Source organism: Lepidochelys olivacea (genome assembly GCF_965140295.1).
Source record: "Lepidochelys olivacea isolate rLepOli2 genome assembly, chromosome: 1".
NCBI lineage: Eukaryota > Metazoa > Chordata > Testudines > Cheloniidae > Lepidochelys > Lepidochelys olivacea.
In genome coordinates this window covers 40,191,282-40,335,460 of record NC_140411.1, presented here as the reverse complement: position 1 = coordinate 40,335,460, position 144,179 = coordinate 40,191,282, and the positions used below count along the sequence as shown (strand labels likewise).

Here is a 144,179-nt window from a genome sequence, read left to right as displayed (position 1 = left end):
TGAAATCAAACAGCTATGCTTACAAAAATCGGGTTACATGCTCTGGACTGGAGATGTGCTATTTATGTGCACCATTTCTTATTGATAACAACAACAAATGTGGGAAACATTAGGTACGTTTCTGAAAATTAGCTTATGTGGGATGTTTCTAAAAGAATTTATTGTTGTAACAAGCTGTGGGGCCAGATTTTACTGCCATTGAAATCAAAGGGAAAACTCTCAGGGCAAGATCCTCTGCTATGCCTGAATGGTGCAAAGAAGGAGGTTGCAGGGGGGCGGGAGGCAGAGAGGAAGGAAGATCTGGGCCCTGTTGTACTCAGTGATGTAGGATTGGGTCCCAAACCCCTCATATGTTCTCCTTTCCATTAATACAAAGAATAGGTAATAATAATTTCCTACGGATAGAAGTATTTCTTATATAATATTTATCCAAACCTTCCTTTTAAGTTGCTGGTGCTTATTATTTTGTCCCTTGGAAATAAGGATTTGATTTTGGCATTGTTTTTGAGGCAGCAGCTGTCTATGCACATGTGTGTAAACAACATAGTGCTACAAGATATCAATGCTCCATTGCATTCCAGAAGTGACCTTTGCTATATGTCATGCATCTTTTGCTCAGCATTCTCTGTACTTTGCTGCTTGATCTATTAATCCTCTGTGACTCCAACAGTTCATGTTGTACAACCCCATCTGGATCAAAATCTGTTGTATGCCTCTCCCTGTGCACTGCAGTAATCAGTCTTGATGGAGGGAGGAGCACTTGATTTTTCTGAGATGTAAGAGATCCCAATTTAAAAGTGGAAAGGAAATTCTTTCCCGTGCATTTACTCATTTAAATTCAGTAGGAAACTATAGCAGATATCACTGGAAAGCTGCAGTTTACTAGTTTCATTATAGGCTGAGGCCTGTTGATTATGAGAGGCTGATAGTAAGTGTGGTTACACAGGCAGTTGAGGTCACAAAATGGTCAAAGCGAGAGACGTGAAAGCAGGGTGTACTGCAGATGTGCACTGAAGAAATGAGGTTGATGGTAATGTTTTCACGCAACAGAATTTGTAAGGATATATATAGGAAGGAATGCTGACAAAAACATCTTTTATATAATGTTCATGTTAAATGAGTAACACACCCATAATCACAGGATGTGTGATCTGCAGTTTTTGAGAGGCACCAGATCATGGTCTAGTGCAGTGGTTCTCAACCAGGGGCCTGGGGCCCCCTGAGGGGCCGCAAAAAGGTTTCAGGGGGTCCAGCAAGCAGGGCCAGCATTTAGACTCGCCAGGGCCATGGGCAGAAAGCCGAAGCCCCACCACATGGGGGTGAAGCGCGGAACCGAGTCCCGCCTCCTGGGGTGAAAGCTGAAGCCTGAGCAATGTAGCTTTGTGAGGCCCCCTGTGACATGGGGCCCCAGGTAATTGCCCTGCTTGCTACCCCCTAATGCCGGCCCTGACTTTTTTATATGCAGAAAGCCAGTTGTTGTGCACAGGCAGGCTGTAGAGTTTTTATAGTATGTTGGAAAGGGGTGGGGGGGCTCAGCAAGAAAAAGGTTGCGAATCCCTGGTCTAGTGCACAGGGCTGGGAGTTAGAAGACTGGGGTTCTATTCCTAATTCTGCAATTGGCTCACTGTGGGGTCGATCCAAAGCCTGTTGAAGTCAATGGAAAGTTCCCATTTTTTTCAGTGGGCTCTGGATCAGGCCCTGTATGACCTGGACAAGTTATTTAACTTCTTAGTTTCTCCATCTGTTTACAGGGATAATACTTACCCATCTTTGTAAAGTTCTTTGAGATCATAGAATCATAGAATATCAGGGTTGGAAGGGACCTTAGGAGGTCATCTAGTCCAACCCCCTGCTCAAAGCAGGACCAATCCCTAACTAAATCATCCCAGCCAGGGCTTTGTCAAGCCTGACCTTAAAAACCTCAAAGGAAGGAGATTCTACCACCTCCCTAGGTAACGCATTCCAGTGTTTCACCACCCTCCTAGTGAAAAAGTTTTTCCTAATATCCAACCTAAACCTCCCCCACTGCAACTTGAGACCGTTACTCCTTGTTCTGTCATCTGCCACCACTGAGAACAGTCTAGATCCATCCTCTTTGGAACCCCCTTTCAGGTAGTTGAAAGCAGCTATCAAATCCCCCCTCATTCTTCTCTTCCGCAGACTAAACAATCCCAGTTCCCTCAGCCTCTCCTCATAACTCATGTGTTCCAGTCCCCTAATCATTTTTGTTGCCCTTCGCTGGACTCTTTCCAATCTTCAGTGTTCTGCTGAATTATTAATTTGAAGCACCTCCTTTAACACCAGCTTTGCTGCAACTGGGCTTGGCCCACTATAGCTATAGGATGGTCCTTGCCTGTGTTCTTTGCTACTTTTTTTTTAAGTATATTTGGCTCCCCCTCAATTATTTTCCAATGTTGTTAAGCACAACAGTAATCCTCAATCCTGTTTAGTTGGTAACTGTTTCTCTCCAACATTTCGGTTGGTTGCAAGGCTTCCTTTAAAAAAATTAAGAAGTTTATTTAAAATCTTTGCTAATGGCAGGATCTGGTTTGCTCTTGCTCTATTAAATTGTTTACCCCAATGTGGCATTTGCCTGCTATCAGTGCAGTTTTTTGGGTTTTTTTACACATTTTCCCTGGTACCAGAGGTGTTCAGGCTCATCAGTTGTTGCCAAAGGCGAGAATGGATGACTACAGGACCATTCTCTCACTCTGGTGAGCTAAACAGCTTCTGTATATCCTAATTAAGAAATATCACTGACTTGTGGTATAGTCTCTGCTAGGGGTATTTGTCATTGCTCTCTCTTTTTTTATGGGATATACACACATCTACCTGAAATTAAGCTACTCATTTTCCATATGGACAACCACATTGTTTGACAGTAGTTCTCTGTTAACTATATGTCCTTTGAACATGAGCTGGACTTGGTTTGCATTAATTGTATATTGTAATAATTGTGTTTACAAAGAAGGGAAAACCAGAACTAAGGAGCAAATATAAGAGAAGGTTGCATGTTTGGTTTTCAAATATATATATGTTATATTTTATTGCATTTGATATGAAAAGCTGCCCTGCCTGGTGATGGCTATCTATATTTGTGAGTCCCCTGCGCTTGAGGGACCGGCTTTAACCCTGAGGAAAATATCTTAAATTCTGATGTGGGAACGCTCTAGCACTTAACCAATCTCTCAGGGGGTTGTCAAGGTTAATTAATGTTTTTGAACAGCACTGTGGACAAGGGAAATGCTGGACTGCATACGTGTTAATTATTATCATTGTTCTTTAAAGAAGTGCCATTTAGCATAATATAAGTAACAGTCAGAAGCAACTAAATACCAGGAAACAGTAAGACAGGAGAATTTGACAAAATACTAGAGATACAACTGTCCATTTTTCAAAAGAGCATTGAAGGATCTTCTGGGTTTGGGAAGAATTTTGAGACCACAAGCATGTTGTATAGACCAGTCCAGTCATTAGAGGACGATTCAGAGTCTGAAAATATACAGTATGGACCATATTGTGTATGCAAGAGAAACAGAGTGAGATTCAAGACCTGGAAGTGTGCAAAATGGACTATATGAATTGGAGGACATGAGAGCCTGGTCGAGTTAAGAGGACAGTGATGTCTGATGCCCTGTGTGCACGATTCAGTAGTTAGACGTGTGCAGTGTGGACAGTATTTTGTGGGTGCACATACTTGTGTCTAATTCAGATTTTGGAAGTGTGCAGAATGGGACATTCCATGTAGATATTGGAGGGGGGAGTCAAGCTGAAGTTTGTAATATGGACTAATCCATTTGTTTGGAGAGTCCATTACTATTCCACATGACTCATACCAGATGGGGGAGCAAAGGTTGCCCAATACCCACACCTCTCATTGCTGCTGAGTTGGAAAGAAAAGGAAAAATTGAAAATAAAAATAAAAACAGAGAAAAGGCTGATATAGACAGTTTCCTTTCACCCCCTTCCCTCTTACCTTTCTTTTCCCCAGCACTGTTTCCAAATTAGACAGGACTTTTATTTACATGTTTAAAATTCATGCCACTGTGCTAAACTTGTGGTAAACCATGTCTCTGGAGTAAACCACAGCTTTGAAGATAGAAAATTCTTGAAAACATTATTTCATTGGCATCGCTAGTACATTTTATAAGCTTTAGATCTATGATTCAAGTTATTTTGCAAGCAATGTTAGTTTGCTAAACTAATAAACATTTGGGAAAAAGATGACCCTCCCACCAAGAATTAATGATAAAATAAACATAAGAGGCCACTCAAAATACCAATTTGCAAACAACCTAAACCACTTGAAAAAATATAGTTTTTGTATTTGTGTTTTCTATGTTTCAGGAAATGTACTACGTACATCAAAAATAGTCAGACATAGTATAAGATAAATGCAAAAAGCCTGAAAACATTAAGATTGAAAATATAATCACAGAATGTGTAGGGGGCAATGGAATTCTGTGCAAGAAGTGGCATTCGTTTCTATATAAAAGATTTTGCCAAACAATCTGTACTGTATTGTATGATGGAGTTATAATGTTACTGGACAAACAGAATGAAGTAAATGAAATATCTTTGGATTAGCAAATCAATTGATATAGTATTTTACTCAAAGAATAATTAAAAGTAGCTTGAAAGTGAACATCTCATGGATTGAAAACTGGCTGAAGAACTATAAACAAAGAGTTACGATGAATAGCAAAGCATCCAAATGGACCTGCCTACAGAGGTACTGCAGAGAACAACTTTACTAATGCTCTAGACGAGAATAAATGGCATGCTGATAAATTGTGTAGGTGTTACTAAACAGATGTTGTAAACAGTAATGGGAATAGAGAAAATCCAAATAGAAAATTTAGAAACATGAGCAGAAAATAAAATGAGATTCATCTTGGAAAAATAGTCTAATTCTAGGGAAAATATTCCTGAACATATGAGAGGAAGAGAGCTGGGAAGCAGATTTGCTGAAAGAGATCTAGGGTGATAGTGGAATCCTCAGATCAAAGCAAAATCATGCTCTCAGAAATTCCAGAATGCTAATATAGAGTCCCATTTGTCCTTCATGTACGGAAGTACATCATTCACAGCTATTTGACTTTACTACGTTTCTTTTTCTTTTTACATTTGCTATAATATCAATAACATTCACAGAATGTGCATTTTTACTCCAGTAACTATCTGTCTGTAACCACTTTAAAAATGAATGTCAATACTTTATTAGTCACCATAAACAAAAACATGTTTCCCACGTTAGTCATAATACAACAGTCCAGGATTGGTACAGTGCTAAATTTTGCCAATTTGAACCTCTCCTGAAAAGTGCTGAGTGCCCATTCCAGCCATTGAGAGCAGAGGATGTTCAGCAATTTACAAGATCAGATATGTAGCGTGCAACTCTCACTTAACTATCTGCAGCAATAACCATCAGACAAAATGATACCCGCTGTACATCAATCAATTTGTATAATAGAAAATAATTGTATTTATAATGAAAGTCTTTCAGAGATGTCATCTAGGTATTAATTTAGTAGAAGGATACTATTATTTCTTAACAAACTGGTTTTTCCATTGACATGTCTCACAGTACTTCCAAGTTATGAGCGGAAAAGGCTGCTTATAGTAATCGGCATGATCAGATTGTTACCTGTCTGTCTCTAGCTTTTTGACATAACTATCTGAGATGGAAAGCTGCTGTTGCTTTTTGAAGCACCTGCGTATTATTTATCGGCTAATGTTAGGCCCTTATATTCCAAACAACAATAAAACAACTGAAATTATGAATGTGCAAATCAAACATAAGCTTAGCCACCCTCAAACTCTTAGGCTAATAGTTTTAAGAAATGTTTGTTTGGTTATGCACTAGGATGGACCAGTATTCTGGAACATTTTCAGCCCCAATTTTGTTTATATTGTTTGTTTATAACAATTTGGGGCAACTGAGTAGAGCCAGCCAATTACAATTGCATCAGAAGATGTTTCTCTTCCCTGGCATTCACCAAAGATGCGAGCTAGCGGTTGGAATTATGAGCCCCCTTGGTTTCAAAGGGAAGGAGCTGACAGCAGGGTGCAGGGCCTGCTCTAGGTTTTTTGCCGCCATAAGCAAAAAATTTGCCACCCCAAGCTCCCCAAGCAAAAAAAAAAAAAAAAGGGGGTGGGGGGTGGCCGGAATGCCACCCCTGGAATTGTGCCATCCCAAGCACGTGCTTGCTTTGCTGGTGCCTAGAGCCAGTCCTGGCAGGGTGTTCTCAAAAACCTGAGTTCCTTGGTTTTGGATTTCACTGATGCCCTGACTTGTTTTTTTTTTTTTAAGGCATGCTACACGTCCCATCTATTTTACCAGGCTTTTGAGGAGGGATCAGAGACACAAAGTGGCTGTATTATCTTTAGGGGTGATAGGGTACTGAAATGAGCAGTGGGGTCAGCACCTCCACCACTGGACGGTGTGTTCTGTTTCTCTTAGTGTTAAGTTGATGTATCTGACCTGCAGTGTGGGGGTTAGCAGGAAGTTCTGTCCTGCCGGTCTGTGGTGGAGTTGGTATTTGTGGTGTTCCATAAATCTCTGTAAGTGAGTAGTGCAACTATTGGCTGTGACTTCAAGATGACAAGACCACTTTCTCCTGAGAAGAAAATTACTTGGTCACATAGGGGAGACTGGAATCTGAGTATCTGACATACTTTGAGCTGCTGTTCCTGTGAATGAGTGCTCTAGTGAGAGAGCAGCCCAATACCTAGCAGTGGGTTTTTTTGGATGGCGATGCCAAAAAATTTTACCAGGAGCTTCCCAGTGAGAATATGGATCTCATAGACTGTTAGGTGAAAATGACTGATATGAGAGGGGATTGGCCCTTTTGAAACACCAGAAGAAATGGCAAAACAGGATGCGGCAAGGAGAACCCCTGCATAGTCATTTGGGTGCATTGCAGAGCCCGTTTGATGGGGTTTTCTCTGCACCACCCAGGCCAGGAGATGGCTTGAGTGAAGCAGAACCTGCTGCACCAAAACTGTAACTGGCAATACAGCGGGCCTATGTCCGGTGGAAAGCCATGAGAGAATCCTGTGTGAGAAATCAGTTTATAAACTGTTTAACGGGAGACCTTCAATGACCTTCAGGTGAAGGAAGAGAACATAGTGGATAAACCTCTGGACCAGATTTATATGGAGAGTTCAAAATGTGGAAGAAGAAATTGGTGTTTCCTTAAAGGTATCAGATGTTAATTCCCAGCCCCAGGATGATTCCTTTGCAGTTTTTCAAGAAAAGATTGCTAGGGAAGTGGCTAAAAAATTGGAAGAGGTCCAGGTGCAAGCTATTTGTAATCGTCCCATGTGTCAGAGGAGAAACTGTTTTTCAAGTGGCTCCTAGGCCAGACAATATTTGCAGGAGATGTGGCGAAAAGGCCATTTGAGACAGAATTGCCCAGGCAGAGGGAAGCCACACCAGGGGAAACGAGAAGTTGCTGATGCAATGGGGCCACCATCAGCAACTATTAGAACAGCTCACGTGAAATGCTGCCCAGATACTTGTTAGTATGTGTCTGGAAAAATCGATGGTTGGAAAACCACAATGCTGTTGGACACAGGTCTGAAATAAGTTTGATCCCTGGAGAACACCCAGTGCTGAAGAAGAAGACTATTTATACTGCAGGAGTTAAATTGGTGACTGTTAATCTACTGCAGACAACAGGAGAAATCCAGCTTCCATTGAACTTGGGTTCTCTGCCTACTGAATGGACTTTTGTTGTGGTGACCGATATTTCTAGTGCTGTTGAATTGGGAGTGGATTTCATCCACGGGAATCACAATCTCTTGTGGTATTAACAGAACACAAGTCACTGAACAATATTCAGGTACCACTGCTGGAAGTAGGGGACAAGTCTTGGGGCCTGAGAGGTGCCTCTCTCATGCCTACAGGGTGACAGAGTAAGTGCTCCCTGTGGTGGCTCAGAATAAAGTTGTGGTGAAGCCAGGTCATCAGGCAAGAATACCCTTATGGATAAATAACTGTTGCTGTGAATCTGTAGGAGTGTTTGAAGCTACAAATACCCGGTCAGGATTGCGTTTAGCAGAACCCTCTTTCAAGCAGGACCAAAGGGTGAGTTCTGGATAAGAGCAATTAATGTGACTGACCAGGAAATGCAGTTAGTGGAAAAGATCAGATCATGTTCAAGGTAGGTGGTGTGTCAAAGCCTCTCACAGAAGCAGAAGTCAAGAGCTGTGAAGCAGCCTCATCAGTAAAAGACCTAAGCAGAAGCAGCTGTAGAAGGCAATGAAAAGAAGTGATTACAACAGCACCTCTTACGGTATGCTAGTGTGTCTCCAAGAATAGTGAAGAGCTTGGGAAATATACTGGGGTTACCATTGAATTGTGCTTAAGCCAGAAAGTGCTTCTGTGCATCAGCCCCAAATTGGATTCCCCTAGCGTATCAAGTAGCAGTGAAAGAGCAGCTAAATTGCATGCTAGGGGATGGCTTGACTGAGCAATCTGCATCACCTTGGGCATCCCCCATTGTAACTGTGAAAAAGCCCAATGGAGACTTGAAGATATGCATTGGCTACAAGAGAATTAATTCGCAGTTCAAGGTAGCTATAAGGTCCTCACATAGCAAACACCCTGGATAAAATGTCAGGAGCAAAATATTTTAATAGTTTTGATTTGGTATCTGGATACCATCAAATTAAAGCGGCACCTGGTGACTGAAAGATTACTGCCTTTGTGACACCCTATGGGTTGTTTCAATTCTGCAGAGTGCCTTTTGGACTCGTGAATGCACCAGGGACATTCAAAGGGTAGTAAATGATCTAACACAATTTTTGAGAATTTGAGACCTGTTCATGTACTTAGATTATTTCATTGGTTTCTACAAACCATGAGAGGAACATTTGGTAGAAGTGGAAAGGATTCTAATTTTTAAGGAGTCAGAGTTTAAACTTGCGGGAAACATGTCAGTTTGTGAGAAATCACATCACTTTTCTAGGGCATATAGTCAGTGAGAATAGGTTGGAATCCCAACCACAGAAACTGAATATTATCAGGGACTGGAGGGGTCCTACAACCCTGAACCAGGTACAATGGTTTGTAGGCCTCCGTGGATTCTATGGGAGATTTGTTTAAAAAAAAAATACACTGAGCAGGGAGCACCAGGCAAGTAAGAGCGACTTTGTACAGTGCAACAGGAAAAAGCATTTGAATCACTGAAAAGGACTTCTAAACTATCTTGTACTTAAATTCCCAGATCCATCCCGTCCATTCATGGACTGAAGGACGCCTGTGGAGTTTGATTCACAAATTGTCTGAATATACATTCACAGCTCACCATAAACCTGGAAAGCAAAATGTGGTTACGGATGCTCTCAGCCAGGTAAGGGCAGTGAGAATAGACTCAGCCTCACAAAACCAGGTTGTGTTCAGTGTGTTCAATCAACAGATCTACCAAAGGAGACCCATACTGGGGCGGTTCAATGCAATTCAGGAACGATTATCAATTGATCCAGGTGCCAACTTGCTGGTGTATGAAAGTAACAGAAATGTCTTTCCAGCAGTCTTGCAGCGAACACTATTGGAGAGTCTTCATGATAATAAAGCAGCAGGCCATCAGGGGTATGAAAAAACACCGAGGCAGGTATCCAACAGATATTTTTTTTTGTTTGGTTGGACATGTCTGCAGATGCTAAGGATATTTTCCTATCTTACCTGTCAAGAAAGGAAAGCACTGGCAAGGAGAGGCAGAACTCCTTTAGGGGAAATGCTCCAACCTACTGAGCCCTGAGAGTTCATACAGATTGACTTGAAAGGCCTACTACCAGAAACATCACCTGGATATTGGTATTTGTTGGTAGTATGTGGTGGTACAGCCACTGAAGCATAAAAGGGCTTCCACAGGTACAGCTGCTTTGATGAAACATGCAATGTTGCCGTTCGGCCCACTAAGCTGCGTCTGCAGTGATCAGGGAAAGAATTTGAATCAGTTATTACACAATGATTGCTGAGAATTCCAGATAACCAAAGTGAGGACCACTGTCACCCATTCTGTGAGCAATGGAAAGTGGAAAAAGTAAACTGCACCATTGGATCTATGCTTTCAGTCTGTGAAGTTCGACAAGACTGTGATATGAAGACACCTTTCGTTGTCTTTGCATATAACACCAGCCAGGTCTCAACTATCCATTACTTTCTTACCAGAGTCCAAAAATAAATAATCTCATAAACCCATGCCTCCCTGTGACTTGATGTTCAGGCAGCAAGAACAGGCAAGACACCCTGCATGTACACAGTTGAGAGATATGGTGAAGTCTTGTATCAGTGACCTAAGGAAATCATTCCATATGGTGGAGGAATGGATGAGCCACAAGCATGCTAACCACAAAAAACCAGGAAAAAGGAAGGAGAGAAGGTATGGCTACACACCTGGAAAAAGCAGCCTGGAAAAAATCCCAGACTTACTTCTTTTTGGCAGGGATCTTACACATTAAGTAACAAACTAAACAACTTATCCTTGCTGATACAAAGGGACGAGCTCTTTGGAGAACTGGTGCACAGATTCATTGACAGAAAAGGGAGAACTCAACTGCCATTCCAGAGGGATGCAGAAGAGGATTTGGAGGTACCCCACCAGGTTCCTGTGACTCATGGTTAGAGATCGCCATCCAGTTATAGAGGAGGAATTGCCAGGGTGTCCTCAGAACCTCCACGCACAGCAGTGTTCAGTAGACCGTCTGTCCACAACAAAGAGGTCTGACCTGGCAAACCCTGTCCTCGCTGATAATCTAGATACAACTACAAGTGATGTCTCACTGACTGAATATAGGACTTGAGCGAGTAGGCAGACCAACAGGAAACCTGCATGGATGGTAGACTGCCTGGATTCCTAGGAATTGTTGTTTTAAGCTCTTATTTTAATTAGAGGGGAAAAAGTTGTAACAATCAGCGTAGGTCGCACCTCCGCCAATAGACGGTGTTGTACCTTTATATTAATGTTAAGTTGTTATCATGTGTGTTATGTTTTTACCTGATCTGGGGTTTTAGCTGAAAGTTCAGTCCTGCCTGTGTGCGCTGGAGTTGGTAGATACTTCAAAAATCCCTGTGATTCCATAAAGTGAGTATAATATATTCTTCTATGCTCTGTGGTTCAGTGGGTTGATCAATTTTGTTATGTAGGCAGGCTTGATTTGATAGATTGCACATTTTACATTATGTGCAAGTGCCTGGAGTTTTAAAGAGGTTTTTTTTTAACAAATCAAAGCACATACCTTAACTCTTTAAACCATTACTTGCTGTGCAGGGAAGGTGTTTCAATGTGAATTTTACAGTGTCACTAATAAAAATATATTACAGGATGCTATAGTGAAGTTCCAGACACCATGGGCCTACTTCTCATTTTCATTAAGGCCTCCTTACACCTCCTGGCAGTGTAAATGGGACTTAAAGGAACCCCTACTTAACAGTCTCTTTACACTGCTAATGGGATCTAAAGGGGTCTTAGTGTAAATGAGAAGCAGGGTCTTATACCTGACAATAGCAACTACTATGTAATACTCAGTACTGTGGAATTTGCAGTGTAAACTAGTCACACTATGGAATAGGGCAATTTTATTAATATGCCAATGGAAACCCTCAAACTAAAACAAAGGGCCATTTCCTCAGCTGGTGTAACTCAGTGTGGCTCCTCACTATCACTGAAGTCAATGGAGGTATCCTAACACACATCAGCTCAGGATCTGGCCCACTGCTCCTTTTCAAATGTGGCTGTTAGGCTAGAATCTTCTGACTTACATCTATTCCGCCATTAAGGAAATGTGATTTATGAACATCCTGCAAGTTAAAAGTGAAGCAGAGGTTTCTTGAAACATTTTTTTTTTTATGCATTTGTGCTCCGGTCTGGAAGAGATACTGGTGACAAACGAAAGACAAAATTGAAAAGGTTTGGGTCTGACTGACAGCTTGATATGGGAAATAACATCATGTTGGCAGCTTTCTACTTTTCCTCAGTGATGCAATGAGGTGACATTGAATTATGGAATCCTTCAGCAAATAACGTTACAAAGCATTATATAAAGTACTGCGCTAAAAAGCGGATTATGTGACATCACTGTCAGTTCTGTTGAACATAGCTGTTGAACATAGCAGAAGTCTTTTGATGATATGAAAAATGAGGGATTATGTCATACTGCAAACCATTAACAAGCCTGCAAAGTATAGGATATACATTTACATGCATTTTCATTACAGTTCATTTGAAAGGAATTTTTCTGCAGACTTTTGGTTCCTTAAAATTGGCCTCTTAAGCACATGACTTTGCCAGAATCCATAATTTACTCATTTTTCCAACAGGCTTTTGGAGATCAGCATTTTCCACTGATCTATAATTCTTCTAGCCAAAGGCAAACCTCTGCTTTACAGAAACAAGCAGTGAACCCGTAGTGGCGGCAGAATCAAGGTGCTAGTCCTTTGATTACCATTTCCAGTTGTAAATAGAGGAAACTGGCCAGCAAGTTAAAGTATGGATTGATTAATGGACTATAAGGTGGATAGAAAGCTGGCTAGATAGTCAGGTTCAACGGGGTAATGATCAATGGCTCCATGTCTAGTTGGCAGTTGGTATCAAGCGGAGTGCCCCAGGGGTCAGTCCTGGGGCTGGTTTTGTTCAACATCTTCATTAATGACCTGGATGATGGGATGGATTGCACCCTCAGCAAGTTCGCGGATGACACTAAGCTAGGGGGAGAGAGAGAGAGGCTCCAGAGTGACCTAGATGAATTGGAGGATTGGGCCAAAAGAAATCTGAGGTTGAACAAGGACAAGTGCAGAGTCCTGCACTTAGGACAGAAGAATCCCATGCACTGCTACAGGCTGGGGACCGACTGGCTAAGTGGAAGTTCTGCAGAAAAGGACCTTGGGACAACAGTGGACAAGAAGCTGGATATGAGTCAACAGTGTGCCCTTGTTGCCAAGAAGGCTAACAAAATATTGGGCTGCATTAGTAGGAGTGTTGCCAGCAGATTAAGGGAAGTGATTATTCCCCTCTATTCAGCACTGGTGAGGCCACATCTGGAGAATTGCATCCAGTTTTGGGTCCTCCGCTACAGAAAGGATGTGGACAAATTGGAGAGAGTCCAGCAGAGGGCAATGAAAATGATCAGGGGCCTGAGGCACATGACTTGCAAGGAGGGTCTGAGGGAACTGGGTTTATTTAGTCTTCAGAAGAAAAGAGTGAGGGGGGATTTGATAGCAGCCTTCAACTACTTGAAGGTGTGGGGGGGGGCAGTGTTCCAAAGAGGATGAAGCTAGGCTGTTCTCAGTGGTGGCAGATGACAGAACAAGGAGCAATGGTCTCTAGTTGCAGTGGTGGAGGTCTAGGTTGGATATTAGGAAACACTATTTCACTAGGAGGGTAATGAAGCACTGGAAGGGTTACCTAGGGAGGTGGTGGAATCTCCATCCTTAGGCTTTTTAAGGCCTGGCTTGACAAAGCCCTGGCTGGGATGATTTAGTTGGGCTTGGTCCTGCTTTGAGCAGGGGGTTGGACTAGATGACCTTCTGAGGTCTCTTCCGACCCTAATCTTCTATGATTCTATGAAAGGACTTTCTATTTAATAAATGCACAGCAAGCTTTGTGATCCTCATTTAAGCCCTTCTGTCAAGTCCTTGTGGACTGGTAACTAATCTTACAGCCAATTGTTATTTGACAACTGCTAAAGTATACATGAGAGGTGTGAAGGCTATGCACTTACATATTGGACATAGAAGATAGGTGCTGTAGGGCATTTCACAGTGATTAACTATATAGCAAGTTTTATCTTTCCATGGGTTTGCCTGTATTATGTGTACATTCTCCTATTTTTTCTATGCTAATGCATCTTGATCCTGTTACACTGATGACCGCCTGTGATACCTCACATTAAATGAATTTTAAAGAGGTGTTGCATTCTATTGTTACAGTAAATGACACTACATGTGCCAATATCCACATCGACAGTGGTATTCTGCATGCATCCCTTTACTTTATATTGACTAATTATAAATTCCCAACCCTGTAAGCCCTCCACAGGGAGAACTCTCATTGAGAATTGGCCCCCAATGTTCCAATATAAATGCATCAGAAAAAGTCAAGTTTCTTGAAGAAACACGCCTGGCTTTCAATGAAGTCCACTTACTATTAAGTACAGTTTTTAGTACATCCAATTATTCCTTTGCCAAGAATTGTTGTTTCTGTCAGTTGTGCCTACTGTTCCTCCCACACTCCATGCCAGTCCCATACCTCTCACCTCCTCCTCCCTTTCCCTGGCTTCCTAACGTCTGTCACACTGTTTCCATGCTTGGAAGTTTCCCTTCCCACCTTTGCTGAGTGCCCCATTTTGTAATCATTTTCCTGTTTTTAAAACGTTTTCCCTCTCCCCTGTTGCTGTGTGAAAGATGCATGTAAACAGAAGAAACTGTACTGGGAAACAGTGGAAGTGACTAGACCGCAAGGGTATGTGTACATTGTAGCTAGGAGATGTAATTTTCAGCTCCGGTAGACATACATGCGCTAGCTCTGGTCCAGCTAACACACTAAAAATAGCAATGTGGCCACAGTGGCTCAGGCTAGTCATCTGAGTACAGTCCAGTCTTAGGTCCTAGTTATGTATTTGGATGGCTAGCCTATGCTGCCACAGGCACACAACTATTTTTAGTGCACTAGAGCTAGCAGGTATACATCTACCCAACCTGGGAATTACACTTCCAAGCTGCGGTGTAGACATGAAGTAAACAAACTGGGGAAAAAGAGAGGAAAAATATTTCTTCCCTCTATTCCCTTCCTGTTACAGTCCACCTTGGTGTTACTCCTAAGGGTGAGGGACTAGGAAAGTCATGATTCAGCTTATGCCATTCCCAAGCAGGAACTAGTTGACCAATGCAAATAGTAACTTGTAACAGCTGCACAGGTCACTGACCACCAGTGGTTGAAATCATGGCAAAATCCCAGTGCAGCCATGGCTTCTGAGGCAGACACCGTGCCTTAACTCTTCATTCTGTGAACAAGAGGAAAATCAGAAGTGGATTGTTTCTCATTGTTCATACTGTTCTGTGCCTCTCTGCAGCCTGGTACAATTAGTTCAGTACAGCTGTGTTTCAAATTTAAAAATAGACAAAATAAGATAATTTTCATTATAAAGCATGAAACTCATCTTTCTCAACTACTGAAGTGGAAAGAACTAGCAATTACACCTTATACAGCTACTTGGCGTTCATTTCTGAATAAATGGAAAGCCCTCTGGTACCAAAATTGTTCCTTGAAATTTTGTTTAACCTTTAAGTCCCCTAATATAAAACTTTCCAGTTCACAAAATGATTTAGATTTTGTGGGTACAGTATCATGAGAGGGAGCTAGTCCTGTAGCAACTGTCCTGATGCAGCCCAATGACAGTTGCCTGCATTCCAGCTAATCAGGGCCCTGTATACACTACATGCAATGCTGGAACTTGCCACCGAATATGGCATTTTGCCACAACAGCACAGAACCCATGACTTTGGCCGTGGAATTCTCTTTTTTGGCCCAGCCCATAGTTCCTGTCCCTCTTGCCCTGGGAGCTGGGGAGAGGAGCTAGTCCAAAGCTCTCAGTCCCTCACACACCTAGGGTTTGTCTAGACCAAGGTTGGACAAACTTTTTGGCCTGAGGGCCACATCTGGGAATAGAAATTGTATGGCGGGCCATGAATGCTCACAAAATTGAGTTTGGAGCGCTGGAGGGGGTGAGGGCTCTGGTTGGGGCTGTAGGCACCAGGGTGGGGCCAGAAATGAAGAGTTCAGGGTGCAGAAGAGGGCTCTGGGCTCGGGTTGGGAGATGATGGGTGGGGTGGGGGCTCTGGAGTGGGGCTGGGGATGAAGAGTTTGGGGTGTAGGAGAATGCTCCGGGCTTGGACAGAAGGGTTCGGGGGGCGGGAGGGTTAGGGCACAAAAGCTCATTATCAAAGCTTTGTTCCCCATGCAGGTATTTAAGGGCCGTAATCAAGTCACCTTCTCTTTGATGAACTAAATAGATGGAGCTCTTTGAGTCTATCACTACATTATCCTAGCAGATCAGCATTTAGTTTCAACTTCTGATCTGTCAATCTAGCTAGTTCAGTACTATGTGATCTGATGGATCTCTGAAGAAAAAAGGGAGCTTGCTACTGGCTTGGACAGCCCTTCTCCCTGGGTCTCCAGACTTCTGCTGACCTCATGTTACCATGGCCTAGCTCTATGTGCATGGGGTAAGTAAGGCGCTTCATTTTCAGATTTTATTGATTTTGATTGAAAATTTCCTAGGTTTTACAAAATGTTTGTTTTTTACTGATTTTTCCCCCCCTCCCACTGCCCCAGTTTTGGACCGCTCAAGTACATGAAAATACTGATTATGTTAAGAAAATCCAATCCTTTACATTAGGTAGATGTGTTGATGTTAGTAATAAAGTCATCTAAGTGCAAATGTGAGGATGTCTGTAAAAGTAAGGCAATTTAGTGGAAAATACACACACACACACACGTTTGCATACATTTATGTACTGTTAATGTACAATTCATGAAATAAACTGCTTTTACATACTGTTATTTTTCTCTATTTGTTGCTTTATTCTGTCCTCCCATCTGCCAATATTAACCCTGATATGTACCCAGAAAACTGAATTTTAGTTTTTCCTCTTATTTTCACTCATTTTTAATTTTTGAAATAAAATACTGATAAATTACAAGGAAATTTTTAAACAAAATAAAAAATGAAAATGAAAGGCCTTGGGGGGGAATGGAAAAGCTTTAAGTGAGAGTCAGTTGCTTCTCTCTCTCTCTCTCTCTCTCTCTCTGTTCCTATTACTATTTAGATGTGGTTCAAAGACTTACATCTGCCCTGGCAGTAGGTAGTAACTGGGTAGAGACGCCAACAGCAGCATACCACGTGGGGCCCTGTATACTGTATAATCATTGTCGAGAGCAATGAAACAATTCAGCATGACAAAATGTGCAGAATAGAAATCTTTGAGCATGTGATGGAGTGTATAAACCACACATTGGCAACAAAGGGTTAACAGGATCCTGAGGTCCCAATTAGCCCACCTCGTGGCACTTGGAGGGAAGGCCAGACCCAGTGTAGTATTAGGCCTAGCAGAGGATCAACTAGGGTTATCACCTGCCTGGTATTTGATCCGCTGCCCAGTTTTTTTTATGGATTTGCCAGTTGCCAGAAAAATAATATAATTTGCCAGGTTTTTTTTACGTGGAATGATTTTCCGATGGAAAATTCACTTTCCACAAAATCAAAATTTTCCACAGGAAAATTTCAGTTTTGCCAAAAAAAATTGATTTTTTTGGTGGAAAATTGTTCATAGCTTCACGGCTTCCCTGCTCCTTGACCACCCATTTGGTGGGCTGCTGGAAAGCCTGAGCTGCTAGGCTCCCCATCTGCCAAGCTACTAAGCTTCCTGAGCTTCCCAGATCCCTGTCTGTGGCAGGGCTCCAAGCAACTTACAGAGTCTTGGAAACAATTTGAAAATGTTAAGAATAAAATGTTGTTTTTCTTTTTTCAAAATGACATTTTGGAATTCTTGGTGTCTGTGTGTGGGTGGGGGCGTGTTGCGTGTTTCGGATCTGTGTGTTTCTTTTGGTTTTTTAATTTTGGAATTTCCCCTGGAATAGGATTTCCAGTTTCCAGCTAGCTCTAATCAGGACCTTTTTTATTTTTTATACCCTGGACGGGATTGTCCCTAGAGGCTGAGTTAGAAACTGCTGAGTTCCTCTCTTTTTAGTTGTAACTACTGAAGAAATGGTGCATAGGCATTTTATTGCTGGCTGCCTTAGTAACATGGATAATCAGATGAACATGATCTCCCAATGTGATACTGTGTAATATATTATGTAACAGGAGGAAAGCTGGCATATATGGTCCCATCAAGAATTACACATTAATAACAGGAATGTTATTGTAACTAAAATGGGAAGGTATCTGTGTTGCATTAAGAATAGAGCATCTTTGTTTTGTGGTTGATGGGCCTTAAATTTATGAGAAACAGAAAGCAGTGATTTTTCAGCATGTTGACATCAGCTGTCAAGAAAAAGTAAAGAAATCCCTTGTGAACAAGGGACCTTTTTCATCTGAAAATACTATATCCTGATAAAAAGCAATCACATTATCTACCTTGCTCAAGATTCATTTCAGGTGGTGGATTCAGCCTCTCTAATTCACAATCTGGATAGCTTTTACTGGAAGTGTGTTTAAGGACCCAGAGGGCCATATTTTTTTTTGTCAGTTTGTATTTTTAACATTCTGATGGGTTGTATTTTCACTTATCAGTCCCTAGATTTACCCTTTCCCATTCATTGTAGAGGAATCTTTTATTATAACATCTTGCAGGGCTGTCAAGCTGTGACAGCCTGAAAGAGAGAGAGAGAGGGGAAAAAAAGTTATGGGTGAGATTTTTAAAGGTCCTGTTGAAACACAATACAAAATCCTTCGCCACAAGAGTGAGATACTTTTAAAACTGACTCAAATAAAAAATGAGATAGACATCCTCCTGCTGACCATGGCTCCATGACGAAACAGTGACATTTTTCATGAAGTTGAAAAATGTAGTTGAGGGCCTGATCCTCAGCAGGTGTAAATCAACCATGGTGCAAGCTATCTTGAAGTCTGTTAGTTCCACTGAAGTCAATGGTACTTTGTTGATTTACCTCAGTTGAGTATGGGGTTTCTTGAATCATATTGTTTATGGGCTAAATAGGACTCTCCATGATTTATTTCTACTAGGGGACAGGAAGTTTCACGTGTTCTGAAACATGGAATTTCCAGTTGATTGTGGGGGAGCTGGTGGGGTTTGCTGTGCTGAGAGGAAGAGGGTTTGACTTCTGACACCCATAGATCTCTGGAGATACCCCAGAGGCCAGGCCCATCTCTTTGGAGACTGTGTCTCCAACTAGTTCCTACCTCATTTCTCTCTTGGCAGCTCCCACAGTGTTCCCCACCAGCTGTTGGTTCCCAAAGCCCACTTATGATATTGCCTCATTGTAAGGGAATCCAGGTTGACTGATTTGGCATTAACCACCTTGATAATGCCCCACCTCCATTATCTGATTGAATGGTGACAGTGCCATAAAGTACAGCAGTCCTCTGCCTCAGCCCTCCCTGTAGTCACCTACAAGGCCACTGTACAGGCAAGCGTTGAGTTTGAAGCCAGCATTCTCCCCTCTTCTCATTCCCACTCCCAGATCTGCTGCTTTTCCCCCTCCCCTCTACAAGACGAGGAAAACATTTAGTGCAGTATATGTGACCTAAAGAAGCCTGTACACTCAATTTTTCACTTGTCTAACTGAAATCTTTGTTTTTCGCTAACAAAGAGATCAAGATCCTAAATGTTCTCAATTAATTTACATGATTATTTCTTTATTAGTTTTGCATACTGGCAGGCTAAATAGTATAATGTTATGATAGTACAAATATGGTACATGTGCCATCACCTGGCTTCTTTGAATCACAATTGGATTCCTTTCTAAAAGATGCTGTAACTCACCTGCAACTTATAGGACTCGATGCAAGAGTCACTGGGTGAAATCCTCTGGCCTGTGTTATACAGGAGGTCAGACTACATGATCTTAATGGTCCCTTTCAGCCTTAAAGTCTATGAACTGTGAATTAAAATATTTAAAATATATGAATAAAAATCATTTAAAATATAAATAAATATATTAAAAAGCAAGTGTGCACCCGTATGTCCAGGCTTTACATACTACATAGGCATGTGTGAGCTTATATAGTATTTTTCAAATATTGTTATAACTTGCCTTTCTGCTACTAGCATAACATTGCAACTATGTGTGACAGATAAGCCAGAAAGAACTATGTTTGGGTATGTGCAGTGATCGGCCTTTGCCAATTTTTTTCTTTACATGTTCAATATAACTAATTTGATATTTTTGTGATGTGAATTCCATTAACATTAGAAGGAGACACAGAGTGAAATTTCCCCACCTGTTTATAGATGTAGGGGGTTTGCCTTTGCCTTCAATACTAAAGACAACACATCAGTTATGATCAGTGTCAGTTTTGATTTTCTCTACAGTTATGTAAACTTTTTTTGTTTTGGTTTAATTCACATAGACTTGTGCTCCTATCTTCAATTGTCACTTTGTGCAACTGTAATATAATGGCAAAGTGTGGGTTGTGTCCCTCTCTAATGGCTGGTCAGCTGAGGGATAACAGCCTATAATAGTGACCCGATGGTGGAACTGTTCCTTTAGCTCAAGTTGGTGAGGCCTGTGCTTTCAGCTCTAAAGGTCCCAGTTTCAATCCTTGTTGCTCACTCGGGCAAGGGCTTGTTTTACAATTCAGTAGAAACCATCATAGCAAAAACATGCATTATTGCTAATTTGCAAAATCATAAGTTGACCCAGAATTGAAACTGGACACTAAAGGGTTTCAAACATTTTTATGACCCTAATTTTCCACCTTAAACTTACTTTGGCCTATGCAGAACTATTATATAATTAAAGTAAAAAGGAATTAGCCTTCGAAAATCTACCTTTATACTGTTTTTCAGTGGAATTATAGCTATGTATGTATGTATACCACATGAAACAGTGATGCCTTTTATTCACATTACACTGAACATGTTCATTTCTAAATATTCTCCCTGTGTGTAGCGTTCAGCAGCCATTTTGTTCTGAGAATTGCTGTAGCCTGTAACAGGAGAGAGGCACATACTGCACTCTCTCAGGCAGACTTTACTTTTGTTCTTTCTTCATGTTGTTTTCCTTAAAATAAATACAAGTAATTTTAGAGAACCTGTGTTTCACGTTATGTATGGAAATGTAACAAGATTGATAGGTTCAAAATTTAACCTGCCTTTCCCCCACATTTGTTTGTAAAGACTATGTAATCTGTGCATATGTTTTTCCCCAAAAATACTACTTGTGGTTTTTTTTATTAACTTAAGGGGGGAAACAAAACAAACAAACAAAAACCCAATCCTGGCACCCTATCATTTACCATGTACAATAACACTCATTATACTCCAGGATGGAGGAAAAACATTTAGCAAGGAAACCAATTTCAGTTTCAAGTTTCCAAACCATCATTATAAACAATGAGGCCAGAAAATACATTTAAAAACGTTAAAACACTTTGACAGCGTAATTTTAGGTGAGATTCAAGAGAATATGTGGATAATGCTTGTTTCTTTACACTAACGCTGTCATCCTGCTTCTCTTGAAGTCAGTGGGACTTTAACTATCGATATCAAATAAAGTAGTGTCTGGAGCTCCATGATAATTAGTTTTCTGATTAAATCAAATGAGCAAAGGTCATTGCTGTTTAAGTAAATACTTTCTGGCAGAAATCTAAACTTGAATTACTCCAAGATTTGAGCTTGATAAAAAGGTTTACTACTGAATCAATGTAAATATTAAACCCTCTTTAAAAAAAAAAGGCAGCAAATTATCAGACCTCATGGTTTACTTTATTAAAAATTACAGTTATATAGCACAAAATGACCAACAAAAAATTAAATTAAATGCATCACCACTTGGAAAAGACTCACTGTGTGGTTTAAATACATTTTATAAAATTCTTTTCTTTCTGTTACATTACTTTTGTTGGCACTACACTTGAATTTTGTGTGCCAGAATAATCTTCCTGCTATAGTCCAATTCACATACATTATTTTATTAGTCAGTGTTACGTTGCTCTGTTATAAAGAAATAACAATTTACTGAACATATGGAGTTTATTTTTCCCATCCAAGAAGCAAAACACTTATCCCTTGATTTAAAAAAACAGTGAAGGTAGCAAAAGCCTTGGGTGTCCAAACACTTAAGGACATGCATAACTTAATGCATTGGAGTAGTCCCACTGAACCCAAAGGGAATAAAGCTATGCAAGTGCTTAGCATTAGCAGGGTTAGGCCTAAATGACAACTGGGTAGTTTCCTCTTACATTCTTTACAAAACCTAAGCATTTAAAAATAGGAAAAATGAAAAGTTTAGGGCATGTTAAAACTTACATTGCCCACATTATATATAAAATATATTAGGGCTGTCAATTAATCACAGGTAACTCACGACATTAATTCAAAAAAATTAATCACGATTAATCGCAGTTTTAATTGCACTGTTAAACAATAGAATACCGATTGAAATTTATTAAATATTTTTGGATTTTTTCTACATTTTTAAATATATTGATTTCAATTACAACACGGTATACAAAGTAGACACCATTTACTTTCTATTGTTATTTTTGATTACAGATATTTGTACTGTAAAAATGGCAAACAAAAGAAATAGTATTTTTCAATTCACCTCATAGATTGTCATAAATATAAAGGGAAGGGTAAACACCTTTAAATCCCTCCTGGCCAAAGGAAAAACCCTTTCACCTCTAAAGGGTTAAAAAGCTAAGATAACCTTGCTGGCACCTGACCAAAATGACCAATGAGGAGACAAGATACTTTCAAAGCTGGAGTTGGGGGGGAACAAAGGGTTCTCTCTGTCTGTGTGATGCTTTTGCGGGGACCAGAGCAGGAATGCAGGTCAGAACTCCTGTAAAGAGTTAGTAAGCAATCTAGTTAGGTATGCGTTAGATTCTGTTTTGTTTAAATGGCTGATAAAATAAGTTGTGCTGAATGGAATGTCTATTCCTGTTTGTGTCTTTTTGTAACTTAAGGTTTTGCCTGGAGGGATTCTCTATGTTTTGAATCTGATTACCCTGTAAGGTATTTACCATCCTGATTTTACAGAGGTGATTCTTTTACTTTTTCTTTAATTAAAGTTCTCTTTTAAGAACCTGATTACTTTTTTCATTGTTCTTAAGATCCAAGGATTTGGGTCTGTGTTCACCTATGCAAATTGGTGAGGATTTTTATCAAGCCTTCCCCAGGAAAGGGGGTGTAGTGCTTGGGGGGATATTTTTTGGGGGAGACGTTTCCAAGTGGGCACTTCCCCTGTTCTTTGTGTAACACTTTGGTGGTGGCAGCTTTTAACCTAAGCTGGTAAGAATAAGCTTAGGGGTCTTTCATGCAGGTCCCCACATCTGTACCCTAGAGTTCAGAGTGGGGAAGGAACCTGGTCATGGTGGCAGAGCGGTGGGATTAACTTGAAATCATTTTGAGATCAATTTGAGATTTTTTTTGAACCAGAAGCACATATTTTAAAAGGACATTTTTTTTCCTTTGGGCTGCTTGAAAGCAGGTTTTAAGATGAAAGCAGTTAGAGTTTTTTGTCTTTGCTTGGGGGCCAGAGCAAAGACAAAAGGGATTTGTCTTTTGTGAGCTGGAGTTTTCTCTACCTAAAGGCAGGATAGTTAACCTCCTGCAGGGAAATTCACAAGTTCTTCACAGACCTGAAGAGGGGGCTTTTTTTTTAGTTAAGAGCAAGTAGAGGGTTTTTCTGTCTATTTGCCTGGAGACAAAGGTGTCAGTTTTTTTTTTTTAAAGGATTTTTCTGTAGGCTGACGATCACTATCAGAGAACATCAGTATCCGGTTACAGTGCAACCTTTTTTTTTTTTTTTGACAAGCCAGGTTTTTGTTTGTTTGTTTGTTTTATTTCTAAGTCTCGGATGTAAAGTTAGTTAAAAACAGAGAGGCAAACATGACAGAGCCCAAGGCAGAAACAGCCAAAAAGGCTGCCCACGGGAGAGAACTGGAGGCAGCGAAAGAGGCAGAAGAAAACCAAGAGGCTGCCCACAGGAGAGCTATGGAGGCAAAGGAAAAAGAAATGGAGGCAAGGGAAAGAGAAATGGAGAGGAAGGAAAAAGAGAGGAAGCATGAACTGGAGTTGGAGAAGGTAAGGGCTGAGCGGAATCTACTGGATAACCCTAACAATCCTTCTCCAACAATCTACAAATGGGAGCGACTATGTCCACAGTATGATGAATCCAGTGATATTGCTGAATATTTTCTCACCTTTGAGAGACTGTACACTCTCCATAAAATTCCTGAAGCTCACAAGATGACCACGTTGGTCTCAAAATTGACTGGAAGAGCTCTGGACATATTCAATAAAATGCCCATTGATGAGGCTTCTGACTATAAGTAGTTCAACGATTTGGTTTTAAAGCAATTTCAAATTACATCTGAAATGTACAGAGTAAAATTTCGAACCCTTAAGAGAGGGCCTGGATGAAGTAATGTGGCTTATCTAAACCAGATGAAGGATCTGTTAGATAAATGGGTCCAAGGAAGGGGTGTCACTAACTTTGATGGAATGTGTGATTTGATAGCTCAGGAGCAATTCCTGAATATGTCCAAGGAGGAAATAAAACAGTGTTTATGGGATAAGGAAATGGACTCAGCAGAAAGTCTTGCTTCTTATGCTGATCAATATGAGCAGTCCCAGACTGCCAGAAAGGCGGGGCAAGCTGGAACAAAACAGCTGGAGGGAGGAGACGGGAACAACCCTGGTTGCAGTTGGAGCGGATATCAGAAGGGACAACCTCAGACCACACCCTACTACCAGGGGCAGCCCAAGACCCCAACTACACACCAAAGAATACTCCAGACACCTTATTGTCCCGCCACATCATTCTCCAGCAACCCACCTCGCCCCAGTGACCCGTCAGCTGGATGATGTTTTAAATGTAATGAACCGGGGCATGTAAAGGCCAACTGCCCCAAGAACCCCAACAGATTACAGTTCATTGCACCGGAATCACACCAGAGGTCCTCAGGCCCAGATACCTCCCAGATACCCTCGGAGCAGAGGGAAACTGTGAGTGTGGGCGGGAAGAAGGTCACCGCGTGGAGGGAAACAGAGCACAAGTGTCGGCTATCCATGCTTCCTTAGTGGACCCCAGTTTAATCAACCCAGAGATCCAAGTGACAATTCAACCTTTCAAGTCCAACTCTTTCAATTTGCATACAGCCAAGTTGCCGGTCCAGTACAAGGGCTGGTCAGGAACATGGATGTTTGCAGTCTATGATGATTATTCCATCCCCATGCTGTTGGGGGAAGACTTGGCCAATCATGTGAAGCTAGCCAAGAGGGTGGGAATGGTCACCCGCAGCCAGGCTAAGCAAGCCGTCACGCCTAGCTCTGTTCTGGAAACTTCTACCAGGACCCGGCCATAAGTGATGGGAACCGGATCCCATGCCAATGTCTGCAACAGCAGTAGTGGATCCAGTCCCAGAGACCCAGACAGAGCCAGTCCCAGAACCAGCGGAACAACCAGCACCAGACCCATTGTCAGCACTGAATCCAGTACTTGCAACCCCAACACCAGAGGGTCCCACCGAACCTGAACCGGCAGCAGTCGATAACCCTACACAAGAGGCTCAGCCGGAGCCTGAACCCCAACATAGTGAACCAGTGGAGAGCGGTTCACAGTCAATGGAAACAGTCCCATCCCCTACATCACTTCCAGAGGGACCAAGCGTAGGTCCACAATCCAGTGAGGAACTGATGTCTTCAGCATCAAGGGAACAGTTCCAGACTGAACAGGAAGCAGATGAAAGCCTCCAGAGGGCTTGGACGGCGGCACGGAGCAACCCACCGCCTCTCAGCTCTTCTAATCGATCCAGGTTTGTTGTAGAAAGAGGACTTTTATACAAGGAAACTCTTTCTGGTGGACACCAAGAAGACTGGCATCCTCAGAGAAAGTTAGTAGTTCCAGCTAAGTACTGGGTCAAGCTCTTGAGCTTAGCCCATGATCACCCTAGTGGCCATGCTGGGGTGAACAGGACCAAAGACCGTTTGGGGGGGTCATTCCACTGGGAGGGAATGGGCAAGGATGTTTCTACCTATGTCCGGTCTTGTGAGGTATGCCAAAGAGTGGGAAAACCCCAAGACCAGGTCAAAGCCCCTCTCCAGCCACTCCCCATCACTGAGGTTCCATTTCAGCGAGTAGCTGTGGATATTCTGGGTCCTTTTCTGAAAAAGACACCCAGAGGAAAGCAGTACCTACTGACTTTCATGGATTTTGCCACCCAATGGCCGGAAGCAGTAGCTCAAAGCAACACCAGGGCTAAAAGTGTGTGCCAGGCACTAACAGACATTTTTGCCATGGTAGGTTGGCCCTCCGACATCCTCACAGATGCAGGAACTAATTTCCTGGCAGGAACTATGGAAAGCCTTTTGGGAAGCTCATGGGGTGAATGTACGTTGTACGTTGTGAGATACGTTTCTGTGTGGACTACCGTAAGCTAAATGCTGTAACTTGCCCAGACAACTATCAAATGCCACGCACAGATGAACTATTAGAGAAACTGGGACGGGCCCAGTTTATCTCTACCTTGGACTTAACCAAGGGGTACTGGCAGGTACCGCTAGATGAATCCACCAAGGAAAGGTCAGCCTTCACCACACATGTCGGGCTGTATGAATTTAATGTACTCCCTTTCGGGCTGCGGAATGCACCCGCCACCTTCCAAAGACTTGTAGATGGTCTCCTAGTGGGATTAGGAGAATATGGAGTTGCCTACCTTGACGATGTGGCCATATTTTCGGATTCCTGGGCAGAACACCTGGAACATCTACAAAAAGTCTTCGAGCGCATAAGGGAGGCAGGACTAACTGTTAAGGCTAAGAAGTGTCAAATAGGCCTAAACAGAGTGACTTACCTTGGACACCAGGTGGGTCAAGGAACTATCAACCCCCTACAGGCCAAAGTGGATGCTATCCAAAAGTGGCCTGTTCCAAAGTCAAAGAAACAGGTCCAATCCTTCTCAGGCTCGGCCGGATATTACAGACGATTTGTACCACACTACTGCCAAATCGCCGCCCCACTGACAGACCTAACCAGAAAGAAACAGCCAAATGCCGTTCAGTGGACCGAAGAGTATCAGAAGGCCTTTAACCAGCTTAAAGCAACACTCATGTCTGACCCTGTGCTTAAGGGCCCCAGACTTTGACAAACGGTTCCTAGTAACCACAGATGCGTCCAAGCATGGTATGGGAGCAGTTTTAATGCAGGAAGGACCGGATCAAGAATTCCACCCTGTAGTGTTTCTCAGCAAGAAGCTGTCTGAGAGGGAAAGCAACTGGTCAGTCAGTGAAAAAGAATGTTACGCCATTGTCTACGCTGTGGAAAAGCTATACCCATATGTTTGGGGACAGCGTTTCCACCTGCAAACCAACCAGGCTGCGCTACAGTGGCTTCATACCGCCACAGGAAATAACAAATTTATATGGTGGAGTTTAGCTCTCCAAGATTTTGATTTCGACATACAACACTCTCAGGAGCTTCTAACAAAGTGGCTGATGCACTCTCCCGTGAAAGTTTACCAGAATCAACTAGTTAAAATCGTCCTTGAGATGTGAAAAATATTGTTAGTCTTTATATACTTGGTAGTATATTTAGAGGTGCATGTGTCTTATTAATTCTGTTTTTTTTCCTAGAGCTCCAGGAAGAAATCCCAGCCAGCGTTCCCCCCTATCTGTGATTTGGGGTGTGTGTCATAAATATAAAGGGAAGGGTAAACACCTTTAAATCCCTCCTGGCCAGAGGAAAAATCTTTTCACCTCTAAAGGGTTAAGAAGCTAAGAGAACCTCGCTGGCACCTGACTAAAATGACCAATAAGGAGACAAGATACTTTCAAAGCTGGAGGGGGGGGGGGGAACAAAGGGTTCTCTCTGTCTGTGTGATGCTTTTGTGGGGACCAGAGCAGGAATGCAGGTCAGAACTCCTATAAAGAGTTAGTAAGCAATCTAGTTAGATAGGCGTTAGTCTGTTTTGTTTAAATGGCTGATAAAATAAGTTGTGCTGAATGGAATGTATATTCCTGTTTGTGTCTTTTTGTAACTTAAGGTTTTGCCTGGAGGGATTCTCTATGTTTTGAATCTGATGGTATTTACCATCCTGATTTTACAGAGGTGATTCTTTTACTTTTTCTTTAATTAAAATTCTCTTTTAAGAACCTGATTGCTTTTTCATTGTTCTTAATATCCAAGGGTTTGGGTCTGTGGTCACCTAGGCAAATTGGTGAGGATTTTTATCAAGCCTTCCCTAGGAAAGGGGTGTAGTGCTTGGGGGGATATTTTTTTGGGAGGGAGACGTTTCCAAGTGGGCACTTCCCCTGTTCTTTGTGTAACACTTTGGTGGTGGCAGCTTTTAACCTAAGCTGGTAAGAATAAACTTAGGGGGGGGTCTTTCATGCAGGTCCCCACATCTGTACCCTAGAGTTCAGAGTAGGGAAGGAACCTTGACACAGGTACTGTAGTGCAATGTCTTTATCTTGAAAGTGCAACTTACAAATATAGATTTATTTATTTTTTGGTTACATAACTGCACTCAAAACCAAAACAGTGTAAAACTTTAGAGCCTACAAGTCCACTCAGTCCTACTTCTTCTTCAGCTAATCACTCAGACAAACAAGCTTAACATTTGCAGGAAATAATGCTGCCCGCTTCTTATTTACAATTTCACCTTAAAGTGAGAACAGGTGTTCGCATGGCGCTTTTGTAGCTAGCATGTCAAGGTATTTATGTGCCAGATATGCTTAACATTTGTATGCCCCTTCATGCTTCGGCCACCAGTCTAGAGAACATGCTGATGATGCTCGTTAAAAAAATAATGCATTAATTAAATTTGTGAATGAACTCCTTGGGGGAGAATTGAATGTCTCCTACTCTGTTTTACCTACATTCTGCCATATATTTCATATTACAGCCGTATCGGATGATGACGACCAAGCACAGCACATGTTCGTTTTAAGAACACTTTTACTGCAGATTTGACAAAATGCAAAGAAAGTACCAATATGAGATTTCTAATGATAGCTACAGCACTCAACCCAAGGTTTAGGAATCTGAAGTGCCTTCCAAAATCTGAGAGGGATGAGGTGTGGAGCATGCTTTCAGAAGTCTTAAAAGAGCAACACTCCAATGCAGAAACTAGAGAACCCGAACCACCAAGAAAGAAAATCAACCTTCTGCTGGTGGCATCTGACTGTAATGATGAGAATGAACATGCATCTGCCCGCACTGCTTTGGATGGTTATCGAATTGAACCTACTATCAGCATGGAAGCATGTCCTCTGGCATGGTGGTTGAAGCATGAAAGGACATATGAATCTTTAGTACATCTGGCACATAAATATCTTGCAATGCCAGCTACAACAGTGCCATGTGAATGCCTGTTCTCACTTTCAGGTGATATTGTAAACAAGAAGCTGGCAGCATTATCTCCTGCAAAAGTTAACAAACTTGTTTGTCTTAGTGATTGGCTGAACAAGAAATAGGACTGAATGGACTTGTAGGCTCAGAAGTTTTACATTGTTTTATTTTTGAATGCTACTATTTTTTTGTACATAATTCTTCATTTTTAAGTTCAACTTTCATGATAAAGACATTGCACTACAGTACTTGTATGAGGGGAATTGAAAAATACTATTTCTTTTGTTACAGTGCAAATATTTGTAATCAAAAATAAAGTGAGCACTGTATACTTTGTATTCTGTGTTGTAAGTGAAATCAATATATTTGAAAATGTAGAAAATATCCCAAACTATTTAAAAAAATGATACTCTATCATTGCTTAACAGTGCGATTTATCGCCCGATGAATCGCAATTAATTTTTTGAATGGCTTGACAGCCCTAAAATATATAATATAAACATATGAGGTTGGATTCATTGCTATTGTGCACTCCAGCTGCTTTGCACTGCTCTGGCAACGTGAAAGAGCTGTAAACGTGGCTTAACGGGCCACCCAGGGTACGTCTACACTGCAATTAGACATGTACGATGGGCCCAGGCCAGCCTTTGTAGGGCTTGGGCTAAGGGGCTGTTTAATTGCAGTGTAGACATTTGGACTTGGGCTGGAGCCTGAGCTCTGGGATCCTTCCACCTTGCAGGACCCGAGAGTTCAGGCCCCAGCCCGAGCCTGAAAGTCTACACTGCAACTGAACAGCCCCTTAGCCCAAGCCCAAGTCAGCTGTCATGGGCCAGCCGTGGGTTTTTAGTTGCAGTGAAATCATACTCTCGATGTAATAATAGGGGCTGGGTTTACAGCTGCTTTGTCATGCTAGAGTAGTGTAATGTAGCCAGTGCACCAGAGAATGTGGTCCAGTATTATCCAGGACAAAAAAAGCATCGTTCTTCTCAACACAACAACCTGAACTGTGACCCAAAATAAATATTATTTTTCACAAGCAATTCCCAAATGTAAACACAGCACAAAATCCCTTCTGGAAACAAAAAGCAAAATAAAGTACACATTACTGATGCACGTTGATCAGCCTCTAATGCAAGATATGGTCACCCACTGTTGCATCTTAAATCAACAGTTCTGCCCTTTTCCTGTTAATTAATCTATACAACATTCTTGTCAACAGCAGCAAGCATAAGTACTTTACCAGAACTTCTGCTGTTACTTGAGGTATATATTAAACAGACATGATCAGCTCAAATGTGCTGGGTTATGTGGAATCCCTGTCCCACGAGCTGACGGTTTAAGTTTCTATTTTCTTTGACTTTGCTCAGAAATGTGGAGTTCTGGCAGGTAAATCCTAGGTTGGTGTTTTGAAGGCCCTTGGAAACATAGGCTTTGTAGTGAGTCATGACCCTCAGCAACATTTGTTCCTCAGGCCCTGGGCTGCTGTCACATGCAGGGCAATGCCAAGAGACAAAAAAAGAAGCTCTCAGGGAGCTGGGCCAGTTCTTCACAGTGCATATTTCTTCAACAAATCTAACCCATTTTCTAGTCACAAATTATTCAAAAATACTAGACAGCTGGTGTTATATAAATGTATTTCAGCTGATGAGTTGCTCATAAACTTCTCAATGTGTCAGTTGCTTCAGGTATTCACTGTTTGTAATGGGTCTGATCCAGCAAGGTGCTAAACACTTCAGGGGGAGGGGGGCAATGATGAGCACCCTCTATTTGCCTCAGGCCAGCCCCAGTTTGTAACATGTGGTTCATCACTCAAGACACACAGCACTGTTTCTGCTCCCTGAGTGGAGGATTCTCAAGCCTACAGGCAAACTTATTTCTGGCATTTCCTCACTTTTGAGTGCTCAACTTTGCAACTTTAATAATGTTGTTCTAATGTAAGTTTTGTGTGCAACTTTCTAGGTTTTTAAAAAAAGCAAACTGAAAAAACATCCCAGTTCCATTCTCCTCACAACCCTGGGTTTAGTAGGCCAACATTCAAACCACTGAGCTATCTCTCCCCCGTCAATCTTGAATACGGCTGAACCATTTGATCTGAAAAGTTCCAGAAAAATTCAGCCTGATGCAGATAACCATCATGGGAGATTTCAGAACAAACAGTTAAAATCTGGGACGTAATAAGCAACTGAAAATAGGACCTAATAATGGAAAGTTCTGAACAACCTTAATAATAGTCTGCGCTACCAGTCTCCTCTATAATGTACTGTAGACGAGTGCAGCACCAGCTGGCATGTCCCCTTGTGGCTGGGTGCAATGTTTCAGGACTGGCTTATCAGCTGTGCCAACTTTCACAATTTTTTTCACTTGTGACATGATTTTGGCTGGTGCCGGAGCCAGTCTCGCAATGACAGGAGAAGTTCCAACTCGCTAGTGAATTTGAGCTCTCTGGGTGGCTGCCTACCCTATTTGCCCACCCCCTAGGGCTGAGCAACCAATCAGAGCTTCTACAAGAACAGTGTGGTCTCCTGGTCCTCCTCCCCTGGGCAAGCTGAAGCTGCTCTCACAGGAGGACGGGGGAAGGAGGGAGCTAAAAAGCCCAGCAACTCAGTGCAGCTCTGCACCCTCTCCTCTTGTGAGCAGTGGGAACAGGCTGGTGGCAGTGCTCCTCCTCCGCATAGCCCCTGGCCTGGGTAGGGCAGAGGGGAGCAAAGAGCCCTGGAAGGGGCAGAGGGGACCCTGCTGCAGCTCCCCACCAGGCCTGGGAGAGTGAAAAACCCAGTTGGAGCAGAGGTGAGACAGGGTGGGGGTGAACTGATGTGGGGGTTGAACTAATGAGGGGCTGGGTGATGAAGAGATGGGGGCTGCACTGACAGGTTGAGGCTCAAGGGGGGTGCTGAACAGATGGGGAGGGGGCTGAGTGGGTGCAGGATTAATTGCTGGGCAGAGGATGGGCAGATGTGAGAGTGAGAGCTCTTTCAGCAGGGGCCAAAATCACCTTACCCAGTCAATCTGGGAGCGAGGGAAGCATGATCTGTCACGCACACACTGGGGAAGGGTAGGGGGTGTTAAGTAATCAAGAGACAGACCAAAAACACAATAGTCTTAAAAAACATCATGATTTGGGGGGGTCTAACTCCTGGTTTTTGATCTCTTGAGGTTGGCAGTACTGTGTGGCAAGCAGCCAAGGTCCATCCACTCAGTTCCCTTGCTTCCTCCCTGAACCACTTCCTGCCTGGGCCTGTCTCCAAGGCCTTTCCCCACTGTCCCTTCCTGGGATCAGTATATGTTCTGTTTTTAACTGCAGACATGTAACCAGAAAACTAAACCTGATTTATGCCTTGTAATTGAAAGGCTCTATTCTGAAGCAATTGAGTGACTCTTATGAGGTCCTCCGAGAGTCCTGTCCTCTCACTGACTTCCGCAGCAAGGGTTGGGTCCTAATTCCTCAGAAGTTTCTTGAAGAGGATCCTAAATGCCCCTGAAATGAGCTCAAATTAGAGTCACTGAGTTAGATGACTGATCGGTGGCTGTCTGCTGTTGGATGACAATTCAGCCTAATCAAGTACAAGTTTAAACTTAAAATGTGCATATTCTGGAAATACTTGAATACTTGGTGGTATGTTTCCTAAAAAATGGCCTCCCATTTTCCAGGGGCACCTGCATTTTGTGCCCATAATTGAATTGTAGACACTGTTCTAAGTTCTTGGATTGCTAGCCACTTGATTGTGAGCATAAATCGGGTAGATGAAGAAACAAGTACTCAGATTTACTCTAGACATTATACCCATAAATTGGGAAAACTAGACCTAAGCTTATCTGAAACGTTACCCTTTAAAGTCTAATACTTGGCTCATATGCCAGGTCCCTCATAGATGAATTGCCAGTTCTTAACTTTAAAACTTTAATTTTTAATTTGTAGCTGAAAGCTGAAAATGTAGTTTTAATCTGTAAAGTGACTGTACAAAAATGGCACCTTGTCCCTAAACAGATTTTCTCCATGTGTGTATGAAAAGTCCTAGCTGCTTACTTTAGTGACACAAATGATGTTTTACTACTTTTAATGCTGCCAGACCAGTAGAATCAGTACATTTCTGGGAGAGGGAGCTGTACGCTGCCCTTGTGCATCAGCAGCAGAATTGGGTCACACTTTATATTAACAGTACATTTATAAAGAGTCAATAAATGATTAACAGCTGCTATAAGTTAAGATGAATATGAGCACTGCACTAGAAAATGTTATAGATGGTTTTAAGCCTCGTTTATTGGACTTTATAACAACAGATTAACTGTTTGTTAAGACATCCATTAATTATTTATTAATCCTTTTTATAAACTACTTACAAATCTGTCCTTACTAGAGTGGGTCGGGGGAAAAATATTTCACTGCAAATTTTGATTTTTGTCAAAAAGAACAATATTTATTTGACAAAAAAAACTTTTTTCTTTCACTCAAAAATGTCCACAGAAAGCAGACATTTTCCAAGAAAAATTTCATTTTGTCAAAAGTCCAATTTTCTATCAAGCAGTTTTGATTAAATGTTTTCAACTAGCCTAGCCCATACTATATAAAGTGTGACTGACAAGGGTTTAGTGAATTCCATATTAGTTACATTGTGCAAACCCATTAAAGCATGGTGTGAAGATAGGGTTGCCAATTTTCTAATTCCACATCCGAACACCCTAGCCCTGCCATGCCCCTTTCCTACCCCTTCCCCAAGGCCCTGCCCTCTGTTCATTACATTCCCCCTCCCTCAGTGGCTCACTCTTCCGCACCCTCACTCACTTTCAGTGGGCTGGGGCAGGGGATTGGGGTGTGGGAGGGGATGAGGTCTCCATCTGGGAGCACAGACTCTGGGATGGGGCCAGGGATGAGGGGTTTGGGGTGGGCTCAGGGCTGGGGCAGAGGGTTGGGGCTCGGGGTTGGAGTGCGGGCTTTCCTCTAGTGGCTCCTGGTCAGTGGTGCAGCAAGAGGGCTAAGGAAGGCTTCCTGCCTTTCCTGGCACCGTGGACCAAGCTACGCCCCTGAAGTGGCCAGCAGGTCTGGCTCCTAGGCGGAGGCATGGCAGGCAGCTCTGCGCATTGCTCTTACCCGCAAGCAGTGCCCCCACAGCTCCCATTGGCCATGGTTCCCAGCCAATGGGAGTGCGGAGCTGCTGCTTGGGACGGGGGCAGTGTGCGGAGCCCCGTGGCCCTCCTGCCTAGGAGCCAGTCCTCCTTGCCGCTTCCAGGTGCCTCGTGGAGCCAGGACAGGTAGGGACTAGCCTGCCTTAGCTCCACAGCCCCGCCGACCAGACTTTTAATGGCCTGGTCAGCACCTGCCAGGGTCCTTTTTTGGCTGGGTTTAAACCTTTTTCTGGTTTAAAACTGGATACCTGGTCACCCTATGTGAAGAGGTATAATTGAAGACATAATTTGGTTAGGGGAGGCTTATTGCTGGTCATGATGCATGAGAAGGAAAGAACACAGCTTGATTTTTGGACCCCAACTTGAGTTTACAGGGTTGCCATTTAGAAAAAAAAATCTGAGACAATTTGATCTGGAAATCATTGAAATACAAACAGGGAAACCCACAACGACATTTGTATACAGTCACTTTTCATAGTGGAACTGCACTTTAAAGGCCCCAGTGGTTGTGATGCCTCCACTGTTCAGAGTGGTGCGTGTTCCGTCTCTTGGGGCTGAATTCTGACCTTAGATACATGCATACAACTCCCACTGACTTCATGCGTATAGTAGAGTAGAGTTTGGCCAAGATAATGAAATATGGTAAGTCTGAATAGGCTGCTGTGTTGTTTTGTGTGCAAATGACTTTGTGAATCTATTTAAATTGCTTTATTCTTGGGATATCAATAATTGACTTAAGCTGCTCCCAGTAGCCTGCATTACTCTGTGTGTTAATTCACGCACTGTTATCATGTAAATTGTTCAAGGCCACATTAAAAAGGCTCTCCACATTGATTTCTGTGATGCAGTGGATGTGATTCAGTGTTAGGAAATCTATACATGCAATGGAAATCTATACTTTTTATGCAATTGTTTTTACTTGGAGTTTAGATGTACTTAGTTATAATCAATGCAGGCTGCTTTTAGCATACAGTACAAACCAAAGAACAACACGAGATTGTGTGTGATCTCTACATTTGAACTAACTAAAAATAAGAGTAAAAACAAGAAGCTTTTGGGAATCCATCTCTTCTTTAGGCCCTGGGAAAGCAAAGCCATGGGTAGAAGTGTATATTTCCCATGGATTGATGAGAAAAGAGTGTGCTTCTTGAAAGCATTTTTTTATGTTTATTTTCCAGTTAGCTAAATAGAAGGGATCACCTATGTAATGATGTATGTCTGACGAAGACAATGATCATGTCTCAGTACAAACCACAGAAACCTCCTGAAATCATCAAACCACAGCAGGCCAACAATAATCATTCTTAAGCCTTTTATTATGAGCAAAAGTAATTATGTATAAGAATTAGTAGCAAAGTGTAAATTTTCATATAGTCTGCGTATGCGTTGATAGTGGGTCAAATCCTGAGGACATTACTCAGGCCTGGTCTATACACAACAATTGTTTTAACTACATTGATTTGGAAACCAATTTTAGTTGACATGGTGCAACTTTTGTGTGTCAACAATGTCCTTATGCAGGCAAACTTCACTTTGTATATATTTCACTTAATTTCACACAGCATCACAAATCTATGTGTTCATTACAGGAGTCATTCTCATTGAGGGCCAGATTGTGCCAGCCTATGTGTGGGTGTGCAAAATCTGAATCAGAAACCCTAGCCTAAATTTAATTGGGGTCCAAGCACTCTCCACAGCGCATGGCTCAAATGGAAAAAACATAACTGTAAAATGGAGTTAAGTGCCTGACACTTCCCAGTGCTCTCACTTTCCCATTTGATACTATGAAGTTATTAATCAGATAGCACAAAATGATAAGATTGCCTTGGTTCGAAATGTTGTTTGGAAGAACCCCACATTCATCTCAGCTGAACAAAATTAACTGCTCCACATTTAAACACGTTCGAATATTTTTGGGATTTTTAATCAAAGAGGTTTGCAGATTGTGATGGGGTGGACAAGGCCCTGAGGCCCCCTGCTGGAGGCCTTGTGGCTCTGTCACACCCTGCTCCAGAAAAGGGCCGTAGAGAGGTCCTCCAAGCTGCCTGGAGTGGCTGTGTGGGAAGCTGTCAATCAGCGCCCAGCAGGCTAGTATAAGAAGAGCTGCTAGAGCCAGAGAAGAGTGGATGATGCTTTGGACTAGCTGCTAGACTCCATCAGGACAAGGCCCTGAGGTAATGTTGAAGAATGTGCTGAAGCCATGGGGATATGGCCTTGGGAATTTTTGCAGCAACACAGTGTATTTAAAGGGACATGGTGGATGGCTGCTATCTATGGGGTCCCTGGGCTGGGACCCAGAGTAGAGGTGGGGCCTGGGTCCTCCCCACTGGTCACTGGGAAAGTGGCTGGACTTTGATGCACCCTAGGGTTGCCAGGCATCCATCACTGCCCCCACCGTGAGCACCGGCTCTGCAGCTCCCATTGGCCGTGAACCGTGGCCAATTGGAGCTGCGGAGGCGGCACCCGCAGGCAGGGGCAGCGTGAGGAGCCCCTAACCATCCTCGGCCTAGGAACCAGAGGGACATGCTGCCACTTCCTGGGAGCCACCTGAAGTCTGTGCCCCCTGGAGCCCACACCCTGACCCCCCTTCTGCACCCGTACCCCAGCGCTGTGTCTCCTCCTGCTCTCTGAACCCCTTGGCCCCAGCCTGGAGCCCCCTTCTGCACCCCAAATCTCTCATCCCCAGCCCCACCTAGAGCCTGCACCCCCAACCGGAACCCTCACCCCCTCCCACACCCCAACCCCCTGCCCCAGCCAGGTGAAAGTGAGCAAGGGTAGGGGAGAGCGAGCAACGGAGAGAGGGGGGATGGAATGAGCGAGGGGCGGGGCCTTGGAGAAAGGGTGGAGCAGGGCAGGGCAAGGGGCGGGCAAGGGTGGTTGGTTTTCTGCAATTACAAAGTTGTCAACCCTAAACACCACAGGAGGGGAACTGAACTCTTTTAGTGGCCCAGCTGAAGAGCGGGGGTCAGAAAGGCCAAGAGGGCCAAAGAGCCTTCAGGGAGGGAGCCCTGAGGGATGTGGCCCCACACCAGGGCTGGGGACTGCTGTAAGAACAGGGATAATTTGAGGGAAACCAGAAGGGGTTGAGAAACAGTTTAGGCCAGGGTACTGTGATAGGCCCTGCTAGACTGATTGAAGAGTGAGCTCTAGGATAAGGCTGCAGATCAAAAGACCTAACAAAGGGTGCTGAAATGGGCCCACTGTTGGACTTATACCTTGGAAGGGATTTGCTTTGCTTTTATCACACAGACAGACTGTGTGTGACTCGGCTAGAGGGCTGAGTCACTGAAGACCCACCACAAACAGAGAGTGTGTAGGCTAATGCACTGAGACGGGGTGCTCGCGAGAGGTGAGTGAGTGCACTCCATTACACAGATAGTTTGTACAGTAGCTAAGCATTAATTAAACTTTCCAAGAGGGGTGCTCTTCTGTGTACTTAGGGTCCACTCTATGAGGCAGAACAAATTAAATTTACAAAGAATTGGTCCCTTTAGAAAAAGAATCCAGGAGTGCAGCCATCAAAAGATATCTAGGGAGAGGGTTGCATGGCGCAAGGCGGGACTAGGATTCCAAATAAAGGCCCTGATCCTGCAAACTCTTAAACATGTGCTTAACTTTACACAGTTACTCCTGGGGGGGCGTGGATCACTGTTCATGTAGTGCTCCCCGTCAGTACTCGGCCCAGGCCAGGGAAGCTAATGATCAAACCAGCTGACCAAATTCATGAATCCTGGTCATGTGCTACCTGATCTGAGATTCGTTAGATTTGTTACTTACATCGCAATATCATCTAAGAAGTTCTGGACAGGGTACAAAGATATAGGAAACACAGTCCTTACCCCCAAAGAATATACAATGTAAATAGATGAAAAAAAGAAGATTGGATACAATACACAAGCAAATATATCATGGTGATTACTTACATGCATGTTTTTAAAACTCCCGTGCGTTTTAAACCTGAGGTACGTTGCGCATACACTAAGCAGTTACTAATGTGATTAAAGTGTTTGTGAGCTCAGGGACAAAGTTATACTAAGATTCATTAGAGAGGGGAGTGTTTCAGAGGAAGCAGTCAGAGAAGGCTAATAATAGAAGCTGGTGGAGGATGCCAGCAGGTTCTTGAGGTGGGCATAGCCTATAGGTAGGCTTAGAAGCATTTGATTTTTGTCAGTAAATGGCAGTAAATGGCAGTTTCACCACACACAAACCAATGAAAAATATTTCCATCAATAATCATTGGAATATACGGATAGATAAAGTAAGAAACTGCTGCTTGAGAACGTATTAGAGTTTGATTTTTAAGGCTTTTTTACTTTCTGTATTTTGACATGATATTGACAATTTGTATTTTACCTGTTATAAGGCTGTTATAACTTTTTGTGTCTTAACATCTACTGTCATTGAATAATTATTGCCTGACCTCCCCATAAGTTCCTGCAACTGTGAAAATTTAAATAGATTAAAAAAAATGCTTAACCCATAATTTCAGGCAAACAGTGAAAATTAAAATTGATAAAAATGAAAAAGCTTAAAAATAAACAGCAATGATATCTGTTGAAATTTAAAAAAAAAAAATTCTGCCAAGCCTACCTCTAGGGAAAAGGAGTAGGAGGTATCAGAAAGAGAGCTAAGGGTGGGTGAAATGGACACCTGGGCCAATAGAAAAGGAGCTGGGAGAGGTATGTTTGGGGGTGTAGGGGAGCTTTAGAGCAAGAAGAGAGAGGGGTGTAAGGGGAAATGAGGGGCGGGAAACCTGGATCTGGAGGTCAGAAAGCTGTAATGGCTGTGGTAACACAGAATCCTGGAGCAGGGTGCATTCTTGAGGTCTAATGGAGCAGTCTGACAAACCTTCCAGGCTCACCAGCAACTGTGTGCTGGGAAGGACATTTCATAATCTGTTGTGTGTGGCAGCTAGGGAACTGTAGGTGTGCCATGGCTACCCTGAGTTAAAGATTATGAAGTGCTCAGTGCCCCATGTCAGTTTGAGTAATTGCAATGGGACTGGGGCTGTTTCCTGGCTCCTACTGCCTGTGTGTTGTTGGGAGAATGAGTTTGACCTTCCTGCAGACCTGCTAAAGGTAGAGGAAAGTAGTGATTCTTTCTGGTGGCCTCTGAAAAGCATTACGGGGGGAGTGGGTCACAGATCATGGCAAACGCCCTTTCCTGGGAAACCAACAGGACTGCTGTGAGTGGAATCCAAGACCATGTACTCTGGATCCCCAGAGGGTTTCAAGCCCCTGGAGCCTGAACAAAGTCCAGCCACTACTCTGCTCTTGGGGTCCAGAGGAGCATTTCAGGACACAGACCTTCTGTCTGGTACTGCCCTCTGAGTGTTGAAACCCACTGTCCAGACGCCTAGCCCTTCTGGGCACAGCACTGACCCTTCAGACTCCCCAGTACTTGAACATATCCCTCTCCCAGAGCTCTACCCCAAGGTGTGAAGCTGCTGGTTTACACTTTAACTCGCTAAAGAACATGCAGCAGTTGTGAAGCGGTCAACACAGACATTGCCCAATCTAATATCTTTATACAATCATAGAACCATTGGGTTAGAAGGGACCGCAAGAGTCATCTAGTCTAACCCCCTGCCAAGATGCAGGATTTGTTGTGTCTAAACCATGCAAGACCGATGGCAATCCAGACTCCTTTTGAAAACCTCCAGTGAAGGAGCTTCCCCAACATTGCTAGGCAGTCTGTTCCATTGCCCTACTGTTCTTACAGTTAAGGAAGATTTTCCTGAGATTTAATCTAAATCTGCTATGATTTAGTTTGAACCCACTGCCTCATGTCCTACCCTCTGTGGTAAGAGACAGCAATTTTTCTCCATCTTTTTTATGGAAGCCTTTCAAGTATTTGAAGACCGTTATCATGTCCCCCCACCTTAATCTCCTCTTTCCCAAAAAAAACATACCCAGTTCCTTCAGCCTTTGTTCTCAGGTTCTCCAGCTACTCTTCAATTCCCAAGATATGAAAGGGTTTTGTTCCTTCAATAGGAAAACCAGGGATCTGTTTGTCAGAGTTTTAATTTTGGCTGCCTCTGAAGAATTATGATGGTAATTATGAAGGAAAATAACAGGAAATGGACTGATAGAGGCTGAAGAATAAATAAAAGAGCATAAAGTTTACTTATCATGTAAAGCACAGAAGAGTACTGATTATACAAACCAATCAAACATCCTACATGTCCCTCACTACCTCACCCTTCCTTTGGGAGTTCTTGGGATGTCATCAGTGTTCACACAGGCAAGCAGGGTCCTCTGCCCCCTTCCTTATCCTGCCCCTGCAGCAGCCTCATTCCTCTTACTCTGGTGCAAAATGGTTCTCTTCCCCAGAAGCACCAACTTAGTGATTTGCCAGGGGATGCTCAACCCCTTCTCCCCCCAAGTCCTCACCCCTGCCCTGCCTCTTCCAGCCCCTGCTCCACTTGCCTTTTCCTGCACTGTTCTGCCCCCTCCCGCGAGCACGCCCTACCCCCGTTCCTGCCCCCCAGTGCCTCCTGCACACCGCTGAACAGCTGATCACTGTTGGGCAGGAGGCGCTGGGGGGGAAAGGGATGTGCTGATCAGCGGGGCTGCGGGTGCTGAGCACTCACTTTTTTTTTTCTGTGGGTGGTCCAGCCCCAGAGCACCCACAGAGTCGCGCCTATGCTCTCTCTAGTTCCACCCTGTGAATCCCTTAATAGACTCCTGCTAACATCACTTGCTTTTTTTGTTCTCCTCCTGGTAACTTTCCATTACTTCCAAGCCCCACTCCTTTCAGACAAGAGGAAGAAGTGTGATCTTCTAGCTAGAGCATACCCATTATCCCATGGTGTTTTACTTTGGATAGAGTGCTGCTCACTCACCCGTTGTCTCTGGCCTGGCAGAGGCATGGTACAACCCTGTGGCTTATTCACAGTGGAGCCACATACATGTAGGCTTTCCAGAACGCAGTAATTTCATGGTACAATTTCAGCATTGCCAACCCTAAATGTTCAAAAATCGTGAGTCAGGCTCACCAAAAATCAAGAGATTATGTAAAAAAATAATAGATTTGGTGTTCTTTTTATTTGTCTTCTGTTTTTTGAGCCTTTAGCGTGCCCTGGGGTCACTAGTTGAAGCTTTCTCCACAACCAGGAAGGCTAGAAACTTACTTTTTCTTTGGGAATGAAGGCTGAAATCATTGCATAGCCATTTGACCCGAGGAGCTGGGGCTTTTAGGAAAACAATAATGATCATAACTCATGACAAAATCATGAGAGTTGGCAACACTGCAATTTCATAAAATCTACAATTCAGAAGTGGTACAGACAAGGGGGTGAGTAATGCTCAGCACCCCTGGAAGATGTAGGGGGCTGATACAGCACGTGCATCCAGCACACATACAAGCTATAAGTCAACCCTTTGCTTTTGACAAAAGAGAAATGGCCTGGGGTAGAGGGAGTGTTGTTTATCATAAATGCTCATGTTCGCTATGAACCTGAGCCTCCATGCAAACAAGCCAGTGCAACCCCTGTAGACTGAACCAGTAGACTTCATGGATCCCCACCAGCAATGGTTTACATAGCAAACCATTTATAACTGCCAACTACCATCAAAACTAAAGAATAAGAACTGGGCCTAGCAACAAGGTGTCTCCCACACATATCACAGTCCAGACTCAGCTCTATGATACTCACTTCGTTCTGGCCTGCTGGCACAAAGCAGCAGTAAACTCTGTGGAACTGAACAGTGGCAGATTCCCTTTGTGCTTCTGGTGGTGAACAGCTGCTGTTGTAGCTCCCATCTCACTCCCTCTCAGATCCCAGCAAAAAGGGAAATGTCTAGGAGACAGGGACATGTCTAAGTCAGCCCTTGCCCTAGTGATCACCCCAGCAACCAGAAATGCTCATTAGAGAAGCCTCAGGGGTTGCCGCTCAATTTATGTGGGGGACCAGGCTAGCAGCCAGACAGGTCCAGGATCAGGGGAGGGCATAAAGATGTCATAAAGCCACTGTTGCCAGCAACCCCTGCAAACTTCAGCTGTGCCGGGTGTGGTTCAGTTCTGCTTGGGATCTGGTCCTAAATTTAGCCACTTAGAATGTATGAACGGTAGTAGATTGTTAGGAAGTGAAGGCTGATGCACCAGATCTACTTGTAAATACGATTGCCTCTAGGTTTTCAAGTTCTTATATTTGACCCACAGTATGACTTCATTGACATGAAGCTTTTGTGATCTTTGTTAAGTTAGTATGCAGGAAAATGTATTTTGGTGTAGATTTAGAAGAATCATGTATGTTGAGTTTATTCTTGTAAATAAATACAACTTCCAAACTGTAATTTATTTATATTGGATGCACTCTTTTCCTTGGAAAGGAACCTCCACTAGTGCTAAAATGGATGGAAAGCTTGTTTAAAAAAATAAAATTTGTATTTAGTTCACCATGGGTTTCACTGACATGGCAGATTTACAGGGGTCATATTTCCATGTAGATGGATTTGCTCATGAGCTAATTCTCCTGTGTTTTATTCACAAACATGATTTTTTCCCTTCAATATCCATGCTTTTCTGGTCCCCAAACAACAAAGTCATTGTCGCCAAAGCAACAAAAATTCTCCTCTCTGTTAATATTTCTGTTGTCTTGTTAGCCTGTTACATTTTTGTAGGGCAGGGCTGGAGTATGTTCTTAGTATATATTTGTGATATTTTGCATAGTTGAATAGTTGAAGGAAAGTTTGGAACAATGATACACGCAAAACAGGAATCCCCAAGCTGATATTTGAAATCGACATGCAAAAACACCATTTGTCAAATACAACCCAGACCCTGATTATGTAATTTGGATGGTTTTAGTGCTGAGCCCCTGGCTTCCTTCCAGGTTCCTTAAAGAATCCAAATTGAAAAAAAACATGCACAGCCTTAAAAAAATTGACTGTAAAGCCCTGAAGTCTCCATTGGGAAAATCTATTTTTCCTGTTTTCCATTTTTAGCCATTCTTGGTTGGTTGGTTGGTTTATATGCTTTGAGATTAAGAGCTCTAAGGTGTGGAACCTTCTAGCTGCCAATTCTAATGCAGAAGGTCTTTTTAGAGGCACTGCGCCTCAGGACGGCTGTACATTGTGGCTGTGTACTGTATGTTCACTATGTGTCCATTCCATCATTTGGCTACAGTACTATTTGTGCTGTAGTTTAAGAGAAGCATGGTTTAAAAACTGTTGATTCCTCTGAGTCACTTACAGCTATATATCTTCAGCACAAAACATTCTGTTTGCTTTTCTGGCAGCGCAGGAAAATAATCCAAGGTTAACAAAAGGTGTATGAAAGTCCGCATAAGGGAAGTCGCAGAACTGAAACAGAATTTTTTACATTCACAGCATCCACAGAGGAGCACTTCTCTGATTTTCAGACATATCATGCAGCAGGTTTTTTTAATCTATTTATTTTAGTTACTATGTGAAAAGGTCAATAAACATTCAGTAAATATTGCAGGAAATGTGGCTACAGTACTACAGAAAGGAACACAACTAAGCATGTGTGGGCATTTAGGAAAGCTTGGTAACATTTCCTTTGCAAAATAAATAAGCCTAATTTCCAAAACATCACCAAGAATATCATCATTTGCAAACGTTTCTTGGGAATAGCCTGCCAAAATTACTAAAAATATTCTAGATTTTGAGCAGACATTTTATACAGCTCCCTAATCCAATATTTTTGTTCCCTCCTTTTTAGTATTTATATTACAATTGTGCCTGGAGACCCCACTCAAGGATCAGAATTTCATTGTATTAGGGTTACCATATTTGAACATTCAAAAAAGAGGACACTCCACGGGGTGGGAGGAGAATATTTGCTCGCGTCCCCATTCCACCCCTTCCCCAAAGTCTCCGCCCCCTCCCTGCCCCATTGGATCCCTTCCCCAAATCCCCACCCCGGCCCCGCCTCCTCCCCTGAGCGCGCCGCGTTCCCCCTCCTCCTCCTCCCTCCAAGCCGTGCGAAACAACTGTTTCGCAGCACAGGCGCTGAGAGCTAGGGGGAAAATGTGGGCACTCTCTCGAGTGATCAACATTCACTTTCTTTCTCGAATTATCAACATTCACTCTCTTTCTTGAATGATCAACTCTTCTTTGGGGAAAAATAATAATGGCAAAATCCCAGACATTTTTAGATATTTAAAAATTCCTCCCGGATGGCGATTGAAGAACTAAAAAGCTGGACATGTCCAGGAAAATACGGACGTATGGTAACCTTAATTGTACTGGGTACTGTAGCTCTTAAGGAGATGGTTCTTGCTCCAAAGAGCTTACAGTCTTGGGCCCAAAGCCTTAAAAGACTTACAGATGTGCTTACTTTTAACCCATGTGCTTAAAGATAAACATGTCTGGAAGCAGAGGCAGATTAAGCTTTTGTGGGGCCCTGGGCCACAGCAAGTGAGGGGGCCCCTCCCTACCCCTTCTGCCTACAGTCCTCCCTCCTCTCCCCATGCTCCTGCTGGGGAAATGGGGTTGGGGTGTGGAGGCTTGCTCTGCTCTGCCTGCCCAGCGCTCCTGCCAGGGAGCTGTGTTGGGGCACAAGAGATCCAGGCAGGCGGAGCAGGGCAAGCCCCCGCGCCCAGACCCCGCTCCCTGGCAGGAGCACCAGGCGGAGAGGTCAGAGTATGGGGGTGCCCATTTTTCAGGCCGTGGCCCTTGGCACGGACCCCATTGGCCCAGTGGCTAATCCACCACTGTCTGGAAGTTTTTGCAGGACTGGGGTCTTGGGTATGACAAGATGCAACAGGCAGATGAAATAAACAGATGTGAGCAGAGAGGGAGCAGGGGGTGGGTGAGGAAACAGTGAAATAAGCAACTTTTGCATTGCAAGCAGCAGTCACAGCTTGCCACCTGTTTTGGTACATAGTTGGTTCATACTCAGCTTATTTTTGGTGACGCAGGATTTTATTTTTATCAAACTTAAAAAAGTTAAATTGTGTACTGGCTTGAGTTTTTGAATATGGCCATCTGTTTGCAAATTAGTGCTGATACCAAGAATGCATCACTTCAGCTCCTCTATAAGAATTCAATGAATAGGAAACATCTTAACTCATGAGATTTTAATGTATACAAAACTCTGCAGTAAATGTATGTACAATTCTTTCTCCAGGGCTGGTGGAGGAAGTGATGGATCTTGCAGGGACTGGGAAGGTATACATCACATCATGCAAAAGCAACCCCTCCAGTCACCTCATGAGTATTGTTTAGATGGCATCAAAGTTAGCCCTGTCCAGTTGTCCATGACCTGAAAGACTTGTTGATGACTTAGGGCAGGAAGAAAGGGTTAATAGCAGAAAATATGCAAATACAGCATCTCTGTGAGAATGAGGAAGAAGCATTTATACCATATCCTGCCCATTAATAAATTAATCACTCTTACACCAGTTTTATACTTGTGTGATTCCACTGACTTGCAGAAATGAGGAGTCAGGTGGGAGAAGTCCTGAGCACACACAGGCAACACATAAATTATGCTACTCCAGGAAGTAGTGTAGTTGTTTAGATTTTCAGAGCAGTTTAGGAACCTTAGCTACTCATCCTCCATTTGAAATTAATGGGAAACTGACTTTCTGAATAGTAGTAATGGACACATTGAGTTCTGGAGTAAAATTCTTGTGATGTTGCAAGAGTTTTCAGCTACAAATGTGTACAAAAGGCAGAGGCTACTCTTTATGTGCATTTTTGTGCCAGCATTCAGCTAGGGCTCAAGATTAATCTCTGAAAAGTACCTGTACGCTTACCCTTCCACTTCAATTCCTCAGGTCCCTGCTTCATGACCTTTTCAATGTCAGCACTGGGTGTCCTAGAAATACCATAGATAGATAGCAGGGGTCCCATTGGATGAGAGACATTATTCCACAGCAAATGATTCCAAACAAGGTGTCAATTGTCACATGTCAAAACTAGGCCAAAATGATTTATTACTATTCTTTGAGATGAGTGCGGTAGTGCCTAAAGACGTTAACCAGGTTGAGGCTTCTTTGTGCACACGGTGGTACAAACATAGTAAATGACAGCCCCTAGCTCAAATAATTTTACATATAACTCTTCTCCTAGGTTCAAAGTTAATGTACAGCTAGTATCCAGTGAGGGGGTAAGTTATAAAAAAAGCAGTATGGGGTTTGAGCACTTTGAATCATGTAGCATATAGTGAAATAGATGCAGTAGCTGACATGTCAGAAGTAGTTAAAAACATGGTGGAAGCAACTGATTCCAAAGTAGTGTTACCCATTTACACTAATTTTTACACATTCACACAAACAAAACACCACTAAATAGCCACTTCTGGTTGCCAAAGAACTTAGGCTTCTCTTCACTGTAGTATGTGAAGGAGTGCAAAAACAAGATAATTGCATCTAAATAGGGCTGGAATGTGGGAATACAGACCATGGAAAAGTGGCTATGGGGTATGCCCACTTCCCCCCACTACCTAGCCATCAAGAGCCCTTCTGTGTCAACAGCATATTGCATAAGCTCCACAAGGGACAGGTTCCTGTCCTCCCCCTGGAAGGAAGCGTTGGGGAACAAACATGCTCTGTCCGATGTTCCCTTCTCTAATTGTAATTTATGCTGCTTCCCTTTTTACGAAATGTGATCGCCCAGGTTGGACGGGGACACAGGAGCGCCGCTGGGAGCTACAGATGGGAGTGAGCCAGTATTGCAGGCAGCAGAACCAACTGGCGTGTGGCTAGACAGAGGCAGCCTGCACCTGACACCCGAGCCAGGGATTCTGGCCCTGATTTTCCTAACCGGCCCCCAAGTCTGCAGATCGTTCGGGTTATGTCCTCTCGGTGGGGGGAGGGGGGGCTAGACGGAAAGGGGAGATTGTGGCCTCTGCAATGGATTTAAAAGCAGCAGCCTTTGCTTTATAAACCAGCCTGTGTGCCATCCGGGCAAGCGGTGCAGTCCAGTGGCTCCAGCACATCCCTGGGCTATTTATAAACAGACCGCAACATCTCGGTATTCGACCCGGTGGGGGGAGGAGGGGGAGAATCCTTCGCGAATACGTGACAGCTCAGCGGGGCCTGCGTAAAATCTGACCCCTTTTGCAGCGGCTGCTCGACCGAGTGTGGCACGGCCCCGGACTGCAGATGCCGTGTGTGCCCGCGGGGAGGCTGCGAATTAACAGGCACTAACGGCCTCGCTCCGATTCGTGACAGCGTCAGATTCGGCCTCCCCTGGGCACGGAGTGGCGCCCGCTCACGCAGGCAGGGGCCGCATCCCCTGCCCAGGCTCGGGCCCCCGGGAACGCGCGGGGCACGGCGCGCCCGGGCAGCGCGAGCCCCGCGGCGGGGACACCTGCCGCTGCAGCGCCACCGCCCCCCGGCGGCCGGCGACTGCGCTGGCGGCGCGCAGAGCATGCGCAGTAGCCACAGCCACGCCGCGGCCCTCCGCGTGGGAGGACAGGGAAAGCGCTCCCGAGCGGTGTGCGGGCGGAGCCATCTGGCCGAGTGGGCGGGGCCGCTGTGCTGGTCTGCCGGGGGCGGGGCCAGCGGAGCGAGTGGCCGACGCGCTCTGCTCCCGCGCGCTCGCTTGCAGCCTCACTGTCCACGGTGCAGCCGCCGCCGGAGGGATGAGCCAGTGACCCCAGCGGGAGTTCGGGGAAAGGAGCTTGATGGAAGCGATGTCCCCGCAACAGGATCACGTCGGGCAGGGGCGCTCGTCCTCTGTGAGCGGGGAGTCCAGAGCCTCCGCAGCCTCCGAGAGCAAGAAGGTGAGAGAGTGAGAGCGAGAGAGAGAGTGAGCCCCTCACACACACCCCCTCCAGTGCACCCGGGCAGCGGAGAGCCCCGAGAGCCCCGAGCCCCTCATCGCCTCCGATGCACCCGGGTAGTGGAGAGCCCCTCCCCTCCCATGCACCTAGGTGGTGAAGAGCCTCGAGCCCCTTATTCCCCCCCACCCATGCACCCGGGCAGCGAAGAGCCCCTCCCCTCCCCATGCACCTAGGTGGTGAAGAGCTTCGAGCCCCTTATTCCCCCCCACCCATGCACCCGGGCAGCGAAGAGCCCCTCCCCCCCCATGCACCTAGGTGGTGAAGAGCTTCGAGCCCCTTATTCCCCCCCACCCATGCACCCGGGCAGGGGAGAGCCCCTCCCCTCCCATGCACCTAGGTAGTGAAGAGCCTCGAGCCCCTTACTCCCCCCCGCCCCCCCGATGCACCCGGGCAGCGAAGAGCCCCTCCCCCCCCCATGCACCTAGGTGGTGAAGAGCTTCGAGCCCCTTATTCCCCCCCACCCATGCACCCGGGCAGGGGAGAGCCCCTCCCCCCCATGCACCTAGGTAGTGAAGAGCCTCGAGCCCCTTACTGCCCCCCCGATGCACCCGGGCAGCGGAAAGCCGCGAGGACACCCCCATACTCCCTCCTCCCGGGCGGGCAGGGAGCGATCGAGCCCTCATTCCCTCCCCCCCAGTTCCCAGGTATCAGTGCGGAGGAGGAAGCCCTACTTCCCCATCCCTTAGCCTGTGCCCCTGTTCCGAGATGATACGCCCCGGGCCCCATAGCGTTAACGCCCCTCCCTCTCCCATGGCACCCCCGTCCCCGGCCCTGTGTTTGCAGGATGTCCCCGGACTCCCCCTCGGGTTGGCGCTGGCCGCGGCGTGCAGCTGGGTGTAAGGTTATGCTTTGCCGGATCCGCTCTGGCCCCGGCTGAACGAGCCATTCATTTAAAGTCATCGCCAAGAAGACCCGCGAAGTCCAGCCGGCCGCCCGCTGCGTCCCCCCCGAGGGTGCGACTTAGGGCAAGAAGAGGACGCTGCTTGTTTGAATCCAGGGGTGTTTGTCACCCTCGGCACGGCTCGGTTTCCTGTGCTGAGTCTGCCTGCGACAGCGATGATTGCCATTAGCTGTTTTCTCTAGTAATTTGCCATAATGATCCACGCTGTGTCTAAGGGAAAAGCCACGGGGTTTGTTTCAAAGGAGCTGTTGACATGAACGTGAAGGATAGTGGCACAAACCAGAGACGTCCGTGTATGTTCGGTGATGATTGAGAGAGACGCGGTTGAAGGTGATTGTTACTGATTAGATCGACTCCGGATTGACTCAGAATAGCCCCTTGTTCTGTAATTACTTTGCTCCTGGTCTGCGTTGTCCGGCCGGGGCCAGCGGGGGAGGACTCTGGACGTTGCCCCACCCGCTTTTAAATTGAAAGAAACAAGAAAGGGGTTTCCGAGGAAGAAAATGAGCGCTAATAGTGTTCCATCAGTTATAGGAAAATGGGACACAGCTTGATATCCAAAGCCATCTTCAAAATCTCTTTCAAAATCAGTTAGGGTTTGTTTGTTTCCTTGCCTGATTATGTTGGATGCTAAATTTCCATTGTAATATACAGCCAGTTAAATTGTCTCTGCCATATTCTTTCCACAGTGTAAAATAGGATCTCCTTTTTCATTTTAGCTCGGCATATTGTGCATTATTTTTCCATTTGAAGCTCACTGAGAGAACCCAGGTTTCAGAGTGGTAGCCGTGTTAGTCTGTATCAGCAAAAACAAGGAGGAGTCCTTGTGGTACCTTAGAGACTAACAAATATATTTGGGCATAAGCTTTTGTGGGCTAAAACCCACTTCATCAGATGCATGGAGTTTGGATAGGGATCTCTTCTTGCTTACAGAGTTTGCATTAAAATGTCGTTAAATTCATGCAAACAAATACCTTTTCCTTAGAGAATTACACCGAATACTGCCAGATTGGTTCTTGGGATTATAATGCCTGGCTCGGTTGGGAATGTCCTTCATAAATCTTTCCAGCCCTAATTGTATCAGGTTAGGAGGGGAGTGAAACCTCTTTGGTAAAGGACACGCTTGTATTCAATCTTGTGCTTAGGCATGGAACTTTATTGGCCACAAGAGCAGTGCGGCGCTGTAGGGCAGCTACAAATCTTAGTCTCTCCATAATGCTGCTCCACGTGAAGAAACAATCCTTATGGCCAGAAAGCTTTTATGTTACATCTCAATTGCAGGGACAATAAAAAGAGTTGTATTTTCCATCTGACCGTGAATGCAACCAGACTGAAAGTGCATGCTGCAGTACTGTAACCAGCCACTGCTCTGACCCAGTTCAGTGGCAGCAAGTAAAAATTTATAGATAAAACAAGTATCGGGGTAGCTGTAGATAGATAAAACAAGTATCGGAGGGTGCATCTCTATCCACAAAGCCAACAAGGAGTCCGGTGGCACCTTAAAGACTAACAGATTTATTTGGGCATAAGCTTTCATGGGTAAAAAACCACTTCTTCAGATGCATAGAGTGAAAATTACAGATGCAGGCATTATTATACTGACACATGAAGAGAAGGGAGTTACCTCACAAGTGGAGAACCAGTGTTGACGCCCTGCTCTCCACTTGTGAGGTAACTCCCTTCTCTTCATGTGTCAGTATAATAATGCCTGCATCTGTAATTTTCACTCTATGCATCTGAAGAAGTGGTTTTTTACCCATGAAAGCTTATGCCCAGATAAATCTGTTAATCTTTAAGGTGCCACCGGACTCCTTGTTGGTTTTTATAGATAAAACCATCACCTAGAATATGTTTGGCTCAGATCAAATGTAGTACCAGTGAAATATTTGCTACATACCATTATGGGATATCCGCTGCACCCTCTTAAACTGGAACTATATCCTGCCCTGGCTGTTGATCTAACAGACACTTTCCATTTCTAAATACTATGATCTAAAATGTGGCCCCGAAGGTAGGGTTTTTTCTGTTGTTCCTTCCCCATTTTCTGAATGGTTTCAGAGTAGCAACCGTGTTAGTCTGTATTTGCAAAAAGAAAAGGAGTACTTGTGGCACCTTAGAGACTAACCAGTTTATTTGAGCGTGAGCTGTAGCTTACGAAAGCTTATGCTCAAATAAATTGGTTAGTCTCTAAGGTGCCGCAAGTACTCCTTTTCATTTTCTGAATGTAATCTCTGTGCATATTGTATCTTGCCACCTGTGAAAGCCGAAATGCCCTCTGAAATGAAGGGGGAACAAGAACAATAGAATGATAGGAAGCTTCAAATGCTGTGAGATTCAAAGTATTTTACTACAGCCTCCTTTGTGTAATTCAGCATTTTGGATGTAAATAATATAAAGTAATAGAGTGCATTGTTGTTAATGGTGATACTGTCCAAACACTCAAGGACAGCCCTTGCTCCAAGGAGGTTACAGGCTAAGGAACTTTACCGCTCAAATTCTGCTCAGCCTCCAGCCAATGCTGAGAGGGAGCAAGGATGCTGGTTAGCATGACCACTTCCCACAGATCCTGACAGCCATGTCAGGATTCCATCTAGTGGAGGCACACAAAGTGGGATATGTATGTTTGAAAAGAAGCAGCTTGTGCCTCTGGCTTGTAAATGCTGCAGATGGCATGTAGCATTCTAGGTGAGGGTAAGGTTGGTCACGCTCTCGACTTTGCATATATTGGCCTTTGAGTTGATGATGGGGTGGCTTTTATAGATCCACATCCTTAGTGCTCTTTAAGTACTGCACTGGAAACCTGTCCTGCTGCTGCATGAGTGAGGAAGAGGCTTCCTATGATCTTGCTATACTAGTTCAACAGAGGTCAAGGCCTGGCCCTAGTTTTGCATGGAATGGAATCTCAAATGAGGTATCGTTACTGCTTAGATACTACAGTGATGGATACTCTGTAAATACCTATATATCATGGTATTTATCTTACAGTGTGTGTATAACGGAAGAATGGATGGAATCCTTGTTACAGTGGGAGATAAACTCCCTTGTGTGCTGGTTCCATATGAAATTATATGGGAGAGCAAGTTGGTAATAGATCAGTATAGAGACTGGTGACAGTTTTAAAGATCAAAATAGTGCTAATGGAGATATGATATTTAAGATTAAAGATGTTAAAATAGCTTTAACCTTCTGACATGAACCCTCTCAAAATAAAAGAGAGACTATCAGTAGCCACTAAATAACTCCTTCTTCTTATCATGACTATATTTTACTCAGAGTCTGAATTAAGCTTACTTAGCAGAAATAGTTATGCTCTTCTGTGTTCCTCAGAACTCTGTTTTATCTTAAGTTATTAGTTTGCATGTAGATGTCAAAGCAAATAGGAGTGTGTGATCTCTGTTGAACCACAGGGCTGAAAGGTGGAAGCTGCCTACGTTTTGCTCCCAACTCTACCATCTACTTGTGTGTGACTTTGTGCAAATAGCAGAACTTCTGCATGCCTCATCTTCTCTAGATGCAAAAATGGATATAAGTAGTTACCTACCTCAGAGACTTTGTGAGGCATCGTCAATCGATGTTTGAGACGTTTGAAATACTTTGCACTTCTACATTTGACATAGAAGTGCAAAGTATTGTTGTACTTGTGAAAAATCCAAAGCCAGTTTCTAAGCTGGTGTAAATTGGTGCCATTGACGTCAGAGGAGCTGTGCCAATTTACACCAGCTGAGGACCTGACTTTTGAGGGCTAGTCTATACATGGTTTTTGTGCTGATTTGAGGATATTTGTTTGTTTCTAAACCAATATAGTTAAATTGATGCAATTGCTGTGATCACGGGTATGGTTGTTGCTTACTATGCTAAGGAAGGAAGAATTTAGGTGATGTGGAAACTTGTACTTGGTGGATATAGTTAAAAAACTAGGGAGCAATATTAGAATAAGCAGGGGCAAGTATAACCTCCCCCTTTCACTGCCTCTTCATCCCCCTGTAAAAATAGGCAAATACATTTTGTTGTTTTCTCTCTCTACCTGCCAGCACCCCGATTACATTGCTTGTATGTTGTATCCCTTTCCTATGCCCTTATATTTTTTTATTTTGGAGTGTAAGCTCTTTGGGGCGCTGTTTATATCTTCCCATAAATTTGTATCATGCCTAGCACAAAGGGGTCAGATTTTGGGTGTTACTATAATAATATTACTGCTAATGATAACTGGAATCTTGGCTGCCTAGGGACACTTCTCACACCACACTTTTATCCTTGTAATGAAATTACTGCATAAGTTTAAGGTGATATGAGCAATTTTAAGTCAAGTGAGGACTGAAAATAGTATGTAGTTAAGATTAACTAAATCATTAATCCACTTGCTGTTTAGGAATGAGCCAGTTATATGGCATGTATTGATTTATGATAACGTAGCACTGTACCTCAGTGCCCAGCAATGTTGCTTTAGTCAAGGATCCAGGATTAATGATTCTTTTTTGAGGGTGGCCATCCATGGGAAAAGTAGAAAGTTGTATGTCTGCAGAATAAAATGATGTCCCAGTTCCTGAGTTTCCTGGCCTTGTTTTTTCACTCCAAGGTAGTAGCAGTCCTCAATAAAAACTGTAGTCCCCAGTACCTAGGAATTGCATATGTCACATCTTGTATGGACTCTGAGTTGTTTGCAGTATCTAGGTACAAGGGGAATGACTTAAGGAAGCAGAGACAGCCTGAACCCAAATTTCTGGTTTTTTTATTAGCTTAAGGCTATTAGAATCCTTTGCTTCTCATGCATGTGTCTAGCAGATTCCTATGTACAATCTGTACTCACAGGTAAGCTCTCAGTTATGCTCTGGTAGTATTTATGACTCCTTTGTCTCCTCTTCTTCACCTGGAGACAGGTTAGCTGCATATTTACATTCTGTAGCCTGACACATGTAACCAAAGGCAGAGATACCTTGGAACCTAGCTGTGACCTGCTCCATCTATGTCAGTACATCAGGGAAACGAATGCACTCGGCACAATGAGCAAACATATCAGACACCCGAGGAAGGTGACATGAGACACATGTTTAGTGGATGCCTATCGTAGCTCCTGAGACCCTTCCGACCTTTCAGAAAATCCTGCCAGAGATTAAATTAAAGCTTGGGTGTGTGAGAGAGTGAGGATCTCCCCATATTCTTTCAAATGATGGGAAGAAACTAGGCTTTAAGATGTATGTAATAGGATGGGATTCACAGCTTTCACGCCCGCCTGAATTTTATTAGTTCCCCAATGGGATTTCTGCTGCATCAGTATTTCTCCATAGCCACTTGACATAGAGAAGAACTATATGAAGTTTGTCAGTTTTAAACTGCCGCTGGGAAAGCCCCGCACTACAGGAGCACGGACACAACTGTACCAAGTGTTAATCCTCCTCTTGCTGTGTGTGTATATGCGCACACTTGCCCGGTAGCAGAATAACGGGAATAAAGTAGAAGAGGAGGATAGCAAGGAAGTGCTGAAACACTGTTGGCAATAGGACTTGCTGATTTAGCATTCCGTTTTCCCTACAACCCCTTTCTCCAGTTTTTTGTTAATATTCCTCCTTCCCACCAGCATTTGAAACGACATAATAGGTGAGATCTGCCTGCCAGATTTAAATTAAAGCATTAAGAGTTTTTTATCTAGGGTAGTAGTATGACTGCTGATAGCATATCTCTTCTTGCTCATAATTTCTCTTACTGTTCTTCTGTTTTCCTACCCCAACTTTGCTTTTAGTCTTTGTCTCTTACTGTGCACTCTGCCACCCGTTCATCCTCTTGTATTGATGTCTCTCCTCTCATGCCTCTCTAATTGTTTTCTCTTTAATTAGCCCTCTTAAATTGACTTTATTTTTGGGAAAGTCCTTGTAAGTAAGTAAAAGTATGTTGTCAGTGTAAACAGTCACTCAGTAGTTTGCTAAATATTCACTTGATCTACCTTTATGGTAGATGAGCCTTGAGAAGGACATTTTACATTCTGTAAATTTATGGAGCATCCAAACACACTCACTACAGGCTAACCTAATAACAGCTGAACTGTCAACTCATGAAGCAATCAGAATCATTCTGATTAAAAGAGGTCAAGAATGGGGTAGAAAGTTATAAACAGCCCTGTTGTCCTACTGAAGAAATAGTGAACTTCTTGGGGTTTAATTTATTTATATTCAATGCGTACTGTATGACTTTGACAAATATTAGATTGAGGCATGCAGAAAAGAGAAATAAACAACATAAAGGGCTTATTACCTACTAAGTTATAAATGGCCTAGTGCAGCAGTTCTCAAACTGGGTCAGGTCAAACTGGGTCATTTAATGGGGTCACCAGGGCTGGCTTATACTTGCTAGGGCCTGGGGCCAGAGCCAGAGTCCCAGTGCCCCAGGCCAAAGCTGAAGCCCAAGCCCAACTGCTTCAGCCCTGGACAGCGGGGCTTAGGTTACAGGCCCGCTGCCTGGGGCTGAAGCCCTTGGGTTTTGGCTTTGCCCCATTTCTCCCACCCTCACCTGGGGCGCTTGGGCTTTGGCCCCCACACCTCAGGCAGAAGGGCTCGGGCAACCTCAGTCCCCCATCCTGGGGTCTTGTGGTAATTTTTGTTGTCAGAAAGGAGTCGTGGTGCAATGAAGTTTGAGAAACCCTGGCTTAGTGATACCTTTGCAATCTAGCTGTGAAATATACTCACAGTGCTGATGCACAAGTAGATCTTGAAAAATAAACTGTTGGACAGTGAGCAATATTTTGGGCCTTTTTTTTAGTCTTAGTAAAACAATTATTTGTAAATCTTGGTACAGGCTTCCTTAAAAGTCTGTAAACATGAATTAAGTATAACATAACTAAACCATAAAGCGTGTATGCCCTGATATTTTTGTTGTTACTTCAAACATCAAGAGGGCAGAGTTTGTACGAATGAAATCATTAACTGTTCTTATTGACTTAAAACTCACTCTATAAAATCTTTGTTTAAAGAGGGTTTCTTTTCATTAAAAGAAAAGCAAAGAGTTGAAGGGTCCAGATTTACCTCCGAAAAGAGCAAAATCCTCTGCTTGCAGAACAAGTATAGCAGTGATTGTGTGGGTGAAGGTTGCAGTAGCTAGCCGCTGTGCTTCAATCCTGACCCGCTTTTAGGGATGGAGAAGTTAATTCAGTTTCCAGACAAGTACAATCCTTTTGATTCTAGTGAGTGAGCCAACAAGGGTGTCTGCCTTTTACAGAGGTGGTGTTTGTGTTGTGGTCACCTATCCACTAAGGATAGATTGAGATTTTTGTCTCATTTCACATAGATCACTGAATCATCCTCAGATGGTATTGATTTTTCCTCTGGGTTCAGACCATTGGCTTAGAGGCCAAAGGTTCCATATTTCATTATCAAGCTTGCAAGCCCTTCTGTTCCCATCCTCTCCTTAAAAAGAAAGTGTCTTACAGTTAAAAAAAAAAAAATCTGACATTCTTGCATTGTATGTTGCTGGGATACATCAGCAATATTCATTCTGTGAACACACATACATTCTGTAAACTTGATTCTGCTCTAATTTTGTCATTGATTTAAATGGGAGCTGGACCAGATCTTTGATTTCTTTAGGACACAACAAGGTTCATGTATTAATCTAAATATGGTATTGAGTGAGCTTAGATTATTTGAGCATGAAAAAAAACATTATGCTAGGATGATCACAAAAGTAGTAAATCAAAACTTAGTTGCATGTTGAGGGCTAGGGGTCTGTGTGTAGAATAAGCTGAGGATCAGGGCCTTAAATAGTTTAATAGTATCAGTATTATGTGAGACTGGAGGGTAATGTGTAAAAATACTACATAAATCAGAATGGTAGAGCTATCAAATAGCTGAAAAAGGATGTGTGTTCATTTCACTAACCTGGAAAAGAGTGATCAGACACCTATTTTGCTTCTCGAGATGCTCATAAAAATTATAAACACTGTACCACTTACATCTGGTATCTTAATTATTTTTCCCCACAAAAGAAATCATATGTGCAATGAATTCTTTCTGTGTTCTCTACTTAACAAATGCCCTGCTGATCTCTTTCCAGGCCTAATATAATGAAATACTATGCAGAAATCATAAGAAAGTGCTGTATTTTCAGTTAGGTTTATTTTTTATAAAAAAAAAAAAAAAGAAAAAAGCTCCACTCAAGAACTGTCATACATTAGCTTTTTCACAGAATGGAGATTAATACCATAATTGAGCAACACAATATAAAGTGACTGTCCACTTAAACTACTAGCCAAAATTAGTTTAATGCTTGAATTGAGGAATGGACTTCCCTGGAGCAGATGACTAGGTTGATACTCGGAGTAAAGGCTGGCAGTTTTACTGCTCATCCTTCCATCAATAAGATTACAAGATCTAATTTTTTAAATGATTTGGGCCAGAACCTGTAAATTTAGCATAACTCAGTTGAACTCTGTGGAGCTATGCTAGTTTATATCAGGTGAGGTTCTGGCATTGTATGTACAGTTTCTTTGCAGTGATAACACTTTAATATGGTATTATAACCCCAACAGAAAACTTTAAAGTGAAATTAAGATTACAGGTTCATTTCTGTGGTTTGAGTTTTAAAAAAAAATAGAAACTCAAGAAACATAGCGATAATGTAAAATTTAGAAGAAACCCACACCTATGAAAGTATGTAAATGTAAGTGAAGTACAGTACCTTAACTCTGCCCCTTACAGATGCCAGCCTACCATCTTTGCCATGCAGAGTACTAAAAATGTGCATCAAATAGGGCTCTGTGTCTGTCACGGAGGTCACCAAAGTCATGGATTCCGTGACTTTTCGTGACCTCTGTGACTTCTGTAGCAGTCAGTGTGGCTGACCTCAGGGCTGCCCAAGCAGCTGGCTCTAGGGCCAGCTGCTCATGTGGCCCCGGGGACAGCCGCTTTGGCCGCTGCTTAGGAGGCCCCGGGCAGCTGGCCCCATCTCCTGAGCAGCTGCTGCTTGGCGGTCCCCGCCACTGGTCCCAGGGTGGCCAGAGCAGCTGCTGTCAGCAGCCCCCAGCAGCGATCCTGGGGCAGCCAGAGCAGCTGCGGTTGGCTTGGCAGCCCCCAGCGGCTGGTGCCACTGCCCACCTGCCCAGCAGCGACCCTCTCTTCCCCTTCCCCTTCCCCCAAGATTTAGTATGCGGTATTTATAGTACAACTCATGGACAGGTCACAGGCCATGAATTTTTGTTTATTGCCCGGGACCTGTCCATGAGTTTTACTAAAAATACCCATGACTAAATCGTAGCCTTATTCATAGGATATTGATTTTTATAATGTTCCATATCTGCATGCCTCTGCCAGTGAGGATTTGTTACCATACTACTTTCCTTTATTTATATAAATGTTAGAATTTCATGATCTGGACATATGGGATTTGTATATGGAGAAATGCTGGCTCTGTGTCTGTTGTCACTCCTCCCCCTAATCCCTTGCCCTCCGCTTGCTCTTCCTTGCCCTACAGATCCTCTCAGGTCTCCTAAGTGCTGCCAGCAGGAGACCTCAGGGTGTGTATGTGCATATACAAACACGGGTGGGGAAGCTAGAGATAACAAACGTCTTGGGTGCAGTTCGCTAGACCAGGAAGGTGTCTCATTCCCCCACAGAATAAATGAAGTAAATTAACTTAATTTTAATTGTTTCCCACTCTCAATTCTTTAAATTAGGAATCTGTCTAAATACATAAAAATTAGAAGAACTTTATAGCTGTGTTGAGCAGTACTTTTGAAATGTTTTCATTTTCAAAGAGCTGGCCTGACTAACTTCACTCTTGGTTGGGAAATTCTCCTTTTTCCTAAGACAAGCCTTATAGCTTATGTCTACAGCAGTAATTTGAGTCCTATTTGAACTTGCTGGAGTCTGATACTCATTTATTATTATTCTACCATGGAGTATTGCATAGTTTTTCCTCACAGTGAAGAATGTAATATGAACCGTCCCTAACAAGTTTTGTGCTATATTAAGAATACAAATTTTCAGAAGAATTAATAGTCCTCTAAAATGTTTAATAGTATTTAGTGGTTATTGTTAGCCTAAAGGAAGAAAATCCTGGATCATAATTGACTGAAAAGTCATGGGATGAATCTTAAGAGTTTTATTTTTGTTTGTTCTCCGTGGTCACCAATCCTGAGATCTGGAACAATGTTAAAGGAAAATTCTAGTGTTTTTATATCAAAGCTTGTGAGGACAGACACATGTCTTAGAAGCTATAGACTAGGGGCATATCTCTCAACCTTCAGTGCATGACACAGTCAATCTAAATGTGTGACAAATGACCAAAATGTGGAATACCTGGGTTTTGCTGCACAATGTGCCACGTTAGACAAGTTATAGTGATTTTGTGTAAGCCATAGAATCTGTATTTAAGAACACATCTTCACTAGGTGAATTAAATACACCAGTTTTTTTTAAAAGAAACTGGAAAAAACAAATTCTACCATGACTACCAGGGTTGGGGTGGATCCTGGTTGCACATCAGTAGAGTTGGAACCCTCCAGCCGTTTGAATTACCAGCACAGACCTCTATCAGTTGAGCTAAAATAGTAACTTATCTTTTCTGAGGGCCAGCCATTAAAGGGGGATGTCACACATGCTTTGCCAACTAATTACTAGACATCAGAAGAATGTTGGAGAGGTCAGGAAATCTAGGGTTTTTTCCTGACTGTTTGAGGGGAGTGGTAGTGGTTAGAACAGTGGTCTGTTTGAAAGTCAATGTAATGTGTACTCGTAAATCCTTTGGGTGCTTTTGAAAATCTCCTCCTTGGGGGAAGAATAATCTTATTTGTTTTTCACTTTATTGTAATAGCTTCACACAATAGAAAAATATGCTGCTCTCTAGAACTACTTCTATTTTTCTCTTTTCCCCCCTCTTTCTTCACCATCCTTTGTCTTTCTCTATATCTTCCTTAAAAAGCCTTTTCTTTTTGCGGATACAGACTAACATGGCTGCTACTCTGAAATATATCTTCCTTGTCTGTCTTCCCTCGTTTATTCCTTCCCTGTAGTAATCCCCAATTTCTTCCCTGCCTTCTGTGAGTTTCACTGTCATTTGCTTTCCCATTCTATCCAATAATCAGCAATTAAATAGTTAATACTGACACTTAGTGTTATCAGTCTTTAGAGATAGCACTCCAGTTAGATTAATGGAGACAGGAGCTAAATGTCTGTATACATTCAGTTAGTGTTTACAATCTCACCTCTGGTTCCCTTTGTTTCTCTTTCCAATCAGAAGATGAAGAGCCTGGCTCAAAGACGTCAGTCTGCACCATCTCTGGTCCTCAGCAAAGCACTTAACAAGTCCAGAACTATCACCAGGTGAGTTGATGTATTTTGCTGGTTGTGCTTTTTCCAGTTCTTGAGCCCAAATCCTGAGATGTTTTTGACAAGCAGTTATCCATACCAGGCTAAATTATGTCTTCAGGCACAGCCATATTGAGGAGTAGTAGGAGGTGCCTTCACTGCTAACTACATTGGCATAATATCTACTGGAAGGCATAATGCATCCAGAGGTGCTGCGTGGAATGCATGGAGAGGTGGCTCTTGCTACAACTTTTAAAAGGCATTTTCAGTGCTGCTCTCTAGCACAGCTATCCTAATGCTGGCTGATATGCCAAGGAGGCAAGCATAGGTGCTCTCCGGCCACACCCAGGCCTGCCTTATTTGAGCTCCTCAGCCCATCAGCCAGCATTCGTCAACCCCATTCCTTTTGCACTGGAAACCAAATCATGGCTGCCTGCTCTGGTGATGGAATGAGCAGGGAAGGAGGGGGAATGGTTCCTTCTTTCATTCTCTCCCCTCCCCCTTGCCCCTGTGCAGCACAAAGTATAGTTCAGTATCCGTTGCTGTATGAGCTAAGTTTCTGTGATACATTACTGTATATAACTCTCCTCTTATGCTATGTTGGCATCTTATTAACAATTCAGTAGACTTTAAACCTGCAAAGTACCAGTGTTTATGAAATAGTGAACAGTCAAGTAGAATGTTATTATGTCAGACTAAATGGAGAATCTTACTGAGAAGCATAACTGAGGAAAGTTAAAGCACAACTAGGCAAAGAATCACTTTCTCCCACACTGTGGTTTGGAATTGAGGGAATTAATGTGTGGGCCTTGGAAAATTTGCTGTTTGATCTACTTAATACCTGAATCCATGTTTATCATCCAGTGGAATTCCAGAGCATTTGAAAAATCTGAAAAGAATAATGAGAAAATATCAAAGTTGCAAAAGAACAAAGGAAAGTAAACTGAAAGTACTAGACACTGCTACAGGTCTTTTTTTTTTGTCTTTGAATCAAAAGGAGAAACATAGAAAAAAACCTCCAAATGGTGTTTACACTACTTTGTGCAGTCTTCATGGGATTGGAAACCTGGAACTCATGGGTTCTGGCCCTGGCTCTGACACTTCCTCTGTAACCGTGAACCAGTCACTTAACTGCTCTGTTTTAGTTTCTAGGTTACTTACCTTCCTCATTAAGGGGTTAGTTATGACTCAGAGTCTATGGTAACTCATATTTATGATCTGTTATTTACTATTTCCTCACCATCTTTGCAACTACCTTAACATTTGTGATTTCACAGAACACTTTTTCATGCAGAATTGAATTTCTCAAAGCAGAGAGGGGTTTGCATCTTCCTATATACTGTGAGTGGTGAAAGCTTGAGGTTGTGATTAGACGCACGGAGACAGGCTCCCACAATACTTAGTCTTCAGAGTTTTCCTCAGCTTGTTGGCATCTAGCTCAACATCTGTCCATCCCTTTAATGGTCCCGTGTCTACAGCCAGCTGTATCTGCAGTAGCTCAGTATTCTCTCCTTGGAAGGAATAAGCAAGGGCTCAGCTTAATTAATGTCTGGTGCTTTCAATACGTACAGAACTATATAAAAGAACTAAGTGTTATATCCCACTGTCCTCAGATAATGGACTTTTCCAATAGTATGGGTCTCATTTATAATGATCCCCCCAAAAGTCAATCATTAGGAGCCATTTCTACCAACAGAGAGTCCTAAAATTTTAGGACCTGCTCTGTTGAGTTCAGTGACAGAACTTTCCTTCACTATACTAGAATCAGGCTAGTGCCCTTAGAAAGGAATACAAGGTAACCCTTTGGATCGTCCGGTATTTTCATTTTTCACTAGGATTGTAATTTCTGTATTACCCTATTCAGCTTTCCTCTTCTGTTGCACAAAACTCATTCCTCTTCTTCAATAAACGGGATGAGTTTGAACTTCCTGCTCTGCTTGTTGTGTAAATGTTTAACTCTTGTGAAGTGTTCTCTCATTTTAAAAGAAAGCTAAAGAACAAAAAAACAACTGTTTTCTAATCTCCAAATATTTTCTCTCTCAGCTATTTTAGCACTTAGTTCCCTTTTGTTGTAAGCAAAATCCATTATTCTCCTTCTGGCAGTGATCCCCAATGCCAGTACTCCAATACTCTGATTTGTTAATGGTTGATTAATCACTTGTAGATAATAAGATCCTATGCAAAGTTAGCATACATCTGTGAGGTATTTTATATTAATCGTCTCACCTCAACAGCTGGTTCGCCTCAATATTTGTTGAAATTAATGAGCAAGTGCAAAGATTTTTATAAGGGCAGGAAATACTTCGAAACATGAGTCAGTTCATATTTCAATAGCAGTTTATATATCTCAGGTGTCCTCAGACTGCATACGACACAACTTAATAAAAATGCAAGTGCAGGGCAAACTTGCCTTCAGGCAATGTAAAGATTATTCACAGTACTTTTTTTTTTTTTTTTTTTTTTTCCCCTTAAAGAAACCGTTCTGATGTATGGAGGTAGCTGTTTCAGCATTCAGTGAATTACTTATCATGGCAATTGGCAGAAATTTGGAGTATAGAAGAGTCTGAATGTTTTATAAGATGGTTGCTATAGTGCTGTGATCTAGGGCTGTGTGGCTGTTACTCTAGATTTACACTGGTGTAATCCCATTAATACCAATGGAATTAATCTGGATTTACACCAGAATAACAGTAGAATATGGCCTATTGTCTCCAAAGGATGAAAATATTCGGAATGTTCTTTTGCTCTTATTTTTGGTTTTCTTCTTCTCCATACAAGCCAGCCTGTCTGTCTTCACAAAGTAACACTGGATGATCATGCTAGCACTTTTTTCAGGTAATTTAGATGGCTGCATTTGAAGTACTTTGAGCAGGTTTTACACTGGAAATATAATGAAAAGACTGCCCCAGTGTATCGTGACCTTGATATGGAACAGCTTGAGTATTCCCAGGGTCCTGAGAGCAGTGCCGTTGGGAGTCTTGCACTCCTGGCAGGTTCACCCAAAGCGGAAAAGTAAGCTTCCAGATGAACACCAAAAAATAACTAAACAGAGTGAGGAGCAGCAATCGTGGCCAGAGAACTCGGGAGACATGACCTCAACAATGATGCACTGAGTGAGACCTGACATGTAGAAGGACAGCTCAAGGAACAAAGTGGTAGTTACACTTTGTTCTGGAAAGTAACAGGTGACGATGAGGGACGAATCCAGGGTGTTGGTTTTGCCATTAAAAAAGAAATCGTCAACCAACTCTCGGAATTATCACCTAGCATCAAGGAATGACTCATGACCCTGTGCCTTAAACTTGCCAAGAACCAGCATGCAACACTCATCAGTGCATATACTCCAACCCTTGATGCTGATGAGGAAACCACAGAAGGATTCTAAATCAACCTTGACCAAATTTTCTCCATCATCCTCAAAGAGGACACACTCCTACTCCCTGAAAGATTTTAATGCAAGAGTTGGACGTGACTCTGAGCTCTGGAATGGCATGATTGGAAAGGAAGGAGTGGGTGAGACCAATTCTAACGGAATTCTTCTCCTAACAAAATACACAGAACACAACCTAATTATCACGAACACTAGGTTCCACCAAAAGAACAAGTACAAGACATCATGAGAACACCCGGGGTCTAAGTATTGGCATCTGATCAACTATGTCATTGTCTGTGATTGTGAAGACGTTTACTTCACCAAAGTGATGACAGGTGCCGAAAATTGTTGGATGGACAGTCACTGCATCTGCTCCATTACTTCTATCAAACTTGCATCAAAACAACAAATGTGGAAGAAATCAACCAGATGGAAGATCAGTGTTGAGAGTCTCAAGGACCCAACTAAATGTGACCTTTTCTGGCAGTGCCTCCCTGAGAAACTGATGAATACCAAAACTGAGATGTAGAGCCCCGAAGATCACTGGAAAGCACTCAAATCAGCTGTGTATGCTGCATGTGAGAGAACACTGGGCTTCTCAGCCAGGAAACACCAACATTGGTTTGATGAGAAGGATCAGGAAATCCAAGATCTGATCAACTGTAAGCACAAGGCCTTTTGTGCTTGGCAGAATGACATCAATTCCAAGCAGAAGCCATATGTCCACCATCAACTCAAAGCTGAGGTTCAAAGGAAAATACATGAAATGAAGAACAAGTGGTGGGAGAACAAAGCAAAGGAGATCCCAACAACTCGCGAACACCCATGATGTGCACAGATTCTTCAACGCCACTAAAGCCCTCTATGGACCCAGCACCCAAGAGCTAACCCCCCTTAGATCCAGGGATGGATCCAACCTCCTCAGGGACAATGAATTGACCAATGAATGATGGAAAATACTTTGAAGACCTCCTTAATCACGACTCCAATGTTGACAAAAGCATCTTTGATGGGATGTTGAGGGGTTAAGTTAAGGATGACCTTAGAACCCCACCAACACTCATTAAGGTAAAAGAAGCCATCAAGCAGATGAAGAACAATAAGGCATCTGGACCTGATGGAATCCCCACCAAAATCTTCAAAGAAGGAGGAGAAGAACTATATCACCAGCTTCGTGCCCTAATGTTCAAGATTTGGAATTCAGAAGAAATCCCAGACGATCTTAGGGATGCCATGATCATGACCATCTACAAGAAAGAAGACAGATCGGATTGTGGAAACTATTGGGGAATTGCCCTGTTGTCCACTTCCAGAAAGATTCTTGCCAGAATTCTCCTCAACTGGCTGCTTCCTCTTACCGAGGAAATCCTCCCAGAATTGCAGTGCAGATTCAGACTGTCTCAAGGTACCACCAACATGATCTTCACCACCCACCAACTTCAAGAAAAATGCTGCAAACATCATCAGCCTCTGTATATGATCTTTACTGACCTCACAAAAACATTAGACTCTTATCAGTTGTGAGAATCTGTGGAGAGTTCTCCTTAAATTTGGATGCCCACCAAAAATTGTTGATGTCTTCTGACTCCTCCATGACAACATGTCTGTGATGGTGGTCAGCAACGGCTCCAAAATGGACCCCTTCCTAGTCAAGACAGGAGTCAAGCAAGGCTGCGACTTGCTTCAGCCCTTTTTTTCCATCTTCCTTGCTGTCATTTTCCTTCTCATTGTGGACTTGACATTCAAAACAAAAGGGACAGCAAGCTCTTCAACCTCAGTTGCCTCTGATCCAAGACCAAGATTATCACTAAATCAGTCATTGAACTCCCATTTGCAGACAACTATGCCCTGTGTGCCCACTTGGAAGACTATCTTTAAAAAAAATAGTCGACATTTTCTCTGAGGCCTACAACCAACTCAGCCTCACACTCAACATCAGAAAACTGAAGTACTCCGCAACAGCCTCCGAATCACTGGGATCCTGCTTCTATAATTCAGATCAATAGAGAGACTCTGGAGAACGTTGATCACTTCCTTTACCTCAACACCCATCTGTCATAGAGTGCTGACGTCGATCAGGAAATTCAACACTGTTGCCAATGTGCCAGTGCAGTTTTCACATGCTTGAGAAAATGTCTTCAAAGATTGTGACATCAGTAATCAAACCAAGCTTTTCATGTACCAGCCCATTGTTATCCCTGCATTCTTGTATGGTGCTGAAACCTGGGTCACGTACAGTAGACTCCTCAATATTCTTGAACAATGCCATCAACAGTGCCTCTGCAAGATCATCTGAATCAAGCGGGATGACCAATGCACCAACATCAGCGTTCTGTCCCAAGTCAAAACCTCCAGCATTGAAGCTATGATCATATACCACCAACTCCACTGGGCTGATCATGTTCTTTGAATGCCAAACAATTGACTTCCAAAGCAGGCCACTGGACAAGGGGCAGACAAAAGGTGCTTCAAAGACACCCTCAAAGCCAACATGAAGAAGTGCAATATTGACATAAACCAAATTCAGGTCAATTATATTTGGCCCTGAGAATGGTGTGCAGCTGAAATCATCTTGTTTGCTACTAGGTGGTATTGTGGTTCAATCAAGATTGTATGATTTTCTGAATGACCTGTTCTAGAGATCCACCAGAATTTATGGGTTTGAAAAGGGAATTACTGGGTGAAATCTGACGGTCTGTGTTATCTGTGAGGTCATACTAGATGGTTATTGTGATCCCTTTTGGCCTTGAAATCTGAGTCTCAAAACTCTTTTGAATCTTAGAATCATAAAATATGAGGGTTGGAAGGGACCTCAGGAGGTCATCTAGTCTAACCCCCTGCTCAAAGCAGGCCCAGTCCCCAACTAAATCATCCCAGCCAGGGCTCTGTCAAGCCTGACCTTAAAAACCTCTAAGGAAGGAGATTCCATCACCTCCCTAGGTAACCCATTGCAGTGCTTCACCACCCTCCTGAGTGCAGGACTTTGCACTTGTCCTTGTTGAACCTCCGCAGATTTCTTTTGGCCCAATCCTCTAATTTATCTAGGTCCCTCTGTATCCTATTCCTACCCTCCAGCATATCTACCGCTCCTCCCAGTTTAGTGTCATCTGCAAACTTGCTGAGGGTGCAATCCACGCCATCCTCCAGATCGGGTCAGCAACCTATGGCACACATGCCAAAGGCGGCACACAAGATGATTTTGAATGGCACTCACACTGCCCGGGTCCTGGCCACTGGTACCGGGGGCTCTCCTGTCAGCCTGGTGTCCTACCGCTGTCCCCCTGCCACCCAGGGTCCCATTCGCCAGCCCCCGCTCAGTCCGCTGGCAGTCCCGGCCACTGGTCCCGGGAGCTCTGCTGCCATCCTGGGGTCCTGGCCGCTGGCCCGGGGCTCTGAAGCCTCCCCTAGCTGTGGCCCACTGGCCCCAGCCTGGGGCAGTGAGGGGTGCAGACAGGGGCAAGAGGGGGTACAGCTCAGCACCCCCACCTTAAAAATTGTTTCAGTGCCACTGTACTGGGATATTTTAAAGTCCTGATTTGCGACTTACATCACTTTCGCGTCACATGGAACAGCATATTGCATTTGATGATGTGCGTGCCATCTGTCGTGATTTTTTTCCCACTGTAAGTTGTGGGGTACATTTGACAAAATGTCAGCTCCTAAGAAAGTAAAGTTAGATGTCCGTTCATTTCACTTCACAGCAACGTTTGGTGGCTAAGTCGTGGCAAGGTTTTGGTGCGCTTTGTAAACTGTTTTGATGCAGTCAAGGCCTTTTTGTCAGAAGAAGGATAAAACTACCCCAAACTGGATGATGACAAATGGCTGTGTAAGATCATGTTTCTAACTGACATCACTGCTCACCTAAATGAACTCAACCTCCGTCTCCAGGGTCCAGGGCAAAGTGTTCTGGATCTTTATGAAACCTGGAAGGCATTTGTTGTAAAACTAGCAGTTTTTCTTGGGATATTCGATCTTCGACTTTCTGCTACTTGCAACACATAAGAACTATCGACACATTGCACTGTTAGTATCAACAAGATTGGAATGTACATGCAAGAACTGGAATCAGAATTTTCTGACATATTTCAAGATTTCCAGCAATTTGGCCCAATGGTTTCTTTTCTAATTAAACCTGAAAAGTTCAACGAAACCGTCTTGGATTTGTCTGTATTTCAGTGGATGGGTGTTGAAGAGTTCAAAATGCAGCTCATTCAGTAAAAAAGCTCAGAATTTTGGGCATCAAAGTTTGGAGATCTGCGGAGTGCACTTAAAGCTACTGAGAGAGGTCATGGGGCCTCTATTCTGACCTGCTGGATGTCCCTGCCAGTGAAATTTAACTGTTTGAAAAAAATTGCATTTGTAATGCTTTCAGCATTTGGATCCACATACCTGTGTGAAATCTGTCCCTCTCGGAGCCGGTTAACAACTGATCACTCAGAAGCCTGTGTGCAGCTTAAAATATCCAAATATGTGCCACAATTGAAAACTCAGCAAGGAAAAGCAAGGGCAAGGATCACACTAAACTGATAAGAGCTGCATTTTAATTTAATTTTAAATGAAGCTTCTTAAACATTTAGAAAACCTTATTTACTTTACATACAACAATAGTTTAGTTATACATTATAGAGACCTTCTAAAAACCTTAAAATGTATTACTGGCACGCAAAACCTTAAATTAGAGTGACTACATGAAGACTTGGCACACCACTTCTGAAAAGTTGCCGATCCCTGCTCCAGATCATTAATGAAGATATGAACAAAACTGGCCCATGACTGACCCTTGGGGCACTCCACTTGATACTGGCTGCCAACTAGACATGGAGCCATTGATCACTACCCGTTGAGCCCGGTGACGAGTCTCAAGCCAACTCATTTTTTCAGACAGGAATATTGTTTGGAGGGATAAGAGACATTAGATGTTAGTATAGCTATCAGGTTTCTGAGCCTTCAGTGAGCTCTTGTGAAGTGACACCTACTCCCACTTTGAGCACATGGTAGGTCTGGAACTTAAGTGTGTATTATCATTATTATATATAATTTGTATTAATGTAGCATCTAGATCATGGAGCAGAAACCCATTGTGCTAGGTGCTGTACAAACATGGAACCAAAGACCATCCCCACCCTAGAAGAGCTCACAATCTGAGTAGAAGACAAGATCCAGCAGACAGATACTGACAGGGGAGTACAAGGACACAATGAGACAATATTGGTCAGCATGACAGGCAGCGGTCTCAGTGCTCTAGCAGCCTACCCATTATCAAGATTTTTTTTTAACCATCACAGCAGAGGAGAGTTGAAGGAGAGATCTGAAGGAGAATAATGAGGTAGCTTTGCAGATATTTTAGGGGACTCCTCTCAAGAGTGAAGGACAGGATAGGAGAAAGCATGAAGGTGCTGGTTTGAAAATATAACAACGGAGGCTGGTATCAGGGGCCAGTATTGACATCATTATCTATTTCCTTTTTCTAATTATCAGTTTCAGCAGAGCATTGAGGGTCAATTGTGAAACGCCCATTGATTTCAACAGGTGCAGAGTTAGGAAACACTTGCGTGCTTTTTGAAAAACACCCCCCTAATTGTTATGCTTCTAAATGAAGCTGACTCCTTCTCCCAAGAGAAGAAGGCAAAACTCTTGCAAGCTGTAACACACTGATATAATTTCAGGAGATTTTAGAAACAGTTTTATTTTTGGATCTATTTGACAATTTGCAAATAGACTCCTGCATGTTCAAGTGAAATGGTTAGAAATGAAACTGCCCTGTGCTATTCAGTGTATTTTGATAGACTAGGAGCAAAGATTGTGTTAAATGTTTAAAATAATATTTTTAGAAGGCTTCTGAGTGGACCTCAGAAAGAAATAGATTAGAAAATAATCCTCATTTGGATTTTTAGGTTTATATTTGAAGCTGCATGGGGGAAAAAATATAGATTTAAGGAATTTCCTAGGGTTTTTCCCCCCCCCCTTCCATTAAATAGAATCAACGTTTCATGTTTTGTGGAAACACTGCTCCTTTTCCTAAATCACAATAAATGATTCTGACACGTTATCTTTGAAAGGTCCTGGCCAAATGCTAAGTATTCCTAGATAACAAAGATTGTATGTGTTATCCAGTAATACATGCCACTCAGCTCTAGGCAAATACGTTGTGTTCCCAAAGTCTTGGACAGTCTGTTCCTAAAGTATTAATCAGAAGATAGTGGATGAGCCAATCTGTGTGACTAGAGGAAGACAAAAATAGAGATTTAATAAATGTAAATTGCCGGAAAGCCTTTACTATTCCCTCTTCCCTGGGAAGATCAGTATTCAGTGTTTTATCAAAATCAGGGTGTGAGGAGGAGAGGAATAAAGGCCTATGTTAATTAACGTGTTAAACTTTTATTTCAGTTTGCAACTGTGTGCTGTATTTTCATTTTCTTTTTAGATAAAATACAGCCTGTGCATGTTTGGTGATGGTTAACACCTCACATTACTATTAATCTTAGATTCTGCTCCCATTTGACTTCGGTGATGCAGGCCCATAGTGCATTTCATCCCCAAATATTTTTCAATCACGTTCATGTACAGGAATTGCTTCACTTGCCGCTGAGACATAGCCAACTCTGGAATGTGGCAGCTATTTACTACAGCAGCATTGCTACCCAACTGCTTAGGACAGGCTGTGAAGAAGAATATTGTAATGGGAAGGGATAGTCTTTTTGTTCTTTTTTCAGAGTAGCAGCCGTGTTAGTCTGTATCCGCAAAAAGAACAGGAGTACTAGTGGCACATTAGAGACTAACAAATTTATTTGAGCATAAGTTTTTGTGAGCTATCAGATGAAGTGAGCTGTGCTCATGCTCAAATAAATTTGTTAGTCTCTAAGGTGCCACAAGTACTCCTTTTCTTTTTGTTCTTTGTACAGCGCTTAGCAGAGTGGGACCCTGGTGCTACAGGGATACCAGTAATAAATAATAATCAGTCAAACTGCAATCCCAGTTACAGTGGGAGTTTTAGGTATGCACAAAATGTGTGTGTGTGTGTTACTGATGTAATCAAATCTTAATCATTGTATTTGTAAAGCAGCCCCTGCCAAGTGCTGGGGTGTGGTGGGGGAGGAAATCTGTGCAAAACTGAAACAGTACACAATATTGTTAACTCATCAAATTTAGGGATACTGTTACAGGAAAAGAGGGCAAAAATGAAGATGAGCAAGAAAGGTAATCTTGGGGCTAGGTGAGGTCACACTAAGAAATACCTTTATGGGAAACTGGGAAGATTTAAGGCCTTTAAGCGAAGAAGACTTGTCAGAGATGGATGTTGAGTAAACAAATTCCACATTCCAGAGCCCACCACAAGGAAGGTATGATCCCTGAAATGCAGAGATAACAATTAGAAGTGGGCTCAGGGAGGAGATTTTTGCTGTACCTGGGGCCTACAGGATAAGTGCTTTTGAAACAGCAGTGGCAGGTTAAAGTCAGTCTGTCACTTTATAAGCAGCTGGTGTGAATAATTGATGGGTGTTAGTTCATTATGTTTGCTGAAACCAGTGAGCAAATGTGTGTCTGTATTCTGAGCTGCAAGTGATGGAGAAGCCCTGCAGAGAGCCAGTCTGAGAGAATTACACTAATTTAACCTCTTGGGTCATCAGGGCAACGGTGGCTGTCACAAGAGAAATAAGGGTGTGATGCACAACTGAAGAAACACCTCTTTCACTGCCTGTCTGGACATGGAAAGGGCATGGTCAAAAGTGACCCCAAGATTCTTCACCTCCTGAATTGTTTCCATCAGTAAGAGAGAGACAGAAGAGGAGCAAACCCCCTCATATGGATCATCCCTCTCCAACAACAGATTTTGTCTTCTCAGGGTTAAAGGTGATATAGGTGGCAGTATTGTCCAAGCATTCCTCCAAAGCAGAAATGGAATTTGCGGGATTCCAGGGACAGGAAAAATACAATTGCAGACCTATGATTCTGCAATCCTGGGTTTAGAGTGATATGTCCAAGAGACATCAGATGTATTGAACAACATGGGAAAGAAGAGACATTTTGCAGAACAATGAGAAGGGGAGGGAAAAATATAAACAAAAATTCCCAAACCAAAGGATTAACTGCTGCCAACTCTTGTGATTTTTATCACATATTTCATAATATTCTTTCTTTCTTAGAGCCCTAGATCCTGGAGTCATGTGATAATGAGAATCTCAGCTTTCATTTAAAAAACAAAACAGAACACCCCGCAAAAGTTTCTAGCCTTTATGGTTATGGAAAAAACTTGAAAAACTGAACCCTAAAGACTCAAACCACAAGGCACACAAAAAAACCCCACCATTTAAAACTTGATTTTAAAATCCTCCCCCTGCCCCATGATTCATGAACTCTTGGAGTTTGCAGTACTGGATTAAAGACCTGATCCAACTCTTACTAAAGTCCATGGGTACCTTTCCATTGCTTCAGCAGGAAATGATTCAAGCTTCCAAAAAGAAAAGGACCTGTTATAGGACATACCACTGAATCAGGGCCCTAGATAAGCTCTGATTCAGAAGTGTACTTAAGCATGTTCCTAACTTTTAGCATGTGAATAGTCCCATTGACTTTAGCGGGGCAACTTGCAAATTTACAGTAGGCACTTTCTTAGTGCCTTGCTGAATAGAGACTTTGCTTAAGTTTGTGATAAGCAATGTACTGTTTAAGCTTTAATGCAAATATGCAGAAAGTGAATGACAAAATATATGTAGCCACTTCTATAAAGTGTCATTCTTCTCTCAGGTGAGCTCAAAATGATCACATTCCCGCTTTATATATAAAGTTTTGTGATTAAGACACTTCCATAGTACCTCAAAATAATATTCGTATTACGGTTGATTGGAAAAATTTTGAACTAACCCTATTCCCCTTGGAAATGAGGTTTATACAATTTTTCTGTGGGAAAATATCTATTTTGGAAGAATTTGCCGTTAAGATCAAAATGAAACATTTCAGGCTAGGTCAACATTAATCTCTGTGTGCCCCTGAGCTGCCATGGAGCCCCATGGGAGTTGTAGTCCCCTGCAGATCAGCGCCCCCTCTAGTTCTCTTTTGAATCCTGCTACAGTCTTGACTTTCACAACATCCTCTGGCAAAGAATTCCACAGGTTGACGGTGCATTGTGTGAAGAAATACTTCCTTTTGTTTTAAACCTGCTGCCTATTAATTTCATTTGGTGACCCCTAATTCTTGTGTTATGAGAAGGAATAAATAACACTTCCTTATTTACTTTCTCCACACCAGTCATGATTTGACAGACCTCTGTCATATCCCCCCTTAATCATCTCTTTTCCAAGCTGAAAAGTCCTTCAATCCAATTCTCCTTTAGAATGTTGACTGTTTTAAGCCAAAGATGGTGAGTGGTTACATCCTGTAAAAGGAAGGTTCTAAACTCTCATTGTACTGTACCCACATGCTTTTAGATTGTTCTTTGGAGAAGAGACTGGTCATTTGACAAAATGAGTAATCGTTCAGCACCTGTATATCTCTGATTTTTGTTAATAACGTCCCAGTCAAATGACTGTGTTTATGCATAGCAGTTGGTCAGTGACAGAGCTGAAGAAGTCGGGGACTGACAGTTTCTTGTGACATTTTGTCTTAGGTAAATAAGGGGAAAGCAACTAATGATATGCAGTCATCGGTGTCCACAGCCCTGAAAATCGCCAGGATTAAATATTTGTTGAATTCTGGACTTATGTGGTGATGCATCACCTCTCTGGGTCACATTCGGCTGGAACATAAAGTGGTGCTGCCTGTAAAGAGTTCTAACTATGCAACAAGTACAATAATCTACTTTTATCTTTCTTTAAAATGGTCTCCTCTCTGAACGCTTCTCAGATTCCTAGGTCTGCATGGTAGGGTTACATGTGGACTTCAAGAATATTTTCTGTTTTTTGTCTCCTTAATGGAGGGGGACAGTAAGGTGTGAGTCATCCCTGAACTAGAGCCTGCATTGGCTCATTCCTGTGCTAGGCTTCAGCCAATCTACAAGCCAGGAGCTGGTCTGGTGACACTCAGGATGGGTATGTCAAGGCTGATTCCCCACTCTGGCACTTTGAGTGCAGAAGGTGGGGGCCCGCAAGGATTCTAAAAATTAATACTGGCCACTCCATGTATTAAACGCCCAAGGTTACAGATTTTCTGTGACCTTGGATGGGTAGATGCTGCCACCACCCAAGTGCAAAATCCCTTTGGGGACCCAGGAAGGCGCACTTGGGAATTCCTTCCTGTGGGGTACCCTTTAAGCCCTTTCACCCCTCCTCTGGGGAAGAGCTGAGAAAGAAAAACAAAGGAAATCAGATGTTGCTACCAGCTAATTAAACATGTGCACAAACCTCTTAGGACTCACAAATCCAATCCTGTTCTTAAAAAAGATAAATTTTATTAAAAACAAAAAGAAAGAAAATACATCTGGAAACTCAGGCTATTGCTAGATTTAAAAAAAAAACACTTACAAGGATTAAGCATCAAGAATAACGTTCTTGAAGTCCAGCTTAAAGGTTACAAGCAAAACAAAAGCATTTGGGGTTAGCAGAGCCATAAGGTCCACAAGCCATAAAGAAATAAAAAGAGAGAAACCTAATCGCATCTTCCTAGACATTTCCTGATCTACTTACATATGTGGGATTTCAAATGAGTAGTTTCTTGGTATGATGATGATGATTTTTCATATCTGGCCCCAAGTTTCTTATAGCATAGTTGCTCTGTCTTTGCTTCTCCCCGAGAACAGACAGACAGACAAAAGGGGAATCTTGTTTCAATTTTAAAAAGTTCTAGCCTTCCTATTGGCTCTTTTGGCCAGGTGACCACTCACTTCCTTTTACCTATGCATAGCAGTGAGACTTTTAACTCTTTACAGGTAAAGCAAGTAGAAAACAGCTACTAAGAGGGATTTTATAGCTAACTGGGTCCATAAAAGGGAGTCGCCCCCCCTTCCACCCCACCCCCCGCCTTTTATTTATCACAGGGTATATAAGCCTCACAGGAGAAACAGCAACTAAGTCTCTGCTCAAAGTCACTTCATGGCTTGGGACTCTCTGCTGCCTGATAGTGGTAACAGACTCCACAAGCCTTAGCCTGCTCCAGCCTTGCTTCTGCTCCAGCCATATTCCTAGTCCTGCTCCAGCCTTGCTCTTACTCCAGCCCTGTTCTGGAGTCTTGATTCTGGCTCTGACCACTAGGCCTGACCATCCACACCACAGTTTCTGACTGCGACACTGCTTAGAATATACATTCCTGGGTGCCTTTCCCCCATTCCCTGCCTTCTCCTGATGCCCTATTAATTAAGCTGTGGTAGAAATCTTTGTCAAAAGGTTGTGTTTTGCATTGTACCCTGAAAGTAGTCAGACTCTGGATTTGTCCCGGCTCCCCTGGGAACTTTTTATCACTGATTCCTTTCGACTGACAACAGTTTCTCTAGCTTGCACATGCTTTCTCCTGAGTTCTGTGAACAGTGTTTTCCAAGAGGCGAACATCTGGCTTGGTGGGTGACGTATAAAGTCAAATACACCGTTTTTCACCAGAGTCAATAACCAGACACTGGCCTAGATCTGGCAAACCAAAAGTGGCAACCAATATAAAAATAGTTGCCATTCAAAAAGTTCTTATCATGCTGCCCCTCAGAGCACACGAGGCCTAATTCTCCACTGCCTTACACATTATCTGCACCCACTCTACACATGTGTGATTGTACAAAGGTGCAAGGCTGTGAAAAATTAGGCCTTGTATGTCTTCTCTCCCCCTACCTATATTAGCATCAGATAGGAATCTTCAAAGAAATAGGTCTAGATCCCTGTAAAAAAGACTAATTTCATATATAGGAATTGTAAGGAAGTCAACAGATGGACACAGTTGAAACTAATTTGTCTACTGCAGCTCAAAAGGAATCTGGGTCATACACATGCAATAGCTAGCAAAGCCAGAGGTATCAAGTAAATCTCCTCACTGCAAAGGGATCATTCATATCCCATGGGACTAGCATCAGAATATGGTTTAAAGCCCTTGAAACAAGCCAAAGACAGATTCATTCCCATTAACACTGGGATTAAGTTCAACAAGATGGCAATTAAATCTTCAATGGGACATTAGTTTGAGTCCCAGCCAGACTGGCATCATGTTGAAATGCACAATAGTTTCTCAAACTAGCTAGAGAGATGAGGCCAGATCTTCAGTAATAGTTTTCAGTGGAGCTATACTGAATTTACATCATAGAGTCCCACTGCTGTTTGGTACTCACAAACCAGTGATGGTTGACGGGTAGCAACAGACTGCAGTGAAAGCAGAAAAAAACTCCCATCCCCTGATGATGGGGATGGGGTCATGTCTTACTAGAGTGGTGGGAGGAGATGCTGATCAATAGCTGACCTTCTGCAGTGTGGGTCAGTTCCCCCACCGGATATCCTCCTGACCTTCTGTCACCCTCTCACTCAGCCAAGACACGGTCTCTCCTGGCCTCTCCAGGTGATGTGAGACCCCAGTTGACTGAGTCTGCATAGGAGAGGAAACTGGTCTCTAAGTACTGGAGCTCAGTGTAATTCTCAATCACCATCATCCTCAGGTGTCTTTTCCCTTTCTCTCCTGTATTGCCCAGCTGTGGCTCCCAACTAGAGTGACCAGATGTCCCGATTTTTATAGGAACAGTCCTGATATTTGGGGATTTCACAACATCCCCTGGCAATGAGTTCCGCAGACTGACAATGCGTTGTGTGAAGAAATACTTCCTTTTGTTTGTTTTTAAACCTGCTGCCTATTAATTTCATTGGGTGACCTCTGGTTCTTGTGTTATGAGAAGGAGTAAATAACACTTCCTTATTCACTTTCTCTTCACCATTCATGATTGTATAGGCCTCTATCATATCCCCCCTTAGTCATCTCTTTTCTAAACTGAAAAGTCCCAGTCTTTTTAATCTCTCCTCCTACAGACGCTGTTCCATATCCTTAATCGTTTTTGTTGCTCTTTTCTGTACCTTTTCCAATTCTAATATATTTTTTGTGATGGAGTGATCAGAACAACATGCAGCATTCAGGGTGTTTTTTGCAGGTATCTGGGACATGCAAAAGAGGAAGGGACATCAAGAGGTCATGGAACAGGCTCCCACTGATCCTAACAAGCTTGAGGACATCAGCAGGCAGCCATGTGGCACTGCTGTCGCTTCAACCACTCTGAATTGAGCCCTGCTGCAGGAGCCACCTGCACCAGCTGTACGAGGCTCTTTCAGTCCAGTGAGCTTCCCAAAGCATTCTGGAGTAAAGTTGGACCAGCAGCTGTTTCATAGACTGTTGTTGCTTTGCCTGTTTAAAAGGCAATGAGACGGGTAGTGGGTGGGCCAACAACGATCTCCAGAACAGACACCCTGCTGAGGGTGTCCTCTTGAAAGGGATGGGGGAGGGGGTGCTTCCTCTGTAGCCCTTATGGAGCCTGGTGACCTGTGGTTGGGAGCCCTGAATATCCAAAGACGAACCGTCATCAGAACAGGGTAGCGGGAATTAATCTGTCCTTTCTAAACACAGTGGGCCAAGTTCATCTGCACTGTAATGCCACTGACTTCAGTGGAGTTTCAGCAGTGATTTATCAGTCTGATAAGTGCTGAATCAATGAGCTCTGTCACATCAGCGGGCTGACCACTTAAACAATCCGGAAGAGTTCCAGTCTGGCTACTTAAAATGAACTAAGAGATTGGCTGGGGAAAGAGAGTCAGGTTTGAATGGCCATTTGGACAGACTGGTAAAGCTTAGCAGCCTATGGCAGGGCAAAGTGCATGATGGCTTTAGCTCCTCCTCACTAACTGACATGGTCGTACGTGTCCTGAAGGTGGCTGATTCAGGTTTTATACGATCATATAAAGTATCCAATTAAAGCAGGAAAGGGTTAAATAGTAACAAAAGTGAACATAATATAGAATCCCTTTAATCCTGAGAGAAGGAAATTAAAGGAAACGGGTAAAAAGAGTGAACAGAACCAGCATTAATATTAGAATATGTAATGTAGGGATTTATCTCTTAGCAATCCTGTTGTAGGCTTTTTATATTTTATTACTTTGATACTTTATAAATCAGTACGTTTAGTCATCCAAGACTCCTGAAAAAGGGGAATCTGCCAAAAGGCCTGAAAATTAACAGCTGCTGAAATCTACTTTAATTTTACCTGTCCAGACTCATATGTCTTTTACTGCTTTGGACCTTGACCAAGTGATTGTTTTTTGTTTTTTTTCAAATACAGTGGCCTAACTGGAGACCGTTTCCATGTGGTGCAGCTTGGGGAGGAGAGAGATTTAGGAGAGCAGCTGGAGAATGGAATATTCAGCGGCTGAAAGGGAATGAAAGGCTCATTGGTATGGGACTCTGCTAGGGGCTGAGCAGCCTGCCTAGCATTAACATACACCGGTTTATTATCTGGTAACCCTGCTAGGCGATTAGTCTGTGGTAAGAAGCTTAGCAGTAATCTAGAACTATTCTGGATATTTTCTCTACTACTTAAATAAAAGTAATTTATGTAGCTGTCCAAGTCCTGCCTTACCAGGCACTTGTTTCCTGGTAGATGTGGGCAGTGGGATATGCTAATCATTACCACAAACAGTCCCACTGCACCTTGTAAACGTTTGGTGGCTGATTTGTAGTATGAAACGGGTGTTTTGGTGAGCATGTGAATTCTGCCCCTCAGGGCTGCTGTATACTGTGTTAGCTGCACTGACTCTTGAGTGGCCTTCCATGTAGCTGGGATCACCAAAGTGTGGTTATCCCTTTGCCCTGTCATGGGATGGATGGATGGGGGTGGTGTAGAATTGGTGTAGCTGGTTCTACACCACCTACGATTCTCCTACGCTAGGGGAATCTCCTATGGGAAATTATGGGCTACGTCATGATGGGGGCCAGGATCCAGCCCTCTATATTTTTTTTGTTTTGTTTTGGTCCTTTCTATTTTTACTTTGTGCAAAAATCACTTCTTGTCGTGACAAGGGGAGTAGAAGGAACAAAGAAATCTTTGCCTGTTTAAATAACTCCTGGAACGGCATCTCCCTGATGTCACTGCTATGGGAATACCGTTCAAGGTGGTGTTGCTGCTACGTCACTGAATAAAAATTTAAATGGCAGTTGTGAACAGAGGATCTATTTTTCTGAAGGCTAAAAAGACATCATTGCCTTCTACATGCAACAATGTCCTTGCTTAAACTTTCCCTCCATCGTAAGCCCTCTGACTTTGTAGTTGATCAGTATTGAAACTCTTAGCAAAGTTCGCAGATCATCCACATAGCAAGTATTTGAAGTCTCAAGTGTTCGTTAGTGCTTTGAATAACTTGAGCTAAATTCTTTTCTGGTGTAAATTGTCAGAGCTCCATTGGAATGTACCATGCTAACTTGCACCAACAGAGAATTTGGCTCTTTGTGTTAAACTTGCAGACTAAACACCTTGCAGCTGTTTGTTAAAGCTTTGTAAAAAAACAACAAAAAACCTGGAAGTAAACCAAGCCACATGTGTATTTTCCTGACTCTAGGCGCCACACTACAGTGCATTCCTGTTGCACAGAGAATGTTGTCATTTCAGCTGTGTAAAAATGACTTCAGTGAAGTTTGTTTTCATTTAAACTGCCAGACATCAATGGCAAAAGGTGTGGAGATATATTTTTAAATAACATATTTCACACTAATAGCTATGTGAGTATTCTATTGGATTTCTGGTTCCTTCACTGCCTTTCAGGGAGAGTACAAAAGAAACATACTTCACAGTTTGACTTCATAACCCTTGCCAGTAATTCAGTGTAATAATATTTTGGCATAATGCAAAGATGAGACTTTAAGTATTTGTACAATTAGTTTTTTTCAATATGTGGTTGAATTAAAACCAGAAAACCAGTATTGGTCCAGTGAATGAATGAAATACGAGTGAAATTTAAAATAGAACTGCATTCAATACATTACATCCTGTTCAGGAAGAAATAGAAATACTAATACTCCAAGAATAAGGGTGCGTTGGTTGGTTTTCAGTTTTTAATACAGGACAAATCTCTCAAGCTTAATTGTATGGAAGCTACTGTAAGCTGGGTCTGAATGAGCTCTCCCCTGACATCTAGTGTTGAGCTGGGGAAGAGGACTTCAGGAGCTGACCTTCTTTGCATGGGCACACTTACCCTTGGCTAGGCGCTCAGCATGATGGGACTGCTCTGCCCAAATGATCACTTTTGGCTGGTGTTGGATCACAGGTTACTTTTTGTTATCAAGAGCAGGGATACTAAAGGCTTGTTATATTTGTGAGAATCAAGGGCAGCAGAACTATGTTTGGCATACCCTGGTTGAGAGACTCATCCTCATCAAAACTGCACTCGCTAGGCAGGGGACATGGGTGCCAAAGCCCAGTGAGTGGAGAGAGGGTGGGGATAGGTACTTGTATCTGGTGGTGTTGGTGCAAGGGTCCTAGGCACTGTTTGACCCTTTCCCTCTCCAGTGTGTAATAACACAGCTGATTAAGATTCACCTGAGAGTCTTGTTGCACACCAACAGAGCTGAAATCACTGATAACCAGGTCTTTGCATTCGGCTTGCTTTGGGACAGTGTCTCTGCCCAGTCTCCACTAGCAGTGAGGCTCCCCCACTAACTGCTGAAATCACCGAGAGCTGTGTTGAGTGGTGGGACCTCAATACATCCCAGAGGGTGCAGAGTGGAGCAGCGAGCAGCCAGCAAGGTGGCTGACACCAGAGCAAGCACCTGGATGGCAGAGCAAGCACAGTGCTCCCCCCACCAGGGTGGGAGGTGAGCTCACGCAGATGTACCTCTAAACTGTGGGTCTTCACGGACCAAGGACAACAGCTGTGATGGAGGTGCAGTGGAGGGAGAAGGGAGAGGCATGTTAAAGGAACTTTCGGTTGCTGGACTTCAGAACCTGAGGCAAAAGGACACTGTCCAACATATTCTGGGGTGGGTCTTTTGCTCATGGTTCTATGTTTATGAATCCTTCATGCAGCATTTTCCCAAGTTAATGCTGGGTTACTTCCCTCCTTTTATTAAGAGTTTATTTTCTACCCTCAAACTCTGTATTTGTAAGAAGAGAAGTATTGCCTCTTAGAGGCACCCAGGTGGTGGTATGTAGTTGTCCCAGGTTACTGGGAGGGTGGGGCTCGAGCCGGTTTGGTGGTGTATTGTTGAAAAGGAACCCGTAGATATTGAATCTGGCCCTTGTTGCTGCCAACTCTGACTGGCAGAAGGGTTACACTACTGTATATGACTATATATAGTGGTTAAGGAAATCTGCAGTGTGTGCTGCACAAAATAAATTAATTAGCTTTTTAGAATTCAGCACTGGTTTCACAATGAGCTATGTCAGATTTACTGCTGACTAACTCTCAGAAATGGATTGGCTGCCCTTATGATGAAAATGTTTGTGCTTGTGTATCCAAGTCTCCTGTATTACTAGTCAGTTTAATATTACAGCAGCATTGTAGTTTTCCACAATCACCTCTTCCATTTATCTCTTTCAGGGAAAAAAAATACCCTTGTGAGCAGATCTTTGCTTATTCTTGGCCGCATGGTGTGATATATGTATTATAATATAAAATGCGGTTCAAGCTTTATATATAAACCCCTAACTCAATGGAGAGTTGCAATGGGAAAAGGCACCACTTCATTCTCTGCATGGTTGTCAAAGATAAATGTGCCTGTAGAGAACCATATCTAACTGGACCAACCAACAAAACCAATCTTGACTTAGTCAGTGGGAGCAGTGAATGCTCAGCACCTTTTAGGCCCCAATCCTACAAATTGTTTTATGTGGACAGATCCCTGTGTGGAGTCCCACTGAAGGCAATGGGAACTCTGAGTCCTCTCTGTGTGGGCATAGGCTCTGCAGAACAAATACCAGGAACAGGCCTATCTTTAGGCTCCCACCTTTCAAAATCTTATCCTGTGTGCAGAAGACCTGTGGAGAATAAGGCAGCAGGAGCATAGCGAAAACCTATCTAGTTGAATATCATTAGTATTCTGAAGCCGTAAAACATTTGCCAGTTTTTCGTCTTTTCCTCCTAATTGGTATCTCCGGTTGGTTTGAGAAAATGAGAAGCTGCGTAAACTGGGCTTTGATAGTTATACAGCTGTTCTTTAAAGACTGGATTACCTGCTGGGAAGTCTCAGGAATAGTCCTGCTCTGTGTAAAACAGTCTTCTGTTTCTCTCTCTAATTCTTTTTGACATGGCAAGTGAGCCTCTTCAGGCTGTGTGCTCTAACGACTTATCCACATGCTAGGGGCCAAATTTACCACTGCTGTTCACAGGCCTGATTCCTTTATCTCACATCTGCTTATGCCCATGGTGAGTTTGATCCCATCACAGAAGAAACTCTCATTACATTTTTACACATATTGCATGATGATCTGCTACCATGATATTGTCAAGACGGTCATAATACATGGGCAAGACATTAGCCAAGCTATCATTTTACTGTTACGATGAAACAGGATAAGTGTTGAGGTCTTGAAATGTTAACATTTGTTTTGAGTGCAATATAAACAGTGTATGGATGGGTACTTTCTGCTGTGTTATGGGTTTGGAGGTTTTTCCCCCTCATCTGAGGGCTGCAATCTAAACTAGAGCTCTGCCTTTTGGTTTGTTCAAGTACAGTTGTTGTTAATTAGTTATTAGATAGTGACCCTGAATGCAAAAACTCCAGCCAGGAAATATGGGTAGAATTTCTGTGCATTAAAAAGTATTTCTAACAGGGAGCCAACATGGTTCCTAAGCTCCAGTTAGCAGTGCATGCCTGCCTCATATTTCTTCTAACTAGTTTTGGATTAAGCTTATGTTGAAGGCTTTTTCTCAAAGGAAGTCTTGTGCGATTGAGGACATGAAAATGAGACAATAACAGCGCAAAGGTGGTTACCTGCAGTGGCAGAGCCAGGTTTTGCAACTGGATGGTCAATATGTCATTGGTGGTGGGCTGGAAAGCGAGCCTGCCTTGCACTCATCCAACAGCATCAGCTCTTGTCCCGAGGGATGGGGCTGGGCTCACCACTCTAGGCATTGTGACCTAGTGCATGGCGTTACAGTGACATGGGACCCTGTATGACATGTCACAAAGCCCAGAGTGGGGAGCTGGCCCCACCCCATATGACAGGAGCTGCTGCTGCCGAATGAGTGAGGGGCAGTCTCACTCTCCTGTTCCGTATGAAAATTTATGTTGTACTCCTCCTCTTGTGTATTGCATAATATGCCTGGGAAAAGTGCCACACATCCATCTAAAGGCCTCTCCTGCTCCCTTATTAACTCCACCACTGATCACTTGATCTGCTTACAAAATAAGCTCTGTTTACAAAAAAAAAAAAAAAAAAAAAAAAAAAAAAAAGTCTTGGACCCAACTTCATCTCCTCTGGCCAAGGGCTTGAGAATTAGAACAGTGTGTGCTGGTGCAGACCCAGCGTGTGCGGCAAACCCTGTTGCGTTGGCTAAAACGATTGGTTAGTGAGAAAAATGACATTGCTAGCCGAGCAAGTGCAGGGCCCCACGAGGTTTGGATTGCATGAGAGTGGGCTGGGGTGCTGTCTTGGCACTATTTAAGTGGCTCTCTCAATGTAAGGAAAATGTGTATATTAAAATATTTATTACATTCAAATAAAAAAATTGTTGTTGTTGTTTTTTTCATTTCCCCCTCCTGTTGCCCTCCAGTGGTGAAAGGTGGGAGAGGAAATGTTTCTTCCTCTCTCTGTCTTACCCCCTCCTCTTTCACACATTTCTCTCCCCCGCCCCTCCATTTAAAAAGCCACCAGGCTTCTGAGCAGGGCTGAGCAGAGTTGGGCAACAGTGTGGTAAAAACATTGCTGCCTGCCTGACGGCCTCTTTACACCAGTGGACTGGTGGTGGTAATAGGTGGGAAATTCTTGGTAGCAGAGTCTAACAGCTAATGTCGTTCAAGGAAGTGGCATGCCTACACTGGCAGAGCTCCTGCTGTCGGTGTACACCGCGTCTACACTAGGGGGCTATGCCAACATAGGAACTGCAGTGGAAACATAGCTGTTAGTCTCCAGATACTTATTGTTTTTGCCTGTCTCTAAGGCCTGGTCTACAACTTAAATTCACACCCCTGCGACACATGATTAAACTGACCGAAGCCCCAGTACAGACACTGCTAGGTCAAGAGAGAATTTTTCCGGTGACGTAGCTACTGCTTCTCAAGGGGGTGGATTTACTACAGCAACAACAAAAAAACCCTTCTGTTGACATAGCAAGTAGCTACACTACAGTGCTACAGCGGTGCCCTAAAAGGTCTGAATTGCTTCCCTTCCTCTCAGTGGATTGCTAAACATAGAGCCTAATGATGACAAAGTAAATACCAACATGATTGACTTTTTCAGGGCTGATCACATTAGCAGAAACCTCTGGTTACTCTGGGACTGTGCAAGGAGCTCGTGTGACAGAGAGAACCTGGAAAATGGAAACTCAATTGCTAGGATTAAAAGTTTGCCAACTTTGGTTTTCCTAAAGGCAAATAAATGGCTTCCCACAGACACCCAGTGATTGGCCTATGTGAAAGAAATCCTTTACATTTGTGGGGGGGGGGGGCAGGGGCGGGGAGAAGGAACTTACAGGTTCCTTCTAAAGGAGATTAGTTTGTAACTCTAAAGGGAATTGATTTATGTGTTAGGGCTGCTACAAGCTCCCTTCTAGTTAGCTGCCAACACACTAAGGGGCAGCTCATAGCATAAGAATCTTCAAAGTCTACATAACTAAGCATAGAACTGCAAGGAACTCAGAGGTTCTGTGATAAATAAAGTGGTGGGGTAGCTCCCTTTGATGGACACCCAGCCAGCCAGTTAGCTGTAAAATTCCTCTTAGTAGCTGTTCTCTGCTTGCTTTACCTGTAAAGGGTTAAGAAGCCCACAGGTAAAAGAAAAGGAAGTGGGCACCTGACCAAAAGAGCCAATGGGAAGGTAGAACTTTTTAAAATTGGGGGGAAAAAACTTTCCTTTGTCTGTTGTTCTCTGGAGAAAGAGACATGGAACAACAATGCTGTGTAAGGCTTGAATCAGGTATGAAAATTCATCAGATCATACCCAAAATTACTTAATTGAAACCCCCCAAATATGTAAGTAAATTAGGAATGTTTAGCTAGACGCGATCAGGTTTATTTTCTTTATTTTGGCTTGTGGATCTCCTCTGTGCTACCCCAGATGCTTTTGTTTGCTTGTAACCTTTAAGCTGAACCCCTAAGAAAGCTATTTTGGGTGCTTAATTTTTGTAATTGTTTTAAGGTCTAGTAAAAACCCTAAGTTCCAGATGTATTTTTTTTCCTTTTTGTTTTTAATAAAATTTACCCTTTTTAAGAACAGGATTGGATTTTTGGTGTTCTAAGAGGTTTGTGCATGTTGTTTGATTAGCTGGTAGCCACAGCTAATTTCCTTTGTTTTCTTTCTCAGCTCTTTCCTGGAGGGGGGCGTGAAAGGGCTTGATGGTACCCCACAGGGAGGAATTCCCAAGTACACCTTCCTGGGTTCAAAGGGTTTTTTTTTTGTGTTTGGGGGGTGGCAGCATTTACCAAGCCAAGGTCAGAAAAAAGCTGTAACCTTGGAAATGTAATACAAGCCTGGAGTGTCAAGCATTAATTTTTAGAATCCTTGCAGGCCCCCACCTTCTACACTCGGAGTGACAGGGTGGGGATTCAGCCTTGACAGGTTCTAATCTTGACTCTGACACTGACTCAGTGCCCTTAGTCAAGCCACTTAATCTTTCTGTCTTAGCATTCTCATCTGTGAAACGTACATAATATCCAGGGGTTGGGATGGTGGTGGTAAACAAATATTCATTGCGGTGACTGATTTAGTTAATTTTTGTTTTAAAAAGCACTATATGTGTGTTAAAGGTCAGTAGAAAGGACTCACCACCCATCCAGTGGCTGGGGTTAGTAGATCCCAGACTTCCAATTATTTTGACAATTGTCTTTAAGAAAACTACTTTTTTAATATTGGAAACAATGCAGAAATTGTAACACCAGCAGCTGGGTACCAGTTCTCCTGAATTCGTTGGTGGCTAAAAGATTCCCTTTTTACATACAGTGTAAAAGGTTAGACCAACCCTCGGCACAATGATATGACCAGGTGGACAGGAGTCAGTTACATGGGAGGGGAAAATCCTCCCAAAATGGCTAACACTGGCTCCATCCCTATTTCGGTACATCCTGACAGTAACTGTAACACATTTAGCAGATCTGTAAGATGGAATAACTTCAGTAGTTGTTCTCCTAGCAGCACTGTAAAGCAGAGTGGAGGGATTTTGTGTTCGTTGTTCCGGAAACTTATTCACAAAATTTAAAAATCATCTGAAGATGCATCAGGATTTAGGATAGAAGACTGGGAGTCAGGAAATGTGACCTCTATTCTTGACTTTACTCTTTGTCTTTGGGCAAGACACCTAACCATGCTGTGCCTTAGATTCATTTATAGGTTAAATAGGAATAATTCTTACCTACCTTTGTAAAGGGCTTCAGTTATATTCGAGCAAAATGTTGTTTTATTTCATTAGATACCAATTATGCAAATTCATGGTGTCTACACTCTTAGGGAAAACTGACACACACAACTGCAAAGTTCTTATTCTGGAGAGGAGGCTAGAAGAGAAGATACTCTCTGAGATTAACCTAAAGGTCAGATCCAAAGTCCATTGAAGTCAATGTAAAGCTCCTTTGATGTCAGCAGGGTTAGGATCAGGGCCTTATTACTCAACAGATGCGATGTTAAGTGTTTGTGTAGAGTACAATACTAATATTTTGCTCTGTTTCCCTTGTGAATAAACATTAAAAACTGCATCTCTGTTGCACTCTGAATGAAAATAAACATCTCAGTACTTACATCGTAAAGATATGGTTAGCTCGGAAACGCTCATGACAGCCATGGGGGTTAGAAACATTGGTTGGCTGTGTTTTTGTGCTTCCTAGTAAAGAAGCTGTCCTAATGAAGTGGGCATTGAGATGTTTGTTTTCATACTGAGTGCAATGTCATTGTATCTTTCAACAGTTAGCTGATTCTTCATGCTGACTCTGAGTAGCCCCTACACCTCAGATTGTAAAGCTCTTTAAAATGATGCTGAACAGGTGCATATTTTGATTCATTTAAAAATAGCAAGTGAAATCCAGGCTGTCCTGAAGCCAATGGAAAAATGTCCATTAACTTCAGTGGGGCCAGGATTTCACCCCATCATTTGAATTCATCCTTGAATAATTCAAAGAACAGCTTTGTGGACTTTCTTCAAACTTTGCAGCAAACTTCACCTCTTGACTAAGAACATGCTTTGGAAATTTCTGCTGCAAAGATAATATGTTTTGAAAGTAATAAGCAACTGACAATAGAGAGTTAGAATGGAAATGCCATCTGAACCTTAACAATAGCATTACAGAAGCAATGCTACACAAAGAGAAACAAGTTTAGATGTTCTCTTTGAAGGATATCTTTCTAGGAAAAATGGAATTGGATATTGCAGTAAACAGAATTTGTCTGCCAAACAGATTACTAGAAAGTTGACTATTCTATTATTTTTTAAAAAACTGTAGTAATAAAAGTAACCAGTCATAAAATAATTTGTAAAAGAACAGGGGAAAAGTCTTTTTAAAATAATTCTCAGCCATTGATCTACCAAGAAAGCAATAATGCCCTCATTGAAAAGTGATCAGTGATTTTTGAGTATGTCTATTAAAAGTAGCCTAATTTTCAGAGATGAGCATTCCAAGGTGTACCAAGCTGATCAACCAAAAACTGAGGGTCCAAAATAACCACTCATTTAAGAAAATTTAGGCCTACAAGTATAGTTAAACTGTGTATTTTAATGATTTTCTGACATGAAAGAATGCCAGTACAGTGGAACTTTGGTTTCATTCATCTCCTGTAACAGGAACAGTTCAACTATATGGATCAAAAATTACTTTCCAAAAGATATTTGTGTCAATGCTGGAGAGTTTTCCGTTCCCTCGCTATCGTTAGTCAGTGGGGCTTTTGGTTATAAGGGGCCAATTGAAAGTAATGTCTTTGATTTTTCTTTGTTTTCAAAGAATGTCACCTTTGTTTAGTGCCACTGGTAAGCAGTGTTGCAGCATGTGGGAATGCTGATTGGGTGAAAAAGAGCCATGATAGTCAACGTGCAGGTCCCATTTGGATAAATAGCTTAGGTTTTTGCATGTCTTCAAACTAGAAACAAATATAATCTGCCTGACCTCCAACAGCATTGACATGCCTAATAGAACTTTCTCTGTTTACCTGCATGATGGAATTTTTTGCTACTATGCCGTATTGTGATTTGGGAAGTTCTCTGGTTTCTGAATCTGAGGTGGTGGTCATTCCACTACAATGATCAAAATGCATCTTGCCCATATTGAGCCATACAAGCCTGATCCTGAAGGGTGCCTTAGATTCATTTATAGGTTAAATAGGAATAATTCATAATAATAAGGGCTTCAGTTATGTATGATTTTCATGGACTAGAGGTGGGCAAGTTGCCCGAGGTGCAGTTCCGGTCCCTGGTTTTCCGGTACTCAGTCTTGAGCCACTTAATCTGGTCCCTACATTGGTCACTGAACCAGTTAATTTATAACCCAGCCAGCTTCTGAGAGGTATAGAGAGGACAAAGGAAGTTGACCCATAGGACTGTGGGATACTTTTGGTAGACTCCCAGGACCTGCGTTGGAGGGGGCTGCATTTACAGTGTAAAGTAATAGGGCTCGAATATTGGATATTGACTGGCTTGACTCTGGCTCAAATCCTCCACCCCCACAGGGTCCGAGCCAGAGTCAGAGATATGTATGTGGATGGAATGGGAATTTGGGCTCAAGTCTGAGTCTGAGCCCAGGTTTGCATTTCAGTTTCTGCATTCCCCTAAGGGTATGTCTACACTGCAATTAAATGCCCACAGCTAGGCCTGTCAGCTGACTCAGGCTACGGGGCTGTTTAAGTGCAGTGTAGATATTCGGGCTCAGGCTGGAGCCCGTGCTCTGGAACCCTCTGCCCTCATGGGGTTCTAGAGCCCGGCTGAAGTCTGAGCCTGAACATCTGTAGCCCGAGACCTGCGAGACTGAATCAGCTGACATGAGCCACTTGCAGGTGGTTAGTTGCAGTGTAGACATACCCTCACAGGTTTATGTTTGGTTTGGTTATAATAACATAAAAGCATGTTTTTATTCTAACAATTGTCATTACTCACTTCAAAGATAAGTGGGTGTTGCGTCTGCATCGCGTCCACCCTGATGGAGGAACTCCGCCAGCCCAAAGCATTAATCATTTCTGCTTCATTTTCTGGACTGAACACTAGATGAGTGAGTTTATATAATGGAGTCCCTGATAACATGGCCGCAAGTGTTTTAATATGCTGAATAACCAAAGTCTGAGGACTTCAAAGGACAGGAGTCGATGAAATGGTTCTCGAGTGTTTCCACAGTTGCCCTCCCCTGAAGTAGTGAAAATCCCGTTTTGAAGTGCTTAACCCAATGTTCAGATCTGACCTGACTGAAAATCCTGGAATATCACAACTCTTGGTGTGTGGTGGTTTAGGTGACAACTTGAGGATACTCCCTGTGTCTGAGGTAATAACTTCTCCTGGTTCTAAATACATTCCAATACTGAGCCCTCAGTACTGTGTTACGATAGAGTTTCTCAACAGAAGGGTCACAAACAGTGGTCACAGCCACCCAAGGGTGCTGGAACAATTTCTATAGTGGGGATGCTGAAAGCCATTCAACCAAACTGTAAATCCTGCATATGATGGAAACCACTTCAAACCAGGGGGTGCGACAGCAGCCCCAACACCTGTAGTTCCAGCACCTATGCAGCCACCTTGCTCTCCCCCTGTTACCAGATGGGGTCGGGGTGTGGGTGTGTGTGTGGGTTTGGGAGAGGAGTACTGGATAAGGGTTGGGAACCGCTGTGCTAAGTGTTTGACGGGTAAGGAGATTGGTCCCTTACTGGGTGCCCTTGACACCCTTCAGTATTACTGGAGAGGATGTTGTGCTGTGCTGCAGCTCTGACCTTGAGAAGGAATTCTGGCTTAGCTACCATTACTTCAGGGGGCTCCTGAGCAGCCCACGCTGGCACAGCCCTTGGAGAGGGTTCAGCATTCTCTCCTGCTCCCCTTGCCTGCCCAGCTAGCTGGCTAGTTCAGGGTGAATAGGGCCATGACCTTTTTGGGCAGTTAATGCCTATAGGGGCCCTAGGAAGGAGCAGGGTTGGCAGCACTCCCAAGCCACGCTGTGGCTGGCCCCTGTCTGGGGAGAAGGTGGGGCTGAAGAGTGGCTCATTGCACCCTCCCTCACCTTGCCCACTCACATAGTGACCTGCCTACGGTTGCATTATACTAATGTGAGCTCTTTCTTCTCTCACCCCCGCATCTTTTGACACCCGTACCGCATAGGAAGGATTAGGCCCCACTCCCACAGTAACTTTTTAAATTTTTTGCATTGTTCATTTTTAAAGCTCCTGCTCCTCCCTTTCTCCCCCTTGCCTAGAGGGGAGTTGAAAGTGGAGGGAAACTCCCAAAAAAATGAAGGAATGATTTTTAAAAATGCAGGTCTTCAGCCACGACTAGGCTAAATATGGACATTCCCTGGCAGCTCCTCACCGCCTCCTTGCAGATCAGTGAAAGTGAGTCACGCTCACTAGGCTGATCAAAGTGCTTGTCCTTTCAGCACCAGCTGTCGGATTTCCTAAATCAGCATTACTGCTGAAGCCCTCCAAGTAATCCAAGTGTAGGCAAGGGGTTACAAACACAAGGAAGCAGCCAGATTGTGCAAGAGATTTGGGAAGGCCTGTGACCTTATTTGAGAACACTTTCTCTGCTTGCAGTCTTTTTCTTCCCGGTCTCTCCTGTGGCTATCCTCTTACAAGGTCCATCCTTCTGCCGCTGACGTCAGTAGGAGTTCGCCATCGCTTTCGATAGGAGCAGGAACAGGCTTAGTCGGAAAACTCTTTACTTCTGCTTTGCTCTGCCCCGTTTGTTCGTAGCAAAATAAAAGGCCACACACCCTGGCATGCATTTTTCAAAAGTGCTGAGCACCCTCAATTCCAGTTGAAGTAACTGGGAGCTGCAGGTGCTCAGCATTGCTGAGAATCAGGCCCTATCTGCATCACATGTATTTCACGTTCTCTGCAGTGGCAACAGGATTGGGTAACAGATATAGAATTATATCTTGCAAGAGGCTGAGCACCTTCTGAATGGTACTGAACATCTTTAACCGCTGCTGGCTTCACTGGGAACTAAGGCTGCTCAGTGCCTCCTGGAGAAACTCATCATCTTGTAGGAATGGAAACTTGGCTTTATTAATATACAGGGAGTTACACTTGTAAAGAGCCAATGCAAAATGACCTTTTCTGAATCAGTTTGAAAACTCTGCCATGAATTTACAACAAGGATCTGACCATAAACTATTGATATGAGTGATAAATGCAATGGGAAATAATTTAGACTTGGTTAATAAAACAGTATTAAAGGCAAGCTGCCAAATTCTGTGTAGTTTAGGTCTTACATTATACATACTTTGAAAGTTGCATGGTCTGTCACTAGTACATCCTGACCTGATTGATTCACGTTTATTTTTTCAGTATTGGTCACTGTGACTCTGAATAACTTTCTAAAATTGCAAACTCATACTGAAAGTCCCACACACAAAGGTGTGCTCAGATGTTCCCTGCTCCAAGGAACATTCATTTATGGGGAACCTACAATACATGCAGTATTTTGTTAATAGTCTGATACAGAGTTGCAGGGGTTGTGTTTTAAATTATTTGCTAAATTGCTAACAATGTGCTTGGTGCTGTACAAGATGCATGGGTGACAGTGCTGCTAAGCTATGCAAAGCAAAAGTCAGCGTCCCTGTAATATTTTAGTTCATCTGTGAATTAATTAAATGTTCTGTCTTTACAGCAATTAGTGTGGGAAATCTCTGCCATTCTTTGTTATCTATGATATGCTGATTTTCTTTCCTTTGTTCCTGCTGCAGGGAAAGCTGTTTCTCCCCAATCAGTCCAGAAGCATGTCCCCTCGTGCAGTCCTTTATCTGCCCCAACAGAGCCTTTGTACTTGATGGTCATGTGCAGTTGAAGACGGGCCTTCAGACCCAGGAACGGCACCTTTTCCTCTTCACAGACATCCTTGTTGTTGCCAAGTCCAAGTAAGTATCATTCCTAAGGGAATACTCTTGCAGAGCAGCATCCCTCCTCAGTGCAGCATCCCGTGAATTTCCCTAATTGCTATCTTCAGTAGTGAATCTTCCCTGGATTTCATGAGAGCTTCTTAGTCTGCCAATGGGAGTTGAGCTCCTAACTCCCTTAAGTTCTTTTGTACACTCACAAATCAGTCAATCAATCCAGACGAGAGTATGGTAAAGGAATCATGAACATGTATGTTAATTCAATGTGGGTGGGTATTTTAGAAGTGGTGTCTTAAGGTGAGCGTGGGAATATTGTGTAGTGGATAGAGTGGGCGTTAAGCATCTTGAGTTCCATTCCCAGCTCTGTCTGTAGCCGGCTGTCCAAACGCTGACAAGTCATTTAAGCGTTTTGGATCTCAGTTAATTCATTTGAGAAATGTGTATAATACCACTACCTACATCACATGGTGTTAAAGATTTAATACATGTCTGGGAAGTCATTTGATATCCTCAAACGATTAACATTTCTATGGAAAATTTAATATTATGGTATTACAGTGAGCATTTCTGTCCTCTTTGAATTATCTTCCATATACTGTTTCTGGTGCAGCAAAGTAGAAGGTGGTAGTATTGAGGAGTCTGGGTAGCTGTTCATGTGTAATCAGGCTTGTTGTTGAGCTCAGATTATTCACTCTACCATTCACAATTAAATCAAATTTACAAGATGGATCTAGCATGCTAGCCTCTTGCAGCAGTTGTGGTTTAAGGCAAATCTTGAGTGTGCTTTTACTTGTTTATGCATTAAGGAAAAATAGGGTCCCACTGTGCTGGGTTCTGCATAAGCAGTGTACTAACTCATGTATGGAGTAACTTACTCCATGTGTATTTATTATTTTTAGTAGATTTGTATTACCATAGTGCCTACATGGCCTCTAGGAAATGGTAGCTGAATACACAGCACTTAATTTAACATGGAGGAAAGTCTAAAATTTCTGAAGGAGTTGAAAAAATGTGTGTTTTTCTATGTGTGAATTTGATACAAGTTAAACCAGCTCAAAGTAATTTAGGGTTTAAAGAGGAATAAATGGAGTGAGACTCTGGTAATAAGAAAATGATCCTCCTTTTCTACTGGTTGTTAAAGATAGTAATAAGAACAGTATTTTGAATATTACTTGGTGTGTCTTGACGTACCAATTGGGATATGATCTCTCAAGCTGTTCTATCAGCAATTAATATTTGAATCCTCTATCGCAAATGGGCACTATTTAAACACTCAGCAGCTGCCAAAAGTTATCATGCAGTATTATCTGAGATACTGTAGTTATTTCCTATTCTAAGTAGTATATAGGGGAAACCTGGGGTGTATCATGTACCAACATATGTTGATAAATGTTGACTTCTTAACGTCTGATGTGAACTTAAGACTGTGTGGTGCGCCAGAGTAAAATTTGAACTGAAATGAGGATCCTGTTGAATTTGACTCAGCTACAAAATTATTTCCCAAAAATGGCTAATCTGTAATATTCTTCTGTGTTAAGTACTTGCCTAGTTTTGGGGGCTGCATGTGTCTAAGACAGCAAACTACAGTCCATGGGCCACATCCAGCCCATGGGACCGTCCTGCCCGGCCCCTGAGCTCTCGGCCGGGGAGGCTACTCCGCCCCCTCCCTTGCTATTCTCCCTCCTCCACAGCTATGCCGCCGCACTGACAACACTCTGGCTCGCCGCTCCTGTTGGGCAAAGTGGCTGGCTCTGGCAGGGTAAGGGGGTGGGGAGCGGGGGGTTGGATAAGGGGCAGGGGGTCCCGAGGGACAGACAGGGGACAGGGAGCAGGGGGCGGTTGGATGGGGTGGAGATTCTGGGGGGGGCGATCAGGGGATGGGGAGTAGGGGGGGCGGTTAGGGGCAGGGGTCCTGGGAGGGGGCGGTCGGGGTCAAGGAGCAGGGGGGGTTGGATGGGTCGGGGGTTCTGAGGGGTGTGTAAAGTGGGAAGGGGTGGATGGGGGCAGGGGCCACGCTGTTTGGGGAGGCACAGCCTTCCCTACCCGGCCCTCCATACAGTTGCGCAACGCTGATGTGGCCCTCAGGCCAAAAAGTTTGCCTATCCCTGGTCTAAGAGAAGGCTTTATCTTTCTTTGGACAAGTGTTCATACTCCCCATCATGCTCCCCTTCATATTTATGTTGAGTAGAACCTTCCTTACATTTTGCATAATATGTCCTGCTCAAAGTGACTAAGAATGGCAGTATTAAGAACTTTAGGGTTATTTGTTGGTTTGTGTCCGCTTTTATGCAAAGCATTGATTTAAGCAACTTGTTCCCTACCTTTTACTCATTTCCCCCTTCTCCCGCCCCTTTGTCCCCCAAGCCTCCGATTCTATAGAATCTGAGCACAGGATTTTGTATATAAAGGAGGGAGAGGTTTAAGGAACAGAAAATACTGCTTCGCTTCACTACGTGATATGTGGTCCTCTTTGAATCTAGGCACATACTTTCTCTATGGAGCTGGTCTGGAAGTAGAAGGCTCCCTGTGTCACAAAGACAAATCACTATCTTATTCTGTTTCCTATCACTCATGCAGAACTAGCTCTCTCACTAGTATGACTCCAGCTTGGTTTTCTCATATCCCAGAGCACTTGCATAACAGACCTTGCATTCAAGGTGTGTGTGAGAGGGAAGGAGTTGAGGAGAGAAAGCATTGGTGAGAGACCTGGGAAAGGTGAAAGAAAGAGACTGGGAACATCCAGATAAGGAGGCTGTGTGTTTCCTGTGCCTGTAATAAAGGATTAGGAGCCAGGAATACCCTAGTTTCTAACAGAGCCACTGATTTATTTTTATCACCTTGGATGAGGTAATTTGAGCTCTTTGTGTCTCATTTAACCCACATATAAGATTGGGTACAATGCAAAATTTGATTCTGTGAATAAACTGTCCTGGCTCTTACGTAAGGAAAAAATCCAAGCTTTATGGTGAGTTGTTGTTTTTTTTTTTTTAAACCCAGACAATCAAGTTATATTTACCGCCTCTCAAGAAAATTGAGATAATTTTGAGGCAATTTTCTTCTGCTGAGCACCAAGTTGCTCAATCTGGACTGGAGGTAAAGAGACTAGTTGATGCCCAGTATGTAATGGATGCCTCGCTCAGCAGGGAAAAGCAATTGAATGGCTTGTTGGCATTGTGGATAAAACTCAGTTTTTTAGAATGTGTACATATCAAGATGGAAAGCATTTGTTGTGTTTATGTAACACAATGCCACCAAAACCCCGTGCACACTCTGAATACAGAAGGCATCCTATTTCGCAACCATCAGACAACATCCTGTATTTCAACCAAAGGTTGGAATTTCACTGACTGTGATCCCACCAGCAGTCACTCTTCCTGCTGACGGCTTTTGATGCCACACAGAAGAATCAGATCCCTCTTTAGGCTGACCCAGTTTTATGCAAGAGCTGCAGTCTCAGATAGATAGTAATCCACTTATCAAGTGAGGCAAACTCCACAGCAACAATATCCAGGCAATACTTTACAGAGCTACAAAGTCAGCTTGTTAAAAGCAAAATAACTCTGAGAGGGCCACACAAGGGTCCCTTTCAGCTACTTTCACTATCGCCAAAGTGGAATATCAAAGCCTTAAACTTAGTCCATAATTGTGCTATCTAGTGTGACCAGATATCCTGATTTTATAGGGACAATCCCGATATTTGGGGCTTTGTCTTATATAAGCACCTATTACCCCTGACCCCCGTCCCGATTTTTCACTCTTGCTGTCTGGTCACCCTAGCTATATCTTTGGGCACACACAAATGCTCCTGTTCTGCTGCAGCCACATGAGGATTTAAGCCATGTTTACTCACTGTTGGTCAGCTGTAACTCCACAGCTGATAGTTTACAGGTGTTTCTCCTCTGCCAGCCTTGTGAAAGGAGAACGTATGAGAATCCAGATATATTGAGACGAGGGGGAAAAGAGAATACGCTAGTTAGCTGATTGAAAGATCCGTGATCTCCAAACTAACGTTTCTAGGTGCATTGTGTTGGTAGTGAGTTCCTTACCTTACACATTTGTTGCCATGTGCCAACAGCTACAGATATTTTAATGCAGTTTGTGTCTTTCTGTTTTTAACAAAAATTTCTAATGATTGCTCACAGGTGTGTTGGATGGGAATGTAGAGATAGAAGATTCTCCCTCAACACACACATTTGGTTACTGTTCTGAAGTCTGGTTGCTTTGGGGGAAATTAGTAGGAGGGTAAATAAATGGAATGATGATAGCAATTTCCCAATGGATCCATTAACATTTTTGTCAGAAGTACCTATTAAGGAGATTAACTAACCTAGTGAGAAGTTAATCTTCCATCTGTTAATAGCAGCAAGGTACTGAATTGGCATTTACTGAAAGCAAAAGGAACTAGATTTGCCACGCTGGTATGAGATGGTGTACCTGCACATTCATGTAGGGCCCAGTTGTGCACCATCTAAAGTCAGCAGTTTTGCTTCGCTAGGAGCAGGATGGTGTCCTATATCCGCAATGTAAAAACAAGCATATTTTGGAATGTCAATTTATGTTCTTGAAAAGAAAATCAATCTCTCCTTATGCCAGTCAGTCTCTTCCCTCCCCATTGGTTAATATTAAGTTTTGATGATAGTTGATTCTGAACTGACCAGAAAACTGATATTTGGCAAGAGTCTCACAACTGGGTGCCTAAAGTTAGGCTCTAATGACAGTATTTAAGCACTTAAATAAGTGGCGTAATGTTCAAAAGTGCTCACCTCTCTCTGACTGCAGAAAGGACCTGGCAGATGGGGATGAAAATGCGGGGGAGGGCTGCCTGTGAATGCGGGGACAAAGGGATAGGAGGGGGAGAGAGGAGAATTACTGAGATTCAGTGGGTGGGGAGCCAGCTCCAGTCTGGGAAGGAGGGTCCGGGGGATTCCTACCTGCTCTACAGTCCAATCCTGGGGGCTGCAATGGTGGGCACCACTCTTGTGTCCGATTTTACACAGAGGTGGAGCCCGCACAGTATTTCCATTGCAAAGGCACCAGAGCTCCCTGGTTCCACTGGCCCATGGATGACGTAACACTTCTCTGGCTCTGTTGACTTTAATGGGAGCGACTTAATGTTCAGCATGTCTGAAAACCAGGCCACTTACTCAGGTACCTAAATATGGATAATAGTTGACAACTCTGGCTAACCCAGGCAGATGGTGGGGAATTTACACCATGGACTCCACTCCACCAATTCTGGTCAGTAAAGCATCTCTGTGTTGTGTGAGCCCCTGCCAACATTCACGCTTGGTTTTGTGGGGATCCAGCATTGTGTGTTGTAAATGTTGAGAGAGTAACATACTAGGCAAAGTTTGCACTTTACCAGAAAATGGAAAAGGAAAGACTGGACCAAAAAATGAATTCCTGATGTAGCGCTGCAGGTGTCACTGGAGTTACACCAGAGAGAACTTTATTTTATTAGATCTTATGCTTAGTCCGTTAGACTTCACTCCGACACTTGTATTTGTAAATTTTTAAACAGTTCAGTCCAAGGTCACACTATGCACAATTACTCAATATTTTTGACAGTAGCTCTTACTTGCTCTGTAAAAAAAAAAATCCAATCATTTTATGAGCAAATAGAATCAAGTATTACAGATTTAAGAAAGGTCAGATGCACAGTGGGTTACGAATCTTTATGGCAGAATAAAAATAAAGATATGATTTTAATATGTAACTTCAAAATATTCTACAGACATTCTACTTCTTTATGTTAGTGGCTGTAGAGATATGCATGCAGGATCCTTTTTACATTCATCTGTGGATATTCACATTAATGCCGGGTCATCTGTGGTGCAGTATCCAGCTGTCGCGGTTTTCAGAATTTAAACTGAAGACATCAGAAATCAGAGCAGTGTGAATTGAGCACAATCCTTGTAAACCCATGAGGTTCAAGTCCTGTTCCATTTCAGACTTAAATAGTTCAATCTGACCTAAATTAAATACCTTGTAAATGAGACTAACCCTGAAGAAGGTATTCCAGATCCTCCACAGTTCTAAAACTGGTTTCAGAGTAACAGCTGTGTTAGTCTGTATTCGCAAAAAGAAAAGGAGTACTTGTGGCACCTTAGAGACTAACCAATTTATTTGAGCATAAGCTTTCGTGAGCTACAGCTCACTTCATCGGATGCATACTGTGGAAAGTGTAGAAGATCTTATTATATACACACAAAGCATGAAAAAATACCTCGTCCCACCCCACTCTCCTGCTGGTAATAGCTTATCTAAAGTGACCACTCTCCTTATGATGTGTATGATAATCAAGTTGGGCCATTTCCAACACAAATCCAGGTTTTCTCACCCCCTCCCCCCCCCACACACAAACTCACTCTCCTGCTGGTAATAGCTTATCCAAAGTGACCACTCTCCTTACAATACGTTTATTTAGTGTATGTATTTATAGAGCACTAATCACCATAGTATCTATGCACCATCCCCATTCACCTTCACCATGGTGAGCTGAGATCATGTACTCTTGTTTGCAGTGCTTGGCTTAAAACATCCTGGTGGCAGGCAGGGCAAATTCTGGGAAGGGCCCTCATCTCTTGAAATCTCTTTCCCTGCTTGTCCAGAAGAGGTGGCGTTGGACTTTGTAAACCCATCTGTTAACTCGGCCTTTTGCCTGTGGGGTGGTGGTGATTACAGTGCTTGCTTGTAGTGACTGTGGGTTATATCTATAGAGTTGAGTTTGCTGATATCAGCTAATTTTTTATGCTTTTAATAATTTCGATATAGTGCAGGGCTAGGACAGCCAAGAGACATCTGCTTGTGGAATGGAAAGTAAATTGTATTTATCTATAAGCAGAGAAGCCCAATAAAAGATTGTATTTCTCTAACTGAAGAAGTATAGTCTCTCCATTAGCTCTGATGGAAGTTACACGTCAGCAACACCGTATTTAATAAGTTGGGTTTCTCTGTTTTCGTGTGTCTCATAGCTGGCATTTCTGCCAACAGGTCACCATCTCATTTCAAACTAAAGAGCCAAGTGCGTCTCTGTGAGATGTGGACGGCATCCTGCATGGAAGAGGTCTATGAGGGCAGCACTAACCCGGAAAGGTCCTTCGTTATAGGCTGGCCCACCACCAACTGTGTTGCTAATTTTAGGTAGGAATTGAAATGTGTATTTCCTGCTTTATTAAATTTAGGTAGGTTAGTAATGTAATAAAAATATTACAACTGACGTATTGTCTATGCACAGGCCTGGAAGTCAGGATCTCCATAGCTCCGACATAGATTCCCTCTGTTGCCTTGAGACAAGTCAGCTAACCTCTTTGCCTCAGTTTCCAGATCTCAAAAAGAGTGGCAGTGGTACTTACCTAGCTCTTATGGGTGCGGAGAAAATTGAAGATTTGGCAAAGTGCTGTATGATTTGTGTTGTGTACGTGCTTGGTGTTAACTGTCTGTCTTGGTTTTTAAAATACATTTCTGTAAATACCTTGACTACTTAGTAATTATTGAACAGGCACAGCCAGGCTGTGTCAGCCCTTTCCAGGGGTCAAAGAGTCTATCATATGCACCTGCGAAGGGGCGGAGTTTGCATTGAGTGCAAGCAAGAATCATTCAGTAATATGTTGACCCAGTTCCCTTTTTTTAAACTCTGCCAGAGAAAATAAGTTCAAAATTCCTCCTAAAACAGAAACGCTGAATATTAACAGGCATGAGCATTTAAATCTGCTTCTGCACAGTTTTCGTTGTGAGGGCACACTAGGGCCATTAAGGCAGTTTTGGCCATTAGGTCAATTTTAGTCTCTGCAGAAAGGCCAACGGAGGGGATCTTTGCCCAATAAATCTATGTTGCCCAGCTAAGATAATTGGGCTGAGTACTGGAAACTGGATTTTTCCCCTTAATGGAGAGCAAGAGATGAGACCTGTAGTTCTGTTTTTATATCACATTGTCTGTAACCCAAGAGACTGTTCTGCATAAACTGTTCTCTGTAGTACTGACTGTTTTTTTTTTTAACAGAATAGGTCTGAAACAAAGCTGAAATTTCGATTTAATTAAACTCTTGCCAATAAAAATGAGCTTTGATTTAGAGACAGTAGCCTATCCTTTAAAGCTAGAAGGAAATAGTCTGGTGTGACAGTGACAGCCTAGTCAAAAGGGAGTCCTAGATTGTATGTAAGTGGAGTGATTTCATGTCCAGTGGTAAATAGGAGATCTGAAGAGTTTTATACAAGTCACTAAGTAGAGATAAGTTACAAGAGAATCTGCCACGCAATGAAACCAAAACCAAAGTTCAAATGTTTATCAAGTGTTTATTCCTGAAGGAGGAAAATTGACCAGGGATTATAGTTCCCTAAATAGCAACCTCAAAAATTTGGAGAACTGATTTTCAAAAGCAGCAGTGGGAAAAATCTTTTCTTCATCGAGGGCAGGATTTAGATCAAGAAAGTTTGAAGTAAAATTAGGTTAGGCTCCTTATTACTGTAATTATCCTAATAAAAGAACAATCATACATATAACTGGATAGCTTAGTACACTTCAAAGTGTATGGGTGAGATAAAAGTTAAAAAATCTTGTTTAAAATGGGTCCTCAGTCCTCACTGGGGCCTTTTAAGTACTAACCTACTGTAAACAATTAATAAGACAAAGCAACAGAATGGGAGGAGCTTCACCAATCTTTATACCAGCAATACCCTTAAACTCAGGAATCAAACACCTATGTGTAAAGTTATCCTGTTTTTTGTTTGCATTTTAGCAGCCTGTAGCTTAGGAGCCTAACTTTGTTTCCATTGACTTCATTGGCAAACTTTAACTTCTGTGGTGAAAAATTGAACGCTAGGACTTTACCCCAATACAGATCATATTTTTTCAATTTGCAAGGAAGCAGGCTTTCACTGAAAGTTGCAAATCATGTCAGAAGTTGTCAAGGACTCCCCTTAGACAGTTGCCCCATGGTGTAGGTTCGCTTCAGGTTTACAGAAAACAAATTAACACTGAACTCAAAATAGCCACCTGGGCATTAAAGACTATTATTTGTTGTGGACTTTCACAGAGATCCAGAGCAAATGCTGTCAAGGTTAGACGCCTGACTGGTTACTTGGGTTAGGGCAGAGAGAGAGAGTGAGCCTTTCCTGTCTTGGCTTCACCCAGAACTGGTCCCTAGTAGAAGTAACCAGTCCTTTTAATCTGGTCTGCTTGGCCCTGATTGGCCTCTACCTTCTCCTGGCTCTTCTAGGCACCAGAGGACCAACTCTGTGTGGTTCTCTCTTGGCAACCTCTGGAGCTCTGAACTCACTGCTCTCCCCTTCCAACAGGACAACTCCTTAGGACAGGGGCCAGCTCTAGGGGTCAGTAAGAGCCTGGTCACTCTGCCACAACAGTTCTTTAACAGTTGCTTGTTGTTCGTGGATATGCCAGTGAATCTCTATGCTCGTCCATCTTGGTTCTTATTGGTTTTACTTTGGCACTTGCATGCTGGCTGACTTCTATATTTGTCACTGTTTTGTAATCCTTGCAGTTCCCCAGAGCAGAAGGAAAAGTGGCTCTCTTCCTTGCAAAGGTACTTTTATTTTCCTACTTTTATAATAATCATAGAAGAGATGGAAAAGACTCATTCACTCATCAAAACTATCTGTTGCTAATGCAGGATTGTTCCCTATAGTGGACTTTCCAGTAAGAATGGGCAAAATCCATGCTAGTTTTGGTTTTTCCAAACCTAATCAGTCAAGGGGGATTTTGGGGAAGGCTTGAGTACATGGATCTGGTTCTGTCCCATTTCAAATAGAGATGAGCAGAAACTTCATTGGCTGGGATTTTGTATTCCAAGTCAAAGTTCTAGGAGTTCAGATCTGCGTCTGTTTGTCTGGCTCCCCAGAGTTCATGGGTTAGGGGTGGATCAATCATTCTTACTTGGAATTATTTCGACTTCCCACTTGTTTTGTCCAGTTGTTTTAAATGTTCTAAGCAATGGGGCTTCAACCAGCTCCCTTAGGAGACTATTTTACAGCCTAATGCATCTTGGTGATGGGAAGTTTCTTCTGGTATTTGGCATAAATTTACCCATTCTTAATTTCATCCCATTCCCCTTAGTGATGTCACCCTGTATCGTCCTCAAATACAGCTCCTCTCCTTCCTTGCTATTTGTGCACCCTATTTATCCTTTGGCAATTGTCAATGGTCCCAGGTCGACACTGGATTATCCCATAATGATGACGATTTAATGTACCAGTCACTGGGTTTATCCTCACTTGTTAGGGTAGTTTCCTCCCTTTGAGCTGGATCTCTCCCTCCAACAGCAAAACCCATGAGAGAAAGAAAGCTGCACAAAGGAGTCCCCTGTGAGGATTGTCCTGACCGGTTGGAAATAGACCACAGGTCCCACCAGTGCCATTGGAGTGGAGGTCATGTACCACTGTATGGCTGGCTCTATGCCACCAGCTGCTCTGGCCCTGGTCCCTGGCAGTGAGGCTCCAGTGGGGGCTGTGTTACCAGGACCTCTTCTACCCACAGATGATCCCCAGGACCCTCCTAGGGGGGATCCCTGCCACGGAGGGGGCTTTGCGGAAAAGGTAGTGCAGCCCTGGGATGCGTATTTTTCTATGGGGGAATCTCCATCAGGTGGAGGAGTGGTATTCCCAGATCTATGGGGCACCCTCCAAATAATCTGGGGCAAGGAGAGGGCAGTGGTGTGGAAATGACCGAGACCCCACTTCTGTCCAGAAGAGAGGGAGACCCATGTGTGGACGGATTTCCTTCGTATGCAAATCTGAGGGAAATGATTGGGCCCTTTACTACCAGAAGGATGCTTTTTATTTTGGTGGGCTGCCCAAAAAGCAAACCATTGTGAAAGCAGCATCCATTTAAGTTTAAGCATTTAAGTTTCAGAGGGGCTTTAAACCTTGCTTGTCTATTGCTTATACTGGTTTCCACCACCTATCAGCTTTATTCATGCAAAAGTGTAATATTTTATTGGAAACCCTGGTCAGCATCCAAATGGAATATTATTCTAACAACATAGATGCATCATTTCCCCCTAAGAGCTTTGTGCATATGATAACCTTGCAATCAACTCTCTTCTTTATACAGTATTATTTGGGTTACTAAATCAAAATATTACCAATTTTGTTAATAACAATGAAAATGGTGTGGTCTTTGCTTGTTTTGTTAGTCGAATCAAAGAAGAAAAAGAAAAAGACTATCCCAAGAGCATTCCGCTGAAGATCATTGCGAAGGATGTTGGCAATTGTGCATATGTAAGTGTTCCTGTGCTGAAAAAGGGGATTAAGATTTAATTGGAAAAGACCTGAGTGGTGCTGAGCACCCATAATTCCAAATGACATCAGTGGGAGTTTAGGGCCCCAGCCCCGCTCAGGATCCAGCCCACTATAACAAATAGGGCCATGGTGAATAATGAGCTGAACATGAGCTCCCCCTGTGATGCTGTGGCCAAAAGGAGTAATGTGATCTTTGGATGAATAAACAGGAGAATCATTTTACCTTTATATGTGGCATGGATGCATCCGTGTCTAGAATTCTGTCCCCAGTTCTGGTGCCCACAATTCAAAAAGGATGTTGATAAATTGGAGAGGGTGCAGAGAACAGAACAGCCACAAGAATGATTAAAGGATTGGAGCGTAAGAACGGCCATATTGGGTCAGATCAATGGTCCATCTAGCCCAGTATCCTGGCTAGATCCCAGTATCAGTGGCCAATGCCAGATGCTTCACAGGGAATGAACAGAACAGGTAATCATTGAGAGATCAATCCCCTGTCATTCACTCCCAGCTTCTGGCAAACAGAAGCTAGGAACACTGAGAGCATGGGATTGCGTCCCTGACCATCCTGGCTAATGGCCATTGATGGACCTATCCTCCATGAACTTATCTAATTCTTTTTTGAACCCTGTTGTAGTTTTGGCCTTCACAACATCCCTTGGCAACAAGTTCCACAGGTTGACTGTGTGTTGTTTTGTTTGAAGCTGTTGCCTATTAATTTCATTGGTGACCCCTAGTTCTTGTGTTGTGTAAAGAAGTAAACAGCACTTCCTTATTCACTTCTATCATATCCCCCTTAGTCGTGTCTTTTCCAAGCTGAAAAGTCTGTCTTTTAATCTCTCCTTATATGGAAGCTGTTCCATACCCCCTAATCATTTTTGTTGCCCTTCTCCTGTACCATTTCCAATTCTAATATATTTTTTTAATGGGGTGACTAGATCAGCACATAGTATTCAAGATGTGGACATATCATTGATTTAAATAGAGGCATTATGATATTTTCTGTCTTATTATCTGTCCCTTTCCTAACATTCTGTTACCTTTTTTGACTGCTGCTGCACATTGAGTGGATGTTTTCAGAGAACTATCCACCGTGACTCTAAGATCTCTCTTGAGTGGTAACAGCTAATTTAGATCCCATAATTTTGTATGTATAGTTGGGATTGTTTTCCAGTGTGCATTACTTTGCATTTATTATGATTTTAAGGAAAACATGCCTTATAACAGGGTTTCTCAAACTTCATTGCACCATTGGTCCTGCTTTGAGCAGGGGGTTGGACTAGATGACCTTCTGGGGTCCCTTCCAACCCTGATATTCTATGATTCTATGATTCTATGCCCCCTTCCTGACAACAAAAAATAGTACATGACCCTGGGAAGGAGGACTGAAGCCTGAGCCCCACCGCCCAGGGTAGGCAGGCCAAAGCCCAAGCCCCGCCACTCTGGGGGGCACCAAAGCTTGAGGGCTTCCGCCCTGGGTGGTGGGGCTTGGACCTTGACTTCAGTCCCAGCCCCCAGCAAGTCTAATGCTAGCCCTTGTGACCCTATTGGGGTCCCAAACCACAGTTTGAGAACCATTGCCTTATAGCGATAGACTCAAGGAGGTCAGTCTATTTAGCTTAAAAAAGAGAAGGTTACAGGATGACGTGGGGAACAAATATTTAACGGGGTTTTCAGTCTAGCAGAGAAAGGTATAATGTGATCCAATGGCTGGAAGGTGAAGCTAGAGAAATTCAGACGGGAAATAAGGTGTACATTTTTAACAGTGAGGACAATTAACCATTGGAACAGTTTACCAAGAGTCATGGTGAATTTCCTCCATCAGTGACAAATCTTTAATCAAGATTGAATATTTTTCTGAAAGATGTGCTCTAGAAATTATTTTGGGGAAGTCCTATGGCCTGTGCTGTACAGGAGGTCAGACTAGATGATCACAGGGATCATCTTTCTAGCCCTGGAATCTATGAATCTGTGAAACATTTCCTCTCTATTCAAGACATGCAGTCATGTCTTAAAAATACTGTTCTGGAACAGAAACACTTTCATGGATCAAGTGCACATCTCAATAAGTAGAAAGCAAAGCTGGAGAGTCTACAGTTCAGAGCAATCCTTCTGAAGTAGTTTAGACGTTGGCCCCTTCAGAGACGCTCTGGTTTTACTCTCAGGTCTGATTTAGATACAAAGTTGTACTGATTCATCTGAAAGGGTGATTTTTGTACTGATTTAGTTAAACTGATATGACTTGATGCATGGACACTGTTAAATCAATTTAAATCTGGCTTCCATCAGCTTACCCATGGATCAGTGTTCATATCGCACTACCCGCCAGTATCCGGCCCAAGCCGGGAAAGCTAATGATTCAACCAGCGGGCCAAATTCGATGGTGAATCCTGGTCACATGCCACCTGAGGCACATAGCTCATATGCTAAGACCTGTATCAATACGTTTTCAGGAAAAAACTAAACTGATACAACAAATTTTAAATCAATATAAGAATGCCCACATTGGGGGTTGCACCATTTTAACTTGTTTTTACCCAATTTAAGTTGAACAAGTTCACTTTCTGTATGTAGACAAGCGTTCCAAGAAACACTAGCATCCATAGATCCGTCCATCCATCCTGTCTGTTTTTATCCTCTCCCCTCTAAATGCTGCTTTAAAAATCTGTGTTTTATGTTCAAGAGCCTAAAAGGCAGTTGCTGAGGCAATTTGTTTTTGTAGAAGTAAGTCCCTTAAGGAGACTTTTCTACCAGAAGAGGCAATCTGCAGTTGTTAGAATACTATACTGAATAAGTCCAGACATAAAGTATTCCCCCTTCCATGGGAAATCATTGAGAGCACAACAGCTAGAATTACTGGATCCCTAAACCCAATGTTAATAGTGATGCAAACAGTGGCAGTTTGGGTTGAAGGAAGTAAATCAAGCTGTGCTCAGATATTTCTGAAAAGGGGTCTATGAATCTTTTGTGTGTTCAGAGTGGGGCAATAGTTCAGAACCTTTCTGGCTAAAATTAGTTCATGAGCCAGAGTTGGGTGCCCGAGCCTGATCGTCCTGGAAATGAAATACAGCAATCTAGATATTATCAGTGATGAAGTAAAGGCATAGCAGATGAAAACTTCATAATCTAAATACGTCTTATGATGCTACGGTCTCTTGTGTACTAAAGGAGCTGGGGGTCCCAGGGAATTGTTTCATTTTGGGTGAGGAGGGACATGTAGCACAAAAATATTTTATTATATTCTAGCCCAAAGCAAAATGTATGCAAATGTGTTGACCTACTCCTAAGTGCCAGATGCCATTGCTTTGGGGAAATGTTAAATTTTTTATGGTCTGAGCATTCAGATACATCCTGAAGCAAATATACAGTATTCTCACTACTTTCCTTTGATTGCCATGGCAGCTTGTTACTATCAGGGGCTTAGACAGAAGGACATTCCAGATCTTTTATTTAAGGCAAAACGTCATGGGTTTGTTTTATCTGGAAATGTTGTGTCCAATTTAAAACTGATGTGCTGTATGTGTCAGCAGGGTCTAGCAAACTGATTCTGGGCAAGGAGTCAAGAGTTCAAATCCCAGGTTTGACACCTACTCTCGCTGTGACACTGGACCTCTGTGACTCTTTTCCCCCCATCTGTAAAATGGGGTCAGTAACACTTATCTACCTCTCAGGGGTATTGAGAATTAATTAGGTCATGCTTGTACAGTGTGTGTGTGAAATGTAGTGCTCTGGGTAAGGCTACATCTACTCTAGAAGTGTTAAAGCAGCACAGCTGCATCAGAGCCACTGTAGCACTTCTGGTAAAGACTCTCTAAGGCGACGGGAGAGAGCTCTCCGATCAGCTTAATTGCTCCATCCCCCATGAGAAGCGGTAGCTATGTTGGTGGAGAAGCTCTCCTGCCGACATAGCGCTGTCTACACCGGCCTGAGTGACGTAAGTTATACCGAAGTAAGTTCTAGTGCAGACAAGGTCTAAGTATTTTTTGCTGGGAGCTGGGTAAGAGGCAAGGGCATAACGATTGATTGCAATGGGCTGGAGGGAGGACTTGAAGATAAGATTAGAAACCATGTGTCAGGGTAACATAAAATATAAGACACGTCATGGAGGATGTTCCCCTCAAAAGGCAGGAATAATATTGATGTCCAGCAGTCAGTGATACTGGTGTTGCAATATCATTCAAGGAAGAACAGCTTCCAGGAAGCAGGACTTCCAGGAATGATTAAAATCAAAGCACAGCAGTGCATACAGAAGAGGGACTTCAAGGTGGTCAGAGTGCTCAGCTCATCCCCTGTGTCAAACCAATGTTCTCTTTCTATTCATTATACACATCGCTTCCTGAATAGGGATAGTATGTTTCATATTGTTTATCAGTAAGTTTGGAGTACGTTATGGAGGTAAAAATATGACTGGATTAGAGATTCCTGAGAGGAAGCATTTCTGCTATCAAACAGAATTTGGCTTTGATGCATATACATGGGAAGTGGGTGATGGATAGAGATGTCACTACTACTATCCTCTCTGGCTAGATGTGCAGTAGAAAAGTGAGTTATTAAATGTTAATACACTGACCATTTGTTCCATTGAACGCACTCACTTTATCCATTCTGAAGTGTTCCATTCTCTCCTTCTTATATCTATATGTCCGTGCATTAATGCACCTTTTATTTGTCTTGTGTAGAGGGAAAGTGCAGTTCTTAGCGGCTGATTCAGCTGTGTGTTTTAATGCAGGAGTCTCAACCATGAAATCATAACCAACCTGCCCTTCCCATATCGGTGTTTGGAAAGTGGGGCTGGGTCCAGGTATGGACAGGTCTGAGAGCTTGTTCTTATGCACAAAAAGTACATATTGTTTATTAGTGAACATCTTTACAGAGTATCTTGCACGGAGTGTTTTTTCAGCACTGTAATTTACTACTATTCTTGTACGAAGTCATTTGGAGGCTGTTCTTGGCAAACACTGTAGTCTAGAATGCCAATTTTCTTTTCCCTTTTTTTTCTCTCCACAGTCGAAAACGCTCACTGTAACCAATGCTGATACAGTGAATGATGTGATTCTCACAGCCCTGCAGCAGCTGGGGATTAATGTAAGTCCTTACAATCAGATTTGATGACTTTATTTATTTATTTATTTATTTATTTATTTATTTATTTATCATCAAATCTTTACTTTTTACCCAAATTGAAGACATTGACACCAATTACATCGGTTACCATAAGAGACCAGTGATTCTTAACTGCCTTGGAGGCACATATTAGTATAGTGCTTTTCATCTACAGATCACCAAATGCATTACAGGTATTGAGAGAGCCTCCCAACACCCCAATGAGATACATCCCGCATTTGTGGTAGTTATTAAATTTATTTTGCAGATGGGTGAAGTGAGGTGATCACAAGTTAAGAGCTCTATACAACTCCTGTTGAAGACTGAAATTCACCTTGGGAGTTGGCTCTGGCCTTATTGGCCTGATTTGTTTTCAAAGTTGGACGTGCACAATTACATTTGCAAATATGCGTGTACGGCTGTGTGCCTAAATCTCACATCCAAGTACTGCTCTTTGATATCTAAACTGGGTAGTTATCTGCATGTCCTCTTTGGTGTGGAATTGCATGTGTAACACCGACAGGTCCCGGTGGTTGGTGGGTGGGATTGAACCTGGGACCTCTGGAGCTAAATGCATGAGCCCCTACTGCATGAGCTAAACGCCAACTGGCTGTTAGCTAAGGTGGTAGAGCAGACTCATTAATCTCTCTCTAAGTGGTCTTGGTGCCACTAGATGGGACACAACACCACACCCAGTAGGTGTGTGGATTACATACTTCCCCTAGCTGAGGAAGCGCGTCCCAAGCTTCAGAGACTTCCCAGTTGAAATTCAAGACGAGCCCCCACTTGTAACGCCGACAGAGCCCAGTCATTGGTGGGCGAGATCGAACCTGGGACCGCTGAAGCTTAGTGCATGAGCCTTTACTGGATGAGCTAAAAGCCACATGGCCCTTAGCTAAGGCTGTATAGCAGACTCATTAATCTCTAAGTGGTCTCAATGCCATTAGATCAAATAGAGCACCACACCCAGGAGGTGTGTGGGTTACACATGCACCTACATCGGAAGTTTTTCCTTAATGACTTGTCCAAGACCACACAGTGAGCGTCAGGGTCAGGAATAGATGTCAGGAGTTCTGACTTCCCTATCCCTCTTCTCTCACTATTTTTCAAAGTGTCTCTGACCTGTACTGGCAGTAGTGGAAGTCTGTGGATGAGCGTTCACTGACTGGGTGGTTAATTTCCTTCTTTCAAGTGGAACAAAAATAGAAATAATGTTAAGTGAAAGATTACAGCTCTTCAGATATAAGCCTTTTAAAAATGGTTTTGTCGTGTGTGTGTGTCCGTGTGTGTGTCCGTGTCCTGAAACTTGGATCCGGCCAAGGTGCTCTCAGCAAAGGTTCAATTATGGAATGTTAAGTATGGCTGAATGCCACCTTCATGTTCCCTTGGGTTTGCAAAGGGTCCCGACACGATTTAGAGCAACTTTAGGGCCGCTGTAATTTACACCAGCTGTTGGGACTTCCAAGGGACTATTCTGATGGCCAGGGATTTCTTGAGCACAATACGCAACCATACCTCCCAGCATGTCTCAAACACCCCTGTTACACCAAATCAGAAGCTCTACACCACGTGAGGATTTCCCCTTCTGCCTAATTAGGGTAGCTTTGGGATCTTTTTGAGCCCCTACACCACAAAGAGGTGGTAGCACAAGTCGAAATCTGGCGCACTTTCTCTCCCAACCCACAGTGCAACATAAGGGAGCTGATGCAGCATGACAGTTACAAGTCCAACAATACTTTTTCTTAATGCACTTTATTTTTACCCACTATTACGCTTGCACATGTCTGCAGAGCAATCATCGGGCCATGAAGATACTGACACTGCAAAGGAGTGTTTTGGTTGGTATGAGGGGAGGAGTTGATAACGAACTGCTTCACTGTTAACCTCACATTAGTATTCCATTGTACGTACCGTACCTGAGGTTTTGCCCTGGTTTAATGTATCAATTTGAGCAAGAAAAAATGAAAATCTATCTGGACAATTTAGACTCTTGGTTGCTATTCTACTCTTCTAAGTAAAACAGCACAAATTTTCTCTGCGTCTTGGTGGCCTAACAGCTGTTTTATTATGGGCATATCACACACCAGCAATCATCTGAGACCAGCTTAAAAAGAGAAAACACAAGCCCCATCCGATAATTGTTTCTGTTAGATAGGTTGCTTTTCCTTACATAACATGACACACAGGAACAAGCATCTGAAAAGTAGGGGGAGGATTTTTCGATGACAATTAAAGGAAACACATTTCCCATCTTGTGTGAGTAATGAGGCTATTACTGTGCCTGATCTTGCTGCATTTTGTGCAGTGTACTTTTTTCTGCAGCTAATTCCTGCAAAGTGGAAACTGCAGCTAATTGCTGCAAAGTGTCAATCTTTTTTCTTTCTGAGCTGTGCCCCACCCCCCAACATGCTATAAAAACTCCATGGCCAGTCTGTGCTACAACAACTGGTTTTCTGCATATAAAAGCCAGGGCCTCCATTAGGGGGTACCAAGCAGGGCAATTGCCTGGGGCCCCATGCCACTGGGGGCCTCTCAAAGCTACATTGCTCAAGCTTCAGCTTTAGCCCCAGGTGGTGGGCCTCAGGGCCCTGGACTTCAGCACAATGTGCAGGGCCTTCGGCTTTCTGCCCTGGTCCCCAGCGAGTCTAATACTGGCCCTGCTTGAGGCCCCCCTGAAACCTGCTCATGGCCCCTTAGGAGGCCCCGGACCCCTGGTTGAGAACCACTGGTCTAAACTATTAAGCTAGTCAGGAAAGGGGGTTTGGGGGTTGGAAGGTTCCTTCAAATTTTGAGTTCCTAGTGTTTCAGTAACACCAGGACTGCCACAACTGTGCAAGCAAATGGCCTTGTATTGCCTACAGGAGCAGCGTTTGTGATTGGGAAGGGCAGTCCCTCAAAACTGAGTTCACCAACCCTTCCCTCTCCCCCCATGTCTACTTCCTATATATTTTACAAAGAAAAAGTAAATAGTTTTTGTGCTGTTCACCTTGTATGTATTTGCTCCTGGCTTCTGGCCATGAGGCACCAGGGATGTCTCCAGAGTCTATTTATTTTCCTTCTTCCACCTGCTAACTAGCTTGGCAGCAGTTCTGATGTGGCCCAGAAAGCTGTACTACAGTCAGTCACAATGAAAGTGGCTATGGCTTTCTGGGGTGGACCCAGATTATTATCGGTGGGCGCAGGAGGAAAATACAAACTGGCTCAAGAGCATTGGGGACACAGGTAGAATATCCAGATGAAATGAGACTGGAGGTAGTGGTAAATCTATTTGGAAGAAAGGTGGACTCTGTCTTAGATCTAAATAAAGGACCATTGGGTATTTGCCAGATTTCTGCAGCCAGGATGCTCTCTGATTAAGAATACTGTAGCACAGAGGTTCCCAAATTTTCGCCTGTGTGACCCCATTTTGAGACTTACTGTTTCCTGTGACCCCAGACAGCAATGAAGTAACATAGTGACCAAGGAATCCAAGGAGTTTACACATTAAGTACATTATTTAATGCTCTCTAATGTGACACATGAGCTTGCGTGTTGCGACACAGCTTCTCAAAGTCTGGCGGCATGGCAGAAGTTGCACATCTAATCTCCGATGTGACATCAATGGTAGATCAATACTGAGACTTGATGGACACGAGTGTCCTGAATCCAACTTCACACAATTGTGTGCTTGCAAAGGGCACCATCAGTTTCAAGGCACATGTTGAGAGTGCAGGATAGTCATTCTTGACAGTGAACAGATCTCTGGGGCAGAAAAACGGGCATACGTTTTTTGCACCCAATCATATTTTGTCACCTCCAAGTCAGGGTAAACTGTCTCCCCTCTGGTCTGGCTACTGTATAGAGAGAATTGCCAGTCTGTGAACTGGGAGTCTGAAAGAGGCCCCCAGAAATGAAGGACTCCAAGCAGTCATTCATGCTGCTTGGAGCTAGTTCTTAACACCTCATATTGGATGGGATAATAATGCAAATACATCAGAAGTTTGGATGTTCTTATTTGGGAATTACAGGCATAGTCACCCTCTGGAGAGTCCCCTTGCTCATAGTCTCAAGACATAGACTCTCATATTACTGTAAGAAACCTAATACATCCCTCTCCTAATGGCTGGTCGTTTTGATTTTAAAGGGCTCTGAAAAAGACTATCAGCTGTGGGTGAATTCGGGAAAAGAAGATGCTCCTTACCCACTTATTGGTGAGTCTTTGGGACGGATTTGTTTTACTTCATTAACTGTCATATTAAAAGTAAATAAGAAATGTGGTTTCCTATTTTTAATACTTTCCTGTCCTGTGGATTTGCCTATCTTAAGGGTGACCCCAGACACTGTTGAGTTCTTTGATCCTTTTTTGCAGGAGAGCTCTCTTGTGTTGTACACTCTTAGCAACTGGAAAGTACCATTTCTTTCTCCCTAAGATTTGTTATAAACCTTGATCTAGCCCCTCGAATCACACACCTTCTCTTTCTCATAGAACCAACCTGGTTTGTCTTGTTTTCTCCTATATTGCCATAGCATATATACAGTATTCTCAGTCTCGAACAGAAACAGAGAACAACAACGTGCAGGTTTTTCCCATTCTCCTCTCACAAACCTAACTGCAGCTAAATCATAGCATTCCTTCTCAGAGCAGCCTTAACTACAAATGCTTTACTGGCATCAGACAATATTCTTATTTATAAAATGTCTTAACGTGTGCACCTTATAGACAACGTAAACTGTTTTGTCTTTGAAAAGTACCAGACTGTCATTCATCATATTGTATGTAGTTTAGTTCAGACATAAATGCTGATGTGGCTTTATCTATAGTATCATAGAATGTAGAAAAGGAAAAGACCTTTCAGTTCATTGAATCTCTCCTTCTGCATGTGCAGAATATAATCCTTTCAACAGGGCCAGTTCTAGGATTTTTGCCGTCCCAAGCAAAAAAAATTTTTGGCCACCCCCTTTTTTTTTGTCCCCCTCTGCCCCCAGCTCCGCCCCTTCCCAACCCCTTCCCCAAATCCCTGGCCCTGCCTCCTCCCCTGGGCGTGCCGCATTTCCCCCCCCCACTTGCTTCCTGCTCGCGTCCTCCCCACCCCCGCAACTCCCCACCCTAGCTCACCTCTGCTCCGTCTACTCCCCTGAACACACCGCCGCTTTGCTTCTCCCCCCTTTGCTTCTCCCCCCTCCCTCTCAGGCAAGGGAGAGGCAGTGCGTTCAGGGGAGCAAGCGGAGGGGAGGTGAGCACAGGAAGTAACGGGGGGATAGAGAAACCGCTCCCCGCCCCAGCTTGCCTCCTCTCCACCTCCGCCGCCTCCCCCGAGCGTGCTGCCACTCGGCTTCTCCCTCCCTCCCTCACAGGCTTGCCACGCGAAACCGTTCACGCGCGGCAAGCCTGGGGGGCGGGGGAGAAGCGGAGGCAAGCTGGGGCGGCGGGGGCATATTTCTAGGGGCAGCATGGCCGGTGCCGGGATGCCGCCCCAAGAAATGTGCCGCCCCAAGCACCTGCTTGTTTAGCTGGTGCCTAGAGCCGGCCCTGCCTTTCAATAGAAGACATATTGGATGTTAAACTGATAACAGATTTAAAAATTTTATTAAGATGATGATTAAAAAAAGTGAACAGTACAGAGTTTAAGCATAGAGGTCTCTGGTTATCAGGGAATAATGTACAGTTTATCAAGGGCTGCAAAGTTTGGTTTAAGATCGGATGGCGTAAGGAATACATAATCTGCAATATTCCCGATTGGGGGTAAAAGGTTAACTGGTCAAAGTACAGACATTGAGATATGAGGGTATGTTGCTCATGTAATGGCTATGTTAAACTGATACTACTCTTGATATTAACCCAAAGGTTTGCTTGGAGAAGTTAAGGGCCCAATTTTTATCTCATTCTGCCTGCTGATATATATCTAACTGCAAGAGGCAGAACAAAGCTGAAACAATCATCCTTAATCAAGATTGCATCCACAAACAGATTTCAGGTTACGCCTAGTCTACATACAGTTAACACCAATTTAATTAATTCACTTTAACATCACACCTTCAGTTCAACTTCTGTGTGTGTAGACAAGCCCTGAGGTAGTTCTTCTAGTGAAGTGTTTGTATGATTACACCGAAATGAATAGACACTGAATAGTCCCTGAAGACTCCAATTGGCCATGGACAACTAGTTTCAGTTAATTGCGTGATTAACATTTCCTTTCTATTTCAACATCCTACAGGAACTGAAACTGTGTCCCCTTTGCCTGCACTAATGGTTGTCCCAGTTACCAAGGCCAGGGAGGGGAGGTCACTTTCATATTGAATCTAACACTTTTTGTGTGTTCAGCAAATAATGGTTACCAAAGCAGATAATGGCTAGCAGGACTTTCATTTCTTGCCAGCTCCATGTGGAAAACCAGTACCTAGATTTTCAGCCAAGAAAATAAAGCAGTAAAAAGAATAAACACTGGATTCCAAAATTGTTGGTTGTAATTTTCTGCTGGGCGTTTGAACAATTTGACTAACAAAATTGGCCCGAATTTTCTTGTACCCACTGTAACATTGGCTACAGTGGAGTCAAAGATGACTTATGCCAGCAGAAATGAGAGGAGAATCAGAGAAGCTTTATCCCGAGGTTACCAACAGAGACAGTTGCAAGCCAGTGTACAAAAATCTGTTTTTCTCTAAAGTAGATTGAATTTTGCTGGTCCCCAGTCAGGCCGAAATAGATGATTCTGATTTCTCTTTGAGCAGGACACGAATATCCCTTTGGAATTAAAATGAGCCACATTCGAGATGCTGTGCCCCAGACACAGGAATCGAAAGACTGTGCCTACCCTCTCAGCCTTCATGGGTCCTTCTTAATGGAACAGCTGCCCCGAGAGCTGCAGTGCCAGTTTATACTGAAGCCAAGTCGTCTGGCTTTGTGCGAGCAACTGAATGGTGAGTTGCTCCCCTTACAGAGGCATCCTTCATTGAGAGAGTCTTCAGGTTCTCTCTCTGTTATAGAAAGCAGTCATGTGATGGGGGCACGAGATGTGGGGAAGAAGGTCCAGATGTATGTTTCAGCTATATGAGAGATTTTACACTAGAACTCTCTTCTTTGAGTTCACTGTATTTTTTACACTTTTTTTTTTTTTTGAGCCAGGTTAAGTTTTTATGAAAATGCCTATCAAATGGTGGTTCCAAAACCAACAAAGCAATGGCCAAATCTCCTCCAGGCAGCCTGCTCACTTATTTTAAGTTTATTTGCTGATCAGAAAAATCATGTCTCCACAGGCTTTGCTTTTCTGTAATGGGGCTGGACAGTTTTGTGGTTAAGGCTCTGGAGTGGGACTCAGGAAATTTGGATTCAATTCTTGGCTATGCCCCACAGTTTCTGCGTCACCTCAGACAAGCCACTTAGTCCTTGGTGCAGCAAGGTGCTAACTTTAAGCACCTATTTCAATGGGATGATTCACACTTTTTTTTTAATTCGCTTATGATTAATTTAAAATATTATGAGAAGTTTCTGTATAGTATGTTATGCTTGTTTTTATATATATATATATATATATATATATATATATATATATATATATATATATATAAATATATATACAGAAACTTCTCATAATACAAAAACGTTTCATATTAACCATTTGCTGCCTAACTTTAGCTATACTTGAAACATTTAATTATATCTATAATATGAATGATTAAAATATAAAGCAACTATTTGTATTCCATGATTTACAAACAAAATTGGTTTATAAAAATCCAACTAGTCAAAGAAAAATTATGAAGTTCAGATAAAGAAGAGAAGCCAAGTTCTGAGGAGGGGGATAGAGATGGGAGGGAAGGAAGCGGGCCGAGTGGAGGGGGAAGCGAGGGGCAACCATGCATTTCTAGCATGTGATTGTCTACACTGGGGCTGGCCTGACTTGTCTCAAAAAGGGTCCAATGCCTCATTAAAATCTCCTGCTATGACGATTGATTCTAGTGGGATAACAATTAGTTGGGGGAGGGATAAAAAAAAAATCTTGGATCACCTATATTGGTCCATATATATTAATCAGAGTGTATATAGAGCAGTGGTTTTCAAACTTTTTTTCTGGTGACCCAGTTGAAGAAAATTGTTAATGCCCATGACCCAGTGGAACTGGGGATGAGGGGTTTGGGGTATGGGAGGGGCTTAGGGCTGGCACAGAGGGTTGGGGTGTGGGAGGGGGTCAGGGCTCTGGGCTGAGGTGCAGGTTCTGGGGTGGGGCCTGGGTGAGGGGTTTGGAGTGCAGGAGGGGGGGTCAAGACTCTGGGCTGGGGTGCAGGCTCTGGGGTGGGGCTGGGGATGAGGGGTTTGGGGTGCAGGAAGGGGCTCTGGGTTTTGGGGAGGAGGGGCTCAGGGCTGGGGCAGGGGATTGGGGCACAGGCTTACCTCGGGCGGTTCCTGGTAAGTGGCGGAGCGGGGGTGCTAAGGCAGGCTTCCTACCTGTACTGGCATGTCGGATCGCGCTGCGCCCTGGAAGCAGCTAGCAGCAGGTCCAGCTCCTAGGCAGAGGTGCACAAACAGCTCCGCGTGGCTCTCACCTGCAGGCACCGACCCCCACCCCTCCAGCTCCGATAGACTGGTTCCTGGCCAATGGGAATGCGGAGCTGGTGCTCCGGGCAGGGGCAGCACTCCGATTGGCCAGGAACCAGTCTATGGGGCACAACGCAGTGTCAGAACAGGTATGAGCTAGCGTGCCTTAGCCAGGCAACACCACTGACGAGACTTTTAAAGACCCAGTCGGCTGTGCAGACCAGAGCCGCCGTGACTGAGTGCCTTACATTATGCGACCCAGTACTGGGTCACAACCCGCAGTTTGAAAACCACTGATAGTCAGAAATCTTAGCCTTCTCCAGCAAAAATCTACCACCTTCATCTTTATTTACATTTAGAATTTGTAAATTTAGTCTTTTGTGAAACAATATTACTACACCTTTGGCTGCAGAGGAGAAATTGTTAAACATCCTTCCCCACCCTCCCCCCCATCTAACCCCTCCACAATTTCTCTGCCTCCAAGTCATTAAGGTAGGTTTCCTATAGGAAGATAATATCTGCTTTCAGAGTTTTTAGGTGGGTGACCGTTCTTTTTCTTTTTATCAAATGATTAACTCCTTTTATAGTCCAGGAAACACTATTTATAATATTAGCCATAAGAAGTGTTTAGGTCAAATATCTCTTTATCAGGCACCTGAATAGTGTCATTGCTTGGGTCATTGTTACTTCCAGATCTTAGGAATGGTAAATCTGGGTTTCCCTTCACTGCCATGGGGGCATGAGGGGAAGGGGAAAGGGGAGAAGGTAAGGCAGACCTGGAAAGTTAAAAGATAAGAAAAACTGAATAAAAAGAAATGAAGTGGTCAGAACTGACCAAGGATCACTTAAAAATACATAACTCTTATCCAAATGGAACTAGTACCTCAGTCCAGGAGGTTTACAAGGGGGTGACCTTGTCACTCGCTCCCCCTACCTCTCCAAAACACCCATGTGGGGGATAGCTGATTTCCCTCTAACTTTATAAAGAAGAAATAGTCTCATATTAAGGGAGGGAATGCTTTCTGCACTATTCACGACAACAAAAGGGGAAGAAGGCTAGTGTCTAAAGAACAAGTCTATAGTAGATACATAAGAAAGGTATACAAATAGTTTAACCTTATTCTAACATAACGGGATCATTTGCAGATAAGTGTTCATTGGCAGAACAGTTCTGTCTAAACTTTACCCCCTAGTTTTTTTGTCCACACTTGAGTATTGTGTGAACTCCATTGCCCAATAGCTACATCAGCAATGTAAATCAGCTTAACATTTATTTCAACTCATTTAATGAAAATAACTAAAAAAACCCCACCTGAATATTATTAGAAAAGACAACTGACGGTTGCATACTAACACAGTCTCAGTAATTTGGTGAATCATAACCAGCAATAATAATTATTCTTGGGTAGGTTTTTAGGAGATCAGATTTATTCACCATGGAGAATTGAAAAGATTCATCATTAAACTGGTTTCAGAGTAGCAGCCGTGTTAGTCTGTATCCGCAAAAAGAAAAGGAGTACTTGTGGCACCTTAGAGACTCAAATTTATTTGAGCATAAGCTTTTGTGAGCTACAGCTCACTTCATCTGAAATCTTGATTCCATTGTTTAGATCTGGTATCTCTTTTATAAATGTACATTTAGGGCAAATGGATTGAATATTTCCAGATTTACTATAAACCCTGAATTTCTGAATTAGATGGGGATGAAACCAAGTAAAATCATCAGGCAGGAAGATTTTTTTTAAAAGTGGGTGGGGGAGGTGGTAAGGGGTTGGAAAACGGACCAGGAGGGAGAGTGCCTCAGATAGAAAACAGCATCACACTGCTCTGTTGAGCCTTGCCGATCCATAGGTGTAAGGGGCCCCCGGTCCGGTGCAACGATTTAATCATAGAATCATAGAATATCAGGGTTGGAAGGGACCCCAGAAGGTCATCTAGTCCAACCCCCTGCTCGAAGCAGGACCAATTCCCAGTTAAATCATCCCAGCCAGGGCTTTGTCAAGCCTGACCTTAAAAACCTCTAAGGAAGGAGATTCTACCACCTCCCTAGGTAACGCATTCCAGTGTTTCACCACCCTCCTAGTGAAAAAGTTTTTCCTAATATCCAATCTAAACCTCCCCCACTGCAACTTGAGACCATTACTCCTCGTTCTGTCATCTGCTACCATTGAGAACAGTCTAGAGCCATCCTCTTTGGAACCCCTTTTCAGGTAGTTGAAAGCAGCTATCAAATCCCCCCTCATTCTTCTCTTCTGCAGGCTAAACAATCCCAGCTCCCTCAGCCTCTCCTCATAAGTCATGTGTTCCAGACCCCTAATCATTTTTGTTGCCCTTCGCTGGACTCTCTCCAGTTTATCCACATCCTTCTTGTAGTGTGGGGCCCAAAACTGGACACAGTACTCCAGATGAGGCCTCACCAATGTCGAATAGAGGGGAACGATCACGTCCCTCGATCTGCTCGCTATGCCCCTACTTATACATCCCAAAATGCCATTGGCCTTCTTGGCAACAAGGGCACACTGCTGACTCATATCCAGCTTCTCGTCCACTGTCACCCCTAGGTCCTTTTCCGCAGAACTGCTGCCTAGCCATTCGGTCCCTAGTCTGTAGCGGTGCATGGGATTCTTCCGTCCTAAGTGCAGGACTCTGCACTTATCCTTATTGAACCTCATCAGATTTCTTTTGGCCCAATCCTCCAATTTGTCTAGGTCCTTCTGTATCCTATCCCTCCCCTCCAGCGTATCTACCACTCCTCCCAGTTTAGTATCATCCGCAAATTTGCTGAGAGTGCAATCCACACCATCCTCCAGATCATTTATGAAGATATTGAACAAAACCGGCCCCAGGACCGACCCTTGGGGCACTCCACTTGATACCGGCTGCCAACTAGACATGGAGCCATTGATCACTACCCGTTGAGCCCGACAATCTAGCCAGCTTTCTACCCACCTTATAGTGCATTCATCCAGCCCATACTTCCTTAACTTGCTGACAAGAATACTGTGGGAGACCGTGTCAAAAGCTTTGCTAAAGTCAAGAAACAATACATCCACTGCTTTCCCTTCATCCACAGAACCAGTAATCTCATCATAAAAGGCGATTAGATTAGTCAGGCATGACCTTCCCTTGGTGAATCCATGCTGGCTGTTCCTGATCACTTTCCTCTCATGCAAGTGCTTCAGGATTGATTCTTTGAGGACCTGCTCCATGATTTTTCCAGGGACTGAGGTGAGGCTGACTGGCCTGTAGTTCCCAGGATCCTCCTTCTTCCCTTTTTTAAAGATTGGCACTACATTAGCCTTTTTCCAGTCATCCGGGACTTCCCCGGTTCGCCACGAGTTTTCAAAGATAATGGCCAATGGCTCTGCAATCACAGCCGCCAATTCCTTCAGCACTCTCGGATGCAACTCGTCCGGCCCCATGGACTTGTGCACGTCCAGCTTTTCTAAATAGTCCCTAACCACCTCTATCTCCACAGAGGGCTGGCCATCTCTTCCCCATTTTGTGATGCCCAGCGCAGCAGTCTGGGAGCTGACCTTGTTAGTGAAAACAGAGGCAAAAAAAGCATTGACTACATTAGCTTTTTCCACATCCTCTGTCAATAGGTTGCCTCCCTCATCCAGTAAGGGGCCCACACTTTCCTTGGCTTTCTTCTTGTTGCCAACATACCTGAAGAAACCCTTCTTGTTACTCTTGACGTCTCTGGCTAGCTGCAGCTCCAGATGCGATTTGGCCCTCCTGATATCATTCCTACATGCCCGAGCAATATTTTTATACTCTTCCCTGGTCATATGTCCAACCTTCCACTTCTTGTAAGCTTCTTTTTTATGTTTAAGATCCGCTAGGATTTCACCATTAAGCCAAGCTGGTCGCCTGCCATATTTACTATTCTGTCGACTCATCGGGATGGTTTGTCCCTGTACCCTCAACAGGGATTCCTTGAAATACAGCCAGCTCTCCTGGACTCCCGTTCCCTGAGGGAGTCGCTTTCCTGAAGTCCAGGGTCCGTATCCTGCTGCTTACCTTTCTTCCCTGCGTCAGGATCCTGAACTCAACCAACTCATGGTCACTGCCTCCCAGATTCCCATCCACTTTTGCTTCCCCCACTAATTCTACCCGGTTTGTGAGCAGCAGGTCAAGAAAAGCGCCCCCCCTAGTTGGCTCCTCTAGCACTTGCGCCAGGAAATTGTCCCATACGCTTTCCAAAAACTTCCTGGATTGTCTATGCACCGCTGTATTGCTCTCCCAGCAGATATCAGGAAAATTAAAGTCACCCATGAGAATCAGGGCATGCGATCTAGTAGCTTCCGTGAGCTGCCGGAAGAAAGCCTCATCCACCTCATCCCCCTGGTCCGGTGGTATATAGCAGACTCCCACCACTACATCAGTCTTGTTGCACACACTTCTAAACTTAATCCAGAGACACTCAGGTTTTTCTGCAGTTTCGTACCGGAGCTCTGAGCAGTCATACTGCTCCCTTACATACAGTGCTACTCCCCCACCTTTTCTGCCCTGCCTGTCCTTCCTGAACAGTTTATAACCATCCATGACAGTACTCCAGTCATGTGAGTTATCCCACCAAGTCTCTGTTATTCCGATCACGTCATAGTTCCTTGACATCACCAGGACCTCCAGTTCTCCCTGCTTGTTTCCAAGGCTTTGTGCATTTGTATATAAGCAGTTGAGATAACCTGTTGATCGCCCCTCATTCCCAGTATGAGGCAGGAGCCCTCCCCTCACAGACATTCCTGCCTGTGCTTCCTCCCGGTATCCCGCTTTCCCACTTACCTCAGGGCTTTGGTCTCCTTCCCCCGGTGAACCTAGTTTAAAGCCCTCCTCACTAGGTTAGCCAGCCTGCTGGCAAAGATGCTCTTCCCTCTCTTCGTAAGATGGAGCCCGTCTCTGCCCAGCACTCCTCCTTCATGGAACACCATCCCATGGTCAAAGAATCCAAAGCCTTCTCTCCGACACCACCTGCGTAGCCATTCGTTGACTTCCACGATTCGACGGTCCCTACCTAGGCCTTTTCCTTCCACAGGGAGGATGGACGAGAACACCACTTGCGCCTCCAACTCCTTTATCCTTCTTCCTGGAGCCACATAGTCCGCAGTGATCCGCTCAAGGTCATTCTTGGCAGTATCATTGGTGCCCACGTGGAGAAGCAGGAAGGGGTAGCGATCCGAGGGCTTGATGAGTCTCGGCAGTCTCTCCGTCACATCGCGAATCTTAGCCCCTGGCAAGCAACAGACTTCTCGGTTTTCCCGGTCAGGGCGGCAGATAGATGACTCAGTCCCCCGGAGGAGAGAGTCCCCGACCACGACCACCCGCCTTTTCCTCTTGGGAGTGGTGGTCGTGGAACCCCCAACCTCAGGACATAGCATCTCATGCCTTCCAACCAGCGGAGTCTCCTTCTGCTTTCTCGCCCCAGACATATCATCTGGTCCACTCTCCGCAACGATACCTGTGGATTTGCTTGGAGTCAGGACCTCACGGTAGATGGTGCTCCCTGTGCACTGGAATCATGAGTATCTTGCCTTCCTCTTTAACTTTGAAAGTAGCAGGGAAGGAAATGAAGTAGTCCAAACCCAATCCTTTGGCTAGGGCTCTTGATCTATTGAATTTAGCCCTTTTTTCCAGCATGTTCTTGGTGTAATCCAGGGAAATCATCAGCCTGTGTCCTTTCCATGTTAGATTTTTCAGTTCATGGGCTTTTTTAAGAATGCGTTCCTTAATATTGTATTTTTAAAATCTTACAATTATGGCCCGGGGCTTTGCATTTGGAGGGGGTTTGGCACAAGAGAGCGGTGAGCACTCTAAATTTCTAAGTTTGATTGGGGCCGGAGACAAAAGTGCTGGCAGTATGGTGGATAAAAATTCAACAGGCCTCCCTTTTTCCAGTCCCTCTGGGAGACCCATGAATCTCAGATTCTTCCCTCAAGATCCTTAACCTTCTCCTGTGGTGCTTTAATAGTTCTTTCCTGTTGCTCTGCAGTTATATGCATACTACTCACTGTGTCTTCTTGTGAGGAGATTCCATTCTCAGCGTCGTCTAGTCTTGATGCCAAGCCTCGCAATTTAGTGTGGAGCGTACTAGTAATATGTTTGATCACCATTGTATCATCATATCTTTTTCTGAAGATCATCTGTTGACTTGAGATTTGTTGTAGCCAGTCCATATTTGCATCTGGTTTCAGAGAGGCAGCCTCTCCCTGGTCAGCCATCCTGCCTGCAAGGGGGCTGCCAAACAGCTTCTGCTTTTTGGTATTTTGTAGAAAGTCTGGAAATGGAGCAGCATCCATAATGGTATTACATCTAAAGAAAAGAGTTGTAGAATAATATCCAATGAAAATTAGATGGCAGGAGGGGAAGTGATGGCTGTGGATTTTTGGTGGTGAGGAAGGAAGCTGTTAAGCGAGGCATCTACTGTCCTCCAAGTTTCAGAGTAACAGCCTGTTAGTCTGTATTCGCAAAAAGAAAAGGAGTACTTGTGGCACCTTTAGAGACTAACCAATTTATTTGAGCATAAGCTTTCGTGAGCTACAGCTCACTTCATCAGATGCATACTGTGGAAAATACAGAAGATGTTCTTATACATACAAACCATGAAAAAATGGGTGTTTACCACTACAAAAGGTTTTCTCTCCCCCCACTCCACTCTCCTGCTGGTAATAGCTTATCTAAAGTGATCACTCTCCTTACAATGTGTATGATGATCAAGTTGGGCCATTTCCAGCACAAAACCAGGTTTTCTTCCCGCCCCCCCCCCCCCCCACACACACAAACCCACTCTCCTGTTGGTAATAGCTTATCTAAAGTGATCACTCTCCTTACAATGTGTATGATAATCAAGTTGGGCCATTTCCAGCACAAATCCAGGTTTTCTTCCCCCCCTCCCCCCCCACACACATACACAAACCCACTCTCCTGTTGGTAAAAGCTTATCTAAAGTGATCACTCTCCTTACAATGTGTATGATAATCAAGGTGGGCCATTTCCAGCACAAATCCAGGGTTTAACAAGAACATCTGAGGAAGGGGGGGGGGGGTAGGAAAGAACAAGGGGCTCGGCAGCTCTCCAACACCACTTTCTACAAGCCATTACCTCTGATCCCACTGAGAGTTACCAAAAGAAACTACATTTGCTCAAGTAACTCCCTGAAAAAGCACAAGATCAAATCCGCACAGGCACATCCCTGGAATCTTGACCTGGGATATTCTATCTACTATCCAAGATCCATAAACCTAGAAATCCTGTGCGCCCCATCATCTCAGGCATTGGCACCCTGACAGCAGGATTGTCTGGCTATGTAGACTCCCTCCTCCGGCCCTACGCTACCAGCACTCCCAGCTACCTTCGAGACACCACTGACTTCCTGAGGAAACTACAATCCATCGGTGATCTTCCTGATAACACCATCCTGGCGACTATGGATGTAGAAGCCCTCTACACCAACATTCCACACAAAGATGGACTACAAGCCGTCAAGAACACTATCCCCGATAATGTCACGGCTAACCTGGTGGCTGAACTTTGTGACTTTGTCCTTACTCATAACTATTTTACATTTGGGGACAATGTATACCTTCAAATCAGCGGCACTGCTATGGGTACCTGCATGGCCCCACAGTATGCCAACATTTTTATGGCTGACTTAGAACAACGCTTCCTCAGCTCTCGTCCCCTAATGCCCCTACTCTACTTGCGCTATATTGATAACATCTTCATCATCTGGACCCATGGAAAAGAAGCCCTTGAGGAATTCCTCCATGATTTCAACAATTTCCATCCCACCATCAACCTCAGCCTGGTCCAGTCCACCCAAGAGATTCACTTCCTGGACACTACAGTGCTAATAAATGATGGTCACATAACACCACCCTATACCGGAAACCTACTGACCACTATTCCTACCTACATGCCTCCAGCTTTCACCCTGACCACACCACACAATCCATTGTCTACAGCCAAGCTCTGTGATACAACCGCATTTGCTCCAACCCCTCAGACAGACAAACACCTACAAGATCTCTATCAAGCATTCTTACAACTACAATACCCACCTGCGGAAGTGAAGAAACAGATTGATAGAGCCAGAAGAGTTCCCAGAAGTCACCTACTACAGGACAGGCCTAACAAAGAAAATAACAGAACGCCACTAGCCATCACCTTCAGCCCCCAACTAAAACCCCTCCAATGCATTATTAAGGATCTACAACCTATCCTGAAGGATGACCCAACACTCTCACAAATCTTGGGAGACAGGCCAGTCCTTGCCTACAGACAGCCCCCCAACCTGAAGCGAATACTCACCAGCAACCACATACCACACAACAGAACCACTAACCCAGGAACCTATCCTTGCAACAAAGCCCGTTGCCAACTGTGCCCACATATCTATTCAGGGAACAACATCACAGGGCCTAATAACATCAGCCACACTGTCAGAGGCTCGTTCACCTGCACATCCACCAATGTGATATATGCCATCATGTGCCAGCAATGCCCCTCTGCCATGTACATTGGTCAGACTGGACAGTCTCTACGTAAAAGAATAAATGGACACAAATCAGATGTCAAGAATTATAACATTCATAAACCAGTCGGAGAACACTTCAATCTCTCTGGTCACGTGATTACAGACATGAAAGTTGCGATATTACAACAGAAAAACTTCAAAACCAGACTCCAGCGAGAGACTGTTGAATTGGAATTCATTTGCACATTGGATACAATTAACTTAGGCTTGAATAGAGACTGGGAGTGGCTAAGTCATTATGCAAGGTAACCTATTTCCCCTTGTTTTTTCCTACCCCCCCACACGCCGATGTTCTTGTTAAACCCTGGATTTGTGCTGGAAATGGCCCACCTTGATTATCATACACATTGTAAGGACAGTGATCACATTAGATAAGCTATTACCAGCAGGAGAGTGGGGTGGGGGGAGAGAAAACCTTTTGTAGTGGTAAATACCCATTTTTTCGTGGTTTGTATGTATAAGAACATCTTCTGTATTTTCCACAGTATGCATCCAATGACGTGAGCTGTAGCTCATGAAAGCTTATGCTCAAATAAATTGGTCAGCCTCTAAGGTGCCACAAGTACTCCTTTTCTTTTTGTCCTCCAAGTGGCTCCCAGAAGTGGACTACTCACATTCTTAAGGTTAAGCATGTACTTAAGTACATCTCTGCTTCCATTAATGGGGATAATAATACTGGTCTGTATAGGGCCAAACCCTGCATACTCTTGCACACACTGAGTGACCTCAGTGAGACAGACTACTCAGAGTGCCTAAAATTAAGCACATGAGTAAGATTTTGCAGGGCTGGGGCCTTAGCCTGTAGACTCATTGGGGCAGGGACTCCCTTAATATGTTTTTTTTACTGCAGTTAGCATCCTGGGACCCTGATCTCAGTTGTCACTTCTTTGTGCTACTGTAGTATTAATAATCATATAAAATCATATATATGTAGAATTTTTGCACGTGCCTCACCAGTTATTTTTATTTCCTGGATATCATTTCTCAGAGTGTATGCCTAGAACACCATTTTTAATGTATCCAGAAATTAAATATACGAGAGTTTGTTATGTGTATGTATTGCACATTACACAGGAAATTTAACTGCATTTTATATATCGTAAAATAATTTCCTTTCTCCCCCTCAATGTTATGCAGCATCTAATACTTCATGGTGTATTTTAGGAATGAGGCAATTAGTAAACCGGTTGTGATTAGGTTTATAGGCCCAGCTTGGCAGCTGACATTGACTGGCAAGAGAAAATAGAAATGCAAATCAACTCTCTCAAGTTCTGATGCAGACCCATTATAAATAGCGCTGTGTAAACTATTGGAGAAAGCAAGACTGCCTCTGGATCTGAGGCTTGGGGCAGCCCATGGATGATGCACAAGCATTGTGCAAAGTGGCAGTAAGAGAGGCTATTTATTTATTTTTCCACTCTCCTCCTCAGATGGTTGAGCAATACATCATTTTAAATTGCTTTATCTGTTTGCAAACCTGATTAACTTGTATGCTGCAGGATCCACTCTCCTTTTCTCTTCTTGGCTCCACTCACAGATTAATTTAGGAAATGGATAAGGAGAGCAGCACAGAGGCTAGTAGCTGACCTTAGGCTGATCTTGAAATAGAGGGGCCAAAGGCTATGTGGTGGTGGTGGTTGTTATGTAACCGCTAGGCACAATTCTATCTACATACCAGAAGAGTTCACAACAAAGGGCGAGATTTGTCTGTGCTGTGTGTAAGGTAACAGGTGGTCTGGTTCATAATGCTGCACCTCAGTATTGTAGGATTCATCTCAATTTATTCTCTTTTCCATGAAATAGGATAAAATAGTTGACTTGGAAACTGAGTTTATACAATGTCCCCTAAAACTTACAACTGAATTTGTAGCCAGTTAGGGATACAATTGGCTCTAAACATGGTGGTTGTCCACACACAACATGGTTAACGTACAATTAGCAAGCACAGAAGCATAAGTGTTTCAATCATGTATCACTCTAGGTCACTGGCAGAGGTGAAATACTTTCACATTGCATAGATTATATCCCCTAATAGCGCCATTCTGTACAAGTTGGTCTCTCCGCATCCTCCTCCATCACTATGCATTAGGACATATTTGAGTCCACTGAGTCATGTGGTACTGGTGCCACAATTCCCCTACTGAGGCAGTATGGAAATCATTGCCTGGATTTTCCCATAGTGCCCAGGTACACACAGAGGCAGCCTGGTAGGTGGTGACACGTGAACACAGTTAACAAATGATTGTAATGTGAAAAAAAGTTACTGTGTGGACAGAATTCAACTCTGTGTGTTGTAACTGAGTCAGGTGGCTGTGCCACGACCTGGTTACGAAAGCATAGTCTAGGTACAGCGTGGAAAGGACCTACACGTGTGTGTTCCTTCTTTAGGGGCCTTATAGCACGTCACATCGCTAGCTAAGTTGATTGCAACAACGATTAAAAATGCTTGTAAGCTCTTGTCTATCAAATGAATATCATAAACATATATTTGCTTAACATTTAACTTCAAATATTTGAACAGTGTGAACTGTTTGTCTGGCATCCAAATTGTTCTGTAATCATCTGGTAAAAAGGAGACCAGAGTACAGTAGATTGGTCGCATCACAAAAATAGTCTCATAAACTGTAGAAGCCTTCAGTAGTTAAAGATTTGGTCCAAAAAGACCCCAGATGGCTCAATAAGTTCCAGAGGTTTTTTCAGTATTCAGACTGTTTCTTAGTAGTTCATGAAATGGGGGAAATCCAGTCACATTGTGTAGCAGCATGTTGATTAGAACACTGTATGTGAATAGGACTCCCTGCACCTAACTTAAAATGTGGACAACATGTCCTGAACATGTCAGTATCGCCAGATTCACTAACACCGAACTTATTTGCAACAAAGGTGCTATAATGTGTTCCCCATTTTGGTCCAGAAGAACCAAGGGGCACCAGATTGTTCTCAAAATGGCATCCCCCACATACAATGTGACCTCCCATGCAGCTTTATGGAGGATGCCATTATAAAGAGCAAAACAGTGTCCTCCGTGCAGTGTGACCTCTCGCACAGTGCGTGCATGGCCATGCTGGCAGGGACTGAGTACCTGAACTTAAAATATCCGGACTGCACCACTGCCTAGAGGAGGAGACCCTAGGAGTACAAAGTTTGTGTTCCAAAGTATGAAAGTACTGCCTTCAGCACAATGGATACGCTGCCTGTCTTTCAGCCATGTCGGTGCTTCTCTCTGTATCTTAACTTAACACATGTTTAAGCAAAGAAAGACCTTACATGTCCCTCTGTCCCCCAACTCTTTTCCTTGATATCTCCCATTTCCCTTTGAGCTGTAAATGAACTGATATTGCGGTAGCTTTACTGTCCTTAAAATCTCTTTGTGGCCACAGGATGTTTCTTCCTGATGCTCAGACATTGTCAATTTTTGACACAATGCTGGTGTTTCATTGTTTTAGGAAACTTGTTGGTTTCTGTCCCAATGTTTTCAAGAACGTTGAATTGGTCCTCTTCAGATAGGAAGAAATCTTCTCCTGGCTTGATGGTGAGATTTAAATGCTAACAAGCCAGTGGCCAAGTGGAACAGCTGTTTCTCCAGGGCTTTGTTCTCTAGTGGTGGCTCTATAGAAAGTGTTTTTGACAGGGATATACCACCATCCAAAGTAGACCTCATAACACTGGGTTTAGGACTCCTGCTTAGTTTGACCAGTGAGTTATTGCCTTGCGGAGCTGGAGATAAAGAAAAGTTTGCATTGAGATTGTGGCAGCAGAGTAGCTGAGCCAAAGGAAAGGCTGAAATTTTGTTAGTTGCAACATTGTTCATTTACTTAGATACATTTCTGAAATTTCATAACAGTTTTTCACCAGAGTGGGGGTGACCTGTCTAAATTCCAGATTGGGTAATAATTCTGCTTACCTAAATTCCCCTTATAGTTTTACATCTCTTCTACTCTCTGATCTAGATAATTAACAATAATAATAATTGTTGGAGTGCACTGTTAAACACATGCTGTTTCTCTCCCAAATGGTGGCTGCATTTCCTTGAAATGGTCTTTTTTCATTTGCATAATTTTTTAAAATTCTTTGGCCTATTGGAATTGAAGGAAATAACAAGAAGCTAGTCATTGTTCCTAATTTTTAAGATAAATTCCCTTAAGTTTTAATATATTATTCCTTACTCTCCAAAATAGAAACTCTCCTTAATTGTTCCTTTCAATGGGCTCAATATATTTATTGCAAGAACAGAGCATAAGTATATGCTCGCTATTGTAAGAACAGAACTCCCAGTGTAGTAAACCTTAGATATGCCTATATCTTGTTCAACCGTAACAAAAATTGAGATTTTAGGCATTAGGGGTTAGTTCCTTTCTTCCAAAGCGTGACATATGAAAGCACAATCTTAAACTTTGTCAGGCTTTTCTTTCATGAAGCTTTGGTTCGTTTTAAATTTATATCCTCATTTTTTTATGGAAAGTATTTTTCATCAGCTTGTAATGTTAAAACGTTCAAATTTTGAGTTATTCTAACTTTCCTGTCAAATTGTAATGAAATGAATTCCCCCATTCCCAATGGGAACGTAATCTCCTACAATGGAATGATGTATAACAGAAGTCACTAGTGATGTTAAAACCATGTGTGATAAAGTACATGATATAGAAGTCTATATTGTACTGAAATCCATGGTTATAGAAGTACCACACCTGGATTCTAGCAATGTAGAACCCTTCTGTGGAATGAAAGAGCCAAGATATGGAAAGGTTCATAGAGGTTTAAGGATCCTGTAAACCTGAATCAGATGACTTTGGAGACAAAAGAAAAGGGAAAGTGTGTGTCTGTTTTTCTAGCTCATATTTCCACTTTAAAATTGCCAACACAGCCCTCCAAAATACCCTTTGCTGTTAAGCCAGAATTTATATAGAATGACATAGATAAACATGAGGGAATCCCTTTTCTATTTAAGATTGCCTTGCTTTCCTTCTCTTTGCTGCAAAGAAGAGCTTCCATCAGTAGTGCAGTTTGGAGTTTTCACTGTTACCATACCTCATGAAAACCATCAAAATGAATGAAGAATAACCAAGCCCATTGGTGTGTTGGCATCGTGATGAAGTGCCAGCTGGAAGACATTGATTACAGAGCAGGCACTGGTTCTTGAGCATTGGTCAGCAAATGCTTGGAACAAGTACACAGATGTGCTCACTTTGGGGAAAAAGAGTTGGAAAAGCAACTGGGTTTTTCTATTGGCTTTTAATACTCCTTCCCCCATCAGCTTACTCACTGATGTTAGTTGTGCAGAGGCTGCTCCAGCCCATTGCCAGTGGGAACTGGAATGCCAAGATACAGCAGCCAGCACAAGAAGAATCTCTTCTTTAAAAAAGAGGCTCTGTGGTTTTTGTGCAGGTGGATGGGAACAATCAAGATGCATGTAAACTCAGCGGGCTGATTTTCTTAATCCTACATTTAGAGGTAAGAGTTCCAGCTGCAGCTTAGTAATGCAGTGCAGATCTGTGTGATCCTTTTTGAGTGCTTGGATGATAAGGCATGTTCTCTGCGTGTGCATGTACCAGGATGCACACTAATGGAATAGGCTGAGCCAGACCAAGGAATTAGTTGTGTTCATGAAACTTTTTGCATCTGAAACCGTAGCAACTACTACAAAACAAATAATGGAAACAGAACTGAAATACATTTCTTCTAATAAACACCTTACTTTTTCCCCAGAACTAAGCCAAAAGCCATTTAAAAGGAAAAGATCGATCATAAACTGGGCCTTTTGGCGTGGTCCAGGCACTCAGCTGGACAATATACCACTGTCTCCAACGTCTCCTGTTCCAGGGAAACTCTTTGGTCTGTCGCTGCCAGCCATCTGTGAGAATGACAATCTGCCCAAACCTGTCTTGGTAAGTCACGGATTCTGGGCTGGCTATTAAATATTTGGGATTTCTTTGCATAGTAAACAAGAAGGTTGGGGGTTAGGTAGTGAGGACACTGAAATGATCCTCAGTAGAGAAACCAGGAGGAAACGTTCTCTCCAGTTTTGAGACAGAACTTTGGCTATCAACACAAATTGCAGCAAATGTTTGTAAAATGTGGTCAGACCTGGTTAATACAAATCAGTCTGCAAATTGTATGTAATCAGGCTGAAGCTTTTTAAAAACTAATCTATCTTTTCTGTATCGGCCTGGTTCTGTAACTCTTACTCATGCAAGTAGTCCCATTGAGTACTCCTCGGTAGGAGTATGTACTACTCAACAGAAGTGTTGTGGAATCAGGCTCCTAAGTCTGAGGGCCAGATCTTCAGCTGGTGTAAATTAGGGGAGAGCCTGTGAAGTCAGTGAAGCTACATCAGTTTACACCAGTGGAGGATCTGGCTCTTATGCTTGCCCTTGGTATGTTCTCCCCACATCACCCAGGGATGCTCATACCAGGACTCTTCAGTACATTCCAGAGCATTTTTTGTTTTCTAACTGCAGTCTTTACGAATTTTGATAATTTTAGGGTATCCAATTTAACCCTCCACAGATGAGCTGCAGTTTATCTTAGGAATCTATTCTAGAACTATTGGGTCCTTCAAGCCCAGTGCAGCCACTGATGTGTTCTGAGAATCTCTCTCAAACTTGAATCCTTTTGGAACTGTTGTTTGGGAAAAGTAAAGTTACTAGGTGCACGGACACTACTTAGTACAATTAGTAGTTTGAGTCTGAAAAACTTGTTTAAATCCCAAAAAGTAACATTCACGCAGCATCCTTGGAGAATGAAACATGGCATCTGGGATGCTGTATGGAGAAGGCAAATCTGAGGGTGTTAAAGCCCCACGCAGGTTGAGAGTCTCTGCATTAAAGCATTATAACCTGCATTCTAAATTCAAAGGGTTGTTTTAGTTTTTACCCTACAGAAAGCAAGTCAAACCATTAACTCGTCACCCTAAAACATTGACCAGTTTTGTCTGACCAAACCTTTGTTCTCAAGTTGAGAACTTGCCTTGCAGGATTGAGCTCTCTTTTAACAAATGAGCTCTAAATCTTTGCAAAGAAAAGAGAAATACTGCTGTGAGTATTGCTGGCGTGAATGGTGCGCCTCTAAAGGTATTTGCACGTAGATGGACAGTTGGCTCCCAACTTACAAAAGAGGAGGAATGTTAAAGCAGTAGACTGTAAAAATAGTTTCCATTTGGCATATTTGCATTGCTGCACTTCAGGAAGACCTCCTCAGCAGCCCAGACTGCGAAATTAGCCAAAACCTACTTCTCAGCCATTACAGTTATTATAACTCAATTTAATGATAATATGTTCTCCACCAGCCACCATTCCCCTGCTGTTGGCTCAGAGATCCTTCCTTAAAACAAACAGTACTTGGCTGCTTTGTGACCTACTTATTTTCCTTGTTTTGAATAGTTTGGTCTTCAGACAAACGTGTGTGTGTGTATATATATATCTCACTATTTTAAAAAATTCCTAAACAAAACACTCCATGGATTAAAGTACAGGTCACACAGAGTAAGGGTGGCAGAGTGAGGGCTGACTCTTAATTAGGATTTAGAAGTGCAGATTAATATGAAATGAGAAGCCTACTAGCTCTGATAAAATTATGTTAGGCTGTTCAGGCTACAAATTGATCATCAGCTGAGTCAGAAACCTTAGCACATAGTTTGCAGCATTGCTGCAACAAACAGGTGAATGGACGTTTGACATCTCCCTGTGAAGCATCTGGCTGTAGCCAGTGTCAGACAGGATACTACACTAGATAGACTGTTGCTCTTTTCCTGTACAGCAGTATAAACTGGCTAATGTTTGTACAGTGCTTTGAAGAGGTAATGTGCTAGATCAGTGTTGAGTAGTAATATTATATTGGGTGAGGATATTCGCACAGCTTGTTTGAAGAACTCAGTGCCCCAGACCATAGCTTTAATGAGGGTTGGGTGGCAAAGCCCCTGGAGTAGAGAATATACCCTGATGTGTTTTTGACTTGTGAATCTTTGTAGGACATGCTTGCACAAGTGGAAAAGGATAAACCCACATCTTAATAGTTAACAGATAAAGAATCTGTATGTAAGGAAGGCTATCTGGCTTTTTGATTTTGCACAGGACATGCTTTTCTTCCTTTACAAAGAGGGGCCTTTTACCAGGGGTATTTTCAGACGCTCAGCAAATGCGAAATCCTGCCGAGAACTTAAGGAGAAGCTTAATTTGGGAGCTGAAGTGCACCTAGCTTGTGAATCCATATTTGTGACAGCCTCCGTGTTTAAGGTATGCAAAGAGCTTTACTCCTCTCTCCCTGAGTGTGGGGGTAGGAGGAGGGATATGACAACTAGTCAATTTGTTTTCTGCAATAGGAGTTTATTTAAAAAAAAACAAAAAAAAACTTGCCTCCGATCTCATTTAGAACCTGATCCTCCAAGTCTTCTAGCTCTCCTTAAAGGCAGTGGGAGTTCTTTGCAGGGTTGGGTTCTTATTCTGTAAAGATGCTATAAACCTACAAGACTCTTGAGGGTATTGTGCTTCCCAAAATATTCAGGTTCATTTCTCTGTGGATTATCTTTGCACAAGGACTAGTATGTTAGTAATGGTATTGTTTCATGCAGAGAACATCCATAACTCACAACTAGCCTGTTTGGGAGAGTTTAGTCTGATTGTGTATTTGTATATAAATCTCAAATATGGACTGGCATATTTGCCCTGTTTTTTTATGACCCTTCACATGTTTACGTACAATGGGAGCTTGTAATCTCCATTGCTATATGTTCAAGTAGTATCTCTAGTAGGACGTTTTTTAACAGAGAATGCTATTCCTCTTGCCGTCATTTCTGATGCCCATGAGTTGTTGCCTCTCATCTTGTTGCAATGGTCCGCCCTCTAGTGGTTGGAGGCCTTAAAATGTGCTGCTGTTACTACCGGCAGTAAATGGAAATTCTCCATTAGCTCAAGAGATCTTGAACAATTCAAGCAATGAAGTTAGATCCTTGCCTTGGGGTTTGCATGGAATCAGATTCCTCCTCATGCTGTGCTGTTGCTGGTAATGTTCACTGGAAAAGAGAGACGCTCTCTGGATAACATGTAGACGTAAGGAAAAGCACACCTCCTCTTTTTAAAGAAATCAAATGGTGGTTGTGGGAAACAGCTTCTGCTGGTTTTGGATTGCACAGAGGAGAAGAAAATAAGACCTGTATGTGGAATAATATCTGTGCGTGTAAAGATGGTGAAATATCTTCCCCAAAATTTTTCACAAAAGTGTTTTGGTTTCACCCTTGTAAATTGTTTGACACTCCTCAGATTTTGTTTTTCTGCACAATTTGACATGAGTTTCTTTTTCTTCAACTAGAACGTTTGAAATTTGTGTTCTCAATATCAAAGACATTGAATGAATCTGACTCATGCTTGCACCTTTGCATGCCACTTTAGACCCTCAAAATACTGCCTAAATGGAGTCAAAATGGTACTAATCCTCTGCCCTGGCATACGTTTCACCTCACTTTGCCCATTTTTCACATCACAATAGGGTTTGTTTTGTTTGTGGGAAAGTGGCCTGTTTAAGGTTTAAAACAAACATATGAAACAGGGCAAAATTTTGGGGGTGAAATGAGCCCACGTATTTTGTTTGTAGCAAAAGGGGGGAGAAAAAGCATTGTAGTACTTTTTCATTTCATTGCAAATATTTTGCACATCTAGTGCTCAATCCTGCCAAGTGCTGAGCAGCGTGGCCCTCACCAAGCAAATCACTTCAACATGCGCTTAACTTCAAGCATCTGAGTTATCCTGTTGGCTCCAATGGGACTATTCGTGTGCCTCAAGTTAAGCAACTGCTGAAGTGCTTTGATGGATCAGGACCCTGTTTGTTACCACAAATTTTAAGTGGAAATCATAATTTTCACTGCAGTCGTCCCAAAAATAGTTGTGGGAAAAAGGGGTGTACATGTCTGATGTCAAAGAAAAGCCTGTTTGTGTAATATGCATCGTAGACGTGGTTCAAAAGTTCATGTGGCAAAGTCAGAGAGATCGGCTGAGTAAGTGCTAGTTGTAATTTAAGCTGCGAGGAGAGCGAATTTTCCTGCCACTTGAAAACTTGACAGAGAACTGAATTAATGTACCATGCTCTGCGGGGACTTATCCCCTGATTCACTTTGCTTTAATGTTCTTTGGGAGCGTCCATCTCAGACCTTGTGTCTAAAGAGTTTCCCTCAGGTGCGGGTCAAACATCAGTGAAGAATATTTCCTGCCACTTGAATGAGGGAGCCATGCAATATGCAGCTACTCTGGTTCATTATTTATAGGAACATTGGAGACCAGGATTGAGCTTGGTGTCTGTAGTTCAGGGAAGTACAAGTCTTACTTTGAAGAGAATGTGCAGGCGGAACTAACTAACTTTAATTTTTATAATCAAAATCAATCTGTTCTTCAGCAGTACTGTGACAGTCACAAACTGAACACAAAATAATTAGTGCATAAGCACATGGTAATATGGGCCCCATTCAGCCAATGGAATTTTTACCAATGATTTCAATGGCTCAGGATCAGGCCCTATAGGAAAATTATTGTAAAACGTATCGCTTGTCTACACTAGACATTTGTACCACTTTAACTATACTGGTACAGTTAAGGTGGCACCGCCAACTTGTGACTACAGCTATATCAGTATAAAGGTGCTTTATACGAGTGTAGCTACTCCCATACAGGACGGGGAATAACTACCAGTATAAGTTGCCCTTATACTGGTATAAATACATCCACACTAGGACTTTTACCGGTATAACTACTTTGGTTAAAAATTACCACCCCCAAACCAGTGTCGTTTTACCAGTAAATCGTTTAAGCATAGACCAGGTCTTGCTGTGACACGTGTAGGAAAGCAGCTGTGCTTTTGTAGTCTTCTCTTCATTCTTGGAGTGCAGCAAGGGTGTGCTCCTTGCTTAGCCAGATCCACGACAAGCACTGGGAACATTTTGCTGGGATAAATAGGGATTGAAGATAATCAGGTGATGAGCAAACTGCAGGCGTCTCCCAGTATCCAAATAACTGGCCCCTGAGCTAATTCTCTGGTGCAGTGAAAACAGATAAAGCATCAGAAACGCATCCTGGTGGACAGAAACGGTTCAGGAGAAGAGGGTATGAAAATATTCATCCTCAACATAATTCAAATTTTTCTTAATGTGAAGAGATTTACTGCTTGGCTCAGCGGCTCCGTGCACCCCGGCCCGTGCTGTTTCCTTTTCCCCTCCCCCGCCTGGCGGGCTCACGCGGTTTTGTTGTTCCTCTCTTGGAATCAGGATTTTCTTCGGAACATCCCAGGCAGTATTTTTTCATCCCAGCTCTGTGATAAGTGGGTCTCTGTGATGGACCAAGGGAACCATGAAGAGAAGATAAACGGCATCCAAAGGTAGAGTTATTTATACTGTCTCTCTGCAGAGTCCACAGAAGCGGAACCCTGCAAATGGGATTTTTGACAGGCCCCAGTTAAGAAAAGCATTTAAATATGTGCTTTAGTTACCCCCAGTTCAGGAGAGCACATAAGCACGTGCTCAAGTCCCATTGACCTAAATGGGAGTTAAGTCCGTGCGACAGGTTAAGCACAAGCTGAAGTATAGGGGTGCTTTCCTCAATCCTGTCCTCAGTACCTGTGTGCCTGCTGTGGGAGTACATGCCGGTAAGTGGATTTCAGTCATTTCCTTTCACCAAGACCACAGGAGGAGCGTGTTTATAAATATGCTCTTGAAGATCAGGACTTCTGCCTGCTGCCAAAATGGGCTGAGTTTGATTTGGGTGGTGCAGGAGCTTTGGCAAAAGGGGCGCAGCAACAATTCAGTTCCGCTCCTCTTTATTTTATTTTATTCTCTTTGCATCCGTTTCAAACTTCAGTGGCTGTTCTGAAGCCAAGATTGTGTCCTAGTGAAATATTGGAGTCTGGCAATGGCGGAGGCCCCGTTGCCGAGGACGTTAAAATTAGACTGGGCAAAGCACTAGTCCCATTTGTCCCAGGGACGAGCATGCGGCATGCAGGCAGGAGGGTGGACTAGGCAACCTATTAAATGGAGCCCTGCCAATTTACGTTAACAACTGGGTATCCAAAGCAAATGATTGAATTTTGCAACGGAGTAAACCAGTGAGTTGACAACTAATTGAACAAAAAAAACAAATAACGGTCACAAATTGTACATGTCCATTTATGTGACAGTGCAGTGTTAATTATTTCTTAGACTAGTTCACAGTGTATCAGCCACTATTCTGAATTACACCATATCAGAGGAACGCACTGAAGTTTGAGTAATGAGAGCTCATTGTGGTACCTGTTGGGTCTTTTCTGAGAAGCTTTTGAACTAGTAACCATTTCCCGCTCTAATCACGAGTCCACATTCGCTCCCTGCGATTTCTGTGGTTTCATGAGATGCTAACTCTAGTGAGTGTGGGGGGAAGTGTTTTCTTAAATTGCTTTTTATGGGGTTTTTTTTTTTCCAGGCTAATAGAGCAACTCCCCAGAGCCAATGTGGTTCTTTTACGTTACCTCTTTGGAGTACTACACAGTATAGAAAAGCAATCTGAAGATAACCAGATGACTGCATTTAATCTAGCTGTGTGCATCGCACCCAGCATGCTGTGGCCTCCTGCTCCCTTTAGCCCTGAAACAGAAAGCGAATTCACCAAAAAGGTGAGTGAAACCACAGTTTTGCTAAGGAATCTCTCTGTTCAGAAAGGTGGTGGTGATTAGCACCAATACAGATCAGTGCTTGTCCTCTTCAGAGCCCTCTGCAAACATTAAATAATTCATCCCCACTCTGTCCCTGAAACAGGGGGAGTGAGATTATAAATATCCAGTGCATTTGTAACGATCACGTCCTCCTAGAGGTGCTGTTTAATTCAGCTGGTCTTAGAACAGTTTTCTCTGTATAATCGTAGGAATGGAGGGTGAAAAGTGACCTTGAAACATTATCGTGTCCAGCCCTCTGTGCTGAAGCAGGACCAAATAAACCTGTAAGGAGGTCGGGGTGGAAAAGATGCAGAGGAAGGAGCCAGCAGTCAGTCAGTTGGCTTGGGGCTTCGGGGAGCATTGGCCCCAAGGAGAAGATTGTAAATGGCAGTAGGGAAGGAGCCAAGTGGGATCCAAGCACAATCAATCTATCCAATTACCTCCTTGGCAAGATGGTGTAGCTGAAGACGGTGGGATCTGGCACCATTGGGAATCTGTTCATAAAGGCAACAATACGGATGAGCCGAATGAGAAAGTGCAAAAGCAGAAACTTTTAAATACTAGTTTGAAAATCCATCCATTGTAGGTTCATTTCCAGCTTTGGGGGAAGAAGGGTGTAGATGCAGAGGCCCTGTTATGGCAAAATTGGAGGCAGTTGCCTAAAGGTAAAAGAAATTGCATCTGCTGGAAGCCTGTTTATCCTTAGGAAACTAACCTAGTTCTAGAAGTGTATGTCGCTGGGTGACTGGCTATTTTCGTGGGGCTTGGGTGTGGTGATCTGCTAGGGGTTACTGTGCCATAAAGGTGGGGGAGTTCCTGGCTACTGGGAGGTAAGGGCAGGTCAGGATGCGTGGATGGAGCAAGTACCACTCCATTCCCCTCCACACATGCCCTGTCCTCCCAATGTGATCACCTACCATCATCTGCCAGTTTCCTACCCTTCCTTTGGTCTGTGCTCCAGCCTGGGAGAAGCTGCTGACCTTGGAAGGCTATGCTATGGGTGTGAAGAACTGGTGCAGAAATGACTGCATGCCAGAGCCAGCAGGTGAGAGGAGGTAGACAGGGAGCATGAGGCCTGCAGGGATGGTGTGGGAAGTGATCTGGTGCTTAGTGAAGGGGGCTAGAGTTATCAGAGGCTCAGTCTGTGCAGAGGGAGAGCAGGAACTATGGTGAGGGAGGCTACAATGGTAGTGAGAGGGGAAAACACCAGGGGTAGTGCTAGAGTGCTCGTCTTCTGTCTCTTATAGCGCAGAGCCCTTTATTACTCTTAGTGTTAATATGAGCACAGGGAGAGCAAGGATTGGTTTCATAATGAGAGGTACCTACATAGGGCCATTCAGATGTTCCAGGGAGTCTTGAATGATTTTATAGATTTGGCTCTTCCTTTATCAGTCTCCTAACAGTTGTGTTGAGACCAATGGCTGGAAGTTGAAGGGAGACAAATTCAGACTGGAAATAAAGTGGACATTTTTAACAGTGAGGGTAATCAACCATTGGAACAACTTACCAAGGGCTGGTAGATTCTACATCACTGGCACTTTTTACATCACAGTTGGATGTTTTTCTAAAAGGTGTGTTTAGCTCAGACAGGGAGTATTTGGGGGAAGTTCTATGGCCTGTGTTACACAGGAGGTCAGACTAGATGATCACAGTGGTCCGTCTGGCCTGAGAAACTCTGAAACATGTCCAGAGGAGAAACCCATCTAGACCTGCTTTGGAACAAATCACTACCTGCAAAATTTAGCACGTGCTGGGTAAATCCAAGGCTGGAGCACCATATACAGTATTGGCAGAGAGCCTGTAACATGATATTGGGAGCAACCTTTTCATTCAAAGGAAAAGCACATAGGATTGGTTTTGTTACCAATCTATACTCCTCTCAGCTCAATAGTTCAAGATCTGTATAGAAATCTCATTGCCATTGCTTTGTTGCAGGTTTCTATTCTGGTACAGTTTCTAATTGAAAATTGCTGCAGGATTTTTGGAGAGGAAATTTCCACCCTCTTTGGGGACATACTGATACGATGTGACAACAGAGAGGATGGCTCAGGTAACATATGTTTCATTCATATTAGCTAAACCCAGCCAGTCAGAAGATTCCGTACATTCTTAGGAAGGCTGTTATTTTCCATTCATATAACGTGTCCATCCAAAATATTCAGATGTACACAAATGTGTACACAAACATGCACTCTCCCTTCGTCAGTGATGGTGATAGTTTTGTGATTTTTATCAGTTTCAGAGTAACAGCCGTGTTAGTCTGTATTCGCAAAAAGAAAAGGAGTACTTGTGGCACCTTAGAGACTAACCAATTTATTTGAGCATGAGCTTTCGTGAGTTACAGCTCACTTCATCGGATGCATGCCGTGGAAACTGTAGCAGACTTTATATATACACAGAGAATATGAAAAAATACCTCCTCCCACCCCACTGTCCAGCTGGTAATAGCTTATCTAAAGTGATCACCAGGTGGGCCATTTCCAGCTATTACCAGCTGGACAGTGGGGTGGGAGGAGGTATTTTTTCATATTCTCTGTGTATATATAAAGTCTGCTACAGTTTCCACGGCATGCATCCGATGAAGTGAGCTGTAACTCACGAAAGCTCATGCTCAAATAAATTGGTTAGTCTCTAAGGTGCCACAAGTACTCCTTTTCTTTTTGTGATTTTTATCATGCACCTTATACTATCTCAGTCGCTCTTTTCACTCCGTTTGGCATGATGTACATAACTAACTTTGCCACTCCTGAGTAATATGGTTGTCCCAAACTTCTCATGTAGTCTCTCTAGTGCAATGTGGCTAAATTCTCCCTTGGTTACACCACTTAAAATCTATGGGCTTGAGTCTAGTTGCTATGCCGTAACTGAAACTAGAATCTCTCATAATATATTGGATATAAACTGTCTACGTTCTGGAGCACAATAAAATTACACCTTGGTTTCTTCACATATCAGAGCAATTGAATTGAATGTTCATAACATTACTGATTTAATAGTCTGTAATTAATGTATTATCCATAGGTTGATTACTAGGGAGTATCCATAAATCCATCCCTATTCAGCACGGCACTTAAGCATGTATTTAAGTCCCAATGCTGCACTGGGGAATAATAAAATTAATTTCTATTCCATCTTAAAATGATCATTTTGGAAGAATTCTAAACTTCTCCCATTTGGCCATGTGTCAGTTTTAGGGACTTTCCAAGGACAAACAATTACCTAAGGGAAAGAAACATTTTGTTTCAAAAGTAAACTCTGTCGTTTGATCATGGACATGCTAATGCTGCTTTCATCCTCTTGCAGATTTCTCTTCCTTTCATCTGAATGATTCTTCTTATGACAGTTTGGAAAATGAGCTGAATGATGATGTTGACTCTTCATTTAGTGACTTGATCAAAAAACGAGGTCAAGATAACAGGAGCCGGGACTCAGTTTTGACTCTGAGTGATTGTGACTTGGACCAGCCTGAGGTGGAAGAAATTAAAATTCAACTGCCACCCAAATCAAAACCAGTGCGAATTTCTACTGGATCACACCATGAATCTGCGTTACAGGATCACTCTGAGAATGAGTCTCTTTGCTCCAGTACCTCTGGCTGCTCATCAGTAATGGTCCCGGATGCTCGCAAAAGCTTGAGAAGACAGAGACGCTGCTCAGAGCCCACGATTGGCCTTCTTGCCTCTAAGTTCAGCCACCGCAGTGAGGTTCATGAGAATGCTGTACGTAAAGCCAGCTGTGATGCAGTGCTGTCGCACGTAGATGAAGACTGTCTCAAGCAGCTTCGTTCATTACAGGTGGAAGGGCAAAAGCTTATTAATCAGAGTTTAGTTATGGGTATCGATGTAGGTCAGAGTGGCACCGTGGGCCAAAATGGTGAAAAGAAAGACTTGTCCAATTGCCTCCTGCCCCCACCCCTGCTGAGATTAAATATTTGCTCAAGAACTAGCTGTTCTAGTTTATCTTCTCCCGGAACGTCCCCATCTGGGTCCTCAATGAGTTCCTTGGACAGTGCTTTCTCTCAGTTTTCAGACAATTCAGTATTTACTCCAACTGAGACCTCCTCTCCTTTGGATTGTGCTTTTCAGCCTCAAAAGAAACATGGAGAGCTTTCTCCTGAATTTAACCCTTTCTCTGGAGTACACCTGGGTGCTGGCCTCAGTTCTTTTCCTAACCAAGCCAGCAGCAGCAGCTCCGTTTGTGTTAGAAAAGAGAGTCAAAAAAGCCCTGTAACTCTTCATCCCAGCACATGGCTAAAGAACGGAGCTTCCACGATGAAAAATTGGACTCTCCGAAAAAAGGAAAGAGTGTCCAAGCAAGAGGAGAAAAAGAAGAGTGTTGTTAAAATAACTTTGGAACCACAAACGGATTCTTCGGATGCATCAGAAGATAACTTATGTCAAGAACAACGGCAAGTTTTAAAAACACTTATGTCAACAGGAGGAATTAATGCTGCGGAAACAGTGCAGGAGGGCAACTTTTCTTCTTCCCGGGGGGGTGGGCAGCTATGCAGCTCTCCACTTTGTTCAGGGGAAGCCAAGGACAAGAGACTAAAGGCGTTGGGGCTTTTGGCTGAGCAAAGCAAGGAGGAGGAAGAGGAAGAGGCAAACTCTCTATTTGTTCAGTCACATAAAAGACAGCTGTCCAACACTTTCACTCAGTGCACAAATCCAAGGGCTGAGCATGCTCCTGAGCCAGAGGATGTTGTCAGTGCTGGACGTGAACTTTTCATCAAGGACAGCTTAAGTAAGACTCTGATTTCCACAGACTTAGGAGGCCAGCAAGTGACAAACTCCAAGAACAACAAATCTTTGCCAAGCACTGAATCAAAAAATATTGATGATGAGCCCAAAAGGGGCTTCTCTCGGTCTCCAAAAACCACAAAGGCAGTTGATGACTGTTTGTTTAAACCTGATGTTAATAAATGTCTTCAGAAATCAGAGGAAGGGACCAAGACCATGGTCCAAAATAAAAAGGAACGGCCAAACAAGCACTGCAGTGATCCCCAGTTTGAAGAGCTTGACCAAAGGTTTTTTGCCGAGGAATCTTACGTTTAAAATCACCACCTTTGGGACTAGTGTCGGATCTGCTTAGGGTTTGATATCCCAAGAGACAAATTTTCAGTGTGGGGGGCTACAGAACTCATCCTGTCATTATGGGAATTATCAAATTAACTTCCCCACATACTAATATTGTGATTAACTATCTTCCTAGAATCTGGGAAGGTCCCAGGAAATTGTTAGGAGAAGCACTCCGATCCAAGACACTAGCGAGTGCAGTAGTGTGTTTGATATAGAGTCCTCCTCTTGACCACTCCTGTTAAGCCTTGTAGATGTAAGTCGGTGTCCTTTGTGGTTTTGATGCAGTATACATGGTCAGCATAGATTCCATAACTGTGGTATTCTACTACTGGTTTGAAACTATGATGGTTTTTACTTTCATTGCCCTCCAAGGAAGAAGTGTCGTGCTTTGTCTGTTAACAAGGTAACTGTTCAGTAGTTCCAGTCCTCTCCATCTTGCAGCAAAAGAAGAAAAACAATGTAAGCTTGAAAAAGAAATGACATTAAATGCTGAAGCTTGTAACTAACAACTCCCAACTCTGTGTGTGTCGTTTATTGTGCTCCATTGGGTGTTCTTTTTATGTTTAAGTTGTGAATAGTTTATTGATATTGCTGTAAAATGGCATGTATCATTGCAAGCAGAACACATGTAATTTTATTATGCGCCATCTAAATCATCTTATAATATATTAAAAGTAATGCATTATCTAAAATGCTTTGAGTTTGTATAATATATCTTGATAAATTTTGCTATTATATATGGTCTGAAATAAATGTGTATTTTTGTACTTGCAGAAACTGCTGCTAACTTTACAAATTCCGTTTTTGTTGTTACGGCACTGGTATTGGTGTATGCGTTCAATGCTGTACATTAAATAAAATTCATTCTGTCATAAAGTCAACCAAAACAATTTTCCAAATAACCCTTCAGTTCTTTGGCTCTAAAGTCACATTTATTTACCAGTGGATTGTGATGTTAATGATGATGCTTAAAAACCTACTTTGTTTTCCTTTTTTTTAATCTCTAGATTTTGACATTTGCTTCTGTAGTAAATGCTTTTGTTTTGTTTACTAGAAAGAGATGGTATATTTCAGTTTTGGCAAAGAGAACAAGCTGCAATGTGAATACAATGCAATAGAACTTCGGAAGTCAGTGCTATGGGTTCTTTCTTGCCTACTGATATCAATGGGAATTTTGCATGGGAAAGGATTGCAGGATTTAGCCGTTGCTTTCTGTACAGCACCATGCATATAAAGTGTATCTCAAACATATTGCAGAACCCAACAACCTGATGATATAGTTAAAGAATAATTCCTCTTCCCCTTCTGCTATTCCCTCAGAGGCATATTCAAGAGGCATCCAATGAAGTGAGCTGTAGCTCACGAAAGCTTATGCTTATGCTCAAATAAATTGGTTAGTCTCTAAGGTGCCACAAGTCCTCCTTTTATGTTTGTGAATACA

General features: G+C 43.2%; 1 protein-coding gene across 2 annotated transcripts; it reads left to right on the top strand.

Annotated features, from left to right (window-relative positions):
* The first annotated feature begins 47,643 nt into the window (after positions 1 to 47,643).
* ARHGAP20 (Rho GTPase activating protein 20) lies at positions 47,644 to 143,390 on the top strand. 2 transcript variants are annotated; one of them, XM_084613397.1, is made up of 15 exons: positions 47,644 to 47,870; positions 60,055 to 60,137; positions 91,444 to 91,614; positions 98,587 to 98,736; positions 101,094 to 101,135; positions 102,744 to 102,828; positions 107,857 to 107,934; positions 112,076 to 112,142; positions 114,661 to 114,849; positions 130,707 to 130,885; positions 133,070 to 133,231; positions 136,246 to 136,355; positions 137,432 to 137,621; positions 139,596 to 139,710; positions 140,964 to 143,390. In XM_084613397.1, exons 1-15 carry the CDS (start codon positions 47,772 to 47,774, stop codon positions 142,712 to 142,714), a joined length of 3,471 nt encoding a protein of 1,156 aa, XP_084469523.1. In that variant the 5' UTR covers positions 47,644 to 47,771; the 3' UTR covers positions 142,715 to 143,390. The 2 variants fall into 2 exon arrangements, with proteins under 2 accessions (XP_084469523.1, XP_084469522.1); XM_084613396.1 differs by having other exon boundaries at positions 60,052 to 60,137.
* The last annotated feature ends 789 nt before the right edge of the window (positions 143,391 to 144,179 follow it).

What these genes read in the sequence shown, in the direction of transcription:
- ARHGAP20 (XM_084613396.1), top strand. Translation starts at nt 47,772, where the DNA reads ATGGAAGCGATGTCCCCGCAACAGGATCACGTCGGGCAGGGGCGCTCG. An exon ending in TGCTCCTTACCCACTTATTG is followed by an intron (nt 112,143 to 114,660) that starts GTGAGTCTTTGG and finishes CTCTTTGAGCAG; the next exon opens with GACACGAATATCCCTTTGGA. An exon ending in AAAGCGAATTCACCAAAAAG is followed by an intron (nt 137,622 to 139,595) that starts GTGAGTGAAACC and finishes GCTTTGTTGCAG; the next exon opens with GTTTCTATTCTGGTACAGTT.